Below are 144,179 nucleotides of genomic sequence, written 5' to 3'. Positions count from 1 at the left end.
AATTAAATTCCTCTACGGATTCACCAATAAGTCAAGGAAGTTTCTTTCTTTTCTTCAATCCTTCTCATTTTTGAATAACATTGAAAAAAAAAATGTGTGAATATGGATGATTAGGCCATGCGTGACACTACTTATGTCCTTCATATACATGCATATAACCTAAGAGTACACACTGGGTCATTTATGTGCAGTTTCTATTTATATGGCTAAACTAGGAATCGTAACTCATTGAAAGTTGATTGGTAGTGCACTTGTGTTAATCTGGCTATATAAACTTTTGTATCTACATGGTATCTCTTGAGGCTAAAAAAATACACGTTCACGTGACTTGTAGTACTTAGGGTTCCTTGTGAACATTGAGAGAGTGCCCGTGGAGACTTTGACACCTTGTGAGGTACTGTTGAACCATTTATCGCTCTTTTGAGTTTTGACGTCAACTCAGAGTTCATGAAACTTAACTTTCCCTATTTTTTTCTGGATACTCTTTGTACACTAGTCTTGGTTTTTGAATTGCTAGCCTAGAGGTGACATCTAGTGGGGAGATAAAAACTTAGGTCTTGTAACCTACTCAAGATGTGAAGGCCGAACCACCCCTAGAAATAGACTTATTTCATGGACTCTTGTTCAAGCTTAATGCACATGGGTGGTATGAAAACAATAAAAGAAGTGTTATGATTGTCCTAATTGACCATGAAAAGAAAGAAATTGAAAAATGAGCAGAAGAAAGAAAAAGAGAAATAGAAATACCCTACAAGAGGTGAAAGATTAATACCTGCTCCACACAACTACAACAAAAGTCAAGGACAAGACGCATGTTATCCACATATGAAGACTCTTCACCCGCCTAATGCCTCAGATGTATTCACGCCTAGTTTGTGAATAAGTTGATCTAGGGTGGTCTTGGTTGGACATGGCGAGTAGGTGAGAAGATGCTAGGGTGAAGGACCCGACACCTCCTAAATAGGCTTGATCCTTTTCAGACTAGTCCTTTCCATACATTTAGCGTTTGTTCCTTGCAGTATGTGGGATGTTTGATCATGACACTCCTCCTCACATACGATAAGTGAACCCATCCTTTTTGAGTGTTTTTGAGAGTATACCAGTTAGGCCGAGTCAAAGCGACAGTTCTTTAGGTGTCCACGGATATCCTGGGTGTAACAAGTCACACACATTACACATGCTTCAAGATTTCGCCTATTTATACTTGAGTTTATATGACTACATTAACTCTGAATTGTGCTCGCTGGTTAATTTTACGTGAGTTTACTGTTCTTAACGGCTATATAATGATGAGATTTGCATGAATGACTTACTTCGAAGTTGCGTGAATTGGGTATGAATGAGTTTGTGTGTAATTTGGTGATATTCCTGTATGTGAAAGGATATAGTTGTGTTGCCTGTGTATTCAGTCATTGAAATTGGTATGACACCACCCTAAATTGCATTCACGTTATTTGCTAGGGACTAGCAAAACCTTAGTTGGGGGGTGTGATTACGCGCTTAAAATGCGTAATTAGGTGCTTTAATTCATGCATTGCATATGATATTTTGTATTTAAATGCCTAACTACTCTCAATATTCTAACATTGTGTTCTATTTATAAAATTTGGGTGTTATTGAGTAATATATGAAAATTTGGTGTTTTTTTTTTATTGCAGAGCAACTGTTGGAAGCTAAAAAAAAAAACCGACGGTACTTTGCAATCTGTGCGTAACTCTCTCATCCAACCTCTGATTCAGATGATTCAAGACGCCATAGAAAGATAAGAAAACAATCTACAATTTTTGTGTTTTGTGTTTTGCAAAATACTGGCAGCATCAAGGCTGAAATCAGACGTGAAGTTAGCATACGCCGTTTTATGGATTTTTTCAACAATTCTTCGTAATCTTGGCATAACTTTCTCATACGAGCTCCGATCGAGATGATTCAAAATTCTGTGAAAAGCTGAAAAAGAGCTCTACATATTTTATGTTTTAAGCTGTGAGAGTTACGAGTTGTAAGAGGGTAGAAAGTGGGCTTGAAAGAGGAGGGCAGTTCATGTACCTTTGAAAAAAAAAAAGAAAATCAAAAAAATCAAAAAATGAGATGTGACCCAGCCATGCAGCCGGGTCATCTCATAAGGGCAGTGTGCGCTGGGTACATACAAAGGAAAGACAAAAGAATGGAAAGAAAAAAAGAAAGGAAAGAAAAGCAAAGAAAGAAAGGACAAAAGGAAAGGATGGAAAAGTCAACAAGGGAGGGTTTCCTTGGGAGAGTGCCGTGTGCAAGAAGAGAGGGGAGAGAGCAGCGTGCGCTGGGGGCTTGAGAGAAGGGAGAGGCCGGACCATAGAAAAGAAAAGGGGATTTTCTTGGGGAGAAAGAGAAGGGAGGCCAAAGCACATAGAGTTTCTTGGAAAATTTATTTTTTGGAGAGCTTTCTGGTGGTTTTCTTTTGGTGGTGCTGCGGAGATACACACACAGCCAGCAAAGGAGAGTTGGAAACATGCAAAAATACTATCTTTTCAGAATCGGAAGGCAGCGAACAACGGCGGTGTTCCGGGTGTTCGTGACGCGCGACGGCGGTGCGGCGAGTGTTGATCTTTCCCGTACGCTCCAAATTAAAGAAAATATGGTGAAATCTGTTATGTTGGATTTTATTTTCGGAATGAACTAAATTTTTGAATTCTAGGAAAACGATGTAGCCAGTTTCGAACTATGCTTGCTCTTTGATGCTAATCTGAAATAGTTTTCATTAATGTTTGTTTGAGTTACTCTGTGCGTAATGCTTTTAATTAACTGGCCATTAATTTAATGATTTTAGTCTTGTAATTTGCTACCGAATGGGGAGATTATAGGATAGATCTTGGATAATTCAGCGTAGGTAAATATAGAGATTGAAAGACTTGTATGAACCTACGTAGCATAAAAAATCGAGGGTCTTACTACGTTCTTGCGTTATTAATTTGCATACTCTTATATTAAATAATAAACAAGAATAGGTTCCGATTGACTATCGAAAGAGGCTTTTGGAAAATTTGGTGATTTGCTAACAAACAAAGAAAACGAAGTTAAATTAGCTAAATGAGTAAAGCATAGTGAGAAACTAGGTGAAATCGGTTTCCTAGAAGTTTTCACCATCATCAATTTGACACGCGGTATCCAGTTTTAAATTCTCCTGAATAGTTTATTTAAAGTAGCCTTGTTTAAATTTTGCAGTCTAAAATTATTAATTTTTCTAAATAAAATCAAGGTTAGTAAAATTTCGGTACTTGGTAAAATTAAGACATCAATCCCTGAGGACGATACTCTACACATCATTATATTATAAAACTACGATACTGTGCACTTGCAGTTTGCACTGGTCAGTGTCTAGGACCCATATAAAATACCAGAGGGCTATAACCTCCCTACATATACATATACATATACATATACATCCCCAAAAATTCACAAAATACTCTAGGGGTTATACAAAAACATATCTCCAACTCCAAACACTTACCTTGAATACTAGGGTAACAAGATCTCCTTTACCTCGGAGCTCTCTCTGCTTGTCTATCCTGATTTCCTGAAATGTTTAAATTCTGGGTGAGAACCCTCTCAGTATGACAGAATAAATTATTGACAGTGTGTGACAACATGAGTTTTAATATATATATATATATATATATATATATATATATATATCATGATACATTCATTTAAATAATTATATCAACTGGGAAAAACATACAAATTTTTACTCATAATCATATATAAACACAGTTTCATAAGCTTTCATTTCTCATAATCATATTCTAACTTATGAGTATCCACCAATATATAACACAACGTGTCTGTAACTCATGGCTATTCATTTTTTTTTCATTTCATTTCTCATTTTCATATTCTAGCCCATGAGTATCCACCTGTATATAGCGCAACGCGTCTGTAACTCATAGTTGTTCATCATATTGTAACATACAATTATCGCGTTTGTAATGAGGAATTGTCCTGAGGATATTCATGTCACGTCGTCATGTATTCATCGCACAAGACCGGGTTGTGTGGCCTGTAGGCAAGACCTAATCGTTGCTGGCCTACCAGGTTAGATCAAAACTAAACGCGTCTGTAGTACAATTGACCTACACAATCCTGGTTCGGATCCCAAGGGGTAACTCTACTCTTCTCAGGCCCAATTGACTGTCTCGCCACACTCTATACAAGACGTGTGGTTGTACTAACACATATACTAGCAAAGGTACCATGCTCTTTGTATATCTCTGGTTCATCAGGGTTCTCATTTCCACATTTCTATATTCATATTTTATCATATCTGTATATCTCATCATATCTGTATAATTCTCATCATATCTTTTTATATCTCATTTCATGTTTGTGTATACCTCATTTCATCATTTCTGTATAAAACATCACAGTGTATATCACATATCATCATTTCTATATAAATGCATCTGTGTATATCACGCATCATCATTTCAGTATAAAACATATCTATATTTTTCATATCATTTCTATATAAACATATATGCGTTTCTCATATCTTCATATCTGTATAAAACATATCAATATATCTCATATTAACATATCTGTATAACTCATAACTTCATTGCTGTATAAAATCATATATGTGTTTCTTATAATTCATTTCTCAGTACAAATCATATATTTCAATATCAATCACATTCCCAGAATAAAACTGTTATTTCATATTCCTCATGCTACACAATTTTAGACTGATAATCATAATATAATAATCACAGGGAAAATATCCATATCATAATTTTCCAAAACCATATACAATATTCTCAATTTTCATATACATTAGGTCAACTAGTTTGTGACGCCCCGAACCCGCCAGGTGGGACTCGAGTGCCATGTTGTTAAATCCTTTATCTCTGACATCATAATTAACATACACGCAGCGGAATATAAATAAATAATCTCAAATAAATATCAGAATTCTATATAACGTCCCAAAAATGAACACTACAACATCCAAATATTCGTATCTACAACCAGCATTTAAAACATAACCCCACACAAATATATATGTACATTTACCAGTATCTCACAATACCCCAAAAAGAAAACTACCAAGAATAGTCCCAGCCCAGGCCTTCAAGCTTGATTTCCAAAAGAACCTGAAAAGTTGATAATCCACTAGGGTGAGACATTTCTCCGTAAGGGTGGAATAAATTATAACAGTGTGTGGCAGATGAGTTTATATATATCAAAATAAACTGTTTCTAATATAATATCAATAATAGCTGAGAAAACACATCATTATTAACATTACTGACATCTGATATCATACACAAATCCAATATACACAAGTACATAATTTGTATGCATGCAAAAGTCTCCGAGGATTGGAAAGATTAACTGCCCATACAAGTAGCTTCCCTCTTTTTTGGCACGTAAAAGATACTTACCAGAGCACTCACCTTACTCAGTAAGCTCTCAGGCGAAGAATTACCTTGCCGCTAGTATACACATCTTTATTTTTTTAAAGGAAAAAGTTTCCAAGGATCAGGATGATTACCCACCCATACAAGTAGCATCCCTTTGCATTGATACCAAGAAACTACTTATCAGAGCAATCGCCTTTCTCAGTAAGCCCCCGACAGTATGTTTATCTAGCCGCATGCACACACATGCATTCACAACATGCTATACCATTATTATTATGCCATAATTAAATTCACATGCACACAACACATCCACACAGGAATCATGCATCTCATACTTCGTCTTCCAATGTCCTTAGTATGTGGCCTACATAAAGCAACTGTGTACATATCAGTACGTAGCCCACACAGGCACCTACATACTTCTTATCTACACATGGCCCACACAGGCACCACTATCCACACAGGGTACATAACATGGCCCACACAAACGCCATCATCCACATAGGATACATAACATGGCCCACATAGGCGCCATCATCCACACAGGATATAACGTGGTCCACACAGGCACCACTCCGGCTTCCGCGACATGTGACCTACACGGACACCACTATTCACCAGTATCCAATCCCCATGACCTACCCGTAGTACATTAGTAGAACAAGCTCATCAGGCCTGCCAATGTCCTACCCTATATAAATGACAATATGACGAACTCATCGTCCTACCAATGTCATATCATGATTTATATCTAAACAACACAACAATCTCCTCATGACAACGTTATATTGATGCATACGAATAACCATACCAAGTAATTCACACAAACGCATCAATCATTTTCACATAGGAATTCAACATATCAATACATTTACACATAGGAATCAAATATAACAATTCATTCATCATGTCATAATTATTACAAACATCCCCATATGCAAGCTCAAATACCACAGTAATTCATATTCAATTTATTAGGAAAAAATGTTCTCATGCCACACGAATTTAATATCATATGCAATTATCCCAAGTATAAACCTTAAACAAAATCATCATTTTGCGGTACTCAGGCTGTTCTAAAAATAATGTAAATACATACTAGGTTTCATATGCTCGTAAATAACTGGTTCACCTTAATAAAATATTGATATAATTTTATTCGTCTTTACCTAGTTTCCTGAATCATGCCTGCAGGGTTCCCAAAACTGTGCTTGCGGTGCTCACCCAAACCCCGTATTGTAAAAATCCTATTTACACAGTTCAATCTCAGAATGCCCAATATTCTAACATTTCTAAATCTACAATAATTAAATAACAATTAATCTCTAAATAACCCTCTTATCCTAGTTTTGGGGCTATGCCTACGACGACCCCACAAGAAATCTGCTCCACTAGACTTGTGGAGAATCATCCCTAGATTCTCGTGATAGTGTTCAATCATCAATTTGACTTAAGATTTAAGAAAAATTTAGGTAAGAGTGAGAATTTACCTTACCCCAAGAGATATGCCTACGTCACTCCTATAACAAATCCACTCAAGCAAAAATGTCGGTGGCAAAGAATGGAGCCCAGTGGTATTTTTTGATTTTCAATCGGCCGAATATTTGCTAAAAATTTGAGAGAGAGAGATGTTGAGTCTAAGGCTTTGTAAGTTTCAATTCGTATGGAAATTTAGTGATGCTTCTAAAAGAAGCTTTAACTTGTTTTTTTTTTTTTTCTATTTTACTTTATCCATTATTATATACTTATATATATATATATATATATATATAATAATTAATATTTTTAATTGTCATTATATTCTCCCCTCCTTACGAAATTTCATCCTCGAAATTTGTGAACTGATAATTCTATCTATACTCCACAATTCTAAGTAAACATATGAATCTAAAATCAAATCAACCATTAAAAGAAAATCATACCTGCTCCTACACCACGAGCAGTATCCTTATCAGTCAGAACCATGGTATACACACGCGTCGGACCACCACGAGGTAATGACTTATTCCTCTTGTGCTGATCAGGAGCGAGCGCGTTGGTCAGCGGTCCCCGAAAATCATGGGCCATGTGTGTAACGCTTCAATAGATAATATGAATGGAGGTGTAAAAAAAATAAAAAATTTAAAAAAATTTAAAAAAAAATGAAAAAAATAAATTAATTAAAATTTTTTATTTTATTAATTAAATAAATTATTATTATTAATTATATATATATATATATATATATATATAATATATCACCTGAAGCTTCAAAGATTTTTTTTTTGTTACTTGCAGAGACAGAAGCTCCCTTTCCCCCCTTAAATCACGCCTCTCTCTCTCTCTCTCTCTCTCTCTCTCTCTCTCTCTCTCTCTCTCTCTCTCTCCTTGTCTCTTCTCCCACTCTTCTTGATTTTCTCGGTTAAATGGCCATCGATCGAAAATCAGAAAATACCACTAGACTCCATTCTTTGCCACCGACATTTCTACCGTAACGGATTTGTCGTAAGAGTGACGTAGGTATATCTCCTAGAATAAGATAAATTCTCACTCTTACCTCAATTTTTCTTAAATCTTAAACCAAATTGATGATCGGACACTACCACAAGAATCTAGAGATGATTCTCTATAAGTCTAGCGGAGCAGATTTCTTGTGGGGTCGTCGTAGGCGTAGCCCCAAAACTAGGATAAGGGGGTTATTTAGAGATTAATTGTTATTTAATTAATGTTGATTTGTAAATGTTAGAATATTGATCATTTTGGGGTTGAACTAGGGTTATTGAATTCAAGGTTTGAGTGAGCGTCGTGGGTATGATTTCAAGATCCCTGCAGGCGTAGTTTAGGAAATTGGGTAAGGGAAATAAATTATAACAGTATTTGTTGAGAATGATATGATATTTTGATCTAATCGGGTCGGCCAACAACAATTAAATCCAGCACTCATGTGTTGGATAGTAAAATGGATATGTGTGAGTTAATAACATAAATAATTGAGACGAAGTAAAACTCTCTTCTTAAGGGTTTACTGAGTAAGGTGAGTGCCATAATAAGTATTAGTTGTAGTCGAACCCGAGTTAATCGGGTAAGGTTACAAACGATATCAGATCAAAGGGGAGCTACATGTATGAGCGTACAATCTCCCCTATCCTTAGAAACTTCGCTAGCAAATATGGTTTGTGTAAGAATGAATTTGAGCAATAGTTTTAAACCTTATAAAAGCTTGTGTTTTATATCTATATGATTATGAGCATATATATTAGTATATTTTCTCAGATGAATTGATGATTTGAAAAGTAAAATGTGTTATAACTGAACTCATATTGCCACACATTATAAATAATTTATTCCATCTTACTGAGATGTGGCTCACCCGAATTATCTAAACTTTTCAGGGAACAAAGACAAACCATGTGATAGTGCTCCGTGTTAATAGGGAGCTGAGACCCTGATATACAGAGTGAGTTTTTTGGATTAGGGAGGTGTGATTCCCCTAGGGTTGTATTGTTTTGGATATGAGATAGAAATGTGTGTATATGGATATTGATACTCTGGGTATTGTATTATGGATGGTATACACCTTATGTCTTCCGCTATTAGGTTAATATAAATAAAATGTATGTTTATCCGGTACCCAATGCGGGTCGGATCATATGAGTGGCATTAGAGTTGTTGACGTGGCCGATGTGATGTTTGATGTGTATGATTTATTTATTATTGAATGGAAAAAATGGTATGCAAATCAGGGAGTCACAATATGGTTGTACCTACCGCTCCGATAGCACTTAATACTCCTGGCCTGACATTCTTCCCAATGCCTCAAATTACAACGAGCACAGTAGGGGCATGATGAATCATCCCGATGTCCTCGATCTCCCCTATTAGCTGATCTTTGGCCCCCAACATCTCTGTCTCTCATCCATGAGCCCTGTTTGGCATCATTAGAAAAACTGGGAGGCATAGGTCTCTTCCTCTGCTATGCCATCTTTGCACTCCTTTTGCGGACTCAATTCTGCCACTGTGACTCTATCCACTAGCTCTGAAAAGCTCTGAAGCTTCAAAACTACCACCTGCTCATGAATTCTAGGTTTCAAACCACCTCGCCTTTTGGCATTCATCTGGAACCATAAATTATGCAAATTGGAAAAGTTCCATGAACTTCACCACGTACTGCTGAACTGTGAGTTGCCCCTGATTCATTTTGAAGAATTCCTCCGCCTTTGCAGCCCTGGTAGTGGCAGGAAAGTACCTATCGTAGAAAAGCTCCTTAAATTGAGTCCAGGTACAGCGGGAGTATGTATAAGTTATTATGCGATGAAATGAATTTTGAACTGATGAAATGATGAAATGAGTTGAGAATACTGAATATGTGAAATGAAAACATTGCAATGATATTTCTACAATATGAAAATGAGAAATGTGAATATGAGAAATATGATTATGAAAAATGAAAATTTGTGACATGAAAATATTGCAATGATATTCTGCAATATGAAAATGAGAAATGTGAATATGAGAAATATGATTATGGGAAATGTGAATATGTGAAATGTGAATATTGCACCGTTAATTCTGTAATATGAATATTAAATTGTGAGAAATGAAATGTGAAATTCCGAAAGGGGAATACAGACATGTGATTGACGAAATGTCAATACTCATAAGGATTGATGGTATGTGGCAGTGATAACCCTGATGGATGGATATGGAAACCCTAATGATGGGTTGTAATATTGAGAGCACGGTACCATTGCTAGTGGAGTTAGTGCAACCACATGGGCTCGTGGAGCGGGTGGTGTGACAATAGACTAAGTCATATAGTAGAGTTGTTCTGCCCCCTGAGTTCGGATCAGGGCTTTGGCCAGCCAGTCGTACAATAGACATGAGATATATGACGACATTTAATTTGACCTAGCTAGGTCGGCCAAACACAGTTAGGTCCAGCCTTCAGACCGAAAAACCCTATTCATGGGGGAAGCATGATGTGGAGCGAGATCCTCAGGGTAGCCATGAGTACAGACACAGATATATCAGTATGGTGACACTCATGAGCTAGATATCGAAATGAAAATGAAATAAGAACGGAAATGAAAATGGAAATGAAATAAGAATGGAAATGAAAATGGAAATGAGAATGAAAATGAGAAATGAATAGCGTGTGTTAATAAATAATTAAAGTGAGGTAAAACACACCACCTGAAGGCTTACTGAGTAAGGTGAGTGTAACGACCCCAAAGATAATCTGCAGGGAAATTTTAAAAAATAAAATTAAATTAAATTAAAATTATAAATAGATCAATAAATAAATAAATAAAAATTAAATTAATTAAACAAATAATATTATAATAATAAGAATTATGAATTAATTAATATAATATATTAATATATTAATATATATATAATATAATATAGTATAAGTTAAAAGTAACTTCCTAAGGAAGTAATCTTCCTTAGGAATGAATTGAAAGAAAAAAACCATAGAACCCCGCTCTCTATATTTGCGCTCACTTTCTCGTCCCTCTCGTCTCTCCCTCGTCTCCTCTCTCCTACTTATCTCAATTTCTTCTCCAATATTTGGTTGATCGGAAATCCGAAGATATCGTTGGGTTCCTACCTCTGCCACCGACATTCTTACTGGAGCGGATTTGTCGTGGGAGCAGCGTAGGCATATCTTCTGGGCGTAAGGCCAATTCTCACTCTTACCTTAGTTTTTCTTAAATCTTAAGTCCAATTAACGAATAAAATTGTCAAGAGATTTGTGAGGAGATTCTCTACAATCTATCCGGAGCGGATTTTTGAGTTGGAGTTTCGGGGCACCAATCCTAAATTGGGGTAAGTTTAATAATTTAGGATTTTATAGGCTATTTAGGGTATTCAGAATCTAAAGGAATTTTAGTGAAAGTCACTCTAGGGATTGTGATGAATAATGTGGTAAAGTTTAAATTTTAGGGTTTTAGGGGTTTTGAACACCGTGGGGGCGTAGGTCGGGGTTTAATTGGGTTTTTTCAGGAATCAGGTAAGGAGATTAAGTTAAGTTAGTAATTTTATGAAAATTGAATCAATTTAATTGTTATGTTTAAATATATATATATATATATATATATATATATATATATATATATATAAGAATTTAACGGTTATTTTGAAAACCAACCGTTCGAAATGGATTTTACAAACTCAAGATATATGGTATGTGAAATTGGAATAGCTTTCCCAAGAGGGGGGTGAATTGGGATTTAAAAATTTTATTCCTCTTTTTTTTTAATACTTCTGTGTTATAACAATAATCACACCTCAAAGACAATCACAAAATTTATTCAGATTAATCACAACCAAAACAAAATAACCAACCACTTGATTCTTGTAACAATAGTCATGTATCAATATGTAAAGCTTGCTGAATATGTATAAGCTCTGTGTCAAAATTCACAAACACACTTCTTCCTAATGTTCAACTTTTAAATAAACTTTTAGTTTAATAAGTTAAGGATGATCAACCAACGTAGTCCCTTTCGATTTCCGCAATCAAGGCTGATCAAACCAAAACAAATTATCTTCCAGTTTGTTTCACAACCAAACACTTAGAATTCAAAGTTTTATAAAGCATCCATGCAATTCATAAACTTTGCTGAAAAGTAAAGAGTGGGGAATAAAGAGAGAGGAACATAAGGTTTTACGAGGTTCGGCTTCAACACAGTCTACGTGTAATGACCCGAAGAATAATGGTATTTAAATAATAAAAGAAAGGGGAAATGGAAACAAGAAGAGGCAGTCAACTTCGTCGACAACGTTGCATTTTGGATGGGATAATCCCGAGGAATTTTTCAGTTCCTTGTTGACAAACATAGGGGACTTGTCGATGAACTTTCTTCAGTACTCGTCGATGAGGTGACGTGGCTCGTCGACGAATCCCGCTGTATAAATAGGGTTAAACGTGATTTTTAGTTAATTTTCCTGCACAAAACCTCTTTCTCTCTCTCATCTTTCGGTTCTTCCCTCTTCTCTCTTCGATTTCGGGCCGAATTTCTGCCAGTTCGAGGATCTGAAGCCACCACGACGCACCTAGGAAAGTTCTTTGCAAGTATGTCGGAGCGAATCATCGGTGGGGCTGAGTAGGAAACCATCCCAAATCCAGGGTAAGGTTTTCTACTCAGTATTTGGCTTTTTGACAGTTGTAGAAAGTGTAGTACGCGTAGAAATACTAACCTTTAGTTCTGGGGAATGTTGTTTTCAGGGTGTGGAACGGGGAACCCTATAGGTGATGGGGTGTTTCTCTGAGGGGCTTTTCAAGACTCAGGTAAGGGGATAAACTAAGCTAGTTCTTTTATGAAAATATATGTATATTGTCATAACATCTTGTTTTAGGGAAATAAATATATTTATATAAGATTTATATTTAGAAAATACTGTTGAAAATGATGGTATGTTAAATATACAAAAAACCTGTTTAGTGTGGCATAAGTAGAAATTGTTGTGAAAAACTGTTTTCTGGGAATATGCTAATGATACGAATTTTTATAATGGAAAATTGGCATGTGGGCCGAGATTTTGATATATTTGCCGGCGTACGAGTCGAGCTGTGGATATGATTTGCCAGCGTACGAGCTGAGCTATATATATGATTTTCCGGCGTACAGGCCGAGTATGGAAATGATTTGCCAGTGTATGGGCTGTGCAATGGATATGATTTGCCGGCATACGGGCTGAGTTATGGTAAAATGTGAAATACCGGTATACGGGCCGATGATTTTCATGATATACGTATATATTAAAAATGATATGATTGATTTGATAATTAATGATATGAGATATTCATGTATCACAGTTTCAGTATATGTTATATGATATCAGAACCCGGTTGGCTTGGCCTAGGCTTACACTTGCACAATACCACTGCTATATGTCCATGGTCATCATGACCATGATATCTGTGTTAACGCTGCTGTACGGAGTGGTGTGAGATTGGAGGGTCGATGTGGTTTTTAAGAAGTGTGTGAGCGCCTCTGGTGTACGGACCAGGTCCGGCAGACCTATCGGACTTACAGACTGTACTTTTGACTTGTCAGTGGTCGGCCAATCATTGTCAGGTCCCGCCTTCGGGCCACACAATCTAGTCATGTGGGGGTAATACATGACAACAACCAGCTAACCTACCAGGAATGTTTTTGTATTATTATTATATGAGATGATATATGTTTATGAAAATCCAGTATGTTCTACCATGTTTTGATGATATATATGTTTTACCAGATTTGACATAATAGTTTACTGAATATGTTCTGTATAGTATATGTATAACACGGAATACTCATGCTGCACTACACTAGTATTAGTTTATTTTCCTTACTGAGAGGTGTCTCACCAAAAATTTTATAAATATTTCAGGAGCCCCTGATAGGAGAGCGGGTAAAGCCCCGCTGATCTAGTACGACTAATCTTCCCTTCTAGAAGGGTAAGTGTTTTGATAGGGTCGGATGTATTTTGTGGAAATGGCCCTAAGACATATTTTGGGTTGTGTATTGTGTATATATATATATATACAGTGGTTGTAGTAACTCTGGTATTATGATGTATGGTATGATGAGGTGTTTTATGATTTATGTTTCTTGCTGCATAGGCTTCCGTGATGTGTTTCTGATGTATCCCTGGTACCCACGGGTCCAGGTGGATTATGCTCTGCTGAGCTTTATGATATTGTATTTATATTATGAAAAAAAATAGGAAAATTAAGCAGGTCGTCACACTGCGTCCTCGCCCTTGGCAAACCACCAAAGGATTTACTATCGCAGTTCCTTTACCAGGCTGAACAACACCGATTACAGCACTCTTTGGTTAAGGCTAAAACCCGCCTTCTTCAAACAATATTCCCTTGTTTGGTCCAACGATTCAACACTTGAACCATCTATCAATCTTCTACAAAGATTTGAAATAAGAAGTACAAGAATTTCTCCTCAAAGAGCTGATTAGTACAGATCAAAAACTCTATACTTCAATAAAATTCACAATACGAAATTCAGATTGAAGCTCTAGAAATTTTTCATCGTATGATTCTTTCAATGGACGAAATAATTAGCAATTGTGACTCAATATCAGTGAGAAAACCAGCAAAACTTTAGTATATTTCGTGGGAGTTGTGAGCAACAAAGAGCTTTGTGATTTTCAGAATGCTTGAGAGAGAATTTGATTGCTGAAATTGAATTCTTGGTATTGAGTCAAAGTAGCTTGGGTGTATTTATAGATGTAGAAGTGTTTCTAACTTGTTCCCCAAGTTTACTTGGAGTAGGGTCCAAGTTTTAAATAAATTTGAGCCTCGAGCAATTTTAAAATTTCAAAATATAACCGTTAGTTTTTCAAATTTACCGCATGACAAACGACTGGGAGAACCCTAGCAGTCGGTTGGCAGTGTGTTTTACGTTTAAAATATACAACCAAAAAGGTGGCAGTCGCCTGTCACCAGTCAGTCAGGCGTCTGTCACTAAACAACTTGATTTTTTGAAAACATACAGAAGGGTGGCAAACGACTGGAAAAATACACACAGTCATCTCAGTTTACCTTGGCAGTCGCCTGTCAACACCAAATAGCGGACTGTCATGCTTCTGCCTCTTCTTAAAGCTTTTTTTTTTTTTTTTTAATTATGGCAGATGACTGTCTAATGCAGTCAGTCTTCTGTTAACCAGTTGTTTCTTTGTTAAAAACATTTTTGAACTCTCTCTTTATTGCTTAATTTATCTTGAAATATGAACTTGTTTAAATTTGAAAAATATGTTCCAAGACTTTAAAAAATAGGTTTCTAAGTCTCTTTGCCTAATGAGCTTAAAAAAAAAATCATACTTGAATCATATCTGAAGTACTTAAAAAAACTTGTCCTAAGAACTGAGGTGACTCCTCTTTGCATTGAGTTCACTTTGTTGCAAATGTTTGATCTTTCAAACTTCTTTGACCTTTCATTATGGATCACTTTCTTTTATGTAAGGCCTTCCATGTTCCTTGATCCTTGTGAGCTTTCAAGATATGTCAATTGAAGTCTAAGATGAATGAGCTTTCAGAATATTCCCTTTTTTCATCTGAAATCATCTTTGTCTTCAATAACTAAAATAGCATCACTTGGAAGCAAATTAGATAGCCTTACTTTCTTATCATCAAAATCAAAAATCATAAGCCTAACTAGGCCAACAATCTCCTCATTTTTGATGATGACAAAGAAAGAGCAACGATACAAAAGTACTCCCCCTTTCAATAATCATAAATCTTAAAATACTCCCCCTTTCAATAAGCATAATTTCATATTTACATTAAATCATAATTTTAGAAGATATTACATTAAGGCTCGATTTTAGATTTAACATAGATGCATATACATACAAACTAGAAATAGATGCATATACATACAAACTAGAAACATAAACGTTTTTAGATTTAACATAGATGCATATACATACAAACTATAAACATAATCTTTGTGCACACACATACTCCCCCTTTTGACAGCAATAAAAAGGCATAATACCACCATAAGCGGAGCATATGTAATATTCAAAATAGCAAAATGTTCAAACATCATAAAAAAAACTTCAGTCAAGCATCAAAAGTTGTATCACTATCTGCACTTCTTCTTCTTCTTCTTCAACAGAGTCCTCATATGATTTGGCCTGAGAACCTTCATCTGATGATTTTTGTGAGCCATCATCATTTTCATCTCTCTTTATTTGAATCAGTCTCATTTGGTGTTCAACTAGTGACATGTTGCTTTATTTTGTCAAGACGTTTATCCAGTATTGAGTACTTGTTATCAATATTTGAGATCTTGTCTTGAAGAGAAGCGAAACCAGCACTCATGTCAGAACTGAAACTGGAATAGTGTTAATAGAAGGGAAGAAACCATGCAGGCATATTAGCTTCTTCAAGAGTGGGATTAGGTTCTTTTGGCTCTGGTCGTGTAGGCCTATTTCCTCTAAACATCCATCCCTCAATGTACTTCTTGTAACCCATCCTTTTTAGAGTATTAGAGGAGAATATATTATAATGGGTTCGCTTCACTATTTTGGAGGATGGAGTGAGAACTTGGAAGCAAGCAAAGACCAAAGAAAGTATGCCACCATATGGAAGTCCAATTCTAGGAGATTCTAATTCATCACCATCCATTTAAGTATGAGGCTTACTAAATCCAATTTCTTTCCGTTTAGTATGCACCACATGACGAAGCAATCAAAAAAGGAAATAGGATCAAAGGATCCTGCTCTAGGAAGTATATTATAAGCAACAATTTTGTGAAGAATTTGAGCTTGCAAATTGAGCTGCTTATATTGTGGAGGATTTCAACAGGTTGATCATTCATCATAAAAGGCAGAAATTCTTGTGGAGTAAAACCCTGCTCCATTGTCCATTGTTTTTCAATGGGATTGCACTCAAAATCACCATGCTTTATACGAAGTATTTTCCTTAGCAAATGTGGAGTAAGGGTAATCTTTTGGCCTAATACTTCAGTAGAAAAACCAACATCTTTCTTTAACAAGTTAGAGTAAAAAAGTTTGATCTGATCAGGGTAATATCCTTGAACTTGGTGTAGAATAAACTTGTCCCATCCTATGTTTTGAATAGCCCAAGAATCTCAAGGAAATTCTCTTCAAAGAAAGCAACATCTAGTACCTTACCAAATATTGGATCGATAGCGGAGATGTGATTTTGGTACAAAGTTTTTGCGTGAGTTAAGACTAACCATTTTTCAATTTCGTCGTTGTTAACTGGCCTTGAAGAAGAAGATGCTTTGTCCTTTTTCCCAACTGTTTTGGTTCTTGGCATGTTGCTAAAGCAGAAATTCGAAGAACCTTAGGTGAGAAGAATTTAGGGTTCGATTGGAGTGAAGTGGGAAAAGGTTTAGAGAAGAGAATCTTAGAGGAGAGATGGAGAGAGACTGGTTTAGTGAAGGGTAGACGAGTGGACAGACGTCTGGGACTTTAAAAAGAACGTTTTCTTGTTAAGTGAGCTTGAACCGCTGCGAGACAGTCATTTGTCATCAAGGTGGCAATCGGCTGTCGATTGTCTTTCCAGATAGACAGTATCTTGTCAAGCGCCTGCCTGGTATCTGGCAGTGTGATACTGGATTTTTTGAATATTTATAGCACTTGTATTGTCACACTTTATAGGAATTGTTTGATATTGAATTTTGAAATCCTTTAATTGTTGTTTCATATATAACGTTTGAGCATAACAGCTCCCAACTGCTATGTATTCTGCTTCAGCTGTAGATAATGTTACGGAATTTTGTTTCTTTGAAAACTATGAAACTAGTGAGTGTCCTAGAAAGTGACAAGTCCCACTAGTGTTCTTTCTATCTATTTTGCATCCTACATAATCCACATCTGAATAATTCATCATTTCGAAATCAGTTCCCTTTGGATACCATAAACCTAGATCAAGTGTGCCTAGCAAGTATCTAAGTATTCATTTAACTGCGATTTGATGTGATTCCTTAGGAGCTGATTGAAACCTAGCACATATACATACACTAAACATGATATCCGGTCTACTTGCTGTTAGATATAGTAGGCTTCCTATTATTCCTCGGTAATGTTTGGTATTTACTTGTTTTCCTTTTTCATCTTTGTCACGACTCATTAAGGTGCTCATAGGAGTTCCTATGGGTTTGCTTTCTTCCATATCAAACTTTTTTAACATGTCTTTAATATATTTAGTTTGACTTATAAATGTTTCATTTTTAGCTTGTTTAATTTGTAACCTTAGGAAGTAATTTAACTCTCCCATCATGCTCATTTCAAACTCTCTTTGCATAGTTATAGCAAATTCATTACACAAATCTTCATGAGTTGCTCCAAATATGATATTATCAACATAAATTTATACTATAAGCATATCATTATTTTTGGTTTTTATGAATAGAGTGCTATCTATCTTTCCTCTTGAAAAATTTTTTTGGAGTAGGAACTTGCTTAGTCTTTCATACCAAGCTCTAGGAGCTTGTTTCAATCCATACAAGGCTTTTGTTAATTTGAATACATGATTTGGTTGTTTAGAGTCTTCGAATCTTGGAGGTTGTTTACCGTAAACTTCTTCATTTATATATCCATTGATGGTGTTGTCCTAAAGCACACCTACAATGAGGGATTCATAGTGTTAGTCTTTGGAACCCAAATTCTCTTAACTTTCTTTGAATTGTTTTTAGTTCCATTATTTACTTTCCATTCTCCTTGAACTTTAACATATTTTATTTTTAGTGCAATTGAACATTACATGACCTTTATTCTTGCACATGTAGCAAATGGTGTGTTCATGTTTGTTGTTTGAAGAAGTACTAGCATAGTGCTTTGCTTCTTTGATAAAATATCACATGTATAATTTTTTACTCTTATTTGTTTTTTCATTATAACCTATCCCTTCTTTATTTCCATGTAGTCTTTGTTGCCCAATCATTTTTTAAAAAAATTTTCTTTTCCTTTGGTGAAGTTATATATAGTTTTCTCTTTATCCTCTACTGATTTCTTAAGTTCGATTATCTCTAACTCCTTTTTATCATCTTTTTTAATTCTTTCTATCTCTTAAGTAATTTCTTTTATTTCTTCTTCTAACTTTTCAATACAGGAATCTTTCTCCTTTTCAATGGTTTTAGATGTTTCAAGTTGCTTCATTAATTCTTTATTTTGTTCTTTTAAAGCTATGTTTCTCTTGGAGACTTTTATGAATCTTTTGTGTAAAGAAAATAGCTCAGCTTGTAGTTCTTTATAGGAGGGCATACTATCGCAAGATTCTTCACAAGACTCATGGTTAGATTTTGTTGAGGAGTAATAGGAATTTACCTCTTCGTCATTCCCCATGAAGCATATATTCGCCATCTCTTGTCCATTTGACTTGTTTTCCGTCTCGCTGGAGCTTGAATCATCTCAAGTGACCTTCATAGCTTCCTTCTTTTTCTTCTTGTCTTTCTCAAGTAATGGGCGGTCCGGCTTGATGTGCCCTGGTTTCTTGCAATGATAGCATATAGGAAGATCATTTTTACTTTTATTTTCTTTTCTACTTGTCTCTCATTTTTCAAATTTCTTTTTATTAAACTTTCTAGGAAACCTTTTATTTTTCCTATAGAACTTGCCTAATCTTTTAGTGATGAATGTTAATTCATCCTGATCTAAGTCACTTGATTCACTTTTCTCTTCACTTGAACTGTTACTAGAAGCCTTTAATGGAATGGACCTTTTATACTTGGGTTCAGGATTTCTTTCCTTTAAAGTCATTTCATAGGTAAGTAATGAACCTATAAGTTCATCTAGTGAGGTGGTCTTAAGATTTCTACCTTCTGTGATAGTAGTAGTCTTTGGTTCCTATATGGAGGGAAGACCTCTTAGTATTTTCCTAATCATTTCGTAGGTTGTGTAGGTTTTTCCTAAGGCACTTAAGGAATTGATAATGTGAGTAGATCTGGTATACATACTCGAGATTGTTTCATTTGAATTCATTTTGAAAGCTTCATACTCACTTGTTAACATATCTTTCTAACATCTATTGTTCCTTCATATGTTACTTCTAATTTGTCCCATATCTCTTTAGCCGTTTTGCAGGCCATGACCCTATTGAATTCATTGGCATCTAAACCATAATATAAGACATTTATAACACTTGAATTTATTTGGAGTATCTTATAGTCCATATCGGTCATATCTTTTCTCTCTTTAGGAATTTGTTTTCCATCTACTATCTTACTGGGAATTAGGTCTCCGTCCACAACTACTTCCCAAGCTTTCCAATCCATGTGTTGGAGATATATTTGCATTCTCTTTTTCCAAAAGGTATAGTTATGTCCACAAAAGATTGGTGGATTGGTTGAGGATTGGCCCTCACTGAAGGGAGCTACTCCTATATGTGTCATTCGATCTTTTTATAGTTTCTTGTTAAGAATTACTATAACTAGACTCTGATACCAATTGAAATTGGAATAGCTTTCCCAAGAGGGGGTGAATTGGGATTTAAAAATTTTATTCCTTTTTTTTTAATACTTCTGTGTTATAACAATAATCACACCTCAAACACAATCACAAAATTTATTCAAATTAATCACAACCAAAACAAAATAACCAACCACTTGATTCTTGTAACAATAGCCCTGTATCAATATGTAAAGCTTACTGAATATGTATAAGTCCTTAATAAGTTAAGGATGATCAACCAACGTAATCCCTTTCGGTTTCCGCAATCAATGCTGATCAAACCAAAACAAATTATCTTCTAGTCTGTTTAACAACCAAACACTTAGAATTCAGAGTTTTATAAAGCATCCACGCAATTTATAAACTTTGCTGAAAAGTAAAGAGTAGGGAAGAAAGAGAGAGGAACACAAGGTTTTATGAGGTTCGACTTCAACACAGCCTATGTCCTCGCCCTTGGCAAACCACCAAAGGATTCACTATTGCATTTCCTTTACCAGGGGTGTAACGACCTCAAAATTCTTATCATTTTTTTTTATATGTATATAGTAAACATTCCTACGCAGCGGAAACAAAAAGCATATCACTATTACAACATAACTGTACAATATCAGAATCCAATATATACAGGTCATATCCATATAAAGTAAACCCCTCTATCCTCATCTTTCTCAAAAATACAACTCGTCAAAAACTCACCCAAAACCCAGGGGGATCTAAATACCCTCTATCCGCGAGCCTGATCTGCTCGCCCAGCTGTCTCATCCGAAAAATGGTATTGTAATGGGGTGAGTCGATGCTCAGTAAGTCGAAATATGATATTACTAGTGTGTGGCAACTAAGTTAAGGATACTTTTAAAATAATAATAACTGAACTGCAATGTAACAAATCATCTGTAAAACATATCTTTCTTTCACAATTTAAAACATATTGTATCATCTGTTTTTCTACTTTTCATACTGGTAATATCATACTATACTGTAAAACTGTAAACATATAAATATCTGTACTTTATCCCTGGGACTATGTACGTCATGATTTAACCCCTCATGACAGGGTTGTGCGGCCCGTAGGTGGGACTCTATTTGGTCGGCCCTCCAGATAGGTCATCATACTCTACACTACCTCAGCCCGGCCAAACTGCATCCTCTCCTAAGCTCGGGACTGGCTACTACCTCGTCAAACCGGCCCTCTCAACCCAGTGTACTGGGGAGCTGCATACTCTCCGAACACGGCTGACGATACCCACATATTATCTGAGCTATGTGGTTGCATTCTATCTGTATCTAGCAACGGTATCGTGCTCTGTAATCTGTATCTGTCTGTGTAACTTTCCTCAGGGATCTGATACTATATACATATATACATATATATACTCTTTTACTATTTTCATCGTGTTTCCAAAATTACCATAACTCTGTCTTTCTATACTGTAAACACTGTATCTGTAACATCTTGATGCTACCTCTGTATATCTATCTGTGTATTCTATATATATAGTCTGTCTGTATTCTGTATGTTATGGTAATAGGAAAAATATGGCATGTTATAACACTGTATATATGTATATACCGTTCTGTAATAAACTACAATATAAAATATTGATCTGAGTATCTGTATACATGTATTTGGATATATGTATATAACCGTTTCATGAACTATTCATATAAAACTGTATATGCATGTACATTTCTTTGCGAATATAAATCTATCTCTGTATATTCTCATATGCTGGAAAACCATATCAAATGTATATACTATCTATATCTTTATATTTAGTATAGTATAATGTTTCATAACAACTATATAAATTCATTCTTCACATGAAAAGTCTACTTAGACCACACAAACATTTATGCTCATTTTCTATAAAAACTGTATAATAGAATGACATAAAAATATGCTTATAAAGTCTCTATTAAAACTCCTAGCATAGCATATTTCTCTTACCTCAACTTTGAAAAGCCCCTATAAAAATCTGGCTCTATACTCGCAGGATTCCTAACCCAACATCCTGAAAACACAATGTCCCAAAACAAAATATTATTATTTTTTCGCCTACGTCATTTCTTATAACTACCAGAAGGTCAAACACTCAATAAAGACCTTACCCAAAATTTGGGATGAAATCCAACTTCGTTTCCCTCATGATCCGCTCCGACAATCTTATAGAGAACTTCGCCAGGAGCTCCGTGGTAGCTTCGGATCGTCTATTCGGCTACTGGTGGGACCGAAAATGAAGAGAGAAGGGAGAGAAAGTCGTAGGGAGAGAGAGAGGAGAGAGAGATTTTGTAAAAATGAAAATTTTCCCCGGATTCCGTATATATAAACAGGGGATTTCGTCGACGAGACCCTGTGTTCGTCGACAAGTCCTTCACAAATTTCGTCGACGAGGCCTTGTATTCGTCGATGAAATTCAGGCTGCCTCAGAGCCCCTCTCGGTATTTTCTCGTCGACGAAGCCCTGTGTTCGTCAATGAAATTCTGAAGGCCTTCGTCGACGAAGTTTGGCAATTTTTCTGAGATTATTTTTATTTAATATTATCTCCAAAGTCTACGGCCTCCTTCTGTTTCTATATCTATTTTCCTCTCTCTTTAATATTTGAATATGGATATTTTCTGGGTCATTACAAGGCGGAACAACACCGATTATAGCACTCCTTGGTTAAGGCTAGAGCCTGCCTTCTCCAAATAATATTCCCTTGTTTGGTCCAACGATTCAACACTCGAACCGTCTATCAATATGCTACAAAGATTTGAAATAAGACGTACAAGAATTGCCCCTCAAAGAGCTGATTAGTACAGATCAAAAACTATATACTTCAATAAAATTCACAATACGATATTCAGATTGAAGCTCTAGAAATTTTTCACTGTATGATTCTTTCAATGGACAAAAGAATTAGCGATTGTGGCTTAATATCAATGAGAAAACCATCAAAACTTTAGTAAATTTCGTGGGAGTTGTGAGCAACAAGGATCTTTGTGATTTTCCAGAATGCTTGAGAGAGAATTTGATTGCTGAAATTGAATTCTTGGTATTGAATCAAAGTAGCTTGGGTGTATTTATAAATGTAGAAGTGTTTCTAACTTGTTCCCTAAGTTTACTTGGAGTACGGTCTAAGTTTTAAATAAATTTGAGCCCCAAGCAATTTTAAAATTTCAAAATATAACCGTTAGTTTTTCAAATTTACCATGTGAAAAACGACTAGGAGAACCCTGGCAGTCGGCTGACAGTGTGTTTTACGTTTAAAATATACAACCAGAAATGTGGCATTCGCCTGTCACCAGCCAATCAGGCATCTGTCACTGAACAACTTGATTTTTTAAAACCATATAGAAGGGTGGCAGACAACTAGCAAAACACTCACAATCGTCTCAGTTTACCTTGGCAGTCGCCTGTCAACACCAGACAACGGACTGCCATGCTTCTGCCTCTTCTTAATGCTTTTTTTTTTTTTAATTATGGCATATAACTGTCCAATGCAGTCAGTCGTCTGTTAACCAGTTGTTTCTTTGTTGAAAAGATTTTTGAACTCTCTCTTTATTGCTTATTTTATCTTGAAATATTAACTTGTTTAACTTTGAAAAATATGTTCCAAGACTTTAAAAATCAAGTCTCTATGTCTCTTTGCCTAATGAGCTTCAAAATGAAAAATCATACTTGAATCATATCTGAAGTACTTACAAAAACTTGTCCTAAGAACTAAGGTGACTCCTCTTTGCATTGAGTTCACTTTGTCGCAAATGTTTGGTTTTTCAAACTTCTTTGAGCTTTCATTATGGATCACTTTCTTTTATGTAATTGAGTTCACTTTGTCGCAAATGTTTGGTCTTTCAAACTTCTTTGAGCTTTCATTATGGATCACTTTCTTTTATGTAAGGCCTTCCATGTTCCTTGATCCTTGTGAGCTTTCAAAATATGTCAATTGAAGTCTAAGCTGAATGAGCTTTCGGAATTTTTACTTTTTTCATCTGAAATCATCTTTGTCTTCAATAACTTAAATAGCATCACTTGGAAGCAAATTAGATAGCCTTACTTTGTTATCATCAAAATCAAGAATCATAAGCCTAGCTAGGCCAACAGTATGGTATTTTTGAATAAAATGAACGATGGAAAGTTTGTTTGTTTATATGGTTATGTTAAAATGTGAAAATTGCGTGACAGATGATTTAATTGGTATGGATTATTGTATATCTAGATTTGGGATTTTGAAATACTGAACTATTTGTGAAATACTGATATTGTTTACGAAATATTGGAAATGCTTGTGAATAATGCAGGGATTTGATATAACGGCTGAGGGTCGGGGTTTTGTTTAAATAGCAGTGAGTCAGATTTTATTTGTGGTCGGGGGTCGGGTTTTTTTTGGAATAACAAGAAATATATGTTAATTGATGTTTTAAATGGTGATTTCTATTATCTAAATTGTATGATATGCTTTAGGAACCCTGGGGGACCAGTGTATTGTGAGCACAGTACCATTGCTAGTGATTTTTATGTTGTTGTGTGCACCCACACCTGTGCTGAGAGGTGCAGAGTGGCCTTGTTCGATTTGCCTACGTGAGGTGAATGTATCCCCCTAGGCGAGGGCAATCAGACCAACAGTTGGAGCTGCATATACCCGCGGAGTATGTTAGCGAAGACTACAGATAACTATTGTCTGGGTGGATCCCCCAGGACAATAGTTCAGCCTTCGGGCCGCATAACCCATGCCATGGGAGAAGTAAATGGCGTGTTTGTCACAGAGAGTGTCTTATATGCATATCAATTAATTTAGGTGAATATGGATAATTAATAAGATAACTTCAAGGGCTAGCTAAGAAAGGTGAGTGCCCTAGTAGTAGTAATGATATTAGAGTAGAGGGAAACTACTTATATAGGCGGGTAATCTTCCTTATCCTCGGCTAATTGTGTGTGTGAGTATAAAATAAGAACGATTTCATAAATGTGTTTATCTACTTAGTGAACTAGTTATTTTCTATACACTAAATGCATGTTGGCCACACACTGACATTAACTTAGTCTTTTCCTTACTAAGTTGTGCCTCACCCCTACTTTACAAACTATCTTTTTAGGAAATCCTAAGGATCGGGTCTAGCAGGCTAGAGGATCCAGGCTAGTGGTTTAAATTTATGTAGGTGGTATGTATGGACAGAGATTTTATTTTTGTTTAGTTTTATGGGATGTAATTATGTGAAAATAAAGATATTTGTGTATAAAGATAGTTAGAACTCTGGTAATATAATTTGAGAATTTTGTATTTTATTTTCGTTGCGTATTTGTGTTTCATATATAAGGAATAAGGTATCAGGTACACAGACGTCACTAAAGTAGCACCATGGGCCCACGTGGCAGGTTGGGGTGTTACAGGTGGTATCAGAGCCTAGGTTTGCTAGGTTTTGCAGACTTTGATGGTTGATCATTACCAGAATATAAGTTGAAATAAGTTAAGGATAGGAGTGGGTAGATTAGGTTGGGTTTTGGTCTAGAAGCTTAGAAGTAGAGTTCCTTCAATAGTTTTTTGTACTTTTCCTAGAATGACGAATTTAGGAAAACCATGGTAAATCCATCGATGGTTTCATTTCTGGTTGAGAGATTGGAGCTCAGAAATTTAGGTTGGGACATTAGGGCGGTCGAGTACGTGTGTGAAGTCAGTGTTATGTTGGAGACTGATATCTTGTCAGTTTTGTGACAGAACTAAGGGAATGAAACTTTAAACTGAGAATTCATACGTATTAGTAGTTTCTTCATTTCATACTTGCTTCAATTATGATAAATAAGGAGTTTCTAAGTCGGTTTCTATTATATCTTCGGGATGGATTCTAGGGGAAATGACATCGTAGCTAGAGGGAATAATCACGTGGATACTTCTAGTAAGGATGATGTCGATGCTTCAATAGTGCTGCGAAGAATAGCGCGACAGGCTAGGAAGCGGAACCAGAGGGACTCTAAAGAGCAGGATTAGCCATCAATTGGTTAGGGCTACACTTTTCAATAGTTTACCCAGATGAATCTGCCGATTTTTGTAGAAGGAGTGAACCTGGTCACAGCTGAAGATTGGGTTCAGGAAATAGAGGAATTGCTGGGTGTGCTGGAGTACACATAGGAGCAGAAGGTGCAGTTTGCTACCTTTAAATTGGTAGAGGAAGCGAAGAGGTGGCGGATATCGGTGAAGATGGTTAAGGAACAAAGTCCAGGGCATACATCTATCACCTGGAGCCATTTCAAGGAGGTCTTCTTCGACAAATACTTCCCTATTGCCACCCGAGAGGCGAAGGCACAGGAGTTCCTACATCTGACCCAGGGACCCATGACTGTATAGCAGTATGCGGCGAGGTTTGTGGAACTATCCCATTTCGCTCCTCATATGGTCCCAGATGAGTTGAGGAAAGCTCAGATGTTCGAGAGAGGTTTGAGGTAGGAAATACGCATACAGGTGGTGGCGTTGTTGACTTAGAGTTTCTCTAAGTTGATGGACAGGGTTGTGGCAGTTAAGACCAGTATTCAAGAGGAGGAGAGAGTCGCAAACCAGAAGAAGAGGCCCTTGCCTCAGTTTTTGCATATCGACACTAGTTAGGGCTCATGGAAGCGGCCTGGTAATTTCTCGAGCCGGCGACAGGATACGGGATCTCAAGCCTATCAGGGGAGTTCACAGCGTCCTATCTGTTCCAAATGCCATAAGAGGCATTGGAACGAGTACAGGGGAGGACTAGTTGTCTGCTATCGGTGCAGTGGGGCTGGACATATGGCGCGGGACTACCGCACGACATTGAACTATCCACCTCCACAGCATTAGTATCGAGGAGGTAATCAGCCCCCCCGAGGGGGTCATCAGAAGGGGAGTTGAGATTAGAAGATATCTCGGTAGTGAGAGATTTTTCTAATGTATTCCCTGAGGATCGGCCGGGACCATCTCCTGATCGTGAGATAAAGGTTACTATTGATCTAGTTCCGGGGACAACGTTGATTTTTAAAGCGCCGTATAGAATGGCACCGATAGAATTAAAAGGGTTAAAGAAACAGTTACAAGAATTATTAGATAAGGTTTTATTAGGCCCAGCATGTAACCCTGAGAAGCGTTGATATTGTTTGTGAAAAAGAAAGATGAGTCTATGAGAATGTGCAATGACTACGTATTTTCATATTTCCATAAGTCGGCCAAAATATTGGGGACAGTTTAATCCTAAAATTAAGATGTCCATAAGAATGTAAGATACTAAGTGGGTAACAATTGGACTCCTATGTTTTGGGAAAATTCTTTATTCCTTGGGAAGTTGTGTTATCGCCATAACCTAAAAACAAACATGAGAATAAGATGTCATGGGCATCACATTGCCAAGTATTTCGAAAGATCCTGTGAACCAAATAATACCTAACAGAATCATCTTTAATAACTTACCTAAAAGAAAAATCACAATGATGCTCGGACTGTAATGCCTTGACCCACTACGTGGGCCCGGAGTGCTACTAATCCATTAATTTACCTACTAACCGACATTCTAATATCACTCATGCAGTAGAAAACATAAATATAATATTCCAACAAACATAATACCAAAGTTTTCTACTCCTATCTATACACCATAATAAACCATGCATCCACCCGTATTCACATATATACATATCTCCAAAACATAACCTACACTTCCAGTACTCAGAACCATCCATTTCTCAGAAGATGTAAAACATAAAACATAAAATATAAAATATAAAATATACATCCCAAAATGTCATCAAAATTATACACTTTTTCTCAAAAATTTTATAACAGCTCGAGCTCTCTAAGCTCGATCCCATAGAGGTCTTGAAAAAGATAAGGTCGTATTTGGGTGCGATGCATCTCAGTAAGGGAAGAAACAATATATTAAAATAACGTGTAGCTAATATGAGGTTCGTAAATATCATTTTAAAAAAATTTGCAAAACATTATCATAAATAATGAAATCATTCTCTGAGCCTAATCAAACACATGCAAAATATTTAACCCCACGATATTACCCAAGGATAGGGGTGATTACCCGCCCATACAAGTAGCACCCCTCTGCTCTGATATATTTGGCAACCCAAGGGTCGCTACTGAAGCATACCAGAGCACTCACCTTACTCAGTAAGCCCTCAAGTATTAGATTAATCTCGTACTCACACAACTCAAACAAAGGTTTACCAGCGAAGGCCCCAAGGATAGGGAAATCTGCTCACCCATACAAGTAGGTTCCCTCTGCCCTAGTGGATTATGCAGCTACTGCTACATCTGATACAACTAGCGCACTCACTTTTCTCAGCAAGCCCTCGGGCGAAGAGTATCCCCCGCCCTAGTTGTAACATTTTCTACTAGCATAAATACTTCTAATATCATAATACATTATTATTTTCGTCATTATTCAACCATTCACATCTATTCATGTTCATAACTTTAACATTTCATTTCATCTTACTTTAAGTGACTCTTTCCCATTTACATCGTTCACATTTCACATTTCATTCCATTGTCTTTTCATTCCATTTTCATTTCATTCATTCGTACTACAACTGCTCTTTAGCCGTCATCAGTTAATTCACATAGAAATGCGCTAAAATCTGCTAACACAGCTCCTTTTAGCTGTCATCAGTTAGTCCACATAGAAATGCACTATAATTTGCTAACACGGCTCTTTTCAGCTCTCTTACATTTACATAGTTGCATTAACATACACAACAAGCATAGTTCATATCATATTTCATTCTCAATGCATTACTTACTCAGTCTGTGTCTCATACATTTAACATATATTTGCACAGAACTTATATTTACTCATGTCACACAATTTAGTAATAAAATTCATACATATTCCTTGTAAAATAAGTCAACTCATATTTACCATTTGAATACTGAAAATATAATTTCCATTTCTTACATAATTTCCCAAAAAATACCTTTCACTTTCATCAATTCATTTTCACATATACATAGCTAAATAAGCAGTCCTAAGCTCAGAAAACATAATTTACATGGTTGGCATTTTAAAACCTATATCAAAACATATACATAAGTATAACATAATTCATTATCTTTTATTTCATAAAATCTGATTTAATATATAATTTCCCTTACCCTGCTTTCTTGAACTATGCCAACATGGACCCCGAAAAATACCTGCGGCGCTCACCAGGACCTTGAATCAAAAATCCTAATTCTGTTAAATCATTCCTAAATAAAATACTATTTTAACATTTCCTAGGCCCATAAATTCTAAATAAATAATTATACCCTCAAATATAACCAATTTATCTAATTTTCCAAATCTCACTCTCGCTTTGGAGTGGGGCTTAGAAAACCCCAAGTAAAAATTTACTCATGCCAAAATGATGACGATCGCGTCTAGGACCCCATGGTGGTGTCCAATCGTTGACTTGACTGAAGATTTAAGGAGAAATTAAGGATTTAGAGGAAATATACCTTTCCCAGGAGTGGTGTCTACGCCGCTCCCACGACAAATCCGCTCTAGTAGAAATATCGGTGGCGAAGTTAGGAATCCAACGACACCTTCTGCTTCTCGATCAGCCGAATATCCGTCAAAAAATTGGGAAGAGAGAGAGACGGAAGCTTCAGGTAAGCTTCCTTTATTCTTTTTATCTTTTTCTTTTTTTCCTTTACTTACTTTATCATATATGATAATAATATTACACACACACACACACACACACACACACACACACACACACATATATATATATATATATATATATATATCATATTAACTATTCAATAAATCAAATTTAACACTACTTAATTAATTAATTGATTAATAATAAATAATTTTAATTTAATTTAATTTTTTTATTATTCATTTTATTTGTTTATTTAATTAATTTAATAATGTTTGATTAATTGATTGATTGATAATTTTAATTAATTAATTTTTTTATATTTTTTTTCCTGGTTATTACACAGACCTTTAGTAAACCGCTATCCAAAAGAAAAATCATACATGCTAGGACTTGGAGTTTTACCTTTTTGCTCTACCCTGTGCAAATCCTACTTGGCAATGAGACACTAATTTAATCGCTCGGGCATAAGTTCGGTTGGGATTTAATTCGTATACAACTTAATGTGAAATCTTCTGTGGTGATTTGCAGTTGATTGTAGTTTTTGAAACCATCTTCCGAATATGATCCTTTTATTGTTAGCAACTCTCTAGTACAAATAAATTTCACCCTTTCCTTCCTGGTCCATTTCATATAAGATTCATGCTGTCAGATAATGTCCAATCACTGATCATAGCTGACTAAACAACTTCATTAGTACTGTATTCTATACCAAGAACTAAGGCACGTGTTTATTGCTTATTGTCCAGTCATTAGAGCCAGATCAGGGCTGGCTTAAGTTAGTATACCAGCACTTAGACTTACCATAATTGCAATCTTTGTTTTTTATTGTGGATATCTTCCAACTATATTTTGATATTCAACGTTTGCCAACATAGGCTAAAAGTGGAGCCTTAAAAACTATTTGAAGCAAGAAAAAAAAATTTAGAAGCCAATTTGGTAGGAAAATAAAACTTTACTCTGATTTAAAAGTGTAAGTTCGTGCATTAGTATGACATTGAAAAGGAATTGGGTGACTAGAATTTCAGAGAATGTTTAGAAGCTCATATAATTTTTACTCAAACGGATTACAAAGTTATGATAAGAGTTTTGAAGTGCCTTTTATACATTTGTGACAGACAAATGATTACACATCTTGGTCTAAGATGTCCCAGTAGGTATGATCATTGATGAGTATGAGTCATCATTGCAAGTTCTCTGTTTAAAATGAGGCTAACCATTGCGGGGAAATCTATGTAATGGGTAAGAGATGTTGAGAGTTGAAGCTATGAGCTAGGACTGATTTTAAAATAGTCTTCAATGGGAAATGACTTCCCAATTGACTTATTAACATGGATAAATGGAATGGTTATCTATTTATCATACACCTAGTGGATTATTTCCAAAAGAAAGTAGTACTTGGAGATCCAAATGGAGTTCTTGTGAAAGGATAGAATTTGGGCATATGTCTGGGGTTGTAATAGAAATGAAAGAAATATATGAGTTAACGAATCCCAAATTTCTTTACCCATAAGTGATGAATTTTTAGATACTATTCCCACATGATTTATCGGGGCTATCTCCAGGAGTAGATTAAATTTAATATTGATTTGGTGTTAGGAACGAAACCTATGTCAACCATTTCATATGGAATGACATTAACTGGACTAAAACAACTTAGGGTGCAACTAGAAAATTTCCTCGACAAGGAACTTGTTCGACCTAGTACATAATCATAGGTTGCACCTGTGCTATTCACTAAGAAACATAATGGGACCTTGAGGTTAGGCATTAATCATTGGAAGTTGAATCATGTTACATTAAGAATTAGAATCGACTTTCAGAGATTGGTGGATTCTTTGATTAATTGGTAAAATTCCAAAATTTTTGAAGATTGATTTGCAATCTAATTTACACCAATTAAGAATTTGGAATTACACATCCCAAAGATAGAACTGAGAACACAAAAAGGTCGCTATAAGTTTCTAGTGCTACCAATTGGGGTTACCAATGCACCTTGCATTTTCATAGATATAATGAATCAAGTTATTCAACTATACTTGAATCAATTCATTATAATTTTTATGGATGATTCTTGGGGTATTCAAAGACTCAAGACGAGCATGAACAACATTTGTGGTTGATTTTACAAACATTATGAGAGCATTAGTTATGTACTAAACAGGAAATGTGGGTTCTAGACAACTAATATGAAATTTTTGGGTCATGTCATAATCAAAGAATAGTTATCTATTGATTATTCTAAGGTTATATTGGTGTTAGATCTTTGGAAGACTGAAGATGAAAATTTAAATTGTTGAGTGTTAGTGTTTAAGCAAGGTGTATTAGAACAGAATGTATAATCCATCAATTTATGTTAGTTGTCAGTTCTAATGGACATGTTCAAAAGATTAACTCAAAACTTATTGGGTTAATGATAGAGTTGACTTGGGGATTGTATTCAATAAATTTCGAGGATGAAATTTTTATAAAGAGGGGAGAATGTAACGACCCCAAAGATAATATGTAGGCAAATGTAAAAAAAAAAAAAAAATGAATAAAATAAAAAATAAAAAATAAAATAAAATAAAATAAAAATAAAAATGATAAATAGATAAATAAATAAAAATTAAATTAATTTAAAAAATAATATTATAATAATAAGAATTATGAATTAAGTAATATAATATATTAATAGATTAATAATATATATATATATATATATATATATATATATATTTATGTGACAACCCAAATAAAATGAAATTTGAATAACTAAGAGGGAGAGAAATAGAAACAGAAACAGAAACAGAAGGATGCCGTAGACTTCGTCGACGAACGCGGAGACGAATACAGGGCCTCGTTGACAAGAAAATACCGAGAGGGGTTTTGAGGCAGCCTGAATTTCATCGACGAATACCGGGTCTCGTCAACGAATTTAATGAAGGACTCGTCGACGAGGTGACATGTCTCGTCGACGAATCTGACCCTATATATATCAAAAATCCGATTTTAACTTCATTTTTAAGCTTCCTCTCCACTTTCTCTCTCTCTCTCTCTCTCTCTCTCTCTCTCTCTCTCTCTCTCTCACACACATCATTTTTGGGCCGGATATATGTCGAATCGACAATCCGAAGTCACCACGACGCTCCTGGCGAAGTTCTCTACGAGTTTGCCGGAGCGGATCGTTGGGAAAACGCAGTTGGAAATCATCCCTAAGTTGAGGTAAAACTTTTTAAGCCAAATTAGACTTTATGGTAGTTATAAGAAATGATGTACGCATGAAAATACTGATATTTAATACTGGGAGTTTTGAGTTTCAGGGTATTAATCAGGAAATCATACGAGGGTTAGCCTAAAATATTTTGGGGGCTTTCTCAGTAGTCAGGTAAGGGAATAAACTAAAACAGTTAATTTTCATATAAATTATGATTAATTATAAGTAAATTTATTTTTCGAAAAGTATATGCTATATTTGTATATCACATATGAAATGTATGTTTGGAAGATACTACTAATATGATTAAAATGTATATGAATGTATGAGATGCCATAAATGATGATTTTAGAACATGAAGTATGACTTTAACGGCACATGTGTGGTATGAACATTATTTTTATGTGAAGTGAATCATGATATGAATGATTTTATGAGCAAAGCATATTTTCAGGTATTTTGAAAGACGAGTAATGTTATTTTGAGTTTGCCGAATATATGATAAATGAGTTATTTTCAGAATGTAAATACCTAAATGATTTTGGCACGAGGCCATATTTACGTTATCGACGCGAGGCCGTATTTACTATGATTTCGACACGAAACCGTATTTACTATGATTTCTGCACGAGGTCATAAGCATGATTTTGGCACGAGGTCGTATTTATAAAATGTTCGGTAAGAGGCCGTATTTATGAAATTATGTATTATATGTTAGTAGAACCCGGATGTTAGTTTAGTTTAGTTCAGGAGCTCGGTACCATAGCTATATGTGTAGATCAGATATCTACGTCAGATTAGTGCTAACCATTCCACAAGGGGATGAGAGATGGATAGTCGATGTGGCTTTCAGTAGAGTGTGGATGTCCACCTGGAAGTCCGGACCAGGGTGTGGCGAGCCCATCGTACTTACAGACATATTTGACTCGGCAGTGGTCGGTCAGCCATTGTCGGGTCTCGCCTTCGGGCTACACAACCCGTCATGGGGGGTAATACATGACACCAGCTAGCTATTCATCCTGGGTATATTTTCAATACTAATAAGTTATAACAGATGTTTATGTATGATATGACTTATTAGAAAATATGAAAGCATGTGATTATTCAGTATGATAGGATGAATTTTTATTAAAATATGAAATGTACTGTATGTGTATAATTGTCTTAAATGTTCATGTTGTCATACGGCTGTATTTAGTTTATTTTCCCTTACTGAGAAGTGTCTCACCCCCAAACTTAATTCATTTTTCAGGAGCCCCTGAGATATCGGCGAGTTAAGGCCGCCGTTGAGCTAGTGAGATTACCCTGTGAGGAGGGTAAGATTTTGTAATAGGGTCAGAGTTATTTTTTGTGTGACCCTAGAGATATTTTGATGTATATGAGGATGTATAGAAGTACAATTTTATAATGTTATAGAAAGCTCTGGTATTATGCTTTATGGATGGATGTTTGGATTTTATGTTATTGCTGCATAGAATTCCGCTGTGTTTGACAGGTGTTCCCATTACCCATGGGTTCGAGTTGACCTTTTGATTTATTATGTTATATTTTATTGAGGGTTGTTACATACATACATACATATATATATATATATATATATATATAATATAATATAATATAATATAAGTTAAAAGTAACTTTCTAAAGAAGTTTACTTCCTCAAGAATGAATTGAAAGAAAAAATCAGAGAACCCTCCTCTCTCTATCTGCGCTCACTCTCTCGTCCCTCTCATCTCTCCCTCCTCTCCTCTCTCCCACTTCCCTTAATTTCTTCTCCAATATTCGGTTGATCAAAAATTCAAAAATACCGTTGGATTCTTACCTCCGCCACCGACATTCCTACTAGAGCGGATTTGTCGTGGGAGCGGCGTAGACATATCTCCTGGGGTAAGATCAATTCTCACACTTACATCAATTTTGTTTAAATCATAAGCTCAATTAACGAACAAAAATTTTCTGAAGATTCGTGGGGAGATTCTTTACAATCTAGCCAGAGTGGGTTTTCGAGTTGGAGCTCTGAGGCGCCAATCCAAAATTGGGGTAAGTTTAATAATTTAGAATTTTATAGGCTATTTAGGGTATTCAAAATTTAGGAAAATTTTAGTGAAAGTCACTCTCGGGATTGTGATTCATAATGTGGTAAAGTTTGAATTTCAAGATTTCAATGATTTTGAACGCCGTAGGGCGTAGGTCAGGGTTTTATCGAGTTTTTTCAGGAATTAGGTAAGGGGATTAAGTTAAGTCAGTAATTTTATGAAAATTGAATCAATTTAATTGTTATGTTTAAATATATGTATGTGTGTGTGTGTGTATTTATTTAATAATTTAAAGATTATTTTGAAAACCAATCGTTCGAAATGAATTTTACAAACTTAGGATATATGATATGGTATTTTTGAATAAAATGAATGGTGGAAAGCTTGTTTGTTTATATGGTTATGTTAAAATGTAGAAATTGTGTGGCAAATGATTTAATTGGTATGGATTGTTGTATATCTGAATTTGGGATTTTGAAATTTTGAAATTGTTTGCGAAATAATGAAAATGCTTGTGAATAATGCAAGGATTTGATATAATGGTCGAGGGTCGAGGTTTTGTTTAAATGGCTATGACGACCCGATTTCCTACCAGATTTTTTACATATATACAATAATAATCAATCATATAACAAATATCTTTGATACCATATATCAACATAACCCAACTCGAAGTGGGGTACTGGGAAATCTGTTCATCAAAACATACTATCCAAACAGCGAAATATATAAAGTGTATGGGACCCATATACAATACCAGAGGGCTATAACCTCCCTACATATACATATACATCCCCAAAAATTCATAAAATACTCTAGGGGTTATACAAAAACATATCCCCAACTCCAAACTGTGACAACCTGCTTATTTTCTCTTTTTTTAAATATAATAATAAAATCAATATCACCAATCTCAACTCAGCAGATCATAATCCACCTGGACTTGTGGGTACCAGGGATACATCAGAACAACCAACGGAAGCCTAGGCAACAGGAAACATACAATCATATACATCTCAATACCATATATCACAATATATGCCAGAGTCACTACAATCACTGTATTTCAATATATACATCCCAAAAATCATATCTAGGGACATTTCCCCAAAATCTAACTATCCCTACAAAACTTACCCTTCAAAAAGGGCAGACAACTGCTCTAGATTAGCAGGGCTTTTCACGCTCTCCTATTTGGGGTTCCTAAAAAGTTTATAAAATTTAGGGGTGAGACACCTCTCAATAAGGGAAATAAACTAATACCAGTGTGTGGCAACATGAGTATTTTTTGTTCTACATATATCATACATAACATACTTAGTAACTGTTTGTCAAATCTGGGAAAACATATATATCATCAAATCATGGTAGAACATACTACATTTTCATAAACATATTTCATCTCATATAATGATAATACAAAAACATCCCTGGTAGGTTAGCTGGCTGTTGTCATGTATTACCCCCACATGACTGGGTTGTGTTGTAGTGACCCGAAGAATAATAGCATTTTAATAATAATAAGAGGGAAGAAAATAGATACAGAAAAAGAAGGAGGCCGTAGACTTCATCAACGAACACAGGGTTTCATCGACAAACACAGGGTTTTGTCAACGAAGGTCTGAAGAAATTCATCGACAAATACAAGGCTTCGTCGATGAGAAAATACCGAGAGACGGTTTGGGCTGCTCTGAATTTCTTCGACGAAGTGACGTGTCTCGTCGAAGAATCTGGCCCTATAAATAGATAAAAACTGGATTTTTATTCATTTCTCGCACCCCTCTCTCTCTCTCCTCTCTCTCTCCTACGAAACCTCTCACTTCTCTCTTCTTTTCCGGCCCCGCCAGACGCCGGATTGATGATCCAAAGCCACTACGACGTTCTTGATGAAGTTCTCTTCAAGTTTGCTAGGACGAATCGTCAGTGGGATCAAATTGGATTTCATCTCAAATTCAGGATAAGGCCTTTTAGTCCCTTTTTGGCCTTATGATAGTTATAGAAAATGATTTAGGCGAAGAAATACTGATATTATATTCTCACATATATTGTTTTCAGGGTATTTTGTAAGAGGCCCTACGGGTGTTAGGCTAGTATTCCCTAGGGGCTTTCCAGTAGTCAAGTAAGGGAAATATGCTATGTTAGGAACTTTTAAATTACTATACAATTTATTTAATAATGAAAATTATGTATTACAGTATCGTGTGGCTTTTGAATATGAATATAGTACGAATATAAGTTTTAGGATATTTCAGTATCCTGATTTTACGATATTTGAGTACCATGATTTTATGGATTTTAGTACCATGATTTTTATGAATCTCAGTACCATGATTATATGAATATCAGTATTATGATTATGCAGTTTCAGTGTTATGATTATACAGTTCTCAGTATTACGACATATGATTTACAGTACAGTTTATGCAGCATCATGGTTATTACGATTATTTCATAATCATGGTAAATCAGATAGATATGTATAGAAGTATATTATATGATATCAGACCCTGTTGGACTTGCAGTTACAGAGTACGGTACCATTGCTACAGATACTATGTTACTTTATGAGTGCAACCACCTATTTAGATAATACGTGATAAGGTCGTTCACCTAGGCCCTTGAAGAGGTTAGGCTCCCCATCCAGATATGGGTTAAGGTGGGTAGATCGACCTATGGAGTATAGTGATTGATTTAGTCCTGGTTGGCCAGCCAGGGTAAATCCAGCCTACGGACCGCACAACCCTGTCATGAGGGGGTAAGTCATGACACATAGATAGCCACAGGGAACATTTTCGACTATTATTATGTATGTATAGTTTTTCAGAAATAGGGAACATACTTATACTAGAAGTATTTTGAATAATAAACTCCAATACTGTCATGTTAAGCAATAGGGACAAGGGTGGTGTGTTTTATCACTTATACTTTGTTTATATATTCAGTTAGACATGTTTATTTGATAATAGATTTCATGATATAATAGCTCATTTGCCACACACTAGTAATAGCATATTTCGTCTTACTGAGCGTTGGCTCATCCCAGTGTTGAATTATTTTTCAGGTGATCCAGGTAGGCGAGCAGACCAGACTCGCAAATAAAGGGGCTTCTGTAGTGCCCTGTCAGAAAGTGAGTATATTTTTGGAAATGATTTTGTAAACCCTAACTAGTTGTGGGTATTATGGAGAACAAATATATGTACATATTTTGGAGAAACATGTAGAACTCTAGTATTGTGTGGTATTGTGTATATATATATATATGTATGTTCAAATGATAATATCTATGTGATTTATGCTTCTCGTTGCTTAGGTTTATGGTTGAGTTTATTCTAGTATGGTATTAGAGTATATTAACTATCAGTTTATTAAGCAGGTTGTTACATGTGTGGCCCGAAGGCGGGACCTGACAATGGTTGGCCGACCACTGTCAAGTCAAACGTACAGTCTGTAAGTCTGATGGGTCTGCCTGACCTAGTCCGTGCACCAGGGGCGATCACACAAACTTCTTAAAAACCACATCAACCATCTAATCTCACACCACTCCGTATAGCGGCGTTAACACAAATATCATGATCACGAAAACCATGGACACATAGCAACGGTACTGTGCAAGTGTTAGCCTAGACCAAGCCAACCAGTTTCTGATATCATATAGTATATACTGAAACTGTGATACATGAATATTTCATATCATTAATTTTCACGTCGATCATATCATTTTGCATATATAAATGTGTGTCAGAAAAATCATCAGCCCGTACGCCGGTATTTCACATTTTACCATAGCTCGGCCCATACACCGGCAATTATAGCACAGCCCGTACGCTGGCAATCACATTCATAGTTCAGCCCGTACGCCTGCAAATCACATCATAGCACAGCCCGTATGCTGGAAAATCACACTCATAGCACGACCTGTACGCCGGCAAATCATATCATAGCACAGCCCATACGCTAACAAATCACACACATAGCACGGCCCTTACGCCAGCAAAATACATAAAAATCTCAGCCCGTACGCCAGTTTTCCATTATGAAAATTCGTATCATTCACACATTCCCAGAAAACAGTATTTCATTACAATTTATACTCATGCCACACTAATAGATTTTCATATATTCAACGTATCATTATTTCAATAGTATTTTCCCAAATATAAACCATATATATGAATATATATACTTTTCCTGAAATCAAATGTTATATATACATACATTTTCTAAAAAAGAACTAGCTTAATTTATCCCCTTACCTAATTCCTGAAAAGCCCCTAAGAAAATCTACCCCGCTCCCATAGGGTTCTCAACTCAACACCCTGGAAACAATATTTCTCAGAACTAAAGTTTAGTATTTCTAAGCGTATAACACTTTTCTCAACTGTCAAAAATTCAAATATTGAGTAGAAAGTCTTACCCTAGATTTGGGATGGTTTCCACCTTACTTTCACCAACGATTTGCTCCGGCAGATTTGGAGAGAACTTTCCCAGGAGCGTCATGGTGACTTCGGATTGTCGATCCAGCGAAGATTTGGCCCAAAATCGATGAAAAATATATAGAGAGAGAGAGAGAGAGAGAGAGAGAGAGAGAGAGAGAGAGAGAACCGAAGGGGAAAGAGAGAGGAGAGAGATTTCTTACTTATGAAGTAAATTTCTAAATTTTTCTATTTATAGGACAGGGGATTTCGTTGATGAACCACGTCATTCGTCGACGAATCCTTCAATAATTTCGTCGACAAAATTCAGTCCTTGTCAACGAAATTCAGTCGGCTCAAAATGCCTCTCGGTATTTCTTCGTCGACAAATCCCCTGTGTTCGTCGACGAATCCTCTTATGCCTTCGTCGACGAATCCCCTGTGTTCATCGACGAAGCCCTGATAACTTTACCTCTGTTTTTCCTAAATACTAGAGTAACAAGATCTCCTCTACCTCGGAGCTATCTGTACTTGTCTGTCCAGATTTCTTGAAATGTTTAAATTCTGGGTGAGACACCTCTCAGTAAAATGGAATAAATTATTGATAGTGTGGCAGCATGAGTTTTGATATATATATATGTTAAAAGGGAGACGTGAAGTACTGCAATGAAAGGAGTAGAAGTATATTCCAAGGCATTGTTGGACCAAAAGACTTTAATGGTGCGATCAAACTAAATTTTAATCATTTTCTTAAAGTCATGAAAAACATTAAGTAACCCAGTGCGATCATGCAAAAGATAAATCCATGTATACTAAGAGTAATCATCGATAAAAATAACAAAGTAACGAGACCTACCCTTAGTAAGGACAGGCGCAGGTCCCCAAATATCACAATAAACCAAATCAAAAGGTGCAGAAGACAAAGAGTTACTTTCATTAAAAGGTAAAACTTTCTGTTTCCCAGGTTGACAAAGCATACAATCAAAAGGTTCAAACTTAACATTTCCTAAGCAACCACTAGAAGCTAAAGACTGAACACGAGACAAAGAGGTATGACCGAGACGAGAATGCCAAACACAGGAAGACACTGCAGCAGAAAGAGATGGAGGAGAACACGAATGAGGCAAATACAGAGACGTGAGCTCGAAAAGGCGACCAACTTTACGCCCAGTCCCAACAAGCTGGCCCGTCTTCGGATCCTGCACATCACAACCTTTGTGAGAAAAAATTAAGATTAAACCACTTTCAACAAGTTGACTAACAAAAAGGAGATTGAGAGACAAGTTAGGCACAACATATGTGTTAGGTACAGAAAAAGTAGGAGTAGAAACATGACCAAGATGAAAAACATACATATGCGAACCATCAGCAGTATAAATTAAGGGAACAGGATTTAAAGATTGCTTATGCATCACTAAAGAGGAATTAGAGGTCATATGATTGCAACAAGCATAATCAATAAACCAAGGTGTAGAGGTACCTGTGGAAATTGATAAGGTAGTAGAAGTGCGGGAGAGAACTTGGGTGATAATAGCCTCAAGGTCAGCTATAGAAAGAGACGACAAAGGAGGTGCAAAAGATGGAGCAGAAACTAAGGAGCTGGTAGAGACAGCAGCAATAGGCCTGGAAGAGGAAGATGCCTTAGCTTTGAGAGCATCCCTAGCATCCTTGGCCTTCTTCTTAGGACAATCGAAAATACGGTGACTTTCTTCCTTACAATAGTGGCACTGGCCATTGAAACGGCACGGTCTAGAAGAAGCAACAGCCGCAACAGGAGTAGAGGAGTTAGATAGAGCAGTAGCCAAGATCGTATCGGTAGAATGAACCCGACAAGTTTATTATCGTGTCTCCTCAGAAATGAGCTCTGCAAGAGCAACCTCAAGTGTAGGAAGAGGAGATCGATGTAACAAAGAAGCTTGAGTATTCTCAAATTCATCCCAGATATGCATCATAAAGTATAGGAACTGACGACGATCCTAATATGCAATAACAATCTTAATGGACTGCTCATCATAAAAAGCAGGGTCAGCTTGAGAAAGCTGATCCCAAATGCCACTAACTTGAACATAAAAATCGGCAATAGACTGTCCAGGTTCCTGACGCATCTGAGAAAGCTTAGTTTCCAACTGAAACTCGAGAGCAGCATCACTGCCACAGTTGTATTGTTTTGCCAAAAAATCCCAAGCAAATTTGGCATTACGAAATTTAGGAAGTAGACTCTGAATAGTAGGAATTGATGTATTAATAAACCAGGAAAAGATCTTATAGTGAGTACTTTTCCATTCATCAAAAGCCTCATCAAACTCCTCCATGGATTGCGTGGCAGTTTTGGTAGGTTTTGGTTTTGTACCAGTGACAAAACACCATAATCGCCGACCAATTAAAAAAACTAACATTTGTTGAGCCTACGCATTGTAGTTAGAGTCATTCAAAACAATCTCGATAGGGCGGGCAACACCATTTAAAGACGCCATTAAAAAAAATGGATAAAATTGATCGATGTAGAGCAAAAAAGCAAATTAATAGAATCGGAGAGATGAATATGGGAGATACGAGCACTCTAGGAGAGAGCCAAATACGAAACTGAGAGGTGAGGCGGCTTACTGCGTGGAGAGCTAACTATATCCTACTGGTCATGTAGAGAAGAAAATGCAAGGACAATAGTCAAAAAGCTGAGTCACAGTAAAAAGAAAGGGGTGCTTCTCAAGTGCCGGTGGGGTTGCTGTGGCTCACAGTCGGCCGTGCAGAGGTACCCCCAAATGGTGCAGCAGTGGAACCGCTGCTGCTGTTGCCAAAGAGACGAAGCCGACGAGGCGACGCTAATAGACGAGAGAATCAAGAACGCCAGAGAATCAAGAAGGCCACGAGACCGAGACGTTGGAGAACTGAGAGTTGCAGCAGCAGAGTCCACAAGACGTCGGAGAACTGAGACGACGCAGGAGAAGGAGAGAGCTGAGGGGAGCTGTCGCTGAGAATGGAGCACGAATAGATGCCGAAGAAGGAGGAATAGAGGTGAGCTACAATTGGGTTCAGAGAGACTGAGATGGTGACAAACCGAGAGGGTGACGAACCGAGAGACTGAGATGAGGATGAACCGAGATGGTGACAAACTGAGAGAAGACGACATGCATGGGAGAGCGGCAATGATAACACACCGAAAAAAAAAATAATGACAGCATCAAGAAGCCGAGGGAACACCAAGAGGTAGCCAGAAGAATGACGAGGGGTACAGCTGTGGTTTCCGGAAATAAGGGTACTACTGTGTTTGGGGTAGCCAGAAGGAGGGTTGGAGCGGACGGCGGCGGAAAAAAAAATGGATTAAAAAACTCTAGGCTCTGATACCATGTTAAAAGGGAGAAAGTCTCTATATTATAAACACTGTACAAGGTGCCATCCTTTTATAACTAAAGGAGGCAGACTACAAGGGTAACTTAGGAAGATATAAGGGTATACAAGGGTAACTTAGGAAGATATGCTAACAATATATATATAAATTGGGAAAAAACATACAGATTTGTACACATAATCATATATATAAACACAATTTCATTAGTTTTCATTTCTCATAATCATATTCTAGCTCCTCAGTATCCACCAGTATAGAACACAACGCATCTGTAACTCATGGTTGTTCACTTTTTTTTCATTTCATTTTTCATTTTCATATTCTTGCCCATGAGTTTCCACCAGCATATAGCACAACGCATTTGTCACTCATGGTTATTCATCATATTGTAACATATATATATATATATATATATATATATATATATATATATATATCATAACACATTCATTTAAATAATTATATCAACTGAGAAAAACATACTGATTTGTACTCATAATCATATATATAAACACAATTTCATAAGTTCTCATTTCTCATAATCATATTCTAACTCATGAGTATCCACCAGTATATAACACAACGCGTTTGTAACGCATGGTTCATTTTTTCTTTTCATTTCATTTCTCATTTTCATATTCTAACCCATAAGTATCCACTAGCATATAGCACAACGCGTCTATAACTCATGGTTATTCATCATATTGTAACATACAATTATCACATATGTAATGAGGAATCATCCCGAGGATATTCATGGCACATCATCATGTATTCACCTCACATGACCTGGTTGTACGACCCGTAGGCGAGACCTAATCGTGGCTGGCCTACCAGGTTAGATCGAAGCTTAACACGTCTATAGTACGATTGGTCTACCCAATCCTAGTTCGGACCTCAGGGAGTAACTCTACTCTTCTTATGCCCAATTGATTGTCTCGCCACACTCTATACAAGACCTGTGGTTGCACTAACACATATACTAGCAACGGTACTGTGCTCTCTGTATATCTCTGGTCCATTAGGGTTCTCATTTCCACATTTCTGTATTCATATTTCATCATGTCTATTTATCTCATCATATCTGTATAATTCTCATCATATTTGTTTATATCTCATTTCATGTCTGTGTATATCTCATTTCATCATTTCTGTATAAAAAATCACTGTATATATCACATATCATCATTTCTATATAAACACATATGTGTATATCACGCATCATCATATCAGTATAAAACATATCTATATTTTTCACATCATCATTTCTATATAAACATATCTGAGTTTCTCATATCTTCATATTTGTATAAAACATATCAGTATATCTCATATTATCATATCTGTATAACTCATAACTTCATTACTGTATAAAATATTTGTGTTTTTTTTTATACATCATTTCTCAATACAAATCATATATTTTAGTATCAATCACATTCTTAGAATAAAATTATTATTTCATATTCCTCACGCCACACAATTTTAGACTGATAATCATAATATAATAATCATAGGAAAAATATCCATATCATAATTTTCCAAAACCATATACGGTATTCTCAATTTTCACATACATTAGGTCAACCAATTAATTTTCTAAAAATATCTGTTATAATTTATTCTTCTTACCTGCTTATTGAGAGGGTGTCTGCTAAGATCTCTAAACCAACGCTCACGACATTCGGAGCTCAAAATCCTAAAATCATATTTTCCCAGTTTAATCTATTCAACCCTAGAATAACCATTATCTTAATATTCCTAAACTCACACGCTCCTATTAACCAATTAAATTCTAAAAACGTGAGTTTGATCTACTTCCCATATTTAAATTTAATTTCTAACATATTAAAAACACCAATATGATCAAAACCCTGCAGTTTAATCTAATTCAAAAATATCCCCAAAAATCTAATTTAATCAAATCCCCGTAGTTTAATTTAATCCCAGGAATATTTTCAAAAATATAATATAATCCAATCCTTTAGTTTAATTTAATCTCAGGAATATTTTCAAAAATCTAATATAATCAAATCCTGCAATTTAATTTAATCCCAAGAATATTTCCAAATGTCTAATATTATTCAATCCTGCAGTTTAATTTAATCTCAAGAATTTATCTAAAAATCTAATATAATCAAATACTACAATTTAATAATTAAATAGTAGAATTTAATTGGTTAAATTTTTTTTTTTAAACAACAGACAAAATTTGTACTTTTTGCCTTAACCTTGGAGTGGTATTTAAGATCCCCAAATCAAAAATCTGCTTTGATTAACTTGCTTAGAATTGAAATCGGGGTCTCGTGGTGGTATCTGATTATCGATTTGACCAAAGATTTGAGAGAAATTGAGAAGAAAGTAGGAGAGCACGAGAAGAGAGAGAGGGTGGGGGGGGTGAGGCCGGCCATATGGGGGGGGGGGGGTTTTGGAATTAAATTCCAATTTAGGTTGCTTACAAAGGAAGCTTAACTATCTATTATAATATTATTATATATATATATATATATACCCATCATATTATTTACTTAATTAATTTAATTAAATAATATTTAATTAATTAATAGTTAATTTTTTTTTCAGGCTACTACAATTAGTACTTTATAAAGTGCTATTATTAATTAAATTAAAATTTTCTATAACCCCTAAGAATAATCGAAGTAATAATTTTTATAATTGCCAATAATATTTTTTTATTGTCACTAATACTAATTAAATTAATCATGAAATAATTAATCAAAAATAAATTTATTAAGTACATTTTTTAAAATAAAAAATTATGAAAAATTAGTATTCAATATTTATATTGTCATAAAAGGAAACCTTCGTGCTTTAATATACAAGCATAAATATAATATAAATTGATAATTATAAATTTTTTAATTCAACTATTTTTGGTAGTTAAAAAATTAAAATATAATTTAATTTTATGGGATAATTTTAAAATATTAATTATTTTCTAAAATTTCAATACAACACAACTCATATGACACAAAGCAATTTTTTATTTTTATTTTTTTTGTAGTAGACATTAAACACTTGGAATAAGTTGTGTAAATTATCTCAGACTAAATCATATAGGGGCAAAGCTGAGTTTTAAGAAGATATATTTCGAAACAACCAAATTATATTTCATCAAACCTAAAATCTGAGTTTTACACACATACATTCCCTAACCCAAATCTCATTCCACGCTGACCCACTTCTTTCAAACACCAACTTACCACACTTCCACTTTCCAAGTTGGGGGAAAAAAAATTCACAAAGAAAACACGGACAGAGACTGCAAGAGCCGCTCCTTTGCATAGAGGTGGCAAAATGGGTTAACAGGTCGGGTTTGGATGGATCGTAAATGGGTAAGAATAAAATAGGTTCGGATTCGGATTCGGATTGATCCGTTTACTAAGTCATCCATTTAATAAATGGGTATTCGTTAGAATCCGCTTAAACATATAATTTATTTATTTTTGATTTTTTAAAAAATTTCATATAAAGTGACATTTAAAAAAAAACAACACTCTTTTATTTTATTTATTAATATCTTAACAAAAAAACATAAAATGTAGAAAATAGTACATCTCTTTAATTAATATTTTTTTATGTAATATATATATATGTCAAATTAAACAAGTCACCCGGAGGGTACCCAACCCCAACCCACCTAACCCGTTTATTAAACGGGTCAGGTTCGAGTTGACTCATTTATAAATAGGTCACCTTCTACTAAACTCAAACCTGATTTAAACAGGCAAATCATGGGTCACCCATTGGGTTCCGACCCATTTTGCCACCCCTACCTTTGCCCTCACCTCTAACCCCACCTCTCCATGCACCGAAGTTAAATGGTATTTTTTTTATTTGCTTGCGATAATATTGCCTGGGAGGAGGCAGAAAGTGAGGAAGAGATCAAGAGAGGTGTCAAGAAGGTTTAACATATGGAAAAGGATGTTTGTAAAGATGAATGAAGTAAATCGTTTCCAAAGGATAAATCTTTTGTTTCTTTATGGGTAATATGGTAAGCGAGTTGATGTGGTTTGCTAAGAAAGTTTAACATATCAAAAAGGTTGTTCATGATAATGAATTGAAAAAACTATATATTTCAATTCCCAAAGGATAAGGTCATGTTTTTTTAGATAGAAAATATAAGATGCGAGATCTGGTCACCTTTAAAACCTAGTTTAATGCTAGATGAGACCTGATTATATCTATTATTAAGTGTAATATTAATAAACAAACCTTACGATATGAATATTTGAAAGATCTACATATATCAAACAAGAAATTCTATATAGTTAATCAAACCACCTCTAGCAAGCATTTCATCAAACATAATACGTGTATTTCCTCATTGCTAAATATTTGATTAATATTTAGATATATATTGAGGGGTTTAACACCAAAAATATAGTAACTATTTTAAACAAAGCTAATATTCATATCCTAAAAATTATATTGTACTAAATTGAAATGTATGCATTCTAAAGTATTCGTCTATAGTTGTAATAATGTCGGAGGTCGCAGGTAATTATAATTAGAAAATTAAAAATTAAAAATTGACTAACCTAGTAAGCGTTTTTGTTGTGTAGAGACACTTTTGGTGCTCTTGTTTGGTGGAATATGTTATTCATAAAGGAAACTTTCCGGTAAATGAATAGAATTTATAGGAATATGAAGATCAAAAGTTTCATCTGGCAAAGGGTAACGGCCATAACAAAGAGATGATTGGGTTTCCGGCCATTGAGCTTGAGCTCCCCTACGCATAACCGCCGATGAAAGATAAAGGGGCATAAACATGCAGCGGACTCTTCAATTTTGAGTTTCGGGATACGAAGGGAGTTAATTTGGAATAAGTATTTTTTGACTAAGGGAGCTCTAAAATTTATGCTACACAGCTGAAAGAAGAGAGGATGATATTATTATCATTTTTAAACACATTTATAATTTGTCCAACCAATCAAATTGAGAGAGCCATAAAATATAACCAGTCATAAATTAGTTGTATGCTTTTAAAAAATTAAAAATTCGAGAAAATTGAGATTGAAATTTGAAGGTATTTAAAACCACAACGATCTCTTTTAATATTATAGTATAAAAGTGTGTGTATAATGCATGTCACCTTGACATTATGGTTCGACACATTGATTCGACAAAACATTTCCTCTCTAGGGTTGCTTAATGAGAAGCTCAACTTGCTCGAACCAAACTAATTCTACCGTAGAAATGGTTTTGAGTTACATGTAGATTGGCTGGAAGGTCATTTATGTATAACCAGAACTAATCCAAACCGAATGCAGAAGATATAGTAATAAGGGGAGACCTCAATATGTAAGTTGTTCTGTACTATCATTTTTCTTTTTTTAATGAGAAATTCAACATATGTTTAACTTGAATGACATCTGCACACGAAATTTACATTGTAACTATCTTACAATGATTTGCAAATTTTTTAAAGCTAAATCACATCAATTCAATTCCACTCATCTACTTGTTAACACCTGAGAAGTCCATAAATGGTAGGCTTAATACACATGGGTGAGCTCCAACTTAACCCAAAAGATTAAAATTGTTAGGTATTGGACTTAATCATGTGTATAAGCACACATCATCTACTCTATTTTTTAATGCTAATAAGCAAACCAATCCAAATCGTACAATCGATGGTTCAATTTAGAATTAGATTTTTACAAAATTGATGAGCAAGTTTGGATCGATTTAGCCTACTCTGAGCATAAACACTCTTATTCTTTTCCAATATAAAATTTATTTCTTTCCAAGTCTTTCTTGATCAGGACCGCAGGTTAGTCAACTTAGCTAGATGACCGATGTGCAATACATGTTTTGTCCTGACACATGGCATACATGTATTGGTTGAGCATGAAAACTAAGTCTGCCTATAAATGATGTTATTTTTTAAATTCTCCCCCCACGCCAAAAGCATCTTGTGCGCGTCACGTAGACCACACACCAACGGTCATCTCTGCTTTTTACAGACGTGAAAGCCACGTCCTAACGAGCAAAAATCAGGTCGTGAGAATGGAATTCAACGTTTGACCATAACTACGTGGACATGATGCAGCAACACACCTGAGGGGTAAAAGCCTCCCAACCTATGACCGTACCCCTCTGGCACAATGCCTAACCCATGAACTTGGAGTCATCAAAGTCATAAGTCGTCCTAATCAACGTCTGTAAAATTTTTATCATATAATTAATTAAATTATCTCGATTATATATATAACCCTTACATTTTTATTCTTTTTTAAATATCCTCATATAACTACAATGTATAATGGCACTATCGAACTGACTCAAAATATTGTACTATTCAATGGAAGACAAACCCAAAAATCGTTAGGTCTTTCTTATTAAGGAGGTATGATATTTCATCATTGAGCTTTTAGATTTTTACCTCTGCCTAACTAAAGTGATTGTATAGTGTCTTCACCTGAAGTTATAAATCACTGATTTTGCAATTAGTGAGAGAGTAAATCCAAACAATGTAATAACTTCTTCATAGTAGTAACTTTCTCCACCTATCTACTACAATTCTCTTTGATATCCATCTTTACGGACTTTCACCAATGTAAACCTCCTTACCTTCTACACAAAACTTCCCATTTATTTACAAATAAAAAAAAAACTAAAACCAATTATAAATAATAATAAAAAAAACTTAAAAACACAATGATTTTGGTAGAAATGCCTACCACTAACCTAAACGCTCAGCATCAACTATGATCTAATTATTTAATTTTTTTCAATCAAATAAAAGATTTACAACTATGCTTATTAATTTTACTTAATGCTAATCATGAACTTACTAAAAATTTGTGTTTGCATTCTACCTACAAAGTTTCTTTAATACGAAAAATATATTATATTGATCACGATTCAAATCTCACCTCACTTTTGTCGTAACGAAAACATGAAAATAGCATTGTGCTTTAATTATAAAGTTGGGTCTTAAGACTTGGGAGAAGTAACTCTTGAATTAAGCATTTGAATGCAACTTTTTCTTTCTTGGGAAAGTATATTCACAAACGAAGCTTCAATCATGGACATCCTAAATTTAGGCGACGAAACATAACTAATGGAATTAATTTTGGGCAATCAAAGGCGTGATTCATTCGGAGGCAAAACACCAAAACGACGTCTTCCCGCATGTCCCAGCACTAACTAGCGTGGCAGCCTGGCGTTACAAAGAAGACAGAGTAACGGTTTTTGAAAAAATTAAATGGAAAACGAAACTCGCGGGAAAATTATATTAGAATGCTAAGAGATCGGACTTTTTCAAGGGCAACGCATTCAAAACAAAACAAAGCTGACCTGTGCTGGGTCAACACACATTCCAACTTCCTTCAATATCAAATTATTCCTACTTTTTTTAAGACATTCATTCATTCCAACTCCTTCGAACATCAAATATTCTTGATTTTCAGGCATTCATTCCAACTCCTTTGTATCAATTCTCCTCCTAAATTCTGATGTTCTTCTCTCCGGATTGCTCTTATCATCTTTTGGTTCGTCGAGGTGGTTTAATCTTCGCATGGGTTTGATACCATTCGGCTAGCTGATCTTTCCTGATTGTTTTTGTTTGGTGGCAAGCAATTGGGATCTTTGGCCCAACACCCGTTTGCAATCGGGTGTTCTTTGATCCGTTTTTGGTTTCATTCGATTCTGGGTTCTTGAGATTCTGGCGAGGGATTAGAATTTCTCCAGTAGGTAATTCAAATCTCATTGAACGCCATTTGTTTCGTTTGCATTTTGTTGTTTGTCTTTGCCTTCTGAAACGTCTTTGAGATGGGAAGAACATGTTTTTAATTCATTTGGGTGGTGATCACATTTTTGTCCGATTTGCAACATAGTTTTAGTTTTGCTTTTGTTTTTTGAAACAATTTTTCCTAATTTATTTCAAAATTTTATACCTGTTAGGCCATGGTTGATCCTGGTTTCTGCTGATATCTCAAGGATTTTGTTGCCATATCATCGAATTTTCCAGAGGACCTAAATTGCGAACTTATAATTTTCTTCCCTTACTAGCCCGGTTTGGTCTAGATGGAGCAATTCCGGCACATCGGGGAGGTTTTGGGAAGCCTGAAGGCTCTTATGGTGTTAAGAGAAGACATTCAGATAAACCAAAGGCAGTGCTGTTTGCTGTTTGACATCTTCAGTTTGGCCTTCAAGACAATTGCAGAGGAAATAAGGCAGAACCTGAGATTAGAAGAGAAGAACACGAAGTGGAAAGTTCTTGACCAGCCTCTGAAAGAGCTTCACAGAATCTTCAAAGAGGGAGAATTGTACATTAGGAGTTGTTTGGATTCCAAAGACTGGTGGGGGAAAGCCATCAGCCTCCATCAGAACAAGGACCCTGTGGAATTTCACATTCACAACTTGCTCTGCTGCTTTCCAGTGGTCATCGAGGCAATCGAGACTGCTGGGGAAATCTCAGGATTGGACCCAGATGAGATGCAGAAGAAGAGAGTCATGCTAGACAGGAAGTATGAGAGGGAGTGGAATGACCCAAAACTTTTCCAGTGGAAATTTGGGAAGCAGTATTTGGTTCCCAGAGAACTCTGCAGCCGGTTCGACAGTGTTTGGAGAGAAGATAGATGGCTTCTTCTCGAAACAATCAAGGAGAAGATGAAATCAGGATCTGTTGGTAAGTATGAACAGAAGCTTGGAGACTTGCTGTTGAAGAAAATCAGCGGGACAGAGAAGTTTAATGCTAAGCTCTTCCCAAGTTCAATCTTGTTAGGATCAAAGGAATACCACGTAAGGCGGCGATTAGGAGGAGGAAGCCAGTATAAGGAAATCCAGTGGTTGGGGGAAAGCTTTGCTTTGAGGCATTTCTTTGGGGAGATTGAATCGTTAAATACTGAGATTTCTTCCCTCCTAGCACTTTCCCATCCTAACTTGGTTCAGAATCTCTGTGGGTTTTACGATGAGGAAAAGAAAGAATGTTCTCTTGTGATGGAGCTTATGAATAAGGATCTCTGCCATTATATAAAAGAGATGAGTGGCCCGAAGAGGCGAATTCCATTCTCTCTCCCAGTTGCAGTTGATATCATGCTGCAGATTGCGAGAGGAATGGAATATCTCCACTCCCAAAAGATGTACCATGGAGATTTAAACCCTTCTAATGTCTTCCTCAAAGCAAGGAGTCCCTTCACAGAAGGTTATTTTTATGCAAAAGTCTCAGGTTTTGGCTTGTCATCTGTTAACAGCCATTTCTCTCGGAACTCCCCAAGCCAGAATGGGACTGGTAATGGGAATGGGAACCATCCTTTTATCTGGTATGCCCCAGAGGTTCTAGCAGAACAAGAAAAACCAGGAAACGCCTGCGGTTCCAAGTACACAGAAAAAGCCGATGTCTATAGCTTTGGGATGCTTTGCTTCGAGATTCTAACGGGTAAAGTTCCCTTTGAAGATGGTCATCTTCAGGGAGACAAGATGAGCCGAAACATAAGAGCAGGGGAGAGGCCTCTCTTTCCATTCTGTTCGCCAAAATACCTTGCAAACTTAACCAGGAGATGCTGGCAAACAGACCCAATTCAGCGCCCAAGTTTCTTCTCCATCTGCAGGATTCTACGCTACATCAAAAGGTTCCTTGTGATGAACCCAAATCACAGCGAGCCTGAACTCCCACTGCCACTGGTCGATTACTGCGACCTAGAGGCAGGGTTTCTGAAGACGGTCCCAAGGGAAGGGGGTTATGATCCAGCATCAGTATCACAAATTCCATTTCAGATGTTTGCTTATAGACTTGTAGAGAAAGAGAGGACCACTGTGAACCTCAAAAATAAGAGTTGGGATTCTGCAAGTGAAGCCGCATGTCCAATTTTTGAAGAGGATAACCTGGGCACTGTGGAAGATCCTGTCCTGCTTTCAATTGATGGAAGGTCTGTCTGTTCCGAAATCACAGAGAAGAAAACCACTCTGTCCCTTAAGAAATCTTCAGAATTGAAAGCCAGCCGAGGTACAGGTTAGTTACCTCTGAACACTTTCAACCATTTGTGCGCACTGCAGAGTAGAGTATAATGTCTTCTAACTTATTTTTGTTTTTTTATCAATCTAACAAAGCGCCTCCTCCCATTTTCACAAGTTTGTAACCTACAAAGCCTCTTTGTATGGGTTTTACAGTGATGCCAAGAAGCCAATTACCAAGACCATCACCATCATCCTTGAGTCCGTGCGGTCGAAGTTTGAGGATGAACCCAGGGAAGCAGCTACGTTTGGTTGTGACCCCAAACAGACGCAGTAGAAGAACCGAGCATCATATTTCAGATTCTGAGATAGCATAGTTGTATACAGCTGCTGGTTTTAGCCTACCATAGGATTTTCAAGTTGACAAACTAGCATTATCCATGTTAAACCCACTTGTGGTTTTACTTGAAGGTACCAGTTGTTTTCATCTTGAAGGTAAGAAAAGAGGAACTTGTACTTCAGGCGCATACTGCCTTTACTTGTCTTGAAGATTTTGTGCTGTAGGAATTCAGTTTTCTGTGATGGATACAGTTTTCCCATTCTTCATTCCTCAAATTTCTCATTTGGGCTGTATTCTTTTCAAGAACATGTTCCAAACAACATCTATCACACAGATTTTTTTTGGAAGCCCCAAACGATGTTCTCATGTATTATATTACTTGCTGCTAGAAGCATAAATTAAACCAAGGCATGTCAATGTAACCCAGTTACTGCAAAAACTTAAGTGTGTTTGATTAAGGTTTCAGATATGGTATCCAAAAACACATGGACTACAGAAAATCAGCATTTGCTTTGGATGTATTCAAAAACCTGTTCTCAATATCATATCCAACCTCCTCTTAAAATACAGGTTCTTAGAAAATGTTTGGAGGTGCTTTCCACCATTTTTAGCTTTTGAGATCCAATCGAAAACACAGAATACTAGGTGTAAACCCCCCCGGGGGGTCCCCCCACAGAAACGGCAGACAACCCAACAGCCTCTCTTGCTCCCTGGCTCCCTCACCATCCTTGCTGCCATTTCAAATGAAAAGTGCCTACGACACAAATTCAAGGCCAGACGAGAATTGGAGCCCAACTACCTTTTTCGTTTTTCAAAGATTTATAGAATGATGCTTTGAAGGGAGGTTTTAACAAAGAATTGGAGCACTGGATCTGCGTTCATCATGAAGGCTTGATTGGAGCCCTATCAGTTTTCCATTTGACGCAAATGTGGATGTGTTAACTGAGTTGCCACAGATAATAAACTCTAGATCTGTGTTCAACATAAGGTCTACAACATTTGTTTCCCATGTTAAAACTCTCACATGGTTTTGCTCCTTTTTCTGCACCAGATTATTTATAGGCTTATAGCAAGTTTCAACATTGAAGGTGGGAAAAGTGGAACTTGTACTTGAGGAGCACATATGCGCTCACTTTTGTTGAAAGACTGCTGTATGGATTCAGCTTTTATATAATGGCATACAGTTTTGTTTTTCGGTTTCTAAAGAATCCCTCTTGTCGGTTAATGATTAGCATTGCCTTTTCAAGAACATGTCCCTAACACTATCAAATCTTACAGAGCACATAATGCAGGGAAGAATTTTTCAAAAAAAGTCGGCTCTCAGAGAATTCCCTACTGATGTAAATGTAAATTCCTTGCAATTAGAAGCACAAACTAATCCAAGAAGGGATATCAATGTAACCCAGTAACTGCAAAATCTTGGTTGTGATTGCTAAATACTGTCAGCACTGCCAAATACATGCCCGTGCACACCCAAAAAGAACAAGATCTGAATGAAAGAAAAAAAAAAAAATCATACATAATAATTAAAATTATATACAGGGATACCCAAAAAAATATTCAACAAGATCTCTAAAGACAAATAAACAAATATCATATACATCAAAATCAAAAAATATACAAATGCTAGGGTATAGATTTTAACATTTCCATATAACTACATTGGGAATTTCTAAGACTTGGTTAGACGCACGCGCAAACACTGCTTTTTGAACTGCCTCATGAACAAACAACTCAATAACAGGTGCAAGTCCCTAAATCAAAACTTAAAGAAAGGGCTGCACACCTGTTCAGCATTAGTGCTCAGGAGGAAGTGGGAAAATGGGCCAGAACCACATCAGGTTCTTGAATCCAATTTACATGAAGTGTAGCACCTTGCAGATTCGATTTCAATCTTAGAAGCTGCTTGCTCTGATATCCATTGTCCAAATTCATCTTGTCCCTATTATGCTAAATTTTAAATTCCATTTCTCTCCTGCTCCTTCTAGCAAGGGCAGATCTGGTTTTTAAGCTGTGATATTTTTTTGCGGAATTTAAAAACTTCATCTTCAAAACCTGAAACTGGTTCTAAACACCGTGCCGGATTATCTTCAGACTCTTTACGGCTGAAATGCAGCAGTACATTCAGCTGAAGCTTCTCATCTCACATTATGGCAAATGTTCATAAGGTCTTCTTAGCAATTCTTTATGCGTCTGTATAGGCCCAATCACAGAATGGGGCGTTCAGGCAACCAATTTTATATGAACAGATGGATGATAGAACTTCGGGACCCTCAAGATTGAAAGAAGGCACCAAACTGGACTGCCATTTCTTTAGCTGATCTCAGGGAGGGGTACCTTTTCTTTAGATTGCCTGCAACACTTTCATACACCCAGTGGAATTGGCAGCAACAACCATATCTGATCTCTCTCTCCAGCAGACACTGGAGACAAACTGCCCATTGTCATCATCAGTCTCTTTTCCAGAAATGGGATCGATGGAACCAAACTTGTAGGAAGTGATTGGCATGGGCATGGATCTGTGGTACGCATAAACCTGAGAAGAGACAAGACCACCTCAATAAGACTCATAAGAAAATGAACAAACTTGCACTAAAAATATATTAACAGAATCATTCACGACAATACTTTACAGGAAAAGTGTCGCCATAATCAATGCAAGCTTTTTCATCATGCTTCTGTTCTTTCATTAAAATTATAATATTTGAATAATAAACACACCAATATGGCAAAACAGAAGCAACACTGAACTAACATGGATCAGAACATTCAAATCCATGCACCAGAATTCTCTCATCAGCTAGGGAACATATAAGCACCATGAGCAGGCTTATTATAAAAGCATCAGATAGCTCTCTTCTAATTCAAATTTTCTTCAAAATAATTTTACTTCAGGAAACATTAAAACAGATTCTGTACCTCATTTGTTTCTGAACCACATGCAACGTACCCATCAGCAACAGATAAGCCCACAAAGTTCTGATTCAGCAAGGGAACAAAGTTAAACCACATCAAAAAGTTTCAAGTCTCAAGTCAGTCACAATTTTAAGACATGATCAAGGAAGAAATATGCCAATATTTTAGAACCAAATAAAAAATACATTCAGATAGTTAGATGGCAAAACCAACCTTCTCATTAGTATGTCCCCTCAGGGTTAAGCAGCAAGCATTGGTGGACAAACCACTAGGACTGGTTTTGTTAAGATCCCAGAGCTTTAGTGTGTTATCAGTTGATGCAGAAACAAGTGTTTCGGAGTCCAAGAACTTCACATAGCTGACAGCTTTATCATGGCCAGCCAATATACACCAGGGTGTTTTAGCATTCCGAAGATCGTAGCAATAGGTTTTGTAATCAGCAGAACCGAAGGCCAACAAATGAGTGGAGTGAGCAGAAAACTGAACAGAGCATACATTTGCAGCATTTCTGATTGTACCTAAACAATTCCTCTGCAGGATAATTATTGTGTAGCATAAAATTATAAACTGGTTGTAATGAAAAAATATTCAAAGAATAACTCACTTAAATCACAGAATAACACAGATTTTTTTTTTAACATTTCAAATGATTTAGGAAAAGCAATCTCTTTCAAGCAATTAAAATCTTGAAACAAATACAGAGCCAATGCCTATGAGGAACTCATTCCATGACTTTTTAAAATACAATAAGACTATAACATCCTTTCTGCTTTCCCATAATTTCCCAAGATCATGAAACTGAGTCAAAGGAAAAAAAAGAAAAAGAAAGAAAGAAACATGTGCTCGTTCCACTATTGTAATTTTCTTTTTGAAGTATCAGCTTTTTTCAGGTATTAAACATAAAAGACAGACAAAAGAAAATATACCTCATTAATGCTCCACAGCTTCACAGAATAATCATCACTTCCACTGGCTAATTTTGTGGGATCCACACGAGAAAAGTCAACAGACCAAGCTCTTTTTTGGTGCTCAATATATTGAGAAAATCCTTGCCCAGTACCTGCATCCCATAGCTGTGTCCCATCCACAGAAAAATTAAGTCATGGTAATGGAGGAAAAGTAAATACATATCAAAAGAAAAGTTCGCAGCATTAAACAAAAAACAGTAGGCAGGTGTAAAAATTTATTAACAAAAACCATAAAAATTAAAAAAAATTCTCAAATCATGTCTTGGACCACAACCACCACCACCAATAACAACAATAACAGTGAAGCATTTCATCCAGCCATTGTCGATTCTGTAACATGAATGCTAAAAAGAAATAAAATCAAAACAGTCCTCAACAACTTCAATAAATAGTTCTCTTCAAAACTTTTAAGACAACATTTGGTTCACCAGAATTTCAAAACCTAGGAATAGAGTGATTATAATAGAATGATTTGATAGTTTACACACGCACACACACAATGTTATCACCATAAAGAAAATAATAGTGCATTTTTTTCCCTTCTTTTGAGCTCAAAACAAGGAATAGACAAGGAATAACTATTCTCAAACTTTACCATGGGATTGTCTCTTCCCATCCTTCCAGGTTGAGTGGAATATATAACACAAACTTTTGCATTAGTGACTTCTTTTAAATTATTACAGCCCTATACAATTTTTGTTACTCTCATTGAATTCCATCCTATTCCACAGAATAGATATTCCAGGAACCAAACAAGACCTAACTTTCTACTTCAATGGATTTGTCAGCTCCCAAGCTTACCTTGCAGTACTGAAGAAAATCCATGGTCTTAAGCCTCTTGGCATCATCCAGCTCAACATAAAATCATTTTTAGGCAATGACGTCATATGGCAAAAATAAAAAGAGGTACCCCCAGGGTTTAGCTCAGTTGGCAGGGCGGGCTTGGGATTTCCTTTCACGAGGTGAGCCTAATCCTGGCATCCCAGGTTCGATTCCTGCGGCGGGCTCCTGATTTACCTCCTCGTGGTGGTGTGGGGTAGCCATCACGGGGCGTGGGATTAGTCATTACCGGTGCGGCGGACCGTAAAACGGACGTCGTTGACGGTCGTGGACACCCGGCGATATTCAAAATAAATAAATTAATTAATTAATTAAATAAAATAAAATAAAATAAAATAAAAAATAAAAAATAAAAAGAGGTTGTGACAAGGTGATCCCTTGGAGTCCCCTCTTGTGCATTAAGCATCAATCAGACAATACTTCAAAATCTTCTATGCAGTTCATCTATTTTACTTTATTCTGAGGAATAAATCCTCTTTAGTCTACTCACCTCATTATTAACCTAAACAAGAAAATGGACTTAAGTACCTCCTAATAATTTCTATGACTAATTCTAAAAAAACTAAATATCCATCTTAGTTTTGATTCTTTAAAGATCTTATTATTCTAAATCATTATCCAATACTCCAAGATAGTGTTTATTTCTACCACTAGCATTATCAAGGAAAAAAAAATTACCAAACATATGTTAAGTCTTTTGAATATGGACTCATTTATAACTAACAATGGGAAATGGGTACAATACCAACCCCTGATGCAAGCCTACTAATTAATTCTTGGCTTTAAAAATTAAAATCATAAGCCAAGGTCCATCCTATGATCCCACCCCAAAAGTTTTTTTCTACCTCAAGAACTTCTCAAAAGCTTATATTCAGCATTGTTCTTGTAGTTCACTCACTACTAAAATTGTTGATTTGCAGCTCTTTTCAGAAGGGTAGTTGTAATGGCCTCGGCCCAACTCTGATGAGGTACTATTCACTTTGAGACACTGGCCACGGTTTTGTCCTACAAAAGGCACCTCACATAATTGGAGTTTGAACCAACTTTATAAGCTCAAGATCTCCTTAATACACATTTGATGTGTAAGTGTGATAAGCTCTCCCATCGGATCTCTAATGTTCTCATCAAAGTGGTCCACACCTCTGTGTAGGATTCACCTACATGACAGTACCCCTAGGGTGGATTTGATACCAAATATAACGGTCTCAACCCAACCCCGGTTAGGTGTCGTCCACTTTGGCCCATTGGCTTCACTGGTTTGTACGATAAAAGGCGCCTCACATAGTTGGAGTTTAACCCAATCTTATAAGCCTAAGATCTCTCTAGTACACATTCGAGTGGGACCATAACAATAGTCCACTTCAAGTTTATAATAAGCGTGAGGTTTTCCATGGAAGGTGAGAATCTTTAAGGGCCCCAAGCCCTCCATATGTAAAACTTCCCAATGTAGGAAAAACTCAACGATGCATTATGGGCGTGCAAACCATGGAGGGAGGCGGCGTTGTCGTGGGGGGCATGCATGGTACAATTTTTTGAGCCAAGGCATAGTGCCATACTATTGTTATATAGTTGTATAAGAGCATGTGGGGGTTTTCACATGGGGCTATACACATACTTCTGGGTGATGGTCAAAAACCTAAGGCAGCTTTTGATGACAGTGTAGCAGAGATTTTCGCAAGGGCACTGTGAATTTAGGCACAGTACTAAACCACATAACATATGTTTGCCAAATTCCAACCTCATTTCTATAGGATGTCGGAAAGTTAAACTCTTCAGCAGGTTGCTTCCCAAGCTTCAAAGCGACCTCTCCTGGATTGATGGTCTTCCACATCATCCTCCGGGGAAATTGCTGCTGCCCTCCATCACCCTCAGCCCTAACAGTCTTCAATAAGATTTAACAGTGTATCTGCCTTAACTGTCAACGATCCATATAATCCTTTCTTCCCCTTAAGCTCCCAGGTCAAAATCACAAGTAATATTTTTAACAAATAATAATAATAATCGAAGGCAGTTCCAGCTCCTCTGGCACCATCCTTTCAAAATTTACATTCCAAAAAATTTCCATTATCCGTGGTGCCATTGCAAGAAAATACGAGCTTCTTTGCTGAAACCACTAACAACAAACATCCGGGAAGGCACGCATTAACAATTGATCCCTATCTTCCCAAAAATAAAGCTTTTCTTCTATTTCACTTCCAAACCCCATACCATACAATTCCATGCTTTCCTTGGTGGTCCAACCATTCATATCAAGCCCGTATATGATTTAGATGCTTTCACTCCATAAATGCACATCAACCTCCATGAAACACCAATCCCATTTCCTAAGGAGAGCTTTATCAAAGGAGATGAGATCTTCCCCAAATCCTCCTTGAATGGGACGTGTAACGTTTCCTAATTAACAAAGTGGTATTTGAAATCCTAACCCACATTACCCAAAGAAATCTTGTTCAAATGCCCTCCAACCTTCTAGCAATAGCATAAGGATAGAAAAAAGAGACATGACATAGACTAGTAAAGTTTAAAAAGGTGTCTGCAAAAAAAAATAGTATAAAAAAAAATAAAATAAAAAATAAAAAATCAACAAGGTGCTCACAACAAGAGTAAACCTTTTCCCTTCGACAAATACTTACTAATCTTGGATCGCCTCTCTCAAACCAACAAAAAGACGTTGAAGAAGATTATGTGAGATCAAACATGAAAAAACATAAACAATACAAGAGCAACTCCGTCCTGCAAGCTTCTTTCCAAACTTCTCAATAATGAGGATTCACAAGGATTCCTTAAATTTGGCTGAGTGGCAGCCTCGTGCAAGTCAAAAGGAAATTTCCCCAAATCACACCATAAAATCTCCACCAAAAGGCCCAGCATCCAACCCATCCCTAATTGGAATGATCTCGCTCCTGCTTAAGTTCACCTAGGGAGCCGAAATCACATCAAAACATAAAAGAAAACATCTTTAATCAAGGACTTAGTCTGCATCCACATCACAAAAAATATAGTGACATCAAGATATGACACCATCATTTCCTCATCCCTCCTCCAACTTTGAAGCTTCACAAGAGACCAGCTTCCAAAGCCTTTGATAACATCTTGCTAAGTGCTTCCTTGACCAAGAAGAACAAAAAAGGAGAAATAGTATATCATCATAATATATGAGGAGCTTGGGGTGGATATACACATTCTAATCCACAAGAGTCATTTTGTTTTAAAAGCCATGTTTCCCAACATACAGAACAAAAAGTCTCAACATACGCCTTCCCCGTATCAAGTTTGCAAATCAAGCTTACGGGGCAGTAATCTTTGATGTTCACAAGGAAAATCAAGAGCTGCATTTGCCGCATTTGCCATAAGAGCAGCATCAAAGATTTTGAAATGATTTTGTAAACACTCTGAAGTCCCAACCAGGGTTTTAGGGCAGTAATCTTTGATGTTCACTGCCCCATTCTTTTTAAGAATCAAAATAACAAAAATCATATTTAGATCTCTCTTTCTACCTTAAAGTTCACTGCCCCATTCATTTTAAGGAACATTGAGTTATGATCTTCAAAAACTTTTTCCACAATCTCAATGAAATTACATCTACTGTGAGCACTTGCCGCTTCATTGACAGATCTTGTGTTCCCATCTACCTCAGAGCCCTGGATTTTGGTGCCAAGAAATCTGTTCCAACCCAATTGTATTGGACAACTCTCTAGTCTCCATGCAGGCTCATTCTTTTTTCATTTTCCGCCCCGGACAGACCTTCCACTAACTCCCTAGCATCCAGCAGGTTTCTCTCCTCTGTATCCTTGTTCCATCTTTTAATTTCAGGCTTTATTTTTTTCAGTTTGCTGGCCACAACAAAACTGGCGTGACTCTTCTCTTCAAAATCATTACAGCACTCTGATTTTACCTGTAAAACCCTCTGCTTTAAGCTACATATTCTCCAAATGAAAGGAGTTGGACCCAACTAATCCCTCCCCCTGTCCCCCATCAAGTTTCATACCATGGTGATAGAATGTAGGTCCCGGCAAAAGTTCCTTACTTACCATTGTAAAGCGCTGGCCCCCATTTTTTTAGTGGCCAGAAATCTGTCAATTTTAAAGAATGAAGGTTGATCCCTAAAATTTGACCATTTCTGAAGAGATGGTAGAATCAAATGATGAGTAGAAGAGGCTAAGTGAAAATAATAAGGGTTTATTGTGGGACCAATAGATTGCAGAAAATGAAGTACACGATGTGTGTGAGCATTCAAGATCTTCTTGAAAACTATCTGCGAAGCCTACAGATTGCACAACAACATTTGGAGACTGTGTTTTGTTTGGACAGGAGGGAGTGGGGAATGATGGACCTAGGAGTTTCTATAAAGCACATGTTGGCGTCTGCTTTGAAGAATACAGATGACCAATTATAAAGAAGCACATGTTGGTGTTTGCTTTGAAGAGTACAGATGACCAATTAGAAAAGTGCGACTTATAAGGGGTTTTTGGCCTTTAATTCACAAATTGAATGTTGTCCTACTACAGTTTCTAAGGTGTTTGCCTCTGGAAATGATGTAGGAAATTTTGTGACTGAATAAAAGGAATCGATTCTCAAAAAGTTATTTTACCCATTCCTAACATATTGGAAATTACTGATAGCAATTTGGGCCCCAGGATGTATCTAATAAGGGAGAAATCTTAGCCATTAACTCATTGAGGAGTAAGGGAGACATCATGAACATACAAAGACTCCTTGAGAGGATGGGTATTATGTTAGCAAGAAGTAAGTACTTTAGGGGAAGGAATTGAAGATGGCTGGTGCTCCTAGGACTTATGAGGGGAAAAAATATGACGCAAAAGGAGTCGAATAAGTTAGCAGGAGGGTGACAGAGGGTTAGGGTATAGATAAGGGGGTAAACTAGTTAAATTATGAAGATAATTAGAAGGAATGTGGATGGAGAACGAAATGTGAGGAAGAGAGGGCTCATGAAGGAATTTTTTGTTAGAAGTGGTCCTAATATTGTTTCTATTCAGGATACTGAACTTAATAAGGTGGATTTTTGTGTGTGTGGGGGGGAGGAGGGGGGTTAGTGTAAAAAAGTGGGAATTTCTTTCATCTCAAGAGACAGCTAAGGGGCATGTGGGTTTCCTTGCCGGCTTTGTTAGATATTAAAGGGGGGTGTATGGTGGGTTACAACTATGTATAGGCCTACTACGCCAGTTCTTAATTATATATATATATATATATATATATATATATTGGAGGAGCTTTGTGTAGTTTATGGGCTTTGTTGTTTGCTTTGCTGGGGAAAAGGAAGTGGGAGGGAGGTTCTCTTCTAGCATGAGCAGTTTTAATAGGCTTATAAGGGAGTGTGGGTTAAGAGATTTTAAAATGGATAATGCTGTGTTTACTTGGTCAGTGGGTGCAGAAAGAACAGTTGCTAGTCACTTGGATAGGTTCTTTTGTGGAGAGTAGGAAGATGAATTTCCAAACCATTTTTGTCTAGACAAGTGTCTGACAATTTTCCTATCTTGTCAGAGTCTAGGAAAATGAAGTGGGGTCCTACTCCAGTGTGGTTTAAAAATATGTGGCTGGATCATATTGGGGCGAGGGATCGTAAGTCTTTCACTCCTTTCTATAAACACTGCCTTCTTATTTTCCACCATTACGCTAAAGCTCCCTTTCAGAATACCCCCACAGTGGAAGAATCGAGCCTCTCTAGAATGCATGATCAGCTTCCCTATGAGCCAAGCAAATATAGATACTTTTCATCACCCCAAACATAAGTGACATTAAGAATTGTTATGAGAGGACAAAAGGAAGAGGAATAATTCTCATAAGAATTTATATTGAATTTTTAGGATATGCAATATTATTGGTCTTTCTCTTGCTCTAACAGCATTCACTAATTCTTTTTTTTCTTTTTCTTTTTCTTTTTTACAGGCAAAGAGTTAATTAAAAATTTCTAGTTTCATACTATTAAAAGTATATCTCTGGACCCAGCATCCACTAGGTCATCATCTTCTTCTTTCATCCTTATTTAGTTGATAAAAGACAACGAATCTAAGAAAATCTCAAAATCCTAGCCCTTCCTCAACCATACCTCATACAATTATATCTTATTAGAATTTAGAATGCTTTAGAAGTTTTCTATTTGAGAATCACTACATAATAAATTGACTATAAAAGAAGATCTTCATATTTTCGTGAGAAGACACTGAAGACGACAATAGTAATGGTCAACAAGCTATTCAAACCAACTAGTTGAACAGCCAGCTTGAAATGCAACAGCACCAATAAACTCTGAAGTCGAATGAAGTTAATCATTCAAGTGTGGAGTTCAGGTAATTGTGAAAAGCACCCAATCCCATGAAAAGTTCGAACAAAGTTCATCATTATAGTGCAGAATTCAAGTTTTTATTCCACCATACAGAACATTGGAATGTTGTATGAATTTGGCTAACCTATTTTAGTAATTTATGTAGATCCTGCAAGGCTGCAACCTATTTTAGTTCAACTGACCAAAGTTACCACCACCTACACACACACACACAGAAATAAACCGTGCAATGATGAGCCAAAAATTTATATGGCCTTCTCCTGAACAAAAGTAGCAGCAATAAGGGCAACAGCAAAAACAAAAATCAAAAAATGACATACCAGTTTGAATTTTTATTTGTAAGTCAAATAATTTCATATAAAAGAATTTTTAATCACAAAAAAAATGCGTAAAAATCATGAGATCCAAAAACGTAAAACTTACGATTGCAATTCACTAATTATTCATGATGTGTTTTAATACAGATACCAGCATCCTTTGGATGGATTATATGTGAGAAGAAAACAGACTCCAAGTTCATAAATGGTATAACCAGTTAGAATTCTTTGCATCTATGCTTGCCATATGCCAGAGATATGATAAGACTGCCCAAAATTGGTGTTGGCCCATTGACATTCTAATATAAAGTAAACACTTTTTAGTGAAATTTCCCAACGGCTCCAGAATACACACCTTAACAATACCTTCATAGTCCGTTGAAGCCAAATAGTTCTTGATATAGTAGTTCCAGCAAACACAGCTTAGCCTTGATCTGTTTAACATCTCAACTACTGGATAATGAATATCAACAGAATCATTAAAGAGAGCATGAAAATCAAATATCTTAATTTTTTTTGATACCCCAGCAGCAGCAAAATAGTCCTCATCCCGGTCGAAGCTTAAAGAGCAAATTACATTTGCAGAACTAATGAAATCCCCTGTCCTTAATATCCCACGTACTTCAAACTTACTATAACGAGCATACTTGCATAAACCATCAAAAAAGGCCCCTAGGCGATCATTAGGCTTCTCTCTTGTGTCACTATTCTCTTGATTCATCAATAAATCCTTATCTGAACGTGCTGTATCATCAAACACAGGAAGCTGGACTTTTGATCTCATGGAGAAGTAAGCACTTTCAAGCTGACTCATATTCTTCTTCAATCTCAAATCATTTGTACTGGAAAGAAAAGAAACACTGGGTGCCTCCAGACTAGGAATTTTTTCAGAAGGCAAGATACTTTCCCTGCCACTGTTGTGGTCCCTCTGTGAAGAAGAAAAAAACAAAGATTTTTTTGACAAGTGTCTTCTCCCAACCTCTTCAATATCATCTTCTAAGCACCGAATGTCTTCCACTAACTTGAAAGCATGTTTCTGCTCTTGCTCCTTCATTGACAAAAGGAAATGCAATAATAATTCTGACTCCACATCATCCTGGTCAATAGATGACGACAACTCATCTCCAAAAACTTCTTGAAGTCCACTAATTACTTCAGAATGCAGGATTTCCCTGTTGCTCACCAATAATTATACACAGAATGCTATATTAGAGTAGAAATTGGATTTATTATCCTATTGTAAAAGAACCACATTAGATTCATGATAAAGTCACAAAACTCCAGTCAATAAGGTAGTAACATCTGAAAATATAGCCCAAAAAAGGGAACACTACTGTGCCTCAACTGGGAATCAGAAAATGAAGTATGACATTTACAGCACAATATCCAACTATCCATTCTATGGTAACCTGAAAGACATGAAAAATTATGTAGTGATGGGGAAAAAAATCCAGCATTGGAAAAAAAAAATGATTAAACCAAAAGTGAACAGAAAGGAAAATTCAAAATGTAACATCCTGGCAAATTCACATCAAACCAACTTAACTTCCTAAAATCACTGGGTAGTTTAAGTTTTCAACGCACTTCCAGGCAAACTATTGGCTAAATTATCTCCAAAATGGGCATCTGAACTAACTTGGTTTCAGTGCCCACTAAAATGCATCCAGATTGGGACATTAACTGTTGACTCCTGAACCAACCTCAGAAATTGACAGGGCCTAGCCTGAAGTTTCACAAGTGAATGCTAAGCAAGAGTTGGAAATCTCAACCCAACCTACAGTAGGTTTGTGATTGTGTAATGGTTGAAGTTAGTGCCCCTAGAGTATGATAGAATACACAAAACAGATTCATTTTTCACTAGTTTCTCATCATGTCTTTTCAGCTTAAAATGATCATCCACCCTCCTGCACCTGCTCATTTCCCAGCACAACAGGGCTTGAATAAAATGAAACTCAACCTTTTTAACATTTTTTAAAATTTTCCAGTAGCTTACTATTCAATAACAGGAACAATAGCCAATACCTTAAACATGCACTTATTGTCTTCCGCTTACTAGTGTTCCATAGTACTACAGTAATCCTGTGATATACAATCTAACATTATTATCCAAGGGGAACAAACACTTTCAAGATATAATATCTAACAATGACTAAAGATATTCACAATTACAGACAAAGGGGTTTATTCTCACTTTGTCATTGGGCGCGATGAGGGTTCAGGATGAAGTAACCAAAGACAGAATCCAGCTTCCCTTGGATATTCCGATAAGAAATGCCGAGGAAGAATCCTATGATGCAGATCCGACATTGCAGAAACATGTGATCTTTCTGTGTTAAAAGAGCCAAGTAACTGGGGGTGAAAAGCCCAAATTAGTCACAATTGATGAGCAATTAACAATAATTAAAAATATAACTACTCTCTTGAGCAAAAGCAGAAACAGCAAGGGTGTTCTCGGATATCAAACAACAATAGCCAACAGCAACAAAACTGCAAATACTCCAGTTAATAGCTTTCAAGGAATCCAGTTTTTTTAAATTGGATCCACACATTTACTTTTGAAAAATATTATCATTTGTGAGAATGGAGCTGGTGCATGAAAAGGTTTGCACCAATGCACCCTGGCTACCACTGATTCAAGTCACCCCATCACACCTAACATACTCCCCCCCACCCCCTCCAAAAATAAAAAACCATTGTAGTGACAGTAGAAAGGTGGCGAGGCTGCATATGTCTGCACAAACCTGTGTTAGCAGGAGCCTCCTGCACTGTGGTGCCCATTTTTTCAAGAATAGTCATGTGACTAAAATGAAGAATATTTAGATGGCTGAAAACAATTTATAAGCAGCTGGAACTAGCACCTAGAACTAAAAAGAGGGAAAGCTGTATAAGATGGATAGCCACATGCAATAAAGACTAATGGCTGCACAGTAAGGATAAGTCGTTAGACCCAAGCAGCAAGGAACATAAGGACAAGAGGGCAAAGACAAGTGCTGGTTGAGCCAGCATCAAAAGTGGTGATAAGGATATGACCCTTAAAAAAATAAAATTAAAATGGTCAGTGTAATTAACCCTATATTGAATAAAATAAATAGAACTGGAAATATGATCAGTTTGGAAAGTTTTGTTTCCAAATTCAGAAACAATAATATAAGGAAAGCCAACATTCAACAGAAATATTTACACAGTATATTCACAGAACAATTTCATGTCACAGCCAAGAGTATTCACAACATAAGTGTTGCTTTTTCACTCTTTCCACGTTGTCTTTGATTCTTGACTATTGCATATGTGACACAGATAACATGCCTAAGAAGAGACATTCCTAAATGGGTTGAAGAGAGGAAAAAAAAAAATCTAGTCTCCAAGCCCAAAATTTAGGTGAATATTGGAGTAAGGTATCCGATATTAATGACAGTAGTAAACTTCTCCAAATCAAGCTATTTCAAACAATATCACTGTATTATAATACAAAAAAGAGACACATTTCTGAATCTGATCCATCACAAAAATGGCCTTTGACAGCTTATATGCATTTACTAGAAGCAAGTTATATGTAGCCATAACAAAAAATTCAATGGAACAATGAGTGTAGGAACAGCATAGCCGCACCTCAAACAGAAGAACCCCCAGCTGGTAGATATTTGCTGATAGTGCACTGCTCCTTTTACTAATATCCTCAGGGCTAGTATACCACTTCTTCTCCAATTGATCACTTTCAAGAATCAACCGCTGTTGCGCTGTATTAGACATACAAGGACTGCTGCACTTGCTCTGAGTTTTAAATCCTGGATTTGGACTATGTTCATCATTGGTTCCATGCCCAAAAGTTCTATGAGCAACACCATTAGTATCAGCTAAAAATTTTCCAGCTTCAAGTTTGAAGCTGGGTCTTGATGGAAGTGGAGGCTGCCATCTAATAATGTTTGTGAGCTCAGTAAGCTTTTGCCTCTTTGTGCATGAACTAACTGAGGGAAAAAGACCCCATTCTACTGGCCTCTTCCCTATCACATGATCCTCACTTTGGGGAATATCTTGATCCACAACACTCCCCATAATTTCCCCATGGATGCATGATCCAAGGTATTTAACCTGATTTGATGGCAACAACTTCAAATAAGATGGTCGTAAGTCTTGCAAGGCCAATCCTTGGGAATGAGACAAATCAACAAAATCCAATATCTGCCTAAATATATATAAGCAGTCGACTTTTTTTACTTTATGGCGCCCACTTTTCAGCCATTCTCTCAAACTAACTCCGTCTGTGGATGAATCAGGACCATGACCAAATCCAGTGACACCATGAGGACAAGGCCGCATAGCTTTTGCACTTGAATTCATTGAAGCATCAGAAACCATCACATTTACACCAGCCGCTTTTGCATTATTCTGACCCCTTAACTCAACACCAGTGCTATCTTGAGTTGGGCCTCTACGTATTATCCCCTTACCCTTCAAAGTATTCTTGATAAAAAACTCAGAAAAGCCAGATTTAGATAGAATTTTTGTCCGGATACCTCCAGGTGGAAATGTATGAGCTGAAACTGCTCTATGTTCATTATTTTCTAATTGTCCCACGATTTCGTTGTGGTTGTGACTAGAGGGTTTTTGAGCCAAAAATTCTGGCAAAGACATATGCTCCATATCCTCCCACTGTGACTGAGCTGACGATACCTGCCCATTGTCTCTGTATACATCTCCAATTGAGCCACCAATTCCTGATCCACCTCCTAGCCACTGGTTCTGCCTGGTCTGTGTTCTTTCTCTATTATTTGAGGCAACTACAGCCAACTTAGCACTATTATAATTTCTCAGTGTCAGCTCTTCAACAATGCCAACACTGTCCATAGAGTGAGGACTAGCATAAGGATGTTCAGATTCAGCTAAGCCACTTGCATTTCTGCTTAGATTCTTGCCATCAAAAATATCAGAAAATACCTCATGAGAGCTAGAGGGATAACCACTCTCACCAGGTATAACCATCTCCCGTGGCTCCAAAATATTACAGCTGTTGGGTTTCACAGAATACTCAGTCTCTTTGCTTTGAAGGTGAGTGGCCTCAGCTGCATCAACTGCAGTCACTTCTTCGTCCACTTCATCCATGTTGCACAAGACTTCATTCAATCACATATTAGGCTTTCCCTGAAGAACTTTTCAGTTGAAAAACAGCAAAAAATGTAAGGGTTTAATCAATCCAGAAAAATTGGGCAGAGTAATGTAATAACATATCATACAATTTGAAAGGAGGAATGTAGGTCATGTAATTAGTCCAAGAATGAAATTTGAGAAATACCTTGAACAGCAGCTGACTACTTGGCTATTTTTTCTAAACATAATCAGACAAGCACCTTCAGACCATTTTAGACTCTCAGTGGTATTCTTTTCATTTTTTTCATAAAATATGATCAAGGATGGCCACTCTTTTTTCTTTTTTCTTTTTTAAAATAAGGCCAAGTTAGTCAATCATGAAGAGAGTATATAATGAGGCTACATGGAGCAACTGCTTCTAGCATTCCTCAATGAAAATTAAATATAACAACCATGAATCTAAAAAGTTCAAGCTCACCCAAAAAAAAAAAACCATTTGGAACGGGGGCATTATAATGTAGAAATTTAAGAGACGGATAATTTGCTGCTCATATAAAAGGAAAACACAGTACAAAAATCTGCGAAGGAACACATAATAAAAAACCCTCCATTGCTCAAATTTCAATAAGAATAAATCTGTTAAGTTAGACAATGCAAGTTTGAACTGTGAATTTCAAATGGTGTGCATCAGTGCATGTGGCCAATTTTTAATACAAAATTGTGTGGAGTTCTATCTAAATTCACGCAATTTAAAATTCACAGCACTAAATTAATGTTCCCAGATGCAGCATATAATGAATCTTAAATTTACTAAAAAAAAAAAAAGGAAAAAAACCTGTGCTCTAGCAAAGAAAGCAGATTAAAAATTTCTATTCTTCAATTTTCCTTTTCTAGAACCCAAAAAAACTAATCCGTCACTGAACGAGCCAACCAAAATTATCTGACTTACTCGAGAGACTGCAACAGCCAACATTTCATCTCCCTCCCTTCTCCATTTTCTGAAAAAGCAAACAGAACAGAACAGAGGGCAAATTAAAAGAAAAAAACTAATCAAAAGCAGCCATTGACGTGTCAAAAGTCCCAATTGCGAAACTAAAGCATTGGACTCACCGAGATTGAACCCAAACGAAGCAATCGAGGACAACAGGCCGGAGCTCAATCCTCCCAAAAGCCGGAAGCAAAAGATGAAAGAACAGCAACAATTTTCCACACCACGAAACCCTAGCCCTCCCCAGAGAAGCAAGTGACGGACACTTGCCCGAAATGGAAACAAATATCTTTGCGTCCCTCTCCCTCCTCTCCCTCTCCTATGTGTGTGACTCTCTGCGACCCTCACCTTTTAGCTTTGTTGCAAAAGTAATTGGGCTTAGATATCAGAGATTTTTTAGTTCAGTAAAATTAAATTAATTCATAATTTAAAAAAAAAAAAAATGAAAGAAAAAGAGAAAAAAAAAACACACACACAGCTACTACTGTTCATTTTTAAAATTTCGACATATAATAAAAACAATTTATATTAGTATTGTATTAAAACATTATGTGTCAAAATCCTAATAACACCTTGTTTGGTTTAATAGAAATATACAATAGCTATTCTTGGAATAAGAAAAAATATATAATTTAAAATTTATTTTTGAGAATAAACATTTTCCGAATCAAACTTAGCCTAAGCGTCACACACCGATGCATATTAAAAAATAAATAAATAATTTATAAATTAAATATAATGTAATTTAAAATTATTAAATTCTATTTAAATTGACACAACTCTAAACTTAAACTCGAAAATCTATACTCGTAAAGATAATTAATGTTTAGTTTTTTCTTATTTTTTAGTGATATTAAAATAATTTTTTATTTTTGGATAGAATTTAATAAAAAAGGAAAATATATGGGAAAATAATTTTCTTCCTTATTTTCCTTTTTTTTTTTCTTTTTCCAAGCAAAATCATTGATCCAAACGAACCCTAAAGTAACAAAAAGAAAAACTCTTTTAAAAATATGACTATATAAACATAGACTCCGTTTGAAAGATAATTATAATTGATTTTGATTTATAAATAATGAAATGTTTATTAATGAAAATGTTGATGTCTTGTTTTTATTTTTTAGATGTCTCAAAACTACAAACTAGTTCTAGGAGGAAAAGAAAATCCACATAAATAACTCGTATCAACAACTCAAAGACATCATGCAAAGATGAAGATAAGAATGAAGTTCATAGTTAATGATATGATAAATTTTGAGAAAGAGTATGTCGCTTTACTATCCACATATTTGTACAACATTATGACGTGTAGGTGAAAAAGCGAAGTAGGAATTTTGCTACTCTTTGATTTTAAAAATATAAGTTTATCTCAAGTAAGAGATTGAAATTCATATGCATGCACGTAGATGCACGGGTGTGCAATTGGCCGCTTCGGCCAATTCAACTAATTAGCAGAATTAATTGGAAAAAAAATCGGTTAATTATTCATCATAATTAAACTGACCGAATTACCTGAACCTTACTCGATCGAATCGAATTTTCAGTTAATTTGGTTAACTGAATCTAACCGAATCAAATTATAATTAATTGTGAGAAAAAAGATGATTGTATGCTTTCAATATTTAATTATTAATTACATAATAATTATGGAACCCTAAATATAAATTATATAATTTAAATTTAATTATTAATTAATTATATAATTCAGTTAAATAAACTAACCGAAATATAATTTCTTCATAACCGAACCGAAAACTGAATAACCAATTTTACCGAAATATAAAACCAAACCGAACTGAATTTGATCGGTTATTTCAGTTTATTCAGTTTTCACTGAATTATGCACACTTCTACCTAGATGGATGACTTATTGCGAGTCAGGTACTACATGATGAAGATCCACACAACAAGTTGTATGACTATCAGTACAAACTACTAATTTGAAAAAGTTTGAATGTTAGAATTTTTCTTTTACATTAAATGCAATAAAATTCATCTAATAACAATTGAATTTATTTTATCAATTTCCACTACTAACAAAAAAGAAGTGAAGTTTTTTTTTAATCCACCATACTCCTTTTTACAAATTTGTATTAATAAATTAATAGAAACTATTTTCTGATATTATTTTTATCCATAATTTTTCAACAAAAAAAAAAATTCTTACCATTTTTTCTTATATTGTTTGAAAAGAAAGTCCTCCTTATATAGTTCTAAAAGGGCGCCAGGCGGCGTAACCCAAAAAAAAAAAACATATTTTAAAATGAAGAGATGTAATTCACACTTAAATATAGGGTATTAATGCCACACGTATGATTCCATCATTATAATCCATTGTCAACATTATCCTTTCTATTAAATTCAATAAAAATCATTTAATAATACTCATACTTATTTTTATTGTTGTTCTTCAAAAAATTTAATTTCATTCTCTCTTATTTCATTTCATTTTTACATACCAAAAATATAGTAAATAATTAAAATGAGTTCTAGGTATTTCAACCACATCATTCATAGACTAATCCAATTAAATGGGGACAACTCCTAAATAGATCATATAAGCAAATACTAATTAGTATTCCATCTCATAATAAATCTTTGTAATCTTAATTTCTTATTTGGGAAATAGATGTATCCTTTTGCCTTTTATGTATTTAAGTTTATATGTTTTGAAAAGAAAAGAGTGAAATCATAAAGTAATTCCTATACTATTAAATAAAATTTGTTTTAGTCTCTATACTTTTAATTGGTACAATGAAGGACTCGTACTTATTAATTTCATATAATGGTTTTGATATCCTAATTAAATATAGAAATTTCAGTGGATCTTAAAAAAATTACTTGCATACATAAAGCATCAAATTGATTTTACATGTTGTGTCACTATTATTTGTAATAAGTCTATTATTGAAAAAATCTCAAAAAGATTTATTTGTAATGAAGTAATTATGACTTTTGTTGACTTTTTGAGTCCGATCCATGTTTTAATGCTGACAAAGTATAAGTATCTTATGTATGTATTTAGTGTGTAAATATGTTTAAAATTCAGCACACATAAGATTAAAGGGACATGAAAGTTAGGAAGAACCTAAAGATTAAACACTTGGCATATTTCATGTAAGATAGAAGAACAAAAGAAGAAGAAGAAGACAAATATTTTTAGTTTGTGATTGCATTTAATTTTTATATTCGGTCTGTAATAATGCATGTATCGATATGAATACTAAAGCTGAGATGACCATAGATTGATCTTAGAAACCTAACCTTTTAGGAAAAACCTTCTTCATAAAGAGCTAAAATTATACAAGGTTTTAAAAATGAGTTTAGGGTCAAAAAGAGGGCCAAACTTGAGCTTTTAACTAAGTCCGGTTAACCAACCATTCACAATCAAAATTCCTCAGCAGATCATCTACTTTTGGCTGCTTAGAAAGCCTCGACTGACCGACCATTTTAGTTCAACATTGGCCCAGTCGAACGACCACCTAGATCGGCCTTTGGCCTCAATCGACTGAGCCTACGAAGGTTCGGAATTGCCTTTTGGCTAGCCGACTGACACCTCCCTAGGTCGACCGAACTCCTTCAGATATTCAAAATTATTGTGTGAGATCAACCGACCGAAGCTAGGTTAAGCCGATCGAACCTCTCGGGTTTCGGTATTTTCCTACGCTAAACATGATTAATTTTTAATTAAACAAATTCTAAAATACCGAGCATGTCCCTAAATGGTCAAAATTTTGAAAATTCTTTATATACCCCTTCCATAAGCTAAATTAGCAACTTTGATTAGTGTGAAATTTCTCTAAAAATTTTAGGGCATTTTTCATTCAAATCAAAGTTCCCCCATACATTTTTATTGCAAATCTTTTTAGGAAAAATTTGTATACTCTCTCCCACTCTCTTTCACTTATTCTTTTGATAATCCATTTTGGAAAGAGAACATTTATTTAAGGCATTTATTTCTTCAATCATTACATTTACTCTCATTTATATTTTCATTTTGAAAATCATTTTTGGGAGAGTAAAACTTATATTTCTCGGCATAATTTCTTTTTAATTATTTTTGGAGAAACCATCAATTTTACTTGAATTTTTGAATACTTATCATATATATCTTTACATAAAGATCATCATTCTCACTATTTGCAAAATGCCTTTGAAAGCAAAACTCCAAGTTCTTCTACTTCTAAAAGAAAATATTTTTGGAGAAATATTTTATAGGGTTTCAATCTTTGAGTATTTGTCATATACATTATTTTCAAAGATTACAAATTTTATTTAAAAAAAAAAAACATCTACTCTGCTGAGTTTATTTTTCATATTATACTAGAGTGCATTTTTTTTTTTTAGTTTCATTGTGTACATCTCTGCTCATTTTGAGAAGCATTTTACATGTACAAAATTATTTTTATGTATCAAGTTTGGTTCAACTTGTTAATTGAGCTAGGGAGTCTCTGCCCCGTAAAGGAGACCGGTTTGGTTCAACCCGATAAATTGAACTGAGGTGTCTCTACCCCATAAGGGAGACCAGTTGGGTTCAACCTAGTAATTGAGTTAGGATTTACCTCACCTCGTAAGGAGAGGTTGTAACGGTTTCTGCTCTACCCATTGAGTGAGGAGGGTTAGTGGAATCCTTGGGGGATATGCTCAAGGTGGGGACGTAGGCTAGTTTGACTAAACCTCGACAACAAATATCGTGTATCTCTCTCTCTTTATCTCATTTACTTTCTGTACTTTTATTTCCATGTGTATATTTGTTTATTCATTGATAAAACTATTTGCATGCACACATTTAATTTAAATGAGATGTGTTGCACTCGTATATGTTCGCATTAATTGGAAAATCATTTTAACATACACACATTTAAATTTAAATGTAATATGATGTGATGTTTGTATGCAAACATTTTAATTTTTAGAGAACTCCATATCTATTTTAAATATTTACATATTTGATTAATTGGGGGAATTGAGACGGCTTAGAAAGACCCTTGGTTGTGTTAATACTGAGTGTGATTTGAATTTTGTTGGCTTTATCGTGATCCTAAGAGGGGGGGTGAATTGGTATTTTTAAAATCTATCCCCTAGGTATTCCTCCTAACAGCAGTATGTTCACATTCATATGGTCAATCTAGTGCAAGTAATATCAAAAATTAAATAAAGCAGTTTAATCAATTTCACAAGCACCAGAAAGTAGTAAAGAGAAGGGTGACACACGGATATGTTATCGAGGTTCGGCCAACTGCCTACGTCCCCGCCTTGGCTAACTAACACAAGGATTATCACAATAACTTGCTCACTTAAACGAGTGGAGCAGCACCTATACAAATCAGGTCAAATTAACACAGGGCTAACCTCAACCTTTATACCAATCCTTACCGAGTTAGATTACCGCCCCCTCAGGCCACGCTTGGAATCTCTCAGATATACAATCAAAAGGTACAGTATAAGGATACTTTCACGTAAAGCAAATTTGTACCACAAATGCGCACAATCACAAACACCACAGATGATTTAAAATGTAAGCTCAGTATGGTCTAAATAATTCAACTCTCAAAAATATTTTTTATCAGTGTAATGAGTATGTGAGAGTATCAACAACAATCTGTGTATTTCAAAATGTTTCAATCAAATGTGTTCACACAGAATATCAAGCAAGACTAAAAAATATCAATCAGTAAAATATCTCAATCACATGAATATGTATATGCTTAGATTGTAAAATAGATAATCTTTGCATTTCAGCAAATGATATAGACTTGAATGGATATTGTCACAAAGATTAATGTAACAAATACAAATATCTTTTCACAAATAGTTCAATAAAGATTCCACAAGATATTTGAGTAAATTTGAAAATGTTTTTGTAAACCAAAAACAAATACAAACTTCCAAAGATATTGCAATGAGAATGCAATACTCGAAAGTTCACCACAAGCCTTCTTAGGGTAGGCTTATTAGTAAAGCCTCCTAAGAATGCTTAGGTTATGCTCTCGTTAGAAAAATCGATTCAAAACACTTCAAACAATAAGAGCAAAACCTTTTTGAATATACACTCAAAGCTCTTACAAATGATTTTCAACTTGAGAAGAAAAACTGGAGTGTTTGTAGGGAAAGTATGAGTAATAGGAATCAAAAGAGAGTATTTTTGCTTGAGAGAGAAATTTTTAATCCTTTTGCTAATCGATGCTTAATTCTCCCAAATGAAAGAGTATATATAGACATACCAGAATTTTTGACCGTTGGGGACCTATTAGGGATTGTTAGAAAAGTTTAATGATGTTTAAAACATTTTAACCCTTTTTAGAAATTTTAACTGCGGTAAAAAATTAGGTGCAACCCAAGAGGTTCGGTCAACTAGATTAGTTTCGGTCGACCAGGAGACTTTTGAACTGAGGACTCGGTCAACTAGGAGAGGGCGATTTCTCAATTTTTCGAGGTTCGGTCGACCAGGCCATTTTGAACTGGCTGGTTTGGTCAACCAAACCGCTGGGATTTCTCCCGAGGACCCTCGGTCGACCAGGTAATTGGAGTTCATTTCTGTCTCAGTCGATCAGATGGTCAAACTTTTGACCCCAAGGGGTTTCGGTCGACCAGGTCAAAATGAACTGACTTGGCTGGTTGACCGAAAGTGCACCAAGTGTGCATTTCGGTCCCGTTTTGAAGCATACAAACTCTATTCAGGTGCCTAACAAATATATGTGTAAATGTGAGTGTCCTAGGGTCATTTATGTCCAAAATCAAGACACCGAAAAAGTCCGGTGTCGGTCGACCAAGGGTACACCCTAAGGTCTCTCTATGGTCACTTTTAGTTCGTATTTGGTTTTGAACTTATGAGATAAATCATACATGTGTTGTGTGTGTTTATTACAAACCAAATATTCTAATTACTATTACAGACCAAGTAGATATGAAATGCATTACAAAAAGAGATTTGGTCTTCAGCTTCACTTTCTCTTTGTGTCGTCGATGTATCTGCCTATGTGGACCTGCACATGAACTAAATATTCATTAGATACAATCGTATTTGTCATTATCAAAACCTGGGCGTGACCTATAAGGTCAACAAATTTGACCTAGGACAAAATTTTTTAATACCAAATTCATCCTCCCTCTTGGAATACACCATTCCTCTCAACTTTCAGTGTATAATTAGTTAAAAAAAAAATCAAAAATACTATACATTTTTTCATACTAAATAATAACTGATCCAAAAATGAGTTGATTAATCTCCAGACGCAGAAGGGCCTTCCACTAATTTCAACTCTTCAATTCATAGCCATTAAATTAACTTAAATGACAACTTTAATTGAATAAAATTAATAAGTACAAGTCCTTAATTATACAAATTTAAAGAATGAGGTTTAAAATAAATTTTAACCAAAAGTACAAGGACTAACTTATCAATTCACTCAAAAGTAAAATAATACTAGAAATTGAAAAAAAAATTGAGTTCGAGAAAATATAATCTTATTTACTTGAATAAAGGGGAAAAAAATTAAAATAGATACAAAATCGAGCATAAATATTTATCGAAAAAAATATATATATAATTGACATATAAGTAGACTATAAAAGTTTTTCTTAACTCTTTATAATGCATCTTGTAGTTTGTTTGGTGAATTATTAGGGATGCACCAATGAATGAGCAGCAATATTTCATCTCTTTAGTTGGTGTCATCTAAGTGGGTCCGAAGAGCTTCCTGAAACAAGAATTTTGGATCATAAAAAAAAAGCTAAAAATTATATAATAATATAAATAACAATAAAATTATTAGAAAAATATTTTTTAAAATATATATTATATGTCCTCTTCTTTTCACATCTATTGTAATGGGAAATGAAATTTAGTTTTTTTCTTTTCTTCAAATAAATAAAACTATGTTACGTCTCGAACTCGAAATGTCTTCTTTTCTTTTTTTTTTTTTTACTTTTTAGTGTGATTTTTTCCTTTTAAAAAATGTCAAAAAATGCATTTATCTTCTAAATAAGAAAGAAAATTAGAGCTTATTTTGGGAAGGAATAATTTATTAGAATTTGTTGATGTGTCTACTTAAGAGTTATTCATATTTAATTGAATTAATTTATAGATGATGCAATAGACCTATTCTATCTAATAATTTCTCTTTTATGAGGCACGATGTATTTTAATCTTATCGATCTTTCTTTATTTGGGAAAATTATAAAGGCGACCTCTCTCTCCACGTGTTTGTGTGCTTATATTTTAAATATTAGATATAAGATAAATTAGTTTTACATTCACTAATATAAGACAAGTAAAGAGAGGGACTCACTTTTAATATAGAAAACAGATACATGGAGACATGGAGGAGGAGATCCTTGTACAATGTCTCCTTTATTTGGGAGAAAAATAAAAAAATAAAAAACAAAAACAACACTAGGTGATAGACTCGTAGGAGTGTAAACCATGTTCATTCTCATCTTTGGGTTGTCTAATTTAGACAATTTTGATTGTCAATACTTTTTTTTTTTTTACTAAAATGCAATTAAATTCTTCTAGTGAGATTTGTATTTTGGTTTTATTGATCAATAAAATTAATAAAGAAAGGCAAAGGCAATTTTCAAACTAGTACTTTTTTGGATTTTTCTGTGTTGTACCAGAAAAGTATAGAAGGGTGTTGTAGCAAAAAATTGAACGACTTTCACGATCTCTGATCACGACCACCAGAAAAAAGATAAATAAGCAAGGCTTGGAGGACCCGGGGTGTACTCCGTGGGATCTCTCCAATGCCTAAGTTAGGGATCGACTTGAGAGGTTTTTTATGCAACAGTATAGTAGAGTTTAGAATAAGATACCTTAACCTCTTCTTCGAGTCCCTATTTACAGTGAAGGCATTTGACCCGAGGGTGATACACCATTTATTGGTGAGTTATGGAGCGGGCGTGAATCGCTCCTGTTATTACCCCATTAGCATGGATCGCTTTGGCCATTATAAGGCAGGCATCAATTGCTCCGGCATGGCAATTGACTTAGGCGGTAACTCCCCTTATTAATGCTGTGCTCTGGTCTCCTTTAGGTAGGTGATATATTTTGAGTATATCAGTTGTCCCCCTTTAGTTTCGAATTTTGAAATTTGTTTCCAAAGTTCAAAAGTTGTTCCTATTAGGCTTTGTGGAGCCTAGTTGTATCTAATCCGGTCGATGACCCAATCAGAAATAATATTGCATGTTTTATTTTATTTTATTATTATTTTTTACCCTATTTGTTGCTTCTTTATCTACAGCTTGCCGAGTCAGGTTTGGGGCGCAATTTGGCTTACCCGAGCCAATCCAAATGCGCTTTTGACTTTGCTGAGTAGCTCTTCGTTGGGCCTTTGTGCCGAGTAGCTCTTCATGGGGGCATTTTTGTCAAGGAACTCATCGTGGGGCATTTTTGTTGAGCAGCTCATCGTGGGGCATTTTTTCCAAGCAACTCATCATGGGGCATTTGTGCTGAGTAGTTGATCATGGGGCAAATCTGAGCAGCTCATCATAGGGCATTTGTATCGAGCAGCTCTTCGTAGGCATTTGTGCTAAGCAACTCTTCATGGGACATTTCTGCCGAACAGCACTTCGTGGGGCATTTGTGTCGAGCAACTCTTTTGGGTCAGTCTTCTTTGCCTAATGAGTTGTGCTTATCTTTTGGGCATCTATGGGCCTCATGAGCATTGCTTATCAATTGGGCCGGTCTTCTTTGCCTAATGAGTCGTGCTCATCCTTTGGGCATCTTCTGGCCTCATGAGCATTGCTCATCAGTTCAGCCGGTCTCCTTTGCCTCATGAGCCACGCTCATCTTTTGGGCATCTCCTTTGCCTCATAAGCATTGCTCATTAGTTGGGTCTGTCTTCTTTGCCTAATTAGTCATGTTCATCTTTTGGGCATCTTTTGGTCTCATGAGCATTGATCATCAGTTGGGTCGGTCTTCTTTACCTAATGAGTCATGCTCATCTTCTGGGCATCTTCAGGTCTTATGAGCATTGCTCATCGGTTGGGCCGTCTTCAGGCTTTAATTGAGCCAATTTTTCTTTGCCTAATGAGCTGTGCTCATTTTTTGGGCTGTTTACCTATTATAGAGAACTTTACTATGATTTTAAAATGATAGGACAAGTTGCTCCCATTATTCATTATTTAATCAACATAAAAAATTAGGTTCTTACTAAAAGAAACCAATTTAAAGGAGAAAAGTCCATACCTTGAGAATCAGGCAAGGATGATTGCCTTAACACTTCAATACATCTATGCATCTCTCCTCCCACAGGGCATTGAAATGTGTGTCAACATTGTTTTGAGAATAAGCACGTTGGCTACATAAATCTTGCGCATAGAAACATCAATTGTAGTCATATTCACATTAGATCCGAAATTTCCCAATATCACAAGCTGGGTCCCGGTTCTTTGTCCGTCAATTTTCTTACTTGGCTTCTTCAACGCGAGCAAATCGCCATTGATGTGCTTGAACATGATAAACCTGTACCCTTTACTTTTCTCGATGACCTTGCCAAGGATCGCAATAGATTCTTCGAGGTTACCATAGGTGGAGAAGAGATTGCAGATTCTTGATGGTAGTATCCCATCCAAGGCCATGAATGAAGATCTTGCACTGGTAGGGTCCCGATCAGTGATGGATCAAAAGGCGTCAAGCACATCTAGGTGTCAGACGACGGTATTTCGGACAATCTCAATCGATCCAATGCATCGACCTTCAATTATTTGATATAGTCATAATTAAAAGTTGAAAGAGAAAACCTCTCAAGAAGTTCCCACAAATGGCACCAACTGTTGCAGCTAAAAATTGAACGACCTTCACGATTCCTGATCACGACCACTAGAAAAGAGATAAATAAGCAAGGCTTTGAGGACCTGGGGCGTACTTCGGGGGATCTCTCTGATGCTTAAGTCAAGGATTGACTTAAGAGGTTTTTTATACAACAGTAAAGTAGAGTTTAGAGTGAGATACCTTAACCTCTTCTTCAAGTCCCTATTTACAGAGAAGGATTTTGACCCGAGGGTGATACACCATTTATTGGTGAGTTATGGCGTGGGCGTGAATCACTCTTGTTATTACCCCGTTGGCGTGGATCGCTCTAGTCATTATAAGGCAGGCGTCAATTGCTCCAGCATGGTGGTTGACTTAGGCGGTAACTCCCCTCATTGTTGTGCTCTAGTTTCCTCTAGGTAGGTGATATGTTTTGGGTATATCAAAGGGAATGGGATTAGTCTTTACAAATCATCATTTGAATTTTCATTGCTTTCACTCTCAATTCATTCCATTCTAGTGTACCAAATATAGGATAATAATACTTATTTTCTTCACAAAAACTATCCATAAGTTTTCTTTAAAAGAAAAAAAACTACCATTTTCCATATGTTTTTTATTCTCTTTGATGATTTTTTTAATAAATTTTTTAATCACCTAAAATTCCAACTTAGACAAATTTTTTGAATCCACCTAGATAGCACCAAATCGAGGGAACACATAATCGGTTCCACAACTGTCTCATAATAAATTAAGATTGACTTTCGTGAAAAATCAAACCCAAGACCTCCTCTTGTGAGAAAACCATACAACCCACTTGTAGACACCCTATTTTGTCCGGGCCAAATATAACAAAGGTATTATTATTAGAATTATTATTATTATTATTATTATTATTATTAACAAAAAAAGCATCAAAATACAAAAGAAAATACAAAAAAGGATGATGTATATATGTATATAAAAAAAAAGAAAAAGCCTATAAATAGGCAATATATGCACTGTTCATGTGGGGTCTCCATTTTTCACTAATGTAACGACCCGAAGAATAATGGTATTTAAATAATAAGAAGAAAGGGAAATGGAAACACGAACAGAAGGAGGCAGTCGACTTCGCATTCGTTGACGACGTTGCATTTTGGATGGGATAATCCTAAGGAATTTTCAAGGCTTCGTCGACGAACACAAGAGTTTCGTCAACGAAGGTGCTTCAGGATCTCATCGACGAAGTTCCATCTCGTCGACGAGAAGATACCGAGAGTGGATTTTTGGAAGCCTAAAATTTGTCGACGAGGGTTCAGGTTTGTCGACAAACTTTCTACAGGACTCATCGACGAGGTGACGTGGCTCGTCATCGAATCCCTTAGTATAAATAGCCTAAAACTTCGTCTAAATGCACAAAATTCAGAAATTCTCACATTCTCTCTCTCCTCTACACCCCTCCTACCTTCTCTCTACGATTTCGGGCCGGATTCTTGCCGATTTGATGATCTAAAGCCACCACGACGTTCTTGGAAAAGTTCTCTGCAAGTCTGCCAGAGCGGAATGTCGGTGGGGCTGAGTTGGAAACCATCCCAAATCCAGGGTAAGGCTTTCTACTCGGTATTTGGTTATTTAACAGTTGTAGAAAGTGTAATACGCGTAGAAATGCTTAACTTTAGTTTTGGGAAATGTTGTTTCTAGGGTTTCGAATAAAGAACCCTGCGGGTGCAGGATTATTTCTTTTAGGGGTTTTTCAGGACTCGGGTAAAGGGATAAATTAAGCTAGTTATTTTATGAATATATGTATATTATTACAGCATCTGATTTCAGGGAAATAAATATATTTATATATGATTTATATTTGGAAAATACTGTTGAAAATGATGGTATGTTAAATATACGAAAAACCTGTTTAGTGTGGCATGAGTAGAAATTGTAATGAAAAATTGTTTTCTGGGAATGTGTTAATGATACGGATTTTTATAATGGAAAATCGGCATACAAGCTGAGCTATATGTATGATTTGCCGGCGTACGAGTCGAGCTATGGAAATGATTTGCCAGCGTACGGGCTGTGCTATGGATATGATTTGTCGGCGCACAGGGCGAGCTATGGAAATGATTTGCCAGCGTACGGGTTGTGCTATGAATATGATTTGCTGGCGTATGGGCCGAGTTATGGTGAAATGTGAAATACCGGTGTACGGGCCGATGATTTTTGTGATATACGTATATATGCAAAATAATATGATTGATTTGATAATTAATGATATGAAATACCCATGTATAACAGTTTCAGTATATGTTATATGATATCAGAATCTGGTTGGCTTGGTCTAGGCTAGCACTTGCATGGTACTGTTGCTATGTGTCCATGGTCATTATGATCATGATATTTGTGTTAAAGCCGCTGTACGGAGTGGTGTGAGATTTGATGGTCGATGTGGTTTTTAAGAAGTGTGTGAGCGCTCTTGGTGTATGGACCAGGTCTGGCAGACCCATCAGACTTACAGACTGTACTATTGACTTAGCAGTAGTCGGCCAACCATTGTCAGGTCCCGTCTTCAGGCCACACAGCCCAGTCATGTGGGGGTATTACATGACAATAGCCAACTAACCTATCAGGATTGTTTTCGTATTATTATTTATATGAGATGAATTATGCTATGGAAACTATATGTTCTACCATGTTGATTATACATGTTTTCCCATAAATGATGTATATACAATTTTACCTGTTATGTTTATGATTATGTGTATATCACAGAAATGCTCATGTTGTCACACATTAGTGTTAGTTTATTTCCCTTACTGAGAGGTGTCTCGCCCCAAAATTTTATAAACATTTCAGGAGCCCCTAATAAGAGAGCGAGTAAAGCCCCGCTGATCTAGTACTATTGATCTGCCCTTCCAGAAGGGTAAGTGTTTTGATAGGGTCAGATGTATTTTGTGGAAATGACCCTAAGACATCTTTTGGGTTGTGTATTGTGTATATATATATATATACAGTGATTGTAATAACTCTAGTATTGCGATGTATGGTATAATGAGGTGTTTATGATTTATGTTTCCTACTGTATAGGCTTCCGTGATGTGTTTCTGATGTATCCTTGGTACCCACGGGTCCAGGTGGATTATGATCTGCTGAGTTTTGTGATATTATAATATGAAAAATAAAAAAAAAATGTGGAAATTAAGCAGGTCGTCACAATTCATCATCACGTTCACCAACCTCCCTCCAGCTCTTCCCACATCTCTCCATCTCCCATCCCTCGCCATCTCCTTTCTTGCACCATCACCACCCAGCACCTTCACCATCACCGTAGCAGCCTTCATTGTTCATCGTCACCCCACACGACACCACAACTATCTCACTCTCCATCGTTCTCACCATCATCCTCACCATCCTTCTGTTCCACCATCATACACAGCAGCCCTTCGACCTTGTCGGCACCTGAACACAGAGCTCCCTCATCACTGGCGTCAAGGCAAACCAACGACTCCAGGTATATCCCAGCTCACTCTCAAGCTCTCTTCTGAATTGACTCTCTCTCAGCATCTCTTATATCTCTCTATCTCTCACCAATTCATTACCTCTCCTCACCATCACCCTTTTGTCTTTGTTCACAGTTCTCTTCCTTACCATCATCGTCACATCCTTGCCATCCATCCTCATCTTAAATCTCCCTTTCTCCCTCATCTCTGGGCTCTCCACTGTGACCACCATACACAGAGCCTGTAACGCCCCAACCTGGGCCAGACAACAGGGGGTGGGCCTTATCGGACTAATGACTAGCCCCACAGACCAACACGTGTCCTTTTCAGTGTGTTTTGTCCTCACTCACACACTTTTTGAGAAAACTTCCTAGAAGATCACACGTCCTAAGATTACTCTAAGCCAAGCATGCTTAACCGTGAAGTTCTTATGGGAAGGCTCTCGAAAAGAAATGTGCACCATGTTGATATGAGTAGTAACATCAAATCCTTTTAAGTCTTTCTTTCGTGAGGTATCACATTCTCCCCCACTTACAGAAAACAATGTCCTCGTTGCAAACCCACATTCTAAACCCAGGCGATGTGAATTTCATCACACTTCCAATTAGGTAATTTCTTTGATACCATTTTGTAACGCCCCAACCTGGGTTTGCCAGGGAGCACTAGGTCTCTCCTCATCCACCCGAACCAAACAACAGGGGGCGAGACTTATTGGACTAATGACTGGCCCCATGAACCAACACATGTCCTTTTCAATGTGTTTTGTCCTCACTCATACACTTCTTGAGAAAACTTCCCAGAAGGTCACTCATCCTAAGATTATTCCAAGTTAAGCATGCTTAACCATGGAGTTCTTATAGGAAGGCTCCCGAAAAGAAAGGTGTACCTTATTGATATGGGTGGTAACATCAAATCATTTTAAGTATTTCTTCCATGGGGTATCACAGAGCCACTCCTATTGGTACACAACACCACTGACCGAGCCTATGTTCATCTTTGTCACCCTTAGTCCTCAATCTCAATTCTCATCACTTCTGTACTGAGCTCCAGCACGCACAATAGAAGCCGAACCAATAGCTCCATCCTCCCTCTCGGCTCCTTCTTCCCTCCCTAGATTCTCATTGTTCACTCTCTCTCTCTCTCTCTCTCTCTCTCTCTCTCTCTCTCTCTCTCTCTATCTATCTATCTATCTATCTCTCTATCTCTCTCTCTCTCTCTCTCTCTCTCTCTCTCTCTCTCTCTCTCTCTTTCTCTCTCTCTCCCTCTCTCTCTCTTCTCTTAGTCCCTATCTCACACAACAGCCCAACCGCAAATTCACCCATGACTTGCTCCGGTCACTAGACAGCCTAGGCACCACTGTTAACCTCGCTGCCATCTCACTCTCTCACCTCACCAAAATCCTCCACAAGCCATCATCCTCACCTCCATTCCCCAATCTCAGAAAGTGCCCATTGTCTCCCCGCCGTCGCCTTCTCCTATCCTAGTGCACAGCTGAGACTCTTCCCTCATTTTTTTGTACTTTTTGATCGTTTTAGTTCGTTGTTGGAGTTAGTGTTGTCTTCCGGCGTTAAGGATGATGGTGAGTTCTCCATCTCAGATTTCCAGTCGTGGAAGGTTGAATCTTATTCTAATTTGAACTTTTATGAGTTTTGATGCATAGATATATGTGTGTGCACCTTGTGTTCGACTATTTGCTGCTGTGAATTTATTCATAATGTGTTGATTCATACGTAATCATAATGTGGGAATTTTTCAATGGATGCAAACTGTTCGATGAAATTCCAGAGAGGAATGTTGAGTCGTGGAAGGCGGTTATTGGTGGGTATTCTAAAGTTGGGTGGTGTTGATATTGCCAGAGTTTTGTTTGATGAAATGCCAAAGAGAGATTTAGTTTCATGGGGTGTAAGGAGAATAGTGGAGGTTAAGTTTGGAGGAAGAAACCCATGCACGCCTGACCTACTCATGCACATACCTTAACTCTCATACTAACTCATACTAACCCATATACTAACTTGTTTACTAACTTGCATACTAACTCATATGCTAACTTGTTTACTAACTCATACTAACTTGCATACTAACACATTTACTTACTTGTATACTAATTCATTTACTTACGTGTATACTAACTCATATACTAACTTGTGTACTAACTCATTTACTTACTTGTATACTAATTCTTACTAACTTGTATACTAACCCATTTACTTACTTGTATACTAACTCTTACTAACTTGTATACTAACCCATTTACTTACTTGTATACTAACTTGTATACTAACCCATTTACTAATTTGTGTACTAACTCGTTTACTTACTTGTACACACATTCATGCACACACTTACACACACTCATGCACACACCTGCCTTTACACACATCATACACACACTCTTACACACACATTAACACACCACCACTACACGGCTACATGTGCCGAGATTAGGGCGATCAATGCCCTTGATCTTGGCTCATTGAAACAGGTGTAGCTAAATTGATGCGGAAAGGTTAATTGGGTGTTTGTCATGAGATCTTATGATTTTCGTTGGCAAGTTCGCCCTCAGATTCTCTCACACTTTTATTTATCATTTTTCTTCCTTATTTATATGTTTGCTTATGGATGTTCCGATGCCAGTTAAACGTTCCGTCGGCACTTGACATGACCGTAAGCTATATTAATAGTGGTCATCTTCCCTGCAACAATCACAACACACAATCGCAAGCACTTTCACAGTGGACCCACTGTACCGGTTTCGAGACAATTTTTCTTATTTTCTTTATTTATTTATTCATTTTTGTATTTTATTATTTATTTGCTCAAAACATCAAAAAATATGAAAAATCACAAAAATTCAAAAAAAATTAGAGAAAAATTAGAAAAAATATTTTAGAGGTCCAAAAAATTGATTTTGCAAAATTTTCATCCCGAATGAGTTTAAAAACCTCCCAAAAAAATTTGGAAAATACTATTTGATACTTTGAAAAATTCTATGGAGTTTATGAAATAATTCTGGGAGTTATTTTTGTAACATATTTTCTTGATTTTCCTTCCCTATGATTGCAACAAAAGGGTATGAGCTTTTTAAACTTCATGTACCCCGGTTCCAAGGGAATTGTATATTTGTGTGATTCATTTATTCGCATATTGTTCATTTATTTGCATTTTAAAAATTCACAAAGGGAGTAAAGTAAAAAGACTATTAAGTTTGATTTGGGATCATTTTCGTTTAATTAGGTACCATTCGTAGAATGGGCGCATAGGGGGTGCTAATACCTTCCCCTCACGTAACCGAACTAATAATCCTTGTTTTACAAACGTAGACCGATTCTACCCTTAATTGGGTAGTAATCAAGTGTTCTAACCACACTAAAAAGTTAGTAGCGACTCCATCACACCTTGTTTTTCACGAAAATATTTTTAAAATCACCTTGTCCAGTTTTTTGCCTTGGGGACGTCGCGACACCACTCATGTGTTAAGAATTTTACTTGTGAGTTTGTCCTACATTGAAAAAAAGTGAGTGGATGATGAGAGCTTATATACATGATTGGGCCCAAGACCAGAAGGCTTAACCTTTTGGGTCAAGTTTGTTGTTCACCCATGTGTATTAAGCACACCTATAGACTCCTCTGGTGCTAATAATTGGTATCAAAGCCGACGGTTCATAACTCTGGGTGTGGGAGTGTGTGACCAAAGATGGATCCGAATAGGGTCAAGACGTGAGAGGTAGGATTGGTTCGGAGGCCACATAGAATACAATCTGAGACTGAGACACATAAGGTGTGGCGGTAAGGACTGTTGGAGAATTAGTCCCATCGGCGGGACGATGACTTCCGTTCAAGGGGAAGCAGAGGCCCACTTGAGTGATAGTTGGAGAATTAGTCCCATAAGGGAGAAGATTGCTTCCGTTCAAGAGGACGGAAGCACAAGTGGGGGAGCTTTTGTTCATGGGTGAGGAGTTGGAATTCACAAGTGAGGAGGAGATTGTTGAGAATTACACTAGTGTAATTATCCCACTTAAAAAAAAAAAAAGTGAGTAGATGATGAGTACTTATACATATACATATGGTTGGGCCTAAGACCCAAAGACTTATGTTTTTGGGTTAAGTTCGTGTTCATTTATATGTATCAAGCACACTTATGAACTCCTCCGGCACTAAAAGAATATGGAATGTGAGACTAATCACTTTTATTGTATGGTCCAAGCAACCTACCGGGAAGAGGGTGTTGATGCACAAAAAAAAATTTGGATGATCATAAACTATTATACAAATCATATGGCTTGTTTTAATATGTGTATATGTGGAGTCTACTTTGTTTACTTTAAATGTTGCATTTTGTTCAAAGGAGGCTGGCCCTCACATGCTCACTTATGGACTCACATGGCTATCGTTCAACATGTAACTTTCAATTTAATTACTGGCGGAACCAAACGAGGCCTAAAGTTCTAAAGCCAACGAACCTAAAAATAGGCTCATGGGCTGCGTGGTAGGCGTAGGGGAGGGGCGGATTGTGAGGATGAGAGTCACATCACGTGGAGGCCGGCGTGGCCACGCCTTTCCCCTCTCACGCTCTCTCTCACCATCGCAAATAAAAAACAAACTCATAATAATATTATTTACGTCTAACCAAGTGGTGCCTTTTATTCTTTTCTCTTTAAAAATTGATCACTAAGTGTATATATATATATATAATCTGACATTGAATTCAAGACTTTTGTCACATATTTTACCTCATTTTAAGAGTATAAATTTTAAATTTAAATTAATCTGAATTTGAATAAAATATAATATTAAATTATATAAAATTTTAAAATATAGACAAATGTTATTTCAAAATCTAAAATTAATGTTCCCAAACGCTGTCTAAAAATTTATTTGAGAGAGCAGCACAATTGAAAAATATACTACTATAAAACAATAATTCTGATTGTATTCCGCATGCATAATAAGAATACAATACCAGCATATAAGTTTTATCTTTGCTTAAACACAGAGTGTATTACACTAGGTGTAAGTAGAGATTGGGGTCCACTTAATCGTGAAAATAAACTTTAAATTCTTAGTTTAAAATTTTTGATTTTTTTTTTTAACAAAAATTCTATCTCATTTTTGAAGTTTCCAACACTTTAAAAAATATATTTTCTTGTTTTCTAAACTTTTTATCCTATTTTTGAGAATATGCAAGTACATTGTTAGTGTATTTTAATATTATTATTACATTATAATATTATTATTTTATTGTTATCTTGGAAAAGAAGATGTATTTTGGATTGAGTTATGGTCATTCATTCATTTATTTCACAAATGCATAAGAATAATTATATGAATGTACCTTGAATCTAGGTTTGTATCTACATATATATATATATACATATATTAAGTACATTGAAAATGAATAATCATTTTGTGCCTATAAATAGATCCTTGAGACTTTAGCACAACATACCAATATCTTCTCTTCATTCTCATCATATCATCCTTCTTTTGAGTTGACAGAGTTTGACAAGGAAAAAAAAAAAAAAGTATTTTTTTTTGTAGAGTTTTGGACTCCTCCATTTGTGCATTAGAGAAAGATATACAATTTAAATCAGACTGTTGTATCCTGGGAGAGACAAGTCTTGAAGAGTTCTGCTACACTGATTCGTCGGCTGAACCAAAAATCCACAGAAGGCTTAAATCTCCTTAAAGAGAGCGAGATATATGTGTCTTGGTCTTTTTGTGAATCGTAGTTATATTTATATTTATTTGTATCTAAGTTTATCATTTTATATTATTAGTTTTAACTAACAATTTTAAGGAGATTCAAAATATGGAGCCTGCAGTTGAGAAACCGAGTGAAAATGTTGGAGATCTCAACAAGTCTTTCTGATTTAAAGGAGCCCATTTCAAGAGGTGGAAAGACAAGTTTTTTTACCTTAGCCTCTTTAAAATTGCTTATGTTCTCATCGAGAAGGATCTAAAAAAATCGATATCGAAAAAATGAATGAAGATGAGTTGGTCAATCACCACGAGAAATTGGAACAATACGAAAATGATAAGTATAAATATCGGTGCTACATTTTAAATTGTTTAGCCAGTCATTTTATAATTATTATGATACTACTTACTCTTTCGCGAAAAAATCTGGAAAGCTTTGTAAAATAAGTATGATACTTAGGAGGCAAGAGCGAAAAAATATGCTACTAGCTGATTTTTTCATAATCAAATGGTGGATGAAAAATCTGTTGTGGAGCAAGAACATGACTTCCAAATGATAGTGGCAGAGGTTACATCAGAAGGGATCAAGATTGGAGACAATCTTGTTGTGGCTACAATTATTGAGTAAGTCACCCCCATCTTGGAGAGAATTCTAGAAGAACATGTGTCACAAACAGAAAGATATGTCTCTTGAAACCTTGATCACTCGAGTTCGCATAAAGGAGGAGGCCACAGGGCAAGATGCAATTATGCAAGAAAGTGATAATACCACAAAGGTAAATTTAACTGCTTCCAAAAATAATACTTTACCCAAAGGTCTTTTTTCCTAAAAAAACCCTCAATTAAAGTCTAAGAAGATAAATATGAAAAATAACAATAGACCTCACAAAATGAATAGGGGTAACCCTAATCAAAAGAATTTGAACAAGGACCCCCTTACAAGCAAAACAACAATGTTTGTGGTAAAAGTAGGTACATTGCTCGAATTTGCAAATTTAAAAAACGTGGGCCTTTTTCTCAATCTAACATAGTTGAGGAACCATTTGTGACAATATTTACTGATATAAATATGGTCTACAGTATTGAGGGGTGGTGGGCAGACTTAGGTGCTAATAGGCATGTCTATTATAATAAATCTTAGTTTAAGATGTATACTCCTTTCAAGGAACCCAAAACTATTATACTTGGTGATTCACATACCACTCAGATACTTGGAAGTGGTGAGGTTGAATTGAAGTTTACTTCTGAAAGAGTATTAGTATTAAAAGATGTATATTTTACTCCTTCCATGAGAAAGAATTTGGTGTCAAGTTTTCTTCTCAACAAGTTTGGGTTTAAACAAACCATGGAATCTGACCAATATGTAATTACTAAGAATGGGATATTTGTGGGCAAAGGTTATGCTTGTGATAGGATGTTCAAATTCAGCATTGATAATAACAATATAGCATTTTTAAGTTTTGTTTATATGCTCTCTTTGTTAAATTTTTGGCATGCTCGTTTATGTCATATTAATAGTAGATATGTAGTAATCATGAGTGGTTTGTAATTAATTCCAAATGTTGATAAAGATTTTGATAAATGTGAATCATATAGTAAAGCTAAATAAGAGAGCTTCATAAAAGCATTGAAAGAAATATCGAATTACTAGACTTAATTCACACAGAATTGTGTAAATTTGAAGGAATTTTAACTCGTGGAGGAAATAGATATTTTATCACTTTTATTGATGATTTTTCAAAGTTTATGCATGTGTTTTTGTTGAAAAATAAAAGTGATGCTTTTGTAAAATTTAAAAATTTTCTCCTCGAAGTTGAAAATCAGTTTGGCAGAAAAATTAAGAGAATTGGAAGTGATAGAGGTCGTGAGTATGAATCTTTTGAATTCAATTCATTTGTAGAATCCTTGGGAATTATCCATGAAGTTACTCCACCTTATTTTCCTGAATCAAATGGCATAGCTGAGAGGAAGAATAGAAATCTAATAGGTTTGAATAATGTCATGCTATTAGAATCAAATGCACCTCTTAATCTTTGGGGAGAAGCAGTTTTAACTTCTTGTCATGCATTGAATAAAGTGCCACACAAAAAGACCAAGGTTACTCCATTTGAACTTTGGAAAGAGCATAAGCCTATTTTAGATTATCTCAAAGTTTGGGGTTATTTAGCCTTTGTAAGGCTTATAAACCCTAAAAGATCTAAATTAGGTGCTAGAGCTTCTACTTGTGTTTTTCTTGGATATACATCTTATAGATTTTTAGACATAGAGAATAATGTTATCTTTGATTTAGGGGATGCAATCTTTCATGAAGAGAAGTTTTTGTTTAAAACTAGAGATAGTGGGAGTAAAAATGTTGGTGATAATGTTGCTTCAGAATCTAGCTTATCTGCTCCTAATTTAAAGAATAAAACAAATTTTGAGATTGAACCGAGAAGGAGTAAAAGAGCTAGAGTTGAGAAGGATTTTGGTCCTAATTATTATGTCAATATTTTAGAGGAAAGTCAAATTACCTTATAAGATGCATTAACATCACCATGCAGTTTTTTGGAAAGACGCTATGAATGATGAGATGGAATCTTTAATTTCCAATAAAACATGGAAATTAGTAGAATTACTATCAGATTGTAAAATCATTGGGTTCAAATGGGTCCTTAAAAAGAAGTTTAAACCGAATGGGTCAATAGACAAATATAAGGCTTGTCTTGTAACCAAAGGGTATAAACAAAAAGAAGATCTTGATGTTTTTTATACTTTTTCTTCAATTTTTAAAAGTACATCCATCAGATTGTTAGTTGTAATTGTTGCAATTTATAATCTACAAATTCATCAAATGGATGTGAAAACTATTTTTTTTACATGGGGACCTAGATGAAAAAATTCATATGGATCAACTCGAAGGCTTTATAGAGTTTGGCGAAGAAAACAAAGTATGCAAGTTAATTTAGTCGCTTTATAGTTTAAAACAAGCACCAAAACAGTGGCATGAATTTTGATTCCTGCATGATTGAGAATGGATATAAAACAAATGAGTCTGAAAAATGTGTCTACTATAAATTTTGAGAAGAATCACATGTTTTATTAGTCTCTATGTGGATGACTTGCACATTTTTTGTTCAAATTTGCATGTCATAAATAAAACAAAAACAATGCTAAAAATACATTTTGAGATAAAAGATTTAAATGAGGCTAATATTATTTTAGACATAAAAATTACAATATCGTGTGATGGTATATTTATTGATCAGTCGCATTTCATTGAATTTTTTTTGAATAAATATGACTATAATAATTGTAAGCATGTTACTACTTTTTTTTTATTCAAGTAATCACTTATTTCCTGTTAAGAATGAAAATGAAGTGGTTAATCAAGAGAAATATAATAGCATTATTGGTAGTCTAAGATATGCAACTGATTTAACTAGACCTGACATTGCATATGCAGTAGGAATCCTTTGTAGATTTTCGAGTAAGCCTGGTAGAAAATATTGGAATGCTCTTGAACATGTAATGAAATATTTAGTTGGTACTAAAAATTATGACTTATATTTTACTAAGTATCCTGCTATACTTGAAGATTTTTGTGATACTGATCGGAATACTTTGTCAAGTAATTCTCTCTCTGCCACATGTTATATTTTTACTTTAGGTGATGGTGCTATTTGTTAGAAATTTTAAAAACAAACAATAATTGTTAACTCAACTATAGAAGCTGAACTAATTGCTTTAATATCAGCTAGTGAAGAAGCAAGTTGGTTAAGAGATATGTTGTATGAAATCTCATTTTGAAAAAAAACCAACATCACATATCCTAATTAATTGTGACAATATTGCTGCAATTGGTAAAGTGAACAACTGTTATTATAACAGTAAATCTAAACTCATAAGAAGAAAACATAGAATTATGAGATCATATTTGAGTAGTGACATCATTGTTGTGAGTTATATAAAATCTTCTAAAAATCCTACAGATCCATTAACTAAGGTCTTAGCAAGAGAAAGGGTCTGAAATACATCGAGAGGGATGTGATTAAAGCCCGAAAAATCATGAACCACATATGAGGATACCCAACCCAAGGACCAAAGATCCTGTAATTGGGTTCAATGGGAAGAACGAATCATATGGTAGTCAAAAGAAATGCACTATTATTTTTAAACTTATCCATATATTGTAATTACATTTATCCTGTAACGGAGGAGGTTGAGTTTTTAAAAAACCTTTTAATGATAATCTGTATCTCTTATGAGTGGGGTGTCAAAGTTACAGGAACACATTTGACAAATTTCACCTATGTGAGCATGAGAGTGGGGCCGTTCTTTATGAGAATTTGGCTTATTCTCAAATATGCTCCTGAAACCGAGAGTAGCACAAGATCGAAACGTGCTAACTATTAAAGTTCATGTCAACACCTGAATGATTATGTGTGAACAGTAATACTTTATTTCTATTAAGCAGTCATAGTTCAAGTCTGAAACCACTACTAACTTTGAAGTAAAAATTATTGTTCACTAAATGAAGGCTCAATACAGAACACACCTTCATTATGGATAATTATTCATATTTGATTGTTAAACTCTCTATATACATGGTACATACATAATATTAAAATGAGGGGAGAATTGTTAGTGTATTTTAAAATTATTATTATATTATAATATTATTATTTTATTGTTATCTTGGAAAAGAAGATATACCTTGGATTGAGTTATGATCATTCATTCATGTATTTCATAAATGCATAAGATTAATTATATAAATGTACCTTGAATCTAGGTTTGTATCTACTTAATATATACATATTTATTAATTAAAAGGGTTATTTTTTACCTATAAATAGACCCTTGAGATTTTAGCACAACATACCAATCTCTTCTCTCCATTCTCATCATATCATCCTTCTTTTGAGTTTAGAGAGTTTGACAAGACAAAAAAAAAGTATTTTTTATGGAGCTTTAGACTCCTCCGTCTGTGCAGAATTGGAGAGTCATAAGATTCAATTCGGGTTGTTGTATTCTAGGAGAGACAAATCATGAGAAGTTCTATTGCACCAGTTCGTGGGCTAAGCCAAAAAACTACAGAGGGCTTGAATCTCCTTAAAGAGAGCGAGATATCCGTACCTTAGTTTTTTTTTGTGAATCGTACTTATATTTATATTTATTTTGTATCTAAGTTTTATCATTTTATATTATTAATTTTAACTAACACCTTTTAATTTGTATGGATTTACGAAATCGCATTGAATTTCTTCTAAATTCACATAAATTCAAGTCTAAGTCCTGGAATCTATGCTCGCTAAACACTATCTATATGAACTTTTAAAAAGACGTGAAGCAAGATAATACTTGCCTAATTCCATAAAAAAATTGAAAAACAAAAAATAAAACTGATTTTTTTCACAATTAAGCACGACTTGAGTAACACTAAAACAACAAACATGCCAGCAGTAGAATGGAAGAGTGCATTATTTTTCTGCTGAAGCTGAACAAATGAAGAAGAGAGAAATTTCGGCAACATGATCAGCCACACTTGCATTCAAGGGCAATGAAAGATTAGCATGCACCTTCTCTTTTTATATTTGGGTTTTCCTTTTTCGGGTTTGACATCTATAGCTGGTTTAAAAGTTAAACATACAAGCAAGAATGTTTGATCATGAAGGATGTGGGAGTTATATACTACACAAACTATCGAAACACTACATAATTATTGGCTAAATTCAACTAACACAATCCATTTCATGGATGGTGACAGAAATGGAAGACACGGAGGAACTAATTAATTACACAGGTGAAGCAACTTAACTCACCCTATCCCCCACATAAAGAAAGGAGTTTTATAGGAGTAGCAAGACCTAGAAATACAAAAACAAGCCATACAAGATTGCAGTGTAAATAACAGGACTGCACACAATCTATGCAAAGCAAACCTGCAAGGATGGGCCTTCAAAAAAAGAAATGGCGAATCGAAAATATTTATCCTCCTGCTGCTGCTGCCATTGTTAGAATTCACAAAAACAATTTGGTTGAAGAGATGGTTCCTGAAGGGGGGAAGAGAGGGTCCTCTTTCTTACTGTAAATTTCGAATAACTGTTTGGAGTACTGGGTGGCTAGTCTTCTGCAGTCACTTAGACCTTTAGGATCATGCTTCTGCAGCTCGCTGATGGATTTATTCATCTTGTGCTGTGGATCACCATCAATAAGGAACTTGGCCAAACAAGTTACCCTGCGACATATTATGCTATTGACGTCAATACCAACATTCAAGCCACAGCAGTCGGGCAATAAAATTTAGTTTAAATGCTTTATTAAACAAAGGATTACTGACTAGTCAGATTTTTTGACTTAATCCAAAAGGAAGAACACTGAGAACTTCCATAAAAGGGCTAATTTACTTCCATCTTACATTCAGGAACAAGGACAATTAAAGCTCAACAGGTATCAACATGGTAGAGTACTGATTAGTTTGGTCACAAGGATGAGAGGCTGAAATTTTGAAGTCTAGAATGCAATTTCTCCCTTGAATGACTGAGCAGGAGTAGATTGGGCTTTACTGCAGTTGGAAGTCATTCTATTCGTTTTACATGATTGACATCAGTTATATAGATGGGTTTGGAACAAGTCTGAATGTGATTTCATCACAATTTCATTTTAATTCTTCCGTAGATAATTTGGTTCATATTTTTTCTCTTAAAAAAGGTGCAAAGGATTGGACATTTGTTCATCAGGGCTGGGTCCCAACAAAAGCATGAGGTACTGCTGAAAAATCCGAGAGAGAGAGAGAGAGAGAAACCACAGGAAAAAAACTTATGGACGTGCTAGAAATCATTAATTCTACTAATGCCCTTTACCCTGCTTTTCTAATTGAGGTTGTTGCTAACAGCCAACTCTGATAGTCAGATGCAGCATAGCTTTGAATGACCCAAGGGCTAATGAGTTCAATAAGACAAGCCACTTAGACCGATCTTTAACTTTTGGGAAATGCGAGCATTATTGGGCTTCTTAGAAGATTGAGTCAGCTTTCAAATGGTTTAAGAATTACTTAAATTGGGCAAGAAAGGAAAAATATAAGAAAGAGCATTTTACAGTTTAAAATATGGCCTTTTGGTACTCTTTCTATTGTAACTTTATGAGTACAAGTATTGTTTGTAATTCTTAATCCATAGAAAATACACTCAGAAGGGCTCTACATAGCCACACTGTAATCACCTGTAAGAAACAAGGAAGATGTTACTTTCTCAAATCCATGCCTCATGAAGCTAAATTTCAGAAAAGCCAACAGGTTTAATGTATTTCTTCAAGTCTCTAAGTATCTTAATTGAAACCAATTACATATTGGGAGTAGATTCATAAGGCTATTTAATGAGCCCAAGATCAGAAGCATCTGAATGAGTACAACTGCATGAGAAAGATATGGCCACAAAGCTGGCTGTACAAGCAGAAACCAGATTGCAGCAATTTGTTGTGACCAATGACCATTCATATTTTCACCACCTACTCAGCAATTTAAATTCCAAAACCAGCACCAAGAGAATAATGATGTCGTGTGGAATTTTTAGGAGGGAAGTTTAGGGTTGGGAATTAGATTTGAGTGGAGCATATCTTGAGCATCCCCTATAGCACCAGTATCAATGTTAATGGGGAATCCTACAACTTTGATTCCCAAAACTTCATTTATGCTTGGTCCATTCATCATTGCTTGGCTCATTCATTTCATACTTGAGCACCAAGGGTTAAGCAACCTTCGGTTTGCACCTCCTAGTGCCTGTGGGGAGCCGGTTGGGGCAAACCATAGTTACTAGAAGAGTTCAAGTCTGAGAGTTCTAGCATAAAAAAGAGCGAAACCCTGTCAAATCACACTCATTTCTTTTATGACAGAACAGCAAGGTTCTCTAAAGTGTCAATATGTCACTAGAGTTTCTAACTAGGGATAGATTATTACTATTGGTAATGACTAGGTTTATGATTTTTGATTGTTTTAATTGCATATCAGGTTCAACAATGTGCGTGGTTGCATGAACAGGAGTTCTTCCTTAAAAGAAATTTTGGAACAATCATGGGTTTGATCCGCTATTTAATGAGGTGTGTTTAGACAACTAGGGTTGTTATTCCTGATGCAATCCGCAATCACTAATCCACATTTTCTTTACGATAAAATTTTTCTGTTTTTAGATATTTGATTGTTTGGTACGAATTGCTAATTTCTCCCAAGAGTACTTTTCTTCTGAAATATTTCAAATCTCTGCTAAAGTTTCTCAAGTAAAACAAAAAAATAATTAAAAAAACTCCAATATACCAACTAAACCTACTCCTTGGACCCACCTCCAAACTTCTCACCTTTCATGGCTTAATCAGGTGAAACCATGCAGCAGGTGTCTTCTCACTTGGACTTCGTGAAAGGGCTTATATTTTTAAAGATGAACAAGATTAACGTGGTAATCCCCAGTGCAAAAGATAGGGCACTGCAAAGGTTCTCACCATCCATCCACAAACAACCTCATGATCTTACCTGCCCCATAAATGTGCCCAAAATCCTTTTCCCACTACCGGCAATTTCCTAGCTGCCTTGAATATCATCTTTTGGCCAGGGCAGTAAGTGTGTTAGAGAAAGAAACCCACCCCATGCATGCGGCTGCTGCCACTTCCAAAACATCCAACTGAGCTTAGTGTTAGATCAATTTTGGATGAGAGAGAGGGGATGCTGCCATGTATATATTCCTCTCCAACATAAACCCACCCCCCACCCAAAAAAAAGAAAATCTGACTAACCCATTATTGCAAGCCTGTACATGACTTGTATAGTCCTACATAGACTAACAAAGAAATTTTATTGAGTAGCAAAAGAAAAAGAAACAATAAAGGAGAACCAGCAGTCCACATACAGAACAAAAAGGAAAAAAAAAATCCTCTTAATAAAGCATTCAGTCTCTGACAACATCTTCTGAAGCAACCCTTAAAACAGACAACACTATAAGCACAACAATAAACCAAGTATCAGATTGCGTCCCAAATAAACCTTACTAGTAATCACTTCCCAGTAAAAACCCTTGCATTTCTTTCCAACCAAATACCCCACGAAATAACCTCAAGAACACAACTCCTCTGTCTTTTTGCATCCTTAATTTTCTCAGAACCAGCAAAAGAAATAGATAAAGATCTTCCACTAATTTGGACTAAACCATAATTCTCCACACACCATCTCCTCCATCTTTTTGCATCCTTAATTTTCTCAGAACCAGCAAAAGAAATAGATAAAAGATCTTCTGCTCATTTGGACTAAACCATAATTCCCCAAACACCCCAAAAAGAGAGTTGCACAAGCTTCCAAGCAAAAGAACAACAAATAAAAAAGTGAGACACATCCTTCGAACTATTATAAACACATAACACATGGTGATAGAGCTTTAGAAGATCTCCTATTTTTCAGCAGATTGTTGGCATTAAATTCTATTAAGGACCACCAGCCAAACAAAAGCCTTACCAATATAAGGAACTTCAGCATTTAGCCTCCCAAACAGAGAGAGGGCAAAATGAGTCAACCTTAGCATGATGAGAAAAGAAAGATTTACAAGAATACTGCCCCTGAAGAATCCAAAGACTAAATTTTACCACCACTTCTCCCATAAATATGGCAACCCTCCAGTAAAATGGGCAAAGAAAACAACAACTCCTCCTCTCAATCATTCAAATCCCTTCTAAAGTAAAAATCTCAAGAAAAAGAATCCCTCTCATTACTAAGAAAAGAGGACCACATCATTATAACATGAAGAGAGTTGATAAAACCAAGAAAAAGAAGAAGATGAAGCTGATTATCCCACCCAAAGATCTTCCAAAAACCCAATGCAATTACCCCTCGTCAATTAAAATTTAGTGAATGGAAGAAAAGAAGGATTAAACTGAGAAATGAACCTCCAAGGACTCTAAGAAGAATTTCCAACACCCTAATTAGAATCCCATCCATTAATGTGTGCAACTGCATAAAATTACCACTTGCAACTAGGTTATCAAATTGAACAATGTTGAACATGCATGCACATATTAATTAAATTTAGTGTTAGCTATATCATGTTTGCATTCTTGTAGGAGGTCAATATTAATGGTGCGTGTTGGGATAGGCCATACATACACGTGGCAGGGTCTCTACCAATCCTAGTCTTAGCATATTCTAGATAGTTTTGGCTTTGTGGGCCCATGTCAGGGTTAGCTAAGAGAATTCCTACCCCTTAGCCTTTTCTTAAGTTGCTCAACTGTCCACGTGTCAATGATGACACATTTTTCTTTTCTTTCTTCTCATTTGAACCATGTGTCATTGCGGGATTTGCTCAAATAATATATCTTTTTTCATTAATTGAGATGTGAAATGTCAATCTATTATTGCAAGATGACACCTTGCGGCAGTTTGTCTCTCCTCTATAGATACCCCTTGATTATTCTTCACACGGACTCTTTGGATTCTCATTAGTTCAAGGAATCCCACAGCCATCAAATACCATCACTTGCCACAATCCACGCCTGAGCTTCTCGAGAATTGCTTGGCACGCCACAAACTCAAAGAAATCCTTCTACCTCAAACCTTGTTGCAGTTTCTCTGGTACTACCTCGCAAGGGACAATCCCTGTTATACCTCATGCAAATAGTACGCTTCTTCAACAAGTTCAGCATGGAGGATCCACTTCAAATGCTCCACCAAACCTCACTCCTCCTTCAACACCCATCCTAGCCACTTCTGTTCACTACATATTTAAGGAGGATCTGGACAAGATTTTGGAGAAGAATTAGTAGAATCCTTTTATTGCAAGGATGAACTTTGGTATTCCTTACATAGATCGAGTTATGTACAAGCCTTATCCCCACAACTACTCCAGCACTTAATTTAAACTCTTCAACGGCAAGTCTAGTAATGTCAACTGCCAAGGAGCATCTGATGAAGTTTGTGCGTGTCTATGGATTGGATGATGACCTTAAGTTAAAGGAATTCTCAAAATCCTTGACTAAAAAGGTATACATGTGGTATGTTAATCTCAAACCAAGGTCAGTGGAAACCTAGGATCAGATGTGCCACTCTTTTTTTTGTGAAAAATTATTTTCCACTCAGAAGAATGCGACTTTGGTGGATCTTGGGAGGGAGCAACAGAAGTCTAAAGAAGATTTGACGGACCATGTAGAACGTTTTTGGGAGTATGTGTTAGACATCCAAGATAATATTGAGGAGCAGAAGCTTGTGAAAGTTTGCATCCAAGGGGTGTTTATTGAATATCGAGTGCACTTGGAGAACTTGACATTGTCATCCTTTGCTACCCTAGTGGAAGCTACTTGAAGAACTAATAACTCCATTCAAGGGCAAAGGAATGACAATGCCTATTTTGGGAAGAGAGGTCTCAATAAGAATGTCATCCGGAGTAGGGAAGAAAAATTGAATAAGAAATCATGCGAGGATAGACATACTAGGTGACAATCCAATTCAAATGTAATAGTGGGGTACAAGATGTTCTCCTTATGGATGATCTTTGTGGACATAATTTTTTGAACAATTGGGTAAAATGGAAGACCTAACATCAATGATAGATCTCTTCCTCTATTTATAATGCATGTCAAGTACAATGTCGATGATCATAATACCCTTACTAACTCATACTTATTAACATAACTCTTAACACATATTACTAATGCAAATGACCAAATAACCATTAACACCGCCCTTAAGCTGGAGCATAAATATCATATGCTCCTAGCTTGTTACACATGAATTTGACACGAGCACCTTCCAAGGCTTTAGCGAATAAATTAGCAAGCTGAAAATCAGACTTTACAGGAGTGGTTGTAATGAGCTTCTGTACAAGTTTCTTCTAAACAAAGTGGAATCAACTTCAATGTGCTTTGTCTGCTTATGGAAGACCATGTTGGAGACCATATGAATAGCAGCTCAATTATCACACATCAACTCCATAGGCTGATAATGTGGAAAACCTAGTTCTCCCAACATGTTCTTCAACCAAACAAGTTCACATGTAGTGTGAGACATAGCCCTATACTCTAGCTCAACACTTGACCTAGCCACCACAATTTGTTTCTTACTCTTCCATGAAACCAAATTACCACCAACAAAGATATAGTACCTAGTTATTGATCTTTAGTTGAAAGGCGACCCAACCTAATCTGCATCTATATATCCCTGAATATGAGTGTGACCCTGATCTTGATATAAGAGACTTCTCCTTGGTGCATCTTTGAGATATCTTAAAATGTGAAAAACTGCATCATAGTGACTTGTTCTTGAAAAATAGGGAAACTAACTCACAACACTTGTTGCAAAAGATATATGTGGTTGAGTGACTGTGACATATCTTTCCAACAAGTGCCCGCTACCATTTGGGGTTAGGCAACAAATCGCTTATATCTGACAGATTGACGCTAACTAACTATTGGAATTCATGAATACATCAATAGGTTTGGATCCCAATCGTCCAATCTCGTAAAAAAAATCATGAATATACTTTCCTTGTGACAATACCATTCCTATATGAGATCTCAATACTTCTATACCCAAGAAGTACTTCAATGGTCCCAAATCCTTAGTCTAAAATTTAGCCTCCAAGAAAAACTTTAGATCCTAGATGCCTCGACCATCATCTCTAGTAATCACAATATCATACACATACACAATAACTTGACTTTGACATGTTAAATAATTGGGAAAAATGGAAGACGTAGCACCAATGATAGGTCTCTTACCTCTATTTATAATATATGTTAAGTATAATACCAATGACCATAATACCCTAACTAAGTCACACTTACTAACATAACTCTAACACACACTAATAATTCCAAATGACCAAATAATCATTAACATAATCAAACTAAGATGGCTGCAGAGGATACAGAGAAAAATGCATCCAATTTGCCCCGACTACAATAACTATACCAATCAAAGACCTTCTTACAAGATTGTATCTTTCTTCTACCAAAATTTTCGTGGATTTGGCCAATTTAGTTTTGTAGTACTTGATTTTGGCCCTCGATGGAGTGCAATAGATCACTCTATAATTTATTGTTATACTTCATCCGACAAGATTTTGCTTATCGTGTAACGAGCGACGATAATCAAGGTATCCATGACCTAAAGCTTTTTCAACATATTAAGTTTGAGGCCAAGGACTTGAGAACATTACAATCCTTCTCTGGATAGAAGTATCGAGAACCCGTACGAGAACCATCCTGTCACAGAGGAAGTAGATTTTCTAGATGAGACTGGGCTTTTGGGATCCAAACTTATTGATACACCCAAAGATCCCAATAGTAAGTTACTGCCAGATATGGGTAATTTGTTGCTTAATCCAGGATAGAATCAAACACTTGTTGGAAGTTGAATTATCTCACAATCATTCAACTAGATACATCTTTCGCAACAAGTGTTGTGAGTCAATTTCTTGATTCCACGAGAACAAGTCACCAGGATGCAATAATTTGCATTTAGAGATATCTCAAAGGTGCACTAGGGAAATGACTTTTATATTACGATCGGGGTCACACTCATATTCAAGCATATACAAATGTAGATTGGGTCGGGTTGCCTTTCGACCAAAGACCTACAACCGGATATTGCATCTTTGTTGGTGCTAATTTGTTTCTTGGAAGAGTAAGAAACAACCTATAAAGGCTAGGTCAAGTGCTGAGTTGTATAGGACTATGGCACACACTACATGTGAACTTGTTTGGTTGAAGGACATGTTAGAAGAATTGGGTTTTCCACATTCTCAGCCTACGTCGATATGTGATAATTAAGCTGCTTTCATATTGCCGCCAACCCAATCTTCCATGAGCGAACAAAGCACATTGAAGTTGATTGCCACTTTGTTTATAAGAAACTTGTACAAAAGCTCATTACAACCACTCATGTGGAGTCTGATTTTCAGCTTGTTGATTTATTCATTAAAGCTTTGGGCGGTGCTCATGTGAAATTCATTTAACAAGCTAGGAGCAAGAATTTTATTTGAGAAAAGAAAATAAAAAGGAAATTCATTTTCCATTTTTCTCTCTATGTAAAATGCTAGTAAATGATAATTTGTTCTAGTGTGATTAAAAATCAATATGAGCTCAAACAGGGCCGGCTCTTCACAATATGGGGCCCTAGGCGAATGATTTAATCAAGGACCCTTAATATTTTATTTCATTTTTATTTTTATTTAAAATTAATTTTTCTAACTTTTTGAGATGCAAAATCACTAATTAAAGTTTTATATTCTAGATTTTCAAGTATTTCTTTTTCTATTGATAACATAGCCAATCCATTTAATCTTTCTTGTGACATAGTTGATCGCAAATAATTTTTTATAAGTTTAAGTTTTGAAAAACTTCTTTCTGTAGAAGCAACTGTCACAGGTATCGTTAATAAAATTCTATAAGCAATAAATGCATTTGGAAAACAATCTACCTTTTTTATAAAGTTCAATGTTTCAATTGGTGTACTCGTTTCTTCCAAACTTTCTTTTAAAATTCTCAATTCTGAAAATAAATCAAAACCATTAATATCTGAATGTGTTCCACATTTTAAAATATTCACAAGTGTCAAACATTTTTGTTTCAAATTATTCTCATCTAATGATTTTAATATTTTTAAATCATATATAAAACCAAAAATATTCTCATGTGTTTGAAATTGTTCAAATCTACTCTCAAATGAAATAACAGCTTGATCTATTATGTATAAGAAAAAATTAATCCTAAAAAATTCTTCAGCTAAGTGTGTTGTATCATCATTAGCATTCTCATCAAATTGTTTTTTCTTATTAATTACACGTTTTTTACGAAATATAGGTTCAATATTCATTTCAAGTGCAATCTCTTTTGCTGAAATCATAGAAAATATAAATCCATTCTCCCTATAATTTTTTAGAAAAACAATAAGACCTTTTAATTGATTAATGGCGACATCAATACACATATCTTTTGATTGTAAATTTTTACTAACACAATTAATAGCAAATAGTATGTCATACCAAATAATCATTCCTAGTAAAAATTCAAAATTTTCCATTTCATAAATTGCTATACAATAAGATTCACTCTTTGTTTTTGGATCATCACTAGTTTTTTCTAATTGAAGTAAAGCATCTCTAATTTGAGAAGCTTGAAACCTTATTACCTTAACACTCTCTATTCGACTTTCCCAACATGTTTGTGATAATGATTTTACCGTTAAATTTGGTACATATTCGGTTAAAATTTTCCATCGTTTCGTAGAAGAAGAAAATAATGTATATATTCGTTGTACTACTCCAAAAAAAGTTATAACTTTAGAATAACAATTAGCCATATCACAAAGTACTAGATTAAGACTATGACAACCACACGGAGTATAAAATGCTCTAAGATTTATATCTAATAGTTTCTTTTGTACACCTTGTTGTTTTCCTTTCATATTAGATCCATTATCATATCCTTGCCCTCTTATATTCTCAATACCAAGTTCAAATTTTTGTATGACATTTATTAATTCATTAAAGAGTTCTTCTCCTGACGTATCATCTACTTTTAGAAATTCTATAAAATGTTTTTCTATTTTAATTGGACTTGTAGAAAGATTCAAATATCGTATTATTAAAGACATTTGTTCTTGATGAGTGACATCCGGAGTGCAATCGAGTATGATTGAATAATATTTTGTTTCATTGATTTGCTTTATAATTTTCTTTTTAATATTAAGAGTTAATAAATTTATCAATTCATTTTGCATATTATGACCAAGATAATGATTATGAATTTCAACATATTAAAAACGCCGAATGTATTCTTTCATTATTGGATCAAATTCTGCTATCATTTCAATTAAACTTAAAAAAATTCCATTATTCTCTTGATAAATTCATTCATTTTTCCCACAAAATGCCAAATTATTTTTAACAAGAGTTTTCACAACAGAAATAATTCTCAATAATACTTTTTTCCAGTGTTCTTTTTCTTTGTTAATTTGTTCTTCTATATTTTTATCAATTGTTATATTTTTTAACAATCTTAACTCTAAATCAGCCCATTTACTCATATTGAAAAGATGTTCTTCACTAATTTCGTGACTTTTAAGCTTAGTACTAAGATTTTTCCAATCTTTACACCCTTCATTAGCTAGTTGTTGGTTATTTACTTTTTGGCCAAATAACTTACAACAAAAACAAAATACTCTATCTAAATCTTTAGAACATATAAGCCATTTTCTATCATATTTCTCTCCATTTGATAATTTTCGAATATAATATATATTTGAAAAATGTCTTGAATTTTCATCTTTTGGAAAAATTAAATCATTATCCCTAATAGGACCTTTTTCAACTAGTAAATTTCATAATTTGGTATCTATATTTTCCCAATATTTTGGATCATAAATATTATCATTATTATTTATTTATTTTTCTTCTATATTGTTAAAATGTCTTTCAAAAGAAATATCATTAGTGAACATTTCCTGTATATCAATGTTATCTTTATCAGTATTATTATTATTATTATTATTATTATTATATTAGATTCTAATTCCATCTCTGGAATTGATTGCTCGTTTCTTGGAAGATTTTCATCTTGCTCATTTACATTTTGCTTAGAACTAAAAATAAATTTATCAAGAGCTCCCTTTTGAGATGACACTAATTCTTCTTTTTTTTTTTTTCTTTATTCGTTTTTCATATCCGGATTCATATTTTCTCGTTGACATAATTAAATTTCAAAATTAATACTATAAATTGACAAATTAGGTAAACAAATAAAAATAAATTTAATAAATCTATAGAAATAGTAGATTGAAACAATATAACCTGATTATTATTATTATTGCGAATCGATCGGCGAGCGAGACTTTAGAGATATCGGATTCTTGCCGGATACAACGCTCTAACCTCAAAGCTTCCAAAATCTAAGAAAAAATAGAAAAAAAAAAAATTCAGAGTGAAAATAATAGAAAAATAATATGCGAACATTGAAATTAAAATTAGAGTTGATGAAAATTACAAAGAATCGGAGGCCCGAAGATGATGAACACAATAGTTGGAGCAAAAATCATAGAGAGACCAAGAGATGAGAGTGAGAGATGAAAAAAATTTTTTAGAGAGACTAAGAGGGAGAGATGGGAGTAATATGTAATTTGAAATACAATAAATGTGTTAGTTGGGAAGTATAAGATTTGAAAAAAAAAAGAATTAAATTGTATTTATTTTATATTTTAAAATATAATTTAATTTATTTGTTAGTTGGGAAGTCAATTATGGGAATAGAGCATAATAAATAATATTAATATTATTTAATTAAAAAAATTTTTGGGGCCCAAAAACTATATTATTATATTAAGAAAAAATTGAGGGGCCCCAAAAATTTGGGGGCCCTAGGCAGGTGCCTCAATTGCCTAAAGGCAGAGCCGCCCCAGAGCTCAAAGCTTCCTTTATATTGTAACTCCCAGAACTTCATTGTCACTGACTCCACTCCAAGCCACATTTCATAAGGAACCTCAAAGTTGCTCTATTTTATTATATACCATCCATATCCTAATTTTATTCATTTAATATCCCTTTGGTGTCATTGACATATCTAGCCTATATATTTTTGTTCTATATGTAGTAAGTTAAAAAATCATCATATTACAATTCAGAAATTGCAATAGAAAAAAAAAGAAAAAAAAAAAGAAAAAGGCTTGTAAGGATTTTAAAATCTTTTCTACTTGGTAATCTAGCAACCTCATGCATAAAGAAAATCAATTTGGTCATTGTCGTCAGCTATTATGGATTTCTAACCTCATTCTCCATAAAGCCCTTTTATCTCTTCCTTCAAAGACTGAACTAGGAAGAAGGTATCAACAACAACTCTTTGCATTACAGGACAGCTCATAATGTTCATATCAATATATTATGCTCCTCTGCATTTAGCACTGGGTAGACCTTGTGCAATAGTTGTCCTAGCTCTACAGTTTCTTTTGTTTCATTTCTTCTAGAATAATCCCGGACACTTCTTTTGATTATGGATCCAGTACCATAAATTCAATGCGTAATCTCAGCATTCAATGCATATTCCTGAAAATTTACATTTTTCAATTATTCAACCATTTTATTTTACCAAGTTCAATGTTGCCCAAATTAGTCAACATTTTATACGTTATGCAATGACAAGATGTTATTTGTAACAAATAGTACTTGATATTTGATATCTTTCTCTTTGAATGAGATCTCAATTCCAGTCACGGTTTCATTAGATACCTTATAACTAGACTCCCTATTTTTTCTAATCCAGTCTCTTCACCACCACAAACCTTAATTGGATTCAGGCACAGTATGCTTTTAAGTTATTAGGAAAACTCAAGGCCTCTCTTTTCGATCCAAGAAACAATTCTTACAGATATTTTTTCCTTTTGGGGGATATAAGAGCAAAACAATCAACCTATTGATATTGGAAAACCCAAAAGATTCTACCAAAGTATGTTTTGGGGTCCAATGAAATTCATAGGTATAGGAAAAGGCACTACCAAATAGAGATTTTTTCTAGGACCGCTACTTCAAAGAGCACTACACCTTCGCTTGTGAAAAATTGATCACTTGATGAACCTTGTGAATTATGTGAAAGTAGTATACTTAAAATTCAGGCATCAAAGAGTTCATAAACATTCTCAATGGGAAAAAAAATGTGTGAAAGATCTCATTGAATTGAATTGGGTCCATGAATCTAAGAAATAGTGAAATTCTTTATCTCTCTCAATATCGTTATTAATTCAAATATCTAGGATTTCAATTAATGTCCTTTCCTTGATGCAACCTAAATTGCATTGATTTATCCTAAATATTTCAGTTCAGTAAGGGAATTTGGTTATTCACACAGCATGAGGATCCCTGCTAAGTGCTAAGCATCCATGGCTTAATAGTAAAAGCACCCCACTCATATTAGCAAACAGATGCATGCCAATCGGACACTCCAATCCAATAAGTTTATTAGAATTGGCTCTCTATCAATGGAATCTCATCATCCATACATAAAGAATTGGTGTGGTATATTCAAATCATAACATATGAACAGAAGGAACTAGCATTCTGATTGAGATTCAAGCTTATAGGGAAGAAATTTATGGATGGAATCAATTGTGCAGTACTTTACAAACACATATGCAGTTATTGGGGAAAAATCAATATACTTCTAATGTTGAATTAGGATCAAGTGGGACAGAAATGAAACCTTGAATCGGACTCTTCTTCAGTATCAAGGTAATAGCTATGAATAGTCATTGACTCCTAGTAAAGGGTAGAAGAATGGGACTTATTAAGGAACATTCAATGCATTATAGAGTTCAACCAGGTTATTCTATTCTACCTTTTAGAAAGAAAAGAACTTAAATCAAAATACTTAACAGCATGGTAATTCCAGCACATACAATGGACCTATAGACAGTCAAGTGAAACCCAATGCACAAAATAATTTGATCTCTGGACAGCACCATTTTGGTAAAGGTCATAACGCTAGGGCATCATTACCGCAAGGCACAGAGGGGGAGGTCATAAGCATCTCTACCATTAATTTGATTTTTGATGGAATGAAAAGAATGTATATTAATAAAATAATCCTAATTGAAATGCATACATTTGTGTCATACATTATGGGGATTAAAGTGATTGATATGGTTATGGACTTTCCTCAATCTTAAACCTAGCGCATTATTCCTTTTTTCAGTATATCAAATAGGGGACTTTGCTAAGCAAATTCTTAGGCAACTCGAATCAAACAGTTTGTCTTTACTTCAACAAAGGAAGCATGGGCCCCTTCTATTGAATAGCATTTTAACTTTGGCCCCAATTCAATACTAAACATGCCCAAGCAAATCAAATGCTTGTGCTGAAAATTCCCTGCATTGGATTGCTGAAAAAGCAAATGTTAATGATCAGTGAAATTAAAGTTTTGTTCATTGATGCAATATCTTATTTTATTTTTTCTCTTCTTTGATAACCAAACATGAGAGGTGAATTCCTTCATATTTTCCTTTCATTTCCCTAATGTTTTCCAAGTATGAAATGTGGGCACTAAGATATATATATATATATATATAAAAGATAAATTTTGAAAAGGTAGAAAAGAACTATGATGAAATGCATGGCTTTAAAACCCAGACTACCGACCAAATCAGTAACTTACGACCAATCAGACCGGTGGGTCAAACCAGGAGTCGAACAAGTCATGTCAACATGACATTGTAATATATTTTATATATTTATATGTACTTATATATCTATATTAGAAAAAAAAAAAAAAAAAATCACACTGATCCCATATACAACATATGTAAAGATTAATTAAAGTCATCTATGAGCTAACTAAAACCAAAAATAGTCACTAACAACTATCTAAATAAAATTTGTATTGCGTTTCTGTTTTTCTAAAATATTCTTTAAACTTATTATTATATTCTTAAAAATAGTCATTAACAACTATCAAAATATTCCAATTTTTTTTATTATTAATATGTGTACATGATGTTTTCTATGTGTGTACTCTAGTCGTCTACATATGCTATTTAACCTATTAATAGACAAAAAACTTCAATTGGTATGGTGGCAAGGCAGGAACGTGTTATGAGAAGGTCAACTGTTAAAGCTTCAGCCCATGCCTCCCCCATCAATTTCTGTTTTTAAGTAAAAGATCCGGATTGACCCACCTTTGACCTGGTTTGGACCAGGTTGGTTGAGTCAACACAGATTTGCTTCATTTCAGGTTATAGGGTGTTGAACGGACCTGCCTGGTGACCGGTTCCAATTGAACCGGTTCAAAATGGCCAGTCCAATCCGGGTTCCATAACCATGATGTAATGCATCCATCACAGGATTCAGTCTATGTATGAATGTGTTCCTGGCAACTAACATATTGATTGTCTTCTTTCTTTAGAAAGTTAAAATTTCTATTGAAAAGAAAGAAGAGGGTACATGACAATGTGCATGCCAGGTGTAAAGTAAGCAAAGTGACTACAACAAAAGAGCACACATCTTCATACCATTCAGCTCCAAAATAAAGTTAAGAAAAAAAAATCACCTTCCTTTTTATCTTCTATTTTTCTTACAATATCTAAATCAGTTTCCATTATAGATAACTCCACAAGAAATATGGCACCAATCACAAGAAAGAGGTCCATAACGAACAAGCCGCAGCAGATCTAGAGCTGTCTCAATGTTACCTAGAACGCAGAACTGTCTCATTCATGGAATGGGAACGAAATGGTGGTACTGCACATGCTCTAAAATATGGACCATTAGGAGCATATTGATACAAATATACTGGTGAAAAATATGCAGTGGCACTTGTCTATTTTGGGGAGGATGTTGAAATGTTTCAAAATCTAGAAGATATTTTCTTTCGTGAAATGGATACATAATGAATTAGGATGAAATTATACTGTGACAATTCTCCACTTTAACAAATAAAAAGAATATGATGTGTAAAAAATATTGAATTAAAACTTAATATCGTTATACTTGGTGTTTCGGAACAAAAATGTACCACATTTTGCAATGTTAGTTCCAATACGCGGTTCACTAAGGCGTTAGCATTTTCTGGTAACTATGAGTCATCTCTTATAATACTGAAAGAAACAAATCAAAAACAAAAGCTTGAAAAATCATAAATATAGCAATGCATTAACAGAAACAATAAATTGTGTTACTTTATTTGTACCTGAAGGCATCAAGCTCGCTAAATCCTCGATCAACAACTGATTTTCCCACAGAGATTTGCTGTCTATAAAGAGCACAAACAGCCTCCATACAGAATCGAGGACAATTTTTAAATGCAGAAAGCATGTCTAATTCAGACTCCCACATCTCATTATCTTTAATCCTTCTGAGTCTTGATATAAGTTGACTGATACCCAAATCCCTCTTGACCTCATCTTGAGAGTCAACAGAACTATCTCCACTATCAGAACTATCAGAGCTATCAGAACTGTCCACAACAAATTTGTTTAGATGATTCTGAGAGTTCTGCTCAGCCCTATTTTTCCCTTCGAACAGTCTCAAGGGAAATGAATCCTGCGTAGAATGGCCAACAGATTTCTCAACAGTGATACTGCCTGAGAAGATGGGTTGTGCCGTGCGGTGACTGAAGGGGGATACTTTGAACCCATTAATCAACTCTTGATGTGGCTTTAATTTACATTCACCAATTGGAGAACTATCATCACTATCATCATTATCACTAGTATTTGTGCATGAAGCTCGTTTTCTTTTGAAAGCAGAAGTCAATAGGCACTTCTCCATGCAGCCAATCGCATTTACCTCTTCTATTTGTCCTGAACATGCACGACTTTCAAATTTCTGAGTTGTTTCTTTTCCACTCAAAAACCCTCCTGAAGCCCAATCCATTGGACCAACAGCATTTTGTTTATTAATTGGAATTTCACCATCACTGTCACTGATCTCAATAACGCATCCAGAAGCAGGTTTCCAACCATCTGCTGTGGGGGAAACAGTGTTTTGATTAATACCCAATTCTTCAACCACTGACTGCCCTTTAACATGCATTCCATATTTCATTTCAGAATCAGAAGGATTACTTTCTTCTTCTCCCAGAACACGAACTATGTCAATAGAATGATGACCTGCCAACCCCCCAACACACATACATGAGTTAATTTTTATTTTGCCTATTTGCTTCTAACTTTCTTTAATAAAAAAATATAAACGAATTTAAAAAAAAAATAACTGCAAGATGACATCATTAGTAGAGTAGTCAATGAATGAAATATGATAAGGATTTTGATCATGAGAAGCAAATTGACAACAAGTACAAGTGTTTAGAGCACAAATTGACAAAATTAGATCAGGAGGGGCCAAATGATGGCATGTGGAAATTTTAGGCTGTTAATTCAAAAAATTAAAATGTGAAGGATCAAAACAATAGCACCCTCAAACTTTGAGGGTGTAAATGTGTAATATCACTTTTGTGACCAGTTTCTCTTTTCTTTGCTTATAAAAATATTCGTTGTGGGAGTGATTACTTTTCTTTTAAAACAAAGATTAGTTTCTCCTTTAATTCCCAATTTCCTCATTTTAAATTCCTTGCTTCAGACATTATCAATTACACGCAAATGCACACACACTTAGATACACAAGCAAGCATGGATGCACACATATAGACAATTTCCTTTGATCACCAGGCGTGCAGGCATGTTGATGCATGCATGGTATCTTGTGCAATGCCACAAAATAAAATGAGAAAATTCCTGAGCATTGGAGCCCCAATGCACACCAACTCTAATGACTGATATTCACCCTCATACCCAGGTGTAGGTGCTACACGTGCTTAAAAAAATCCAATAAATAGACTGAGTGCTAATTAAAATATCTTATTTCTATCCATGCTCTCTTCATGGATGCAAATGCCATGTCAGGTAACACTTCACTTCACTGGACTGCCCACATTCTACTTTCATTTTCAAAATGAAAAAAGAGTTGGTAAATCAGGAACTCACAATCATGGGTTCAAGTAAAAGTAACCATCCACATAACAGTAATGGCTGCGGCCATCGTGGATGTTATGTAATGGGTAATGCACACCACGTTCGTGAATTCATATTTTGCATTTGCAAACTAGTTAAAAACATATAGATTCATATATTTATTCCAGAATCCTATAAACTAATGCTTTAAATGATTTTTAGAAAATCCTAATCAATTAAAAAATAACATATACTTCAAGTATCGGATGTCATCTCCAAGATATCATATGGGTTAGAACTTTTCAGAATCCTAATCTCACAGCTTGACATCTCTTTGAGCTATCACCCAATGACTCATGGTTACAAGGAGAGATTTATCTAGATACTAAAGGAGTGTTTGTGCCATTTCGTCGCTACCAACCAAAAGATATAGGTGCAAATTACTCGACATTGCTCAGTTATGATTCAATGCCCAATAGAGCGCATCAGAGTCCTTTTAAGCTTGTTACAGGCCATTCTTACCTCACACAATGGGCAAGCTGAAACAAAAAGAAAAAATGGAGTTCAGAAGCATACATCTTTGCCATGGAGACAGAACACGGAGAATGCCCAAGCCTACCTGAGGAAAGCATGTAAACAAATGAAAAAGCAAACACATCACAGGAGAATACTGGTGCACTTCAAATGTCAATAATTTGGTGCTTGCTAAGCTCCATCCAAAACAAATCAAGACAAGAGACTACTTTGCAAATATGAGTGACCAGTTCACGTCTAGCTAAATTCAGGAAGGCCACTTACAAGGTTGATCTTGGATGAAGGTGCACCTTGTGTTTCCCGTCAGCTGCCTAAAGTTATGTACAGAGAGCACCAACTATCTCTCTCTCTCTCTCTCTAGGAAGCTTCCTGGAATTCCCTCCCTCGTTGTTCTCTACCTCTCTCCAAATCTCTCTTTCTCTCTCTCTAAAACCTTCCCATAAATTCCCTCTCTCTCTCTAGCAATTCTTTCTCTTTAGAATGTTCTTCTTCTCTCCAAAAATCCCCTTTCTCCTTGAAGAATTCTTTCACCATTTATCTAGAAAGCTCAAGCAACTGCTGCAGGAAATTTCCAGGAATATGGGCAAACTGTGTTGCTGGAAATTCCCAGAAAATTTCAGTTGGAAGCAACAGACTTTCAGCTGCTATATAATGAGCTCTAGCTGCTGCGCGAGGAAATTTTGTCTGCTGTGTGCAAGAAGACAACAGAATGTGAAAGCAAAAAAGCAAGTGTGCATGTGTGCTAGACATGGGTGTGTGAGTGAGAGTCTTGCGTGTTTTGCGTTTGTGGGGATATTTAAGCGTATATGAATGTTTGTAGTTTGGGCGTGAGTATTTCATTGAGTCCAAGTTTAAGGTGCTGGGAACCTAATCTGTTTCAATAAATTATTAAGGCTGCATTTGGGAGCATGGATTTCAGACTTCGGATTTGGATTTTATTTGGACAAATTTCAACACACTTTCATATTTCCAAATCCAAGGTCTCTCCAAACATAGGGTTAGAGTTAATCATTTGTTGTGGCCCACCACCTCCAATTCCCAATAAGTGGTATCAGAGCCGGCAGTTAGGGACCATTGCAAAGATTGTGGCACAAGAAGATTTCACTAGTAGCCAGTTTGGGGCTGTGAATCAGCTGGCATGGGACTAAGCTTACTTTGTTAAGTGCGAGGCATCAGCAAGTAACGATGACGGATATTGCAACCTTGGCAAGCAAAATATAGAAGCTCAACCACAACAATTATAAAAATCAGGGCATTTGTGTGCAGTTTTACCTGCTTGGACAACACTTATGGGAGATCATCAGTGGTAGTATAACCACACCAACAATTGATGTTGAAGAATTGAAGAAATGGAAAGTTAACGAGGGCAAGGCACTGTATGCGCTAGCTAACTATAGAAGAAGAACTATTACAACACATTAAGGACATAAAAACACCCAAGGATGTGTGGGACACGCTAGTAGCACTTTTCGCCAAGACAAATGGAACGAAGCTCCAACAGTTAGAACATGAGCTTTTGACGGTTTCGCAACAGAATATGACTGTCAATGAATATTTCACAAAAGTTAAAACTATTTAGGAAGAAATTCTGCAGTTAGACCCAGAAAATAAAATTTTAAATACAAGAATAAGAAGAATTATTATTCTCCACCTTCGGCAGGAATATAATAGTCTCATCATTGCCACTCGTGGATGAGCCAAGGGACCAGCTCTAACAAAGTTGGAAAACATACTAGCCAACCAAGAGGCTTTGGACAAAAAAATGTTTGGAGTCTCACCACAGGATGAGGAAAATGCTCTTTTTAACAAGAGAGCCTTTAAAGGAAAGGATAAAGTAGTTGTGAGAATACACAATGGAGAATTCAAATCAAGAAGGATGCAAGAAGACTGGCAAAAAAGGTCAGATAGGAGGAGCTCTCAATGAGGGGTAGCTCAACAAAACCATTGCAAAAAAGAAAATGAAGATAACAAACATTGGCGACAAAACAACCAATAATATAATTGCGGCAGGAGAGGACACTTCACTCAGGACTGTTGTATAGACGAGCAGAAAGGAATGCCGCAACATCCATCTAGATAAGAATGATAAAGAAAAAAATGAGACCTTGAAACATCCTTTGCAATAATGGAGGACAAGTTCAAGGAAGAGCACGTAACTTCTAGCATTATAGAATCACAGGAAGAATTATCACTCATTACGGTAAGTGATAAGGAAGAGCACGTAACTTCTTGCATTATAGAATTGGAGGAAGAATTATCACTCATTACGGTAAGTGCTAAACTAGTTAATTATAACAATGATTGGGTAGTACATTTTGGATGTTCCAATCACATGGCTGGAGACAGAGATAAATTAGAAAGTATTTTTGAATACAAAGGAGGGCAAGTTATGGTAACTGCCAACAACTCTAAGCTGCCTCTAATTCATATTGGCAAGACAATGATGGTACCAAGGTTCAGCTTACAAAGAGTGCAAGTGCAAGATGCATTGCAAGTTCCTAGAATGAAGAAAAATATGCTATCAGTATCACAGTCATAGCACACTGTTATAGGGAATTACGTGGTGTTTGGCTTGAACAATGTCAAGGTGTACTAGAGTTTCCAGCCTGTGGGTACACCAATTATGAGAGGATGATCTATCTACGTAATGTCAACTCAAGAAGCATACATGGATAAGACAAGAAAGAATGCGACAACACACTTGTGGCATGCAAGGGGCATGTAAGTTATCATAAGCTCAAGACAATGATGACAAATTCCATACTCAAAGGCCTTCCCCAGGATGATGCTCAAGAAGACATTTTGTGTGTGCTGGATGCCAACATGGAAAAGCACATCAATTACCATACGAAGATTCAAAGTTCAGATATAAGAAGTCTCTTAAACTAATTCACTCGAACATATTTGGGGGAGTAAAACAACAGTCCATCAATGGATTTCAGTACATGATAACCTTCATAGATGACTTCTCTAGGCACGTATAGGTTGACTTTCTGGAAATATATATATGTATGTATCAAAAGTATTAAACAAATTTTTAAGGAATTCAAGAAGATGGGGGAGAAAGAAACAAGACGAAAGATACGATGTCTACACACAGATAATGGGGGAGAGTATACATCAAAAGACCTTTTAGACTTCTTCGAGAACGTAATATATGCCGACAATTGACTTGTCCAAACACAGTGCAACAAAATGGAGTAGCAAGAAGAAAGAATCAGCATCTTGCAAAAATATGTAGAAATATGCTACATGCCAAGAATGTGCCACCACGTTTTTGGGGAGGGTGCATGAAGACAACAGTGCATGTGATTAATAGGCTACCACAAGAAAAGTTAGGATTCACTTCACCCTTCTAGAATTTGGAACATCAAACCAATGATGAGTCATTTTCAAGTATTTGGTTGTTTATACTATCATACTATGTATTTGTGCCTGATTATTTACCTAGAAAGTTCAAAAAAAAATGCAAGCCCTTGCATATTAGTGGGCTATAACAATCAAAGAAAGGGATGCAGATGTTGTGATCCCACACTCGACCATTATATGTCTCCAGGAAAGTAGCGTTTGATGAGGCATTATCATGGTGGTCATCACAGCCAGTATTGCTTCTAGATACCAAGGAAATTGAGGAAAAGTTGCGAAATAAGATGCAAGAGCAAACTTATATTGAGAATGTTTAGACAACACAAGAGAGAGTTGAGGAAGCTGAACTATTGGAAGATCAAGGCAGAGAAGAATCTAGAGCTAAATCCTAAAAAAAATCTAGATGTCCATGGCATGCAGGAATGCATCAGAGGATTACTGAAGAATATTGACCAAGTCAATTAGAAGAAGTAAAAGATGAAGAAGCCCCTTAACCACATCTTTGTAGGTCCACAAGACAATGAAAGGCAAATCCTAAATATGCAAATGCAGCTTTGACCAAAGAAAGTAGAGTACAAGAGCCAACTCGTATGAAGACGCTACACAGAGAACAGGATGTAGGAACACAATGGAGGAAGAAATTCAAGCACTAAAACAGAAGAAGACATGGAATTTGGTGCCATCACCTAAGGATTTGAAACCCATATCTTGCAAATGGGTTTACAAAATAAAGACTCAACCTGACAAATCAATAGAAAGGTATAAGGCTTAACTAGTGGCTCAAGGATTCTCTCTAAAATACGAGTTATATTATGACAAAATATTTAGCCTAGTAGCAAAAAATTACTATTATGCGTATCTTGCTTGCATTGCAACTAACAAATCTTGGAAGCTTTGGTAAATGGATGTGAAGAAAGGATTCTCTCTAAAATATGAATTATATTATGACAAAATATTTAGCCTAGTAGCAAAAAATTACTATTATGCGTATCTTGCTTGCATTGCAACTAACAAATCTTGGAAGCTTTGGTAAATGGATGTGAAGAATGCATTCCTGCATGGAAAGTTGGATAGAGCCATATACAAGAGACAACTTATAGGGCTCAAGAGCATGAAGACTATGAGTGTAGATTAAAGAATGCATTGTACGAGTTAAAACAAGCACCAAGGGCATGGTAAGGTAAGATAACAAAATTTCGAATACAGAGTGGTTACTCAGTATCGCCAACAGATTCAAATTTTCTTAGAAAGGCCCAAAGAAAAAAAAATTGGAAATAATGATTATCTACGTTGATGATTTGATAATCACTGAAGATGATCAAGTTGAGATACATCAAAATAGAACTAATCTCTCAATTCAGTTCCAAATGAAGGAGCTTAAAGAACTTAAGCATTTTCTTGGTCTCGAGGTAGAGCAAACAAATGAAGGATTATAATTTATGTCAACAAAAATAGGCTGCAGATCTTTTGCGAAAATTTAGAATGATCGACTGCAAGTCACTTTCCACTCCAAGGGAAGCCAATGCAAAACTTTGCTCAATTGAAGGCAAAGACTAGGAAGATGTGACCATTATAGGCAAACAGTGGGAGGATTGATCTACCTCAAAATGAGACGACCAGATATATCATTTGCAGTAAGTGCGGTCAGCTGGAATATGAAGAAAAACCAAAGAAGACTCAACTAGATGCAGTACGGGGAATTCCAAGCTATTGGAAAGGAGCTGTCAACTTGAGCTCTTTTATAGTAAAGGCCTAAAAGGGAAACAAGTGATCTTATATGGTAAAGGAGGAACAGTGAAATTAAAGGGTATTGTGATGCGTATTACATTGGTGATCATGACACAAGTCGTTCGACTATTAGCTATGTGTTCAATCTTCGCTCTGGTGCAGTCTCTCGGTGCAGTAAGACAACCAACAATTCATTATCAACTACTAAGGCAGAGTACAAGGCGGAAGCAATGGAAACACAAGAAGTATGTGGTTAATGCAATTTATGGAGAATCTTCACCAACCAATTGATTATTCTATACAACTATATTGTGACAATCAATCAGCAATACACCTAGCAGAGACCATTGTATTTCACATAGGAACTAAGCATGTGGAGGTGCATTTCCATTTCATAAGGGAAAAGGTAGCAAGGAGAGATTGGTACGAAGCATATTAAGGCTAAAGACCAAGTTGTGGACTTATTTACAGAAGGACTAAGTGGTGCCAAGTTTGAAGGATTCAGAAGGCAACTTGGTGTGACTTCGAGAGAGACATTGAGAGAAAGTGATCATTGAGGGGTAGTATACAAAGAACACTGACTCTCTCTCTTTCTCTCTCCAGGAAGCTTCCCAGAAAACTCCCTCCCTCCATATTTCTCTCCAAATCTCACTCCCTGTCTGAAACTTCCTAGAAATTCTCTCTCCCCAGAATTTTTTTCTCTCCAGAATGCTCTTCTTCTCTCCAAAAATCCCCTTTCTCCTTGAAGAATTCTTTCACCATTTTTCTAGAAAGCTCAGCATCTACTGCAGGAAATTTCAAAGAAGACAAACTAACTGTGTCGCTGGAAATTTCCAGAAAATTTGAGTTGGAAGCAACTGACTTTCAGTTGCTATAAGGAGCTCAAGACTCCATTGCTCCCTACACAAGGAAATTGTGTGTGCTGTGTGCAAGAAGAGAACAGAGTACGTGAGCAAAAAAATCAAGTGTGCTTGTGTGCTAGACATGGGTTTGTGAGTGAGAGTCTTGGGTGTTTGCATTTTAAGTGTATACGAGTGTTTGTAGTTTGGGTGTGAAATTTCATTGAGAGTCCAAGTGTAAGGTATGGGGCACCTAATCTGTTTCCCTAAATTAATAACAGTTAATCATTTGTTGTAGTCCACAATCTCCAATTCCCAACAAGTTATTCATCGCTGATGCAACAGACCGAAGTACCGAAGCATCATTGAACACCTCCCAAAGGCAAACAAAAAAGTTGAAGAGATCCTTGTGGACAGACAGTTCGCACTATCAAGGCGAAAACAACATGATTTCTTAGTGAAACAGAAAGGCCTTGGAGATGAAGAACTCAGTTGGAGTGAAGATATGCAATCTTCATGGAAAAAATTGAAGAGTATTTAGCACCAAAGTCCACAAAGACATCGACGAGATGGATGGCCAACCATAACTTGTTGAAGACATTATGCTTGCTTGTGATGGCTTGCATTGTGCACATTGGCGGTTAACAAATACTGGCATAGAGTTTATTCATTTGGTAGATTAATGCCTTAGTAAAAAGAGAAGTATGACTCCTTGATCACGTTGAAGTTTCCTTGGTGCTAGATTGAGAATAGGGGAGGTGCATGTTCATCAATCTTATAAAACTCACTAGCTCTTGGGAACGTATTTTAGCCTACTTGCCTCCCATGATAGTTACCTACAAAAGTGAGACAATATAAATTTTGTTGCTTTATGTTTATCACTTGACTCATGTTCACTCTCACAATTGCTCACTACTTCATAACTGTGAAATTGTTCGTCTGGTGAACCTATGGTTTTACTTCATCTATTAAGCTAGTGTACTACAATTATTTTTGCACTGCCCTCCACACAATGTGAAGTATTCAGCCAATGACAATATTTAATGTAAAATCTTTTTTGTTATGTTCCAATTTGGAAGTGGACATGAGTATGTAAGTATTAAAGTTTAATAATATTGGTTTTTTTTTTATTGCAGATTGAATGTCAAAGTCTTGTTCATGTTAATTTCAAACTCTAAACCCAATTATTTTTGAAGAATTGAACAAATAAATTTTTTACTCCAAAATAATATCAAATAAGGAGAAAAAAAATCCTAATAATTCACTTAAACTCTTAAAGGAGTTTATTCTCAGAAGAGAACCATGGATGGAAGTTCCAACTGGCCACTCCTTCCATCATAGTAAGACAAATTACCACACTCAAAAATCTACTAAGAAACAAATGTCAGAGAAGAAACTACACATAACCACCATGAAAGCTCATGTCTTTAAAAACGGGGACTAACCCAAGAAAAGATAAATCCAATTCCAACCACTCTTTTGGGGGATGGCGTGTCAAGTCCCTTCACCAAAAAACCAATAAAAATTCACCCATTCGGCAGTCGCCACTCAAATTAAGCCTGATCACTGACTCTATTCCACCCGAATTCTTGTCACCAAAATCAATATATGCAATATTGGACTGGGAAGCAACGGGAGCAAAGCAATATAGTGAAATTTTAAAAAAAAATTATAAGGGTAAAAGTTAAAACACAATTTAACTAACCTTTAACCTTGGCGCACATAGAGCCCCTGTTTTCTACTCCATTTTCCTTCCTCATCAACACAGCTGTATCCTCTTCCAAGAGTAAAACCCTACCCTCTAATTCCACGAACCGTTTCTTCCAAGCCTCAACCTCAGCCTCAGCTCTCGCTTTCGCGGACTCCAAGTCCTTCATCTTATTCTTCAAATCTGCATTCTGCTCCTCTATAAGTTCGATCTTCACCAGAAGATCACTCACGACTTTCTTCGTTCTAGCCCCAGACTCCTCCTCCTCGCGCCTGTGCTTCTCTTCTCTGGACACCAAGATCTGCTCAACCATGTCGAAGTCTCTCGGCCGGAACGTGCACTTGAGGTAGGAAAAAATATCCGAAACGCTCCGGTTCCTGACATCGGCAGGTTTCAAATCAACGAGGTCGGGTTCGACCTCCATTGCCCGACCAAAACGTTCCTCGAATACGCAAAATAAGGCGGGAATGGATGGCGAGGAGCTACTGGTGCAGCATTCGGCGCCGTCCACAGCGGCTTCGTAGTCGACAGTGGTCGCTGGCGTGGGAAAGACTAAAGCGAAGCTCGGAGCTCACAGTGTACTGTGTGATTCAAGTGTGGCGAGTATGGTTTATTTATATTGATTTAAGGATTGATTATATGTAACAATTACATATTAATTTAAGAATAGATAAATGGAAAGTACATACAGAATATGTCTCCAAAACTAAGGCAGAGGATGCACAGCATGATCCTCAACACCCCCTCACAAGCTAAGCATTTAAACAAATGTGTGAATCTTGAATGGCAAGAATTTAAAGAGAGGTCGTGACACATTTTTTGTAAAGATGTCAGCAACTTGCAAATGAGAAGGCACATGCTGGGTGCAATGTTTGCCAACGAGAATAAGTTTATGAAAAAAGTGGTAGTTTCGCTCAACATACTTGAACCGCTTATGAGAAACAGGATTGGAACTCGAGAAGATCGCACTCTTGTTGTCACAAAGTAGAAAAGGCCACTGCGAAATAAGGACTTTGAGATCACGAAGGAGATGCGTGAGTCAAATAATTTTGGCAGCAGTGAGAGCCAAGGCACGTTACTTAGATTCACAACTACAGCGAAAAATAGTAGGTTGTTTCTTTGCACTCTACGACACCAAATTGTTGTCAAGATAAATATAATAAATAGAGGTAGAGCAACGAGTATTAGGGCATCCTACCTAGTTTGCATCGAAGTAAACAACTAAAGCACCAGGAGCAACATATGAATGAAAAGTGAGGCCAAAATGCAGAGTGCCCTTAATATACCGAAGAATACATTTGACAACAAGGAAATGGTCTTCAGTTGGAGAATAGTGAAATTGACTGATAGAGTTGACAGCATACGCAATATCAAGACGTGTGATAGTCAGATATTGTAGAGCACCAGCGAGAGATTTGTAAAGCATGGGATCCGAAAATAGAGGATCATCAGCGAACAATTTCTAGGAAACAACCCTTGGGGTGTGGACGGGTTTGCTGTCAAGTAATTGAACACGTGTGAGAATGTCCCGTGCATATTTCAACTAACTGATATAAAGACCATCAGTGGTGGAGCTAGCTTTAAAACTAAGGAAGTAGCTGAGAGAACCCAAATCCTTGGTAGCAAACTCAAAATTGAGCTTGCAAGTGAAACTGTCAAAAAGCTTGGAGTTGTTGTAATAATGATGTCATCAACATAGATAAGCAAATATATCATGTCAGACTACTTATGAAAAACAAAGAGTGATGTGTTTACATAACTTGAGTAAAAACCAAGGCGAGTGAGGAATGAGATCAAATGTTGAAACCAAGCGCGAGGGGCTTGCTTTAGGCCATAGAGAGCTTTCTTTAGCTGACAAACATGAGTGGGAAAGTAGGGGTCAATATACTTAGGGGTTGTTCAATATAAACATGTTCAGTGAGAAGGTTGTTAAGGAATGCATTTTTGACATCAAGTTGGCAAAGAGGCCATTTGTTTGTCACGGCAAGAGAATGAACAACACGAACAGCAGTGTCCTTGATGACAGGACTAAAGGTGTCAGTGTAGTCAAGACTAGGTACATGTGTGTAGCCTTTGGCAAAAGCTATAAGATGCTCGATAGATCCATCAGGTAAGTATTTAGTTTGAAACACCAATTTAGAACTCACAATGTTCGTGTTGGCTGGTTGAGGAACCAAAATTCAGGTACGATTATTTTGTAGGGCTTGAACTTCTTCGTCCATGGCGGCAAGCCAAATAGGATTCTTAGCAGCTGATTTGAATCTTTTTGGCTTAGTCGATGCTAGAAAAGCAAAAAGAAGGCTAGATGATTTCACAAGGCCGAGATGCACAAGGTAGTGAGTCTTAAAAATACCAGCTTTGGCTCATGTGAGTATAAAATGGGAGCCCAATGGGGCAGCTGCAATAGGAGTGCGAGCAATGATATGCAACACAGGCTCAGGCTCAAGAGAAGCCGGGCGGAGGGCCGAGTGCAGCAAAGATGTACTTGTATGAGAATTAGCTGCTTGCAAGGACTGATCCACTATATCAAAACAAATAATACACAGGTTGGATCCGGATTGAGGAATGTGTCGAGAAGGTGGTGTAGGAGAAGGTAGGGGCATGTTTGTATGTGGAAGATTGGATTCCATAAATTTGGAGATGTGGAGGGAGGACATGGGTTATGCCTAGGAAGTATATTAGAAGGGGAAGTGGTTCTCATCAAATTGGGCATGTCAAGTGATATAAAGTCTAGAGGTGGTGGGGTCAAGACAACGAAACCTTTTGTAAGATGAACTGTAACCCATAAATGTGATGACCTCAAAATATATATACGATTAAAACATAATAATAATAATAATATCAAAAATGGTCATGAAATTAATATCAATACAGAAGTGTTTTTCTGTAGGATCATTGATTTAATGTTTGATGCCTAAAAAAGACCTTGTCTTAGCGAGTGTTCAAAGACCATTGCGACTCAGTTACTCCTTGGAGGTTAGCCTAATCAAAATGGAATTTCATAAGATAAATATGATAGACAATGTTTGTACATGTAAATAAGTACATATACATAAAATAATGTTTTAACTGACATAATTTGTAGAAAATATATAATAATAATAATAATAATAATAATAATATAGGTATTCTATGTGGGGCCCACATAAGTCCCGAGGCCGTGTGGGGTCCACATGAGTCCCAAAACTGTGTAGGGCCCATAAAATTGTGTGAAGACTAATGGAATTACGTAGGACCCACTTAGGTCTCGAAGTTGTGTGGGGTCCACATAAGTTTTCGAAATTCGAACTTAATTCTTTTTCATAAAAAAAAAAATACTAACACATAGCTTAAAAATAATTACAATGATAATAATAATGATTTCAAAAAAAATAATTAATTAATTAAAAATTAATCAAATGGGAGTGTCAACAAGCACTCACATTTATCTCACATGATCCCCATCCCCTTCTCATACCTAGCCCATATCTAACTCAAACATGCTCATTCCTTAATTTAAAAAAATTTATAATTTCACCCCTCTCCCCACACTTTTACAAATTCAATTTTTCTCCAAAATTTTTCTATAAATAGGAAGCTCTCAACATTCATTTTTCACAAAAAATTTCCAAAGGAAGAGAATGATTAGTGAGTGAAAGAATTAATGGTGAAGGGAGAATTTTTGTTATAATTAAAATTCTCACTCGCCTTATAGTGACCCAAACATTTAAATAATTAAATAATGGAAGAAGGGGGAAAAAAAGAATTAACAGAATAATTAAACAAGTCCTCATCGATGAACATAGGAAATTCATTGACGAGAGAACAAGAGGGGCTCATCGATGAGGTGGTGATTCATCGACGAGAAAGTACCGAGAGGATGTTTTGGGCATTTTTGAATTTCATCGACGATGAGTGAGTTTGTTGACGAATTGTTTTCACGACCTCATCGACGAGATGACGTGGCTAGTCAACGAAGGTCATAGTATAAGTAGCCCTAAACGCATTTTTTCAGCTCATTTTGGCTGCATAAATTCTCTCTCTCTCTCTCTCTCTCTCTCTCTCTCTCTCGGTTTTCCCTCCTTCTCTCTAGGATTTTGGGCCGATCTTTTGCCGGTTCGACGATCCAAGGCCACCACAACGCTCCTGAGGAAGTTCTCTACATATCTGTTGGAGTGGATCGTTGGTGGGGCTAGTTCGGAATCCATCCCAAATCCAGGGTAAGGCTTTCTACTCAATATTGACTTTTTGACAGTTGTAGGAAACGTAGTACGCATAGAAATACTGAAATTTAGTTATGGGGAATATCATTTTCAGGGTGTTGAACGGGGAACCCTGCGGGTGCAGGACTATTTTTTTTCTTAGGGGCTTTTCACAAATCAGGTAAGGGGATAAACTAAGCTAGATGTTTATGAAAATATAAAGTATAATTTTATAGCATTTGATTTCAGAAAAATGTATGTATATAAATATGTATTATGTTGGAAAATACTGCTAAAACTGATGAGATATTCTAATTACTTGTAAAACCCATTATGTGTGGCAAGAGTAGAATTTATGATAAATTACTGTTCTCTGGGAACATGATAATATTATGCATATGATTTTTTGGCGTACGAGCCAAGCTATGGATCTGATTTGCCAACGTACGGGCCGACCTATGGTAAAATATGAAATATCGGCGTACGGGATAATGATTTTTATGATATATAAATATACAAAATGATGCAATGATATTGATTTGGCAGTTAATAATATGAAATATTCATGTATCACAGTTTGATTATATGTTATATGTTATCAGAACCTGGTTGGCTTCGTTTAAGTTAGCACTTGCACGAAACCACTGCTATGTGTTCATGATCATCATGATATTGTGTTAATGCTGCTATATGGAGTAGCGTGATGACGGATAGTTGATGTGGTTTTAAGAAGTGTGGATGCACTTGGTGTACAGACCAGGTCTGGCAGACCCATCAGACTTATAGACTGTACTTTTGACTTGGCAGTGGTCGGCTAATCATTGTCAGGTTCAACCTTTGGGCCACACAACCCAGTCATATGGGGGTAATACATGACAACAACCAGCTAACCTACCAGGGTTGTTTTCTTATTATTATTTTTGTATAAGATGGATTATGCTTAAAGAAATCCTGTATGTTATGCTATGCTATGATTATACATGTTTTTCCCAGAAATGATATATATACAGTTTTACTGGTTATGTTTATGTATATGATTATATGTATATCACAGAAAAGCTCATGTTACCACACACTAGTATTAGTTTATTTTCCTTACTGAGAGGTGTCTCATCCCTAATTATATGATCATTTCAGGAGCCTCTGATAGGAGAGCGGATAAAGCTCCGCTGAGATAGTTATAGCTGGTCTGCCCTTTCTAAAGGGTATATATTTTGGTAGGGTTGGATAGTCTTGTGGGAAACGACCCTAGGACTGGTTTTTGACTATTTTGAGATGTATATAATGAATATAGCAACTCTGGTATTGTGTTAGATAATACGTGGGGATGTATATGATTTTATATTTCTTACTACTTAGGCTTCCGTATTATATCTCTGATGTATCCCTGGTACTCACGGGTTCAGGTTGATCATGATCTGCTAGATGTGTTATACTAGTTTTATTATAGTATTGAAAAAAAATATATGAAAATTAAGCAGGTCGTTACAGTTTGGTATCAGAGCCTAGGTTGCTAGGTTCTGTAAACTTTAAAGTGCAGCGGAAACAATACCAGAGTATAGGAAAATGATTTGAGGTTTTGTTCTACATTCTAGAGGTAGGAATTCCATGGCGACGATTCCATGAAAACCAGAGTAAACTATTGTCGGGTTGTATTTCTAGAATGTAGGATTGGGGTTAGGAATGAGTTGAGGGAGTTAAAGTGGGGGAACTATGTTAGGTGTGTAAGCTAAAAGTATAGGATTTCTAATTTACGTTTGTTGTTGTTCATGATGGATCTAGGAGGAGGTAGTGCCCATGAGAGCGGCAGTGATGGGGCAGGGCCCTCAGGTGCAGGTGGGACTGACTCTGACACAATATTACGTAGCGTGGCTCAACGGGTTATGGCTGAGATCGCTAGGAGCTCTAGAGAGCAGGATGGTCTGTCTACAGGCCATGGGTATTCTATAGAGAAGTTTACGAAGATAAATCTTTTGGCATTCTCAAGAGGAGTCGATCCTGCAACCGCCGAGAACTGGATGCAGGAGATTGAGAAAGTCTTGGCCGTGTTGCAGTGTACCGCAGAATAGAGGGTCCTCTTCGCCACCTATAGACTGACAGGAGAGGCTGAGAGGTGCTGGGCTGCTGTGAGGCTTCTGGAGCAATAGAGGGCTACGTCGATAGCCATGACTTGGGATCAATTTAAGGAATTGTTCTTCGAGAGATATTTTCCAGCTCAATAGGTTATGGCTGATATCGCTAGGAGCTCTAGAGAGCAGGGTGGTCTGTCTACAGGCCATGGGTATTCTATAGAGAAGTTTACGAAGATAAATCTTTCGGCATTCTCAGGAGGAGTCGATCCTGCAATCGCCGAGAACTGGATGCAGGAGACTAAGAAAGTCTTGGCCGTGTTGCAGTGTACCGCAGAACAGAGGGTCCTCTTCACCACCTATAGACTGATAAGAGAGGCTAAGAGGTGCTAGGCTGCTGTGAGGCTTCTGGAGCAGCAGAGGGCTACATCGATAGCCATGACTTGGGATCAATTTAAGGAATTGTTCTTCGAGAGATATTTTTAAGCTACTATTAGGGAGGCTAAAGTGGAAGAATTCCTGAGTCTGAAGCAGGGACAGTTATCAGTCTAGTAGTATACGGCGCGTTTTATAGAGCTCTCTCGTTTTGCTTCATATATTGTCCCTAATGAGGTAAATAAGGCGAGACAGTTTGAAAAAGGTCTAACGCGAAGTATATTTAAGCAAGTGGTAGTGCTACGAATCTAGGATTTTACTGAGTTAGTCGATAGAGCAGCCTTAGCAGAGGTTGGTGAGCGTTTGGATGCAGAGGAGCAAGGACATAGGAAGAGATCTGCATATTCGAGTTACCAGCAAGGTCCTAGACAGAATCAGTGGAGGAGAGGAAACCATGGCAGAGGATAGAGGAAGGAGACTGGAGGACGCGAGGTGCAGACAGTGCAAGGTCGTCCTGTCTATCAGACTTGTGGAAGGAGACACTGGGAGAGTGTCGAGCAAGTGGAGTTGTCTGCTATCACTGCGGTAGACCGAGGCATATGGTGCAAGACTGTCCTACACCACCAGATGCCGCTCTTGCTCCTAGACCGTACTTAGGAGGCTACCAAGCACCACGTGGAGGCCAGCAGAAGAATATGGCTCCAGCCAGAGTGTTCGCTCTTACGCCAAAAGATGTTGGGACGATTGGTGACGTGGTGATAGGTATGGTTAGAATGCTTTCTTTTAAAGTTATTGCATTATTTGATTCAGGAGTCACACACTCGTTTGTTTCTTCAGAGTGCACTAGACTATGTGGGGCAAAAACACAGTTGTTAGACACTAAGTTGTTGGTATCTACACCAACTGGGTCAGTAGTGAGGTGTAGTAAGGTACTTTGGGAATGGCCAGTTGATATTCAATGGGAAATTTTGTCTACTGATCTAATAGTGCTAGACATGCATGGGTTCAATGTAATCTTTGGCATGGATTGGTTAGCAGCTAATTTTGCCAGTATAGATTGTCCTTCATGAGAAGTGATATTCAGACCTCCAAGAAGGGCAAAATTTAGGTTCGCAGGGTCACGAGTGCAATCTTCACCCCAGTTAGTTTCAGCTATTCAGGTGAGGAGACTACTGCTGAGCGGTTGTTAGGGGTTTGTGGCTTTTGTGAAGGAGATGCCAAAGAATGAATTAAAACTTGTTAGCATGCCTGTAGTAAAGGAGTTTATAGATGTTTTTTCAGATGAATTACCAGGCTTACCGCCTGATCGTGAGGTGGATTTTCCTATAGATCTACTATAATGACCTGCCATTTAACTGGGTTTTTTTTTATACTATAACATTTATAATACTCTGATACCAAATTGAATTAAACCCAACCATCAACCTAAGCAACGAGAAGCAAAAATCAAATGAACATAACCATATATAATTATATATAATACTAGAGTATTAAAATGTTTCCCAAAATATACATAGATGACTGTTTTCCAAAAATACCCTCAACTGGCTAGGGCTATACAAAAATACTCTCAAAATACTCACTCTACTGTCAAGACAATACCAGGCCCCCTTATTTGCGACCCTGGTATGCTCGCCAACCTAGATCACCTGAAAAATGTTAAAGTAATGGGATGAGCAAACGCTCAGTAAGACGAAATATGCTATTGCTAGTATATGATAATTGAGTTACAATGCTGTGAATCTATTACTAAATAATCATGTATCAGAGAATCTGTAAAAACAATACCAGTAATGTAAACCATCACCTTTTTCCGGTTGCTTATCATATCTGTACTTTAGGTTTCTACTCAAAATACTTCTAATATATATATTGTTTTTGTAAATCTATATAAACATAGTAATAACTGAAAATTTCCTTGTGGATAACTGTGTGTCGTGATTTAACCCCTCATGACAGGGTTGTGCGGCCCGTAGGCGGGATCTACCCTGGCTGGCCAACTAGAATAAATCACTATACTCCATAGGTCAGATCAGCCCTTCTCAACCCATATCCGATGGGGATCTTGTCCACTCGTGGGCTCTATATGATTGACCTTTATACCACGTATTATCTGAATAGGTGGTTGTACTCTATATATTGTATGTAGTTACAGTACCGTGCTCTATAATCTGTAATGGTCCAACAAGGTCTGATACTATATAATACATCACTATATACAACTATCTGTTTTACCATGATTCTATAATAACTGTGTAAACCATGACGCTGTGGTAAATTGTATCTGTATCAACTGTATTTCTAAAATGAACTGTAAAACTATATGTCATGGTACTGTAAACTGTATCTATATCAACTGTATTTCTGTAATAAACTGTAAATCTGTATAATCATGATATTCTAAAAATACTATAAAACATATTTACTATCTGTATATTCTGTATCACATACTCTGAAAATACTATAAAACATACTTCTGTACTATATTTATATTCTCAAACCACACAGTAATTTAAAACATATTAAATATACATGATAAACTGTATAATTTCTATTCTGAATAATAATCTAGTAAAATATACATTTCATATTGAATCTCATTCTAAAACTGCGTAGCATAGCATATTTCTCTTACCTGAGTATTAAAAAGCTCTTATCATATACCGGTCCTACCCCTGCAGGGCTTCCTACAGGATACCCTGAAAACAACATTCGTTAGAACAAAATATCAATATTTCTTTGCCTGCATCATTTCATACAACTGCTAGAAGACCAAAAATTGACTAAAAGACCTTAGCCTGTTCTGGGAAGAAATTCAACTCAATCCCACCAATGATCCGCCCTAGCAGACTTGAAGAAAACTTTGTCAGGAGCATCGTGGTGGCCTTATATTGTCGATCCGGCAATTGGCGGGGCCGAAATCGAAAAAAAATTGGAGAGGGACCGTAGAGAGAGGAGAGAGAGAGTCTCCGCTGAGATTTCTGCGTAAAAACTGAGTTTAAGTACTATTTATATTGTGAGATTCGTCGACGATTCACGTCACCTCGTCGATGAGTCCTATAGAGAGTTCGTCGATGAACTTGCACCCTCATCAACGAATTTCAAACTTCCAAAAATCCTTCTCAGTACCTTCTTGTCGACGAGACGGGACCTCGTCAACGAGATCCTGAAGAACCCTCATCGACGAAACCCCTATGTTCGTCGAAGAAGCCTGGGAAATTTTTTGAAATTATCACCTCCAAAATGCAATGTCGTCGACGAACACAAAGCGTTCATTGACGAAGATGGCTATCTCCTTCTGTTACTGTTTCCATTTTTTCCCTTATTTATTATTTAAATATCATTATTGTTCGGGTCGTTACATCTACTTCTAGGTACAACGCCTATTTCTAAAGTACCGTACTGAATGACACCAACGGAGTTGACAGAATTGAAGAATCAGCTGCAAGATTTGTTCGATAAGGGCTTTATATGACCTAGTGTATCTTCGTGGGAAGCTCTTATTCTATTTGTGAAGAAGAAAGATGGGACTATGAAGATGTGCGATTATAGGGAGATTAATAATGTGACAATCAAAAATAAATATCATTTACTCCGTATAGATGATTTGTTTAACCAGCTCCAAGGTACACGGGTGTTTTAGTTTTAAAAGTTAAAAATTTCAGTTTAACAGTTATAGTATATGATTTTAAAATTTTACTCCTCGAACTCTAAGCATCACAACTTTCTACCATCTTAAACAACCACATTTCGTTTTGCATATATTCGCTCTTCCCAACTTTTCTTTTAGTTGTCTCGTTACTCGTTTCATTTAACTGAAAATGTTGCCAAATCACCAAACTCCCCAAGTTATCGAGAGTAGCACTAGTTCGCCAATCCAAAGGTGGAAACTCAGTAAGGCACAACTGGAGATTTTAGAGGAAGCCTTCCGCAGCAGTCAAGGGGAACTCCCTTTTGTAGAGCAGGCTATCTTGCTTGCAGTACGACATGGTCCAATAGAGTTGAAAAATGTACGCTTTTGGTTTGAGAACCGTAGGCGTAGGTGAGGATTAGTTGAAGAAGTCACTATTTTAACTATTGGCCCACCAATTATCCATCTTACCTCCTTCGCCACTATCGCCTCAAATAGTGCCCCTGCCGTTTTCTCAACCACTTGTACCTTCATCCCTATTGACAATATTCCGTCTATGAAGCTTACAACTAACATCACACCAATGAGTCATACCCCTTACAATGGCAGCATCGCAGTCACCACACTAAGGGTTTCAGATAATGCTGGCCTACTCCACCATTGCCAAGAGATCCAATACACCTTGAGACTCATATACGGGGCCACTGATGGCTCGTTACGAGCATCCCCACCGAAGGCCACAAGGGGAAGAGGGCAGCTTTTCCTCCTTTGCCAAACAAACCGGCGTTTTCTCCTTTTTTCTGACCCAACCTGGCAACTTACAAGAGGTCAACTCCGCCAAGAAAGAACCCAGGAAAATAGCAATGACACCGCTAGCACTTCGATAGATGTTGACATTGCGCTAAGGCTCTAAAAGCCAGATTTCATTTCATTTTGTTATATATATATATTTAAAAAAAATTATCCTTTTCCAAATCTTCTGAATTTCTTTTCCATTTCAACCCCTATTAGATCGACGATTCACACTTCAGTTCCCAAAATAAAATATTTCGCCAAATTGACCTTAATCTATTCTAAGATTTAGCAAAATCGTTCATCAATTTACTCTTTCAAAGAGCGCAACCAATCATGTTGTACTAATTTTAAATTATCAAATTTCGAGGACGAAATTTTTATAAGGAGGGGAGAATGTGATGACTGAAAAATATATATATACGATTAAAATATAATAATAATAATAATAATAATAATGATAATAATAAATGGTCATTAAGTTAATATCAATATATAAGTGCTTTTCTGTAGGATCCTTGATTCTATATTTGATGCTTAAAAAAGACCTTATCTCAGCTAGTGTTCAGAGACCATTGCGGCTTAGTTGCTCCCTAGAGGTTGACTTGATCAAAATGAAATTTTATAAGATAAACAGGATAGATACTACTTGTACACGTAAATAAGTACATATACATAAAATAATGTTTTGATTGACATAGTTTGTAGAAATATATGATAATAATAATAATAATAATAATAATAATAATAATAATAATAATAATATAGGTATTCTATGTCGAGTTCACATGAGTCTTGAAGCTGTGTGGGGTCCAGATGAGTTCCGAAACTGTGTAGGGTCCATAAAATTGTGTGAAGACTATTGGAGTTACGTAAGACCCACTTAGGACTCGAAATTGTGTAGGACTAAAACAAAATTTAAAAATAATAACAATGATAATAATAATGATTTCAAAAAATTAATTAATTAATTAAATTAATTAAAAATTAATCTAATGAGAGTGTCGACAAGCACTCCCATTTCTCCAACATGATCCCCATCCCCATCTCATACCTAACTCATACCTAACCCATCCATGTCAATTCCTTAATTTTTTTAAAAATTATAATTTCACCTCTCTCCCTACATTTTTACAAATTTAATTTTCTTCCCCAAAATTTTCCTATAAATAGGAAGCTCTCAACATTCTTTTTTCACAAAAAAAATTCCAAAAGAAAAGAAGAATTAGTGAGTGAAAAAATTAGTGGTAAAATTTTTTATTATAATTAAAATTCTCACTCACCCACTCTTTCCGATCTCATTTTTTAAAAATATTCATTATGATCGCAGCACAAGATTAAGTAAGAGATAAGTAAATTCGATTATGTTATATTTTTATTTAAAATTTTTACTTGAGTTTATTTGTAAGTAAATTTGATTATGTTAGATTTTTATTTAAAACTTATACTCAAGTTTATTAGTAAGTAAATTTTGTTTATGTTAGTTATTTTCATAAAATTCTCCAAAGTTTATTTTTATGCATATTTAATTATACCAGTTTTATCTTTAATATACTTGCGTTTATTTTTCAGTTAAGAAATATTCTAAACCCCTTGGGTATTTTACAGTATTAATTTCTATTCAAAAAAAATATTTTTAACACGAAAATTGTCTGGCATGAGTTTATTTTTACGTTGCATATTTCACAAAAATATGAGTAAAGATGACATGAGTTGATTTTTACGTTACGTATTTTACGAAAATATGAGTAAAAAAATGAGATTTTCATGATATTATTATAATTTTATAAATTTTATAATAAGATGTTTTCAAAACCCCTTATGGCACAAATGATACAGAAAATTATAAATGTTCGATATTGCAACTTAAAGTTTAAACGGATGAGAGTGTACCCACATTATTTGCAGAGTGGTTTTACATGGTAGTGGAATTCTCCTGAGTGCACACCTAGGTCGGACTAAGGTTTAATAGGAAAAATCTCACTTAATAATGATGTACATTAATTTAGTTTGGCTGGCAAGCCAGTTAAGTTTAGTTTTTGGACCGCACAACCCAGTAATGGGGGTTAACATGACTTACGATTAACATGCCTAATGGTAGTTTTTACAGTACATGTATATATATATTTTTAATTACGTATACAAAGCTATTGATGAATTGAAGGAAAAATATATGTTTATGTGAACGGGGGCATTTTTGTACCTAAATAATGCGTTAATAAAGAAAAGTATATATATATATATATACATGATTGAGTATTATCGTTATAATTTTAAAAGTTAAAAATTTCAGTTTAACAACTATAGTATATGATTATAAAATTTTACTGCTATAGATGAAAGTAAAAGTTTTATACAGAAAATTTTTAATTTATATTTATTTTAAAAGTAATTTTGAAGTTATAGTATTAAATATTATTTTACGAAATTAAAATATTATGAAAGCTCATTTTAGCCACATACTAATAATAATCTTATTTATTTACTGAGTGTCGTCTCACTTTAATCATTATTTTACATTTCATATAATTTTGAAGAGGATACTTAAAATCGGGCGTAGCAAGTGCATGAGTGGGAGTAGAAAGAGCAGAGTAGAATAAAAAAAAAATTAGCATAATACAATTTAGAATTATGTTTGTGTATTTTAAAATTTTAGAAATTTTCATTTTAATAGTTGAGACATATATTTGTAATAAAGCTAACTAGTGCTCTAGTAATAAAAATAATTTAGATTTATGTATGTCCGCTGAAAAATTTATATGTAGGAATCCACTCGGGTTCGGGTCCTTACAATAAAAATGCGAGGAAGACTATGGAGGGAAAATTTGTTAGTCATGTAATCACATAAGCAAGGATAAACACGAAAACCAAAGGGATGAAAGTTTGCATAATTAGGAAAAGAACCATATAGAAGCTCAAAAGGGGACTTACCTTTGAGAAGCGATGTGGGAAAACGGTTGATAATGTAAGTAGCAGTGCTAAAAGCGTCAACCTAGAAGTAAATAGGAGTGTGAGAATGGAAAAGGAGGACTAGGTTTGTCTCAGTCACTTGACAATGTTTCCTTTTGGCATGACCGTTTTGGGCGGGTGTATATGAACAAGAGAGTTTATGATGAATGTCATAGGTACGAAGGTGTGCTTTAAAGCAGTTACTAGTGAATTACGTACCACCATCACTTTGAAATATTTTTATATGGGCAGAATGTTGATTTGTCACAAATTTTTGAAATTGAAGAAAAGTAGCATAGAAGTCAGATTTTAATTTTATTGGGTAAAGGCAAGTGAAACAGGAAAAATCATCAACAAATAAAACATAGTATGCAAAACCCAATTCCGACTTTACAGGAGAAGGGGCCCCATATCTCACAATGAATGAGATCTAATACTTTGGATGATCAATGTTCATTACGAGTATAAATCAATCGGTGATTCTTTGCAATTTGACATGTACTACATAATAAAAGAGATGACAATAAAAAGGTAAGATAAAGCTGTCATTTTTTATTCAAAAAATAAATAATAGAATGATTCACATGTCCAAGGTGAGCATGCCATAAATCATACGAAGCATGAAGAGATTTATTTTGGAGGACAAAAACAAAAGCGGAATTTCTGTGTTTTAGCACATATAAGTTGTCATCTCATTTACCGGTTGCCACCACCCTTCCTGTTTGACGATTCTGAATAGTGAAAAGATTATTAGTAAATGTAGCAGATAATGGAAAATCAAACGTTAATTTAGTAATGGACAATATGTTTTAGTGAGGTGAGGGACAACCAAAACATATAACAAGTTGAAAATCAAAGGTACCCCCAAGGTGTGGTTTAGGTGGTAGTATAGGTTGCGGAAGTGCCTTTCACGAGGTCAGGTGTTCAAACCCTCTAGGGTTCGTTTCCGCCCCTAGACTCCTGAATTTACCCTCCCTTTGAAGTTGTGGGGTCAACTTCAAGGGGTGCAGGATTAGTCACGTGAACCGTAAAATGGACACGTGGATATCCGGTGCGTAATAAAAAAAAAAAAAGTTGAAAATCAAAGGAAGGGAAAATTTTACTAGTGTGGGTAAAGGGTAGGGACACCATTCCCAATAATAACGCAATCCTTACCCGGACTGAGATGGAGTCACGTGGGTCGAAGTTCTTGTATCTAAGTACCCGTCTGAAGCCTCATATCCAGAGATGGAACATGATGAGGTGAGGGCTTCGGCAAGCTGAGCTTCAGAGGCATGACATGGCCATCATACCATTTGCTGCATCGATCCACATAGTGACCATCCATGTGGCATATTTGGTAACGTGGGGGACAGCGCCCAAAGGAGAAGCGCATTTGGCCGCATCTAACTTTGTGATTTTGGGAGAAGTTGGACCTCTGGTTCGTTTTCAAAGGGTGGCGATGGGTAGTAGTGAATGCTGCAGTGGGCGGGGTAGTACGTTCCAATGATTTTTGAAAGTGCTCAAAGCTCTCCGCTTTGGGCACCAACTCAGAAAAACAAGTTAACGGGTGGGAGCCATTTGCACTGTGGAAAAACTCAAGAATTCCGAGCCAATACCTCGAAAGAACCAGTGTACCTTAGCTGTGTCATCAACGGGTCAGCCGATTGCACGAAATTGAGCACAGAGGGCCTTGAAGGTTCGAGCGTACTCCGAAACAGACCCGGTGCCGCGTTTCATTAGTTGAAAATCATCCTTGAGACAGATTTCACAGGCCTTTGAGCGATGGCTGAAGGTGTTCTCTGAGGTAACCCAAACCTTGCATGAAGTGAAGAGACCCACGACTTCAATCATGGCCTCCTCAATGAGGGAGGACAAGAGAAGGCTAAGGAGACGTTTGTTAGTATTTTTTCCATGCCACATGTTTGATGTTTGGTGTCTAAGAATCCACAGGGTCAACGCGGGGTGGGGGCTCAAGAGTTCCATCCACATGGCCAATCAGTTCTTGGCTCCCTAAGAGAGAAAGCAACTGACTCTTCCATAGGATATAGTTGGAAGAGGATAATTTAATGGTAACCATATGGATGAGAGTGTTGAAAGGAAGAAGAGTGTAGGAGGGTTCGACAACCATAGGTGGTGAGTCATCGGCAACAAGGGAGTAGTACTGATGGTCGCAACTCATAGGAGTTCACAATGGTGCTGCGACAGGTTTGGAGGGTTCACGATAGCAAAGGGGAAAATCGTGATGGAAGCAAGTGGCAACAAAGGAAATTGCTGCAATCGATTAGGAAATTGGTGTAATTGATTTGGAAATTGCTGCAATCGTGATGGAAGCGAGTAGCAATAGTGGAGATTGCTTCAATTGATTTGGAAACAGAGAAATTGGGCAGCAATTGAGGAAATTTTTTATAGAGTTTCGGGCGAAGGAGAGGTCGGAGACTTTGTGTAACGTCCCTCAATAAAATACAACATAATAAATAAAATGGTCGACCTGAACCCGTGGGTAACGGGGACACCTATCATACATAGCGGAAAACCTAGCAGTAGTAAACATAAAAATTCATACATCCATCCATAAAACATAATACCAGAGCTTTCTATTAACATCATAATACTGTACTTCTGTACATATCCATATACATCAAAATATCTCTAGGGTCACACAAAATAACTCTAACCTTAGTACAAAATCTTACCCTTCTCACGGGTAATCTCACTAACTCAACGGCGGCCTTGACCCGCCGATCTCTCTGGGGCTCCTGAAAAATTTAATAATGTTGGGGGTGAGACACTTCTCAGTAAGGGTAAGTAAACTAAATACAGCTGTGTGGCAACATGAATATTTAAAGTGCTTATACATATACAGTACATTTCATAACTCTGGAAATAATCATAATATCATGCTGGATAATCATGTATTTTCATATTCGTTAATAAATCATAACATACATAAACATCTGTTATAACTAGTAATACTGAAAATATATCTAGGACGAATAACTAGTTAATGTCATGTATTACCCCCCATGATGGGTTGTGCAGCCCGAAGGCGGGACCCGACAATAGCTGGCCTACCACTACCGAATCAAATATGTCTGTAAGTACGATGGGTCTGCCACAACCTGGTCCGAACTGTCAGGTGGACGTCCACACTCTACTGAAAGCCACATCGACTATCCATCTCCCATCCCCTCGTGGAATGGTTACCACTAATACGGCCTCGTGCCAAATCTGATCTGCCCATAGCTATGGTACCGAGCTCCTGGTCTGAACTAAACTAACATCCTGATTGTAATAACATATAGTACATGATCATACATAACATCATTACGGCCTCGTGCCGAAAACATAGATACGGCCTCACGCCGAAATCACACGTATGGCCTCGTGCCAAAATCTTAGTAAATATGGCCTCGCGCCAATAATATCAATACGTATGGCCTCGTGCCAAAATCATAGTAAATGTGGTCTCGTGCCAATAATATCAATATGACCTCGTGCTGATAGCATAAATTCATGGCCTCGTTCCAAAATCATATAAATATGGCCTCAAGCCGATAACATAAATATGGCCTCGCGCCAAATACATTTCAAGTATTTACATTTGAAAATGACTCATTTATCATATATTCGTCAACTCAATATAACATAACCCATCTTTCCAAAATACCTGAAAATGTATTTTACTCGTAAAAACATTCATATTTTATCTTATTTCACGTAAAATAATATTCATGCCACACATGCTCTATTAAAAGTCATACTTCATATTTTAAAATCATGATTTTCTGACATCTCATACATACATATACTTTTTAAGCATCATAGTATTATTTTCCCAATCGTACATTTCATTCATAATAAACGAATATATCATATGTTCTTCTGAAAATAAAACTACTCATAATCAATAATAGTTTGTATGGAAAAGAACTGCTTTAGTTTACTCCCTTACCTGGCTACTGAGAAAGCCCCTCAGATTTCCTAGCTTGACCCCCGTAGGATTTCCTACTCAATACCCTGAAACTTAAAATCCCTAGTACTAAACATCAGTATTTTCATGCGTACGTCAATTTCTATAACTACCATGAAGTCTAATTTGGCTTAAAAAGCCTTACCTCAGCTTTGGGATGATTTACAACTTCGTTTTCCAGACGATTCGCTCTAGCAAACTTGCAGGGAACTTCACCAGGAGCATCGTGGTAGCCTCAAATCTTCGATCCGGCGTTAAACCAGCCCAAAATTGAAGAGAGAGAGTGAGAGAGAGGCTTCTTAAAAAAATGAGATATTTCCCGAATTTCCATATTTATAAAGCAGCAAGATTCGTCGACAAGCCCGACCTTCGTCGACGAGTCCTTCACAAATTTCATCGACGAGAACCTGTATTCGTCGATGAAATTTAGGCTGCGTCAAAACCCCTCTCGGTATTTTCTCGTCAACGAAGCCCTATGTTCATCGACGAAATCTTTAAAGCCTTCGTCGACGAAACCCTGTGTTCGTCGACGAAGCTTGGCAGCTTCCCTTCTTTTCCCTTTTTCAAAATTTTCTTTCTTTATTATTTAAATTTCATTTAAAAATTCGGGTCGTTACATTCTCCCCTCCTTATAAAAATTTCATCCTCGAAATTTACTATTCACATAATTCATCATCCCTTATTAAGCAAAATGGTCTACTTGTTTTATTACTCACCCTCACTTATAGCGGAGGAATACCGTGGTTACAACTCAAGTTCTGGGAGATTACACATATCAAAAGAAAAGTCCTCTCAAAACTAAAATACTACACTACTAAAACCGTACATGTACCTGTCAAGAAAACTACATACTTACTCACATTTTCTAATTACATTTAAACTTCCTAGAATAATTACGGATACCTCTGTCTCATCTGCTCCTCGGACTCCCAAGAAGCCTCTTCTACCGCATGATTCCTCCACAAAACTTTTACCTGAGGAATCTTCTTGTTATGTAGCTCCTGTACCTTCCTATCCAGAATTTATACTGGTACCTCTTCATACCCTGGTGAATCATTGAGCTCCAACTCATCATAACTAATAATATGAGAAGGATCTGGGACGTATTTCCTCAACATAGCAACATGGAATACGTCGTGGATCCTGGATAATACAGGTGGTAAAGCTAGCTTGTAGGCTACCGGTCCCACTTTCTCTAAAATCTCAAACGGACCAATGAACCTAGGGCTAAGTTTACCCTTCCTACCAAATCTCATAACTTCTTTCAACGGAGCCATCTTCAAAAATACGTGGCCCCCGACATCAAGCTCCAAATTCCTGCGGCGAGTGTCGGCATAACTTTTCTGTCGACTCTGTGCTGCACCAATCCTGTCCCTGAAAAGCCGAACCTTATCATATGGCAAGTGCGGAATTGGGAAGATTGGTGGGGTGCAGTGTTGGAGAGAGGAGAAAAAAATTAAGGTTGCCAGGAAGGGAAAAAAAGGTGGGGTTGCGGTAACAGTGTGTTAGGGAGTGACAATGTAATGGGAAAAATGGGGAGTGAGATATGCTATAATTGTATTCTCCAAGGTTTTGGAATGAATATATGATTATCTGTGTTATCGTTTGTATGATTATTCTCTTGTCATTGAATAATACAAGTAGCCATTTTCATTGTGGTGTTTTGTTGCCTTAGATTGTGATATCTCTGATTGTTATAGTCTTATTCGGTGTATAAGAATATATTGCTCGTGTGATATCCTATTGTTCCTTGGTTTTCTTGAGTATTGAGACTTACTAAATGCTCGTGATTGCAGGCGTGAACGTGTGAGACTTGGCTGACTTGTGGAGGGAGAGCTCTCAACGAGTGCCACACAGCCCTTACTTGAGTCCCATTTTGGGGGTCCGTGACAGTTGGTATCAGAGCACAGTGTGTACGAGCACCATGAGTGGTAATATGAGAAACAAGTCAGGAAAAGTGGAGCGCATTGAGGCGCTTAAGACGAAACTTGTAACCCTGGAGGGAATGTGCGGTGAACTCCAAGGGTTGGTGGCAACATTGATAAAAGAGAAAAGCGTGCCAACAGAGCTTGAGGTCGTTGAAGAAAACCCTAGAGAAAATCTCTATGGGGTATCAAAAGTTGTAGAGAGACTTGAGGAACTTGAAAAATTCATTCCACGTGTGAAATCCCTGGAGAAACGGCCAAGAGAGCTGGAGGCCTTCCAGAAGAGTATTGAACAGTTAGAAGCCTTTGAGAGTAGGCTGGAACATATTGAGGGCATATTGCCATCTCTTTCGTCCCAACGGGGAGAGCCAATAGAGCTTGAGGCCTCCTTACGGGAGCTAACGGATAATTTTGATTTCCTTGCAGAAGATGTTAAGGAGTCCATTACTACTTTGAAGGAAGATTTGAAGGAGGTGGGCAATGTCCAAAGTGCGGTGGTCCAACTCCAGAGGGATTTACAAGAGATCACTATGAAAGTGAATGTAGTGGCACAGATAGCCCGAAGGCTGGTTGCAGATCGAATTGAGAGTTTTCGATTGAAGGTACTGGAACTTAAAAGTTTTGGGGGTACGTGAGATGTCAAGGAGATGGATAATTTCTTATTTGATATGGAGCACTACTTCACGTGCTCACGAGTGGATCTAGAAGTGGACTGGGTAAATCTGGCAAGGGTATACCTGGTAGGGGATGCAAAAGTGTGGTGGAGAACTAAATGGAATGATATTCAACAAAATAGATGTGTTATCAACATATGGGAGGGGTTGAAACAGGCGTTGAAGACTTAATTCTATCCCGAAAATGTGGAGTACATAGCAAAGTGCAAAGTAATAGAATTGCAACAGACCAGCTCAATTAGGAGCTATGTACGAGAATACCAAGTCTTGATGTTGGACATTATTGACATGACCGAATCAGACAAACTAATTCATTTTCTTCGGGGTTTGAAGACATGGCCAAGGAATGAATTGCGTCGGCAGGGTGCTGGTGATCTCTCTTCTGCCTTCGCTGCTGCTAAACGGTTGGATGATTTTTCAGATAATTCTGGGAAGCGAAATTTCCCTACGTCCACCAATAACTATTCCAGGCCCAGTAAAGTGTATAAGCCTACAAATGGGGAAAGGATAGGGAGACAAATAGTTCTTGGAAAGATAAAAGAGTGCCCATGGTTAACGAGTGGAGGGACAGATGAACGGGGGGTGGAGAGTGTCGATCGATCTCTTGTTTTCTTTGCATGGGACCACATCAAGTGGCGGAGTGCCCTGAACGTAAGGCTTTGAATGCTATAAAGGCCCTTCGAGGGGAAACCGAAACCCCGACAGCAACCCCAGAAGAACAACCGAATATGGTGGGAGCATTGAGATTTTTGGGGGCATTAGAGCTTTAAGTGATTGACAATAAGTCTCAGGAGAAGGGACTAATGTACGTTGATCTACTTTTGAATGGAAAGAAAATCAAGGCCATGATTGATACAAGGGCCACCCATAATTTCATTGCTAATTCTGAAGCTCAACGGTTAGAATTGCAAGTAGATAAGGATGTGGGCAAGTTAAAAACAGTGAATTCTCAAGCGTTAACCACGGTGGGGGTGGCACCTAAAGTGGCATGCCAAATGGGATCATGGTCTGGAACAATTGATTTCACTGTGGCACCCCTTGACGATTTTGATGTGGTATTGGGGATGGATTTTCTTAAAGTGACATGCTCAATGTCGATCCCAACTACGGATTGTCTTGTGATAATGGGAAGTGCACCTTGTGCGGTCCCCACACCCTATAACAATTTCGATGAGAGAAAGTTGCTTTCAGCCCTCCAATTCAAAAAGGGAGTAAGAAGGGGAGAATCTTCTTTCGTGGTTCTACCGATAGTCTCAGAAGATGCAGAGGTAGGGAAATATCCACTTAAGATTAAGGAAGTTTTAGAAGAGTTCAAGGAGGTGATCCCAAAACAGCTACCGAGGGTTTTACCACCTTGACGACATATTGACCATAAAATTGAACTTTTTCCAGGAGTAAAGCCGCCAGCACGTGCCCTTTATCGAATGGCGCAGCCGGAGTTAGCTGAACTTAGAAGACAACTGAATGATCTTATTGCAGCAGGGTTCATCCGTCCTTCAAAAGCACCTTTTGGGGCCCTAGTGTTATTTCAGAAG

At 36.2% G+C, this 144,179-nt stretch overlaps 3 protein-coding genes across 5 annotated transcripts; 1 reads left to right on the top strand and 2 right to left on the bottom strand.

Annotated features, from left to right (window-relative positions):
* Positions 1-50,292: 50,292 nt before the first annotated feature.
* LOC131157578 (uncharacterized) lies at positions 50,293-54,225 on the top strand. The gene is made up of 3 exons (XM_058111844.1): positions 50,293-50,601; positions 50,812-52,861; positions 53,020-54,225. Exons 2-3 carry the CDS (start codon positions 50,935-50,937, stop codon positions 53,178-53,180), a joined length of 2,088 nt encoding a protein of 695 aa, XP_057967827.1. The 5' UTR covers positions 50,293-50,601; positions 50,812-50,934; the 3' UTR covers positions 53,181-54,225.
* Positions 54,226-54,637: 412 nt separating this feature from the next.
* On the bottom strand, positions 54,638-70,911 carry LOC131157577 (protein SPA1-RELATED 2-like). Of its 2 annotated transcripts, XM_058111842.1 has the most exons (10): positions 70,684-70,897; positions 70,523-70,571; positions 68,098-69,635; positions 66,680-66,837; positions 66,511-66,567; positions 64,844-65,660; positions 56,986-57,132; positions 56,273-56,590; positions 56,063-56,122; positions 54,638-55,679 (listed from the first exon to the last, which is right to left on the bottom strand). In XM_058111842.1, exons 3-10 carry the CDS (start codon positions 69,586-69,588, stop codon positions 55,488-55,490), a joined length of 3,240 nt encoding a protein of 1,079 aa, XP_057967825.1. In that variant the 5' UTR covers positions 69,589-69,635; positions 70,523-70,571; positions 70,684-70,897; the 3' UTR covers positions 54,638-55,487. The 2 variants fall into 2 exon arrangements, with proteins under 2 accessions (XP_057967825.1, XP_057967826.1); XM_058111843.1 differs by lacking the exon at positions 66,511-66,567 and having other exon boundaries at positions 70,684-70,911.
* Positions 70,912-96,127: 25,216 nt separating this feature from the next.
* LOC131158346 (uncharacterized) lies at positions 96,128-122,862 on the bottom strand. 2 transcript variants are annotated; one of them, XR_009137458.1, is made up of 4 exons: positions 122,094-122,754; positions 112,160-113,081; positions 107,284-107,381; positions 96,656-96,704 (listed from the first exon to the last, which is right to left on the bottom strand). XR_009137458.1 is itself a non-coding variant. In XM_058113148.1 (3 exons), the coding sequence occupies exons 1-3, from the start codon at positions 122,518-122,520 to the stop codon at positions 96,488-96,490; spliced, it is 1,566 nt and encodes a 521-aa protein (XP_057969131.1). In that variant the 5' UTR covers positions 122,521-122,862; the 3' UTR covers positions 96,128-96,487. The 2 variants fall into 2 exon arrangements, 1 of the variants encoding a protein (XP_057969131.1); XM_058113148.1 differs by lacking the exon at positions 107,284-107,381 and having other exon boundaries at positions 96,128-96,704; positions 122,094-122,862.
* Positions 122,863-144,179: the final 21,317 nt, after the last annotated feature.

Source organism: Malania oleifera, chromosome 6 (assembly GCF_029873635.1).
Source record: "Malania oleifera isolate guangnan ecotype guangnan chromosome 6, ASM2987363v1, whole genome shotgun sequence".
NCBI classification, from domain to species: domain Eukaryota; kingdom Viridiplantae; phylum Streptophyta; class Magnoliopsida; order Santalales; family Ximeniaceae; genus Malania; species Malania oleifera.
The sequence above is the reverse complement of the archived record's forward strand: the minus strand, read 5'-3'. Positions and strand labels throughout refer to the sequence as shown.

Excerpts from the sequence above, each read along its gene's own strand:
- LOC131158346 (XM_058113148.1), bottom strand. The coding sequence starts at position 122,520 with ATGGAGGTCGAACCCGACCTCGTTGATTTGAAACCTGCCGATGTCAGG. Across the intron at positions 113,082-122,093 it reads TATGTGCGCCAAGGTTAAAG|GTCATCATTCTATTGACATA; the intron begins GTTAGTTAAATT and ends GGGGGTTGGCAG. Across the intron at positions 96,705-112,159 it reads AGCGAGCTTGATGCCTTCAG|GGTAACTTGTTTGGCCAAGT; the intron begins GTACAAATAAAG and ends AATATGTCGCAG.
- LOC131157577 (XM_058111842.1), bottom strand. The coding sequence starts at position 69,588 with ATGGATGAAGTGGACGAAGAAGTGACTGCAGTTGATGCAGCTGAGGCC. Across the intron at positions 56,591-56,985 it reads AGCTGTGGAGCATTAATGAG|AGGAATTGTTTAGGTACAAT; the intron begins GTATATTTTCTT and ends ATTATCCTGCAG. Across the intron at positions 55,680-56,062 it reads GTGGTTCAGAAACAAATGAG|GTTTATGCGTACCACAGATC; the intron begins GTACAGAATCTG and ends GTCTCTTCTCAG.
- LOC131157578 (XM_058111844.1), top strand. The coding sequence starts at position 50,935 with ATGGAGCAATTCCGGCACATCGGGGAGGTTTTGGGAAGCCTGAAGGCT. Across the intron at positions 52,862-53,019 it reads GAAAGCCAGCCGAGGTACAG|TGATGCCAAGAAGCCAATTA; the intron begins GTTAGTTACCTC and ends TGGGTTTTACAG.